Source organism: Platichthys flesus, chromosome 3, assembly GCF_949316205.1.
Source record: "Platichthys flesus chromosome 3, fPlaFle2.1, whole genome shotgun sequence".
NCBI lineage: Eukaryota > Metazoa > Chordata > Actinopteri > Pleuronectiformes > Pleuronectidae > Platichthys > Platichthys flesus.
The window spans coordinates 12,740,972-12,863,179 of record NC_084947.1 but is presented as its reverse complement, the minus strand read 5'-3'; the positions used below and the strand labels follow the sequence as shown (position 1 = coordinate 12,863,179).

The window sequence follows — 122,208 nt, the reverse complement described above, 5'->3', positions numbered from 1 at the left end:
ATGCAGGTCCAGATCATCACAGTGAAGGGGAGTGGTCAACGATGAGGTACAACTCTTCTCCATGGATGTGGTGCTTGTTATGACTCCAAACAGACTCCACAACCAAGACCAGAAGCAGAATGAAATCAACCTGGATCTCTGCTTTCTTCACTTAATCATCTCCGCACACGAACACACACATATAAGGGCACAGTCAAATATAAACAGATGTGATCCTTTCCCGGTCACACGGAAAAACAAGAGAGCGGAACAACAGAGACGAGGAGTAAAAAGAAACTGTAAATGGTCACAGGGGTGTGAAATTTCAAGTTTCTTCCCGGGCAGTGTGCCAGTTTTTCATCTCCTGTTCGGGCACAGTTATTACAGAGTGTGAAGCAGAGACGGTCAGACGCCCCAGTAGATTTCCTGCCCCGCTGCACAATTCACTTCTCCTCAAGTAATGTCAGACAGGATCAGAAACAGCACCGCATCAGCTGCAGGTTTAACTCTTTGCCTGCACGCCACAGATAAATGTCTTCACACCCCCACACCATACAACACCATCTCCTCCTTCATTGGCCAGCCGGGCTCACTGCTTTCCCTCTGACATGTATACCCAGTAATTTACTGACCCCTGGGCTGCACTGTTTATGACTATTGATCAAACAGCAGTCCCAGTGCTAATTTAGTGCCAATGATACATTCTGTCATGAGGGGAAGCAGGAAGGGAGCATTGATTAACGTGCAGCTCTGCTCAGGGCGTTGCTGCAGCACTCTACAACAGGGGTCTAATTAACTTCCAAACCTCTTAAAGCACTGCGTTTATCCGAGCTCTCCTTCAGGACCAGTGACACCAGAAGATGTGGTACTGTAGGCAGCTTCGATGAAATAATTCACATCTAATACATAATTTAAAAAATATGTTTGTCATTACAGCCACAGGAGCAAATCACACAAAGTGTTTGTTGCTCAAATGTTCTTCCTTTTAAAATATGTTGTCACTAAACTAATTAAAGAGCTGCACTTAGAAAGCAGTTTTGCTTCTGATGGAGAGTGAAGGAGTTCAGTTATGCAAACATTTCACAATCTCCTCTGTTACACTGCCACCCAGTGACTCTCTGAAGCTCTACTTCAAATGACAGTGTTTTACACCAGAACAAAAATTAAGGCATTTTATTCAACATCTCACATAACAAAGCAGTTCAAATAAGACAATAACAGTAGGATAATTTTACAGTCATTGATATGACAAATCTGCATTAAATGTGGTGAAGATGGATTTTGTTTAACAAACAAACATGAAACCCACGGAAATACATTTGAGTGTTGAGAGTAAAAAGGTGTAACTAAGCAGTTACTTGTACAAATGCTTCTGTCTCATCCCGACACTTTTAAATACTACTAATATACTTGATGACAATAACAAAATAATGCAGCTTTTAACAACATATAGTATACAGCATTTTACGCAAAGGTTTTGGTTGTCCAATTAAATACAGATTATCGAAAATAACAAACAACAAACTGTTGAGGCAGGTAACAAGACTTTTTAGGTAAACCAATACCTCTCTTGTGTAATCTTTAAAAACAGATTTAATATTTTTCAACCCAAAGGTTAGTTTCTTGTGCATCACAATTTAATGAATAAATATTTCTTTAATAATTACCTTGAATTGTTTCTAGCACTTCTACAAGTGCTTATTTTCAGTGCATTGGAATAAAAGGCACTCCTACATAATTGTTTGTTTGATCAGACAAAAAAAAGGCTGAATGCTCTCATTTTACCCAAAACTGTGATTTACACAAAAGCTGCTTTCAGCCATGTACTGAACTGATATTCCCCCGAAAAGACTCCAGAGAGGCTGTATGTGAGTCAGCTGCTCTGGACGAATATCCCAGGAATCCGTTGAAGATGAGAACTTGGAAAGAAAATGTGATTCAAGAGCTTTTGGTGATATGATATGTCCTGCCAGTCATGTCCTGCTTTCTGCATGTTCTAACCAGACGCCACACTTCGCCTGAACGATCCCGAGATTTTCCTGTTGCAATGGTCATAAGTGAAAGGCAGAGTTTCCATCTGAAAATGTCTGTGCTGTTTCTCCTCTGGTGTTTTTCAAGGTGAGGAATCTCTTCAAAGCTCAACATGACGAAAGCTTCTCAAAGTTAAAGTTTGAGTTAAAATCGGTTACATTTCAACCAAACTGTACTCTTCAACATTTTTTGCTGGAAGAGTCACGAAGTGTGAGTTAAACAGTGATAAACTGTCTCACAATAGAATAAAGAGCACGAGCGGTACCAGACACAGTGAGCGTTGCCCCGATGAAGATTTTCCATCCTCATCAGCTCAATTCAACTTAATGGCAGAACATCAGAGGCACAGCTTATCATTTTTGTGAGTAGCCTGTTCCGAGATTAAGTATAAAAAAAAAAGTCAAAAAAAACTGAAAAATAATATAAAATCATTCCTCAACCTGAGGAGAGTAGAAAAAACCCAACACGTTTTGATTTGAGCAACAATTCTTCAATGCGTGTTTGTTAAGGATGCAGTGTGCATCCTGCTGTGTTGTGCGCTGATTTTGTTTGTTTTTTATAATAGCAGGCCAAAACTCAAAGGCTGAAGCACTAGTGTTTGCAGCTCCCTTCTTTTCGGGCTTCGAAACAAGTGGTGTAACCTGCTCAGGGATAAAATTGCACGCTTCCATTTCACAACATGTCTCTCTGACATTAATTAGATGATCTCACTGCATGCGCATACCTATCAATCCATCAAAGTGAAGGACATAATCCTTAACATTTTAACCTTTAGTTAGAAGTAAAGCATGCCCGCTCAGGAAGTGAACATGTCAACTTCTTCCTAAAACAAATTAAATTAACCTTTAATCGCTGGACAAAATGTCTCACACTATGTACAAGGTGCAAAAGTTAACTGCAAAGAATAAGCGGTTTAGGTATTAAACACTGCAGTTGGCCTAAGGTACAGTAAAGACCCATCCTTTGGTAGAACAAATAGAATAAAATAATCATTTTATGACCAGAACTTAAAGACTGTATCTCAAATACAGTTCAAACACATCACTAAACAGCAGTCTTCATTAGAAGATGAGCTGTACCACAAGCAGTGGTTTTGATACATGGCCTAGGCCTCCTCTCTGGTCATACCCCTGAAGTGAACAAGGTTTCAGACTCCTGCTGGTCTAGAGCCTGTTTTTCTGGTAAAGGATCATCAGCATCCAGGTCTATTGTCGGAGTCACAGCTGTTTTCAGTCTCTGGGGGTTAGAGAAGGTTTTATTTTTAGAAAAGCCACATTTTCAAGCACGTCCGGTCTGTTCACGCAGTAAAACAGAGAGGCAGCTAGTTTAACCACCATGAGATTTTTGCAGGCTATTTAAATTTGGAACAGACATATTCTCACCAAGATCAACCACCAACTTCAGATCAAAATTAAAAGGAGACATATACATTTTTATTTGTATATAAAAGGTCTTAAAAGCTGCTCTCCACCACTGAAAACACTGTTCCTGAAGCGTCTGAAATGTCAATAACCCAAGTTAAAATTATGAACCTGCAAATTAGTATAATATATATATTATCTATTTATAAGACGGGTGAACTAGCTCAACATTGTACCTGCAAAAAAGTAATGCATGCTAATATTAGCAGTCTGAGAAATGTGCCTTGTACTCACCTGAAGAAATGAGCCTTTGGTGCTGCAGATCTCTTGAATGGCACAGACTGGGATCCACACTATAGAGACAAGTGAAATGCACCAGCCCACATATTCAGCCCACAGCGGGTAATTGTACTTCCCATAGTGAACTGGAGTGTACTGGACAATGCTGGAGATCAGAATGCACTAGAAGAAAAAGGAAAAACATTCAAGTCCTATAGACAAACCTCATTTTCAATGTGATTAATCTAATCATTACAGGACAACAATTAGACTGATTAGCTCAGAATGGAAAGAACCTCACCATCACCAACACAGGGCTGAACACCAGCCAACAGGCGCGGAAGTAGATGTTTGGAGTTTTCCCAAGCATCCTTTTGATCATTAAGGAGACACGTCGGACACCTGATGGAAAATGACATGTGCTGATTTTATACTTTAAATAGTCACAAACCACCAATTCAAATTTATTTATGTGGTTTCAAAGACGTTGAGAATTCAGTTTAATTATAAATCAGCCTCACAAGGTCCCTGGGGCTTACAAGTCTAAAGCATGCAGCACATAAACATGATATCAAGGTTAGAACTGTCGACTCTACTGTATATGTCTATATCTACAGTCCATGGTTTGAACCCATGAACTTTACGGGGATCTTACCAAAGATCCAGCAGACAGCTATGACTTCAAAGAAAGCCAAGAACATGAGGGAAACGATAGCGGTGTAGTGGTCCAACAGCTGGAACACATAGATACCCCCCTGTGCAAGAAGGCAGGAGAAAATGAGATACAGAACCACTGCCACAAGTGATGTAACTGTTTCTATGTTTTCCAACAAATGTGTTTGGGAGTTCCTTAGTGTACCTTAGTAATATGAGGAATTCCCAAGATGAAGCAGGAGAAACACACAGCCAGGGTTATCAGCTCTTCTCTTTTCAGATATGGCAGAAGTTTAGGTCCAAACTGTTCTTTTACAAACGCCACACCCACCTCAACTGTGGCAAACTGCAGTGAACACAAAACATATGCATAACAGTAATTGCAATTGTATGTGTAGAACTGGTTTGAAACCATGAAAGCTCTGATCCTCTCTAAAAGGTTTATAACGGGGAATATAAAACCGACCAAATGGACCAATTTTTAAATACGACATCTATTGTCAGAGATCTGGTATATTACACGTGATACATTGTAACATTTAATTCATACTATATTATTAAGTTATTATATTGTATTGTTATATGTTATAATCAGAAAAATCTGAGCCTGAATGTGTACAGTTGCGAGAGATGCCTTCTTTAATTGTTTGACCTACAGTAGTTTAATAAAAGAACAACCGTTTGACTAAGATGTGTACTTTCCTCTTGACAAAGTATAACCAGTTAGAAACAAAATCTTCTTGATCTCAGGTTCATAGATCAGTGCATGTGATTGTTTCCTAAAAAAACAGATTCACATTTGCAGAGCTCCAGTGTTTTGCTTTGTCCTCCCTCTCCACGATTCTGTGAGAGGTAGACATGTTTACCTGGCTGTCGAGGCCCAGACACAGCAGCATGAAGAAGAACAGAGGGGCCCACAGCTGGGAGAGGGGCATAGTTGAGAGGACCTCAGGGTACACGACAAACACAAGACCAGGTCCTGAAAATATGATACAACACACAGGTCGTAAGTTCTACAGAACAGGTAACAAAAACTTGTCTTATTATCCACAGGAGCTTCTACAGTGGCTTTATCCCTAAAAACCACCAGGGAAAATAAGAAGTGAACAGCTGGAGGTGGGAAAGAAAGTGAAAAATAGAGTGATAGCAACCACTTCACGTGGAAAAGCTATCTACTGCAACTTTAACATGTTATATCCACTGATGTGTGGTTATATCGCTTCTTTTTTTTTATCCATAAAATCCTTTTTTAAGAATTGTCTGGCAGATTTTTGTACAGATTTAACTGATGTGATATCAATGATATTACCCCCTGAAGAAGGCCTTATATTGCAACATGTTTGAGTTTGGGTTTAATATGACCATGCCATTATATTTAAAGCATTTAAATTGTTGCCTTGGACTTTTGGGGACTTTTCTATGTCTGCATGCATCCCATCCAAATAGCATTTCAAACAAACCTATTATTTTTATGGTAAGTGTGACTGAACCCGCACACTGTGGGTCAGACCTCCTACTAGACCCAGTGAAACCAGGTTGCTGGACAGCAAAGTGAGAAACATCTAGTTTTTAATCCAGTAACTTGTTGATGCTTACAAATCAGTTTGCATGTCAAAGAGAACAAGGATAATATTGCTAGGGAGGTGAATGTGCTCAGGCCAAACAACCCTTTTCTAGAGCTCTACGGTCATAAACAAGAAAGGTGATGAGCGTCGCAGCCAGTGGAGGGAAATGGAGAACACAAGACTTTAAACCTCATAAATCATTCAGGAAATGCCATCATATGTTTTCTTTGCAGTCACACTCCACCCACGAATCAAATGTTTTCATTATTAAGCACAGGTGAATGGTGTGTATGTTCAAAAGACAGAACAACATGTCAGCAGTGAGTTTTATCTGGGTTGATCCAAGGCTCCTTGAGCAATGACTAAGATGGTAGCAATGCCTAGATGGTTTGAATCCCGGTTAGGCCGGGAGTGAAGTTTGCATGCTCTACCCGTGTCTGTGTGGGTTTTCTCTGAGTGCTCCGTACATGCAGACATGGGTTAGGTGGATTAACTATAGTATGTCAGCAGGGATGGTTGATGTATGTTGATCCTGTGATACACTGGTGACCTGGTCAAGGTGAACCCCGCCTCTCGCCCAATGTCACCTGGGATATAGATGATGAATGGATGTGAATCCCCGTCCCTGTAGGCTGCATACCAAGATTGGTCAAAATGAAAAAAGGTTCCATTTATTTAATTGTTTGCAATCCGCTAAAAAATGGGAGCCCCGCGCTCTGACCTTGATCTTTGATGAATTGCATAGCCCCCATCAATTTGCCAGGTTTAATCCAAATGGATTTAAAAATGACAGCATCTCGCTGTGAGAGAGACAGACAAAGATCTCGTACCTATTACACTGACGCTGCTGCTGTGTGGTTGCAGAACTCAAAATAAGCTAATTCTTGTAATTACCTTTAATGAACTGAACTTTGGCTGAATCATTAACTAACCAACTAATCTTCCAACCACATGCAGGAGAACTGGCAGCAGCAAGAAATCACTGGAAATTCACATTGGCGTTCACTCCCTGGTCAAATGACTCAGCACTAGATGCAGGTTTTAATCTGCTCCGATTGGCAGTGATGGAAACTTGAATGGCTTGTTTGGCCAGATAGCGAGGTGAGATAGATCCTCAGTTTTGGTTGCGTTTGTGACGTCGACATGACAACACAAATGTCTCTACTAGCAATGATAATGGATTCAATCACCTTGTTTAGGCAAATTTTTGTTTGAAAAACTTGCATATACCTGCTCATTTTGATTTAAAAAAGGGTATATGGATAGTCTTGAAACTATGATTTCAGTTCAGTAGGTGATGTTGATTGGCCGACCGTGTCTGTATGCTCATTAAAGATAATTCTGGAGGAGAATTAAAGACCAGTTTAACAAGGGAGAATCAGATCAGACCACAAGCAAGTCATCATTTAGCAGAGGGATTCTAACGGACAGAGGCCATGTTTTCATCACTTCACAGGATTCTGATCTGAGCCAGGGGCCGAACACATGATGTGTCAGTATTTAATAAGGCGTTACTGAACTGACAAAGCTCCTGTTCAGATGCTGTTCAAACATCCAGTTACAGAAGCCAGCACCCTCTCTGGGGGGGGGGGGGGGGGGGGGGGGGGGGGGGTAGTAAAAAATAATGCCTCTCTGCAGAGTAAAGGGTTTTACATGTGTACGAGCATATTCTCGCTTGACAATGAACCCTCCAAGCTGTTTTCAGAGAATTGGGTCCTGACTTTTTCCAGTTTTCCTTTCACACATGGCTCTAAATCTGACATTTGCGATCACACATACAGGATGGATACAGGAGGATCTCCGCACTTATGTGCATGTCTGAAAGCAGCTTAAGTGAGTGAAACATTGCACCCATGACTTCAGAACAGGTTTCGTTGGTCAAAGCATTGTGCTGCCCTTTACAGTTTGTAATGCACGTTTTCAATAAAAAAATGTAATGCTAATATTGTCATCATCGGGTTTATTTTTCTATATTTAGAAAATCTTCTCCAGAGCAGAAAGAACACATTGTGCAACTGTTTTTGCATGTTGAGTAGTACTCCTCATGATGACTTAGCTGTAAAACCTGGTGGATAGTTTCTTTATAAGCCACTAAGTTGTCCTCATATAACCTGCACACTTATTCTGTGCATACCATTGAAGTAATGCATTTCTTGACATCTGTGTTTAGTTATATAATGAAAGCAAGAAAGAAATCCGTCCCAGAGGATAATAACAAAAACCAGGTCTTGTACTTGACACTAGAGTTTGGTATCATATATATATATATATATATATATATATATATATATATATATATAAACAAAATGTCAATCTCTGTTTCTGTAACATCATGGAATGTACAGTATGTATTCCACATCAACCCCATGCTGTGGTGCTTTTGTTTAAGTACTTACAATAAAACAAAGCTATGTTATTGTGGAGCTATAATCATTCCAGGCTTGATGCTTACCACCTGTGGCTATGTTGTCCACTGGGAGGTTGTGTACATGAGCCATGTAGCCAATGGCTGAGAAGATCACAAAGCCAGCCAGGATACTAGTGAATGAGTTGGTAGTGGCCACGATAAGAGCATCCCTGGGAAAGAGGGAAGACAAAATCAGCAATTTCAATCCAGTTCCCAGGAAACCAGGAAAACCACATTTCTAGGATACCAAGCAGCCATTAGATCATCAAGACAGCTATTTATTACATTACAAAGGGCTCACATGTTTTCGTTTAAACCAGGAACTGTCTCTGGCAGGTACTAGATTCAGACAGGGGTTCAGTTCAGTTATCTGCAGGTTGGGAGTAACCATCTTAGACAAAAGTAAAATGTTCAGCTCTTACCTGAGAATGTTGTTGTTGAACTTGTTGTAACTAGCCATCGAAATCATGGACCCAAATGCTATTCCAATGGAGTTAAACACCTGAGCAGCTGCATTAACCCAAACCTATGATAGAGATACAAAATAATAACAACTGTTTAAATACCCCTGCCAAGGAGCTTATGTTTTCACCCCTGTTAGTTTTTTGTTTTTTGTGTTGGCAAGATTACACAAAAAGTATTAAACAGATCACTACGAAAAACTTAAAGGATGCAGTATGGGTCAGGAAAGAACCCATAAAATATTTTGACGTGGAACAAGATCCAGGAAATTAGTTTTCCACTTTCTTTAACATTGGGAAATATAGCGCGATTTTTCTTTATGACGTTTTCTAAACTTTTCTAAACTTTGACGTGGTAAAGGCCCCTGATCTTCATTGAGCAACTTCTGAATTTTTTTTTCTATTTGGTATAGCTGGCACGTTAAGTATAGGATATTCTTTGTTACAGAGAACCACCTAAGATCTCAGATAAAGATTTACGTGTATGTGTGATCTGGTGTGTCAAGTGTGGGTTCACATTAACCTAAGTTGAACTATTCTAAATGCACTAAATATTCAGTGTTCCCGTCCTTATGGTACTAAGGAGTCAGGAGACACCCAGCTGTAGTCAGACCAACCTATTCTGGGACATTTCCAGCCTCTCCACTGGATTTCAAAAATATTCAAAGACAAATTTTCTTGATTATTGAATTGAATTCTGATTAGAAAGATGAGATGACTTTTTTTTTTGTTCATTCCTGAAATGACTGCTTCTCGTTTATCTTTTGCTGTTCTTGCTTTTGCTGCTTTTGAACTTTGAGCAAACAAAAGGTGAAGGCCTCTAATCTCTAAACAAAAACTTCAGAAAAGAAGAGGATCTAAAAAAAAACTTCAGAAATGAAGAGGATCTAAAACTTGATGGCAATGTGTAACCAATGTCCTAAGACTTCCCCACCATTTCTGTTGACCTACTTATGTTTTAACACACTCTCACCTTCACTTCAAAGAGTTTGCTCCAGACAGGTGTGGCAAAGAAGAGGATGCCATTTTTGGCTCCAGGAAGCTGCAGGTTATTGATGAGCAGGGCGAACAGAATGAAGTATGGAAATATAGCAGTGAAATACACAACCTGTGTGACACAAAACAAACAATGAGAAGCAGAACCACGTGAATGTGGGGGTTTGCTGTTGCGATAGTTTGCAACAGCAATGGGGGACCTGTTTTCAGTGACGCCAGTGAAGATGATCTGTGATTTCATTTAAAATGAGTTTACGTAAATACAGATTTTCTGATATGAACCAGATAAAGACAACCAACCCAATGCTTCACGACACATGCCCTGGATTGGAGTGTAAACAAGTCGCAGGATGTGATGTTGACGCGACTCATAATTGGACTATGCTCTGTAAAGTTTGAACAATATGAAAGGAATATCAAATACCAAATCAAATATTTCTGTCCATGTAAACAGTCAGATATGTTTTACAGTGTATCACAACAAAACTCTTCTGTTTCATTTGATCATGTTCTTATTCTGATTTGTTTGAGCGAACATTTCTTATGTGTGTATGTCAACTTCCTAAAACTGTCAACAAAGATATGCCACTTGCAAAAGAGATGACCCAAATATTAGACTACAGAAAAGAAAACATATCTTACAGACTATATATTATTCAATGTAACATTCTTGCCTTTGTCTCTGGCACTAACTGTGATTAATGTGAGAGGACAAACAATAAAGTTAAAGAACGCAAACAGGACAAAAACTATGATCACCACATTGTATAAACATTTGCCGGAGAGCAGCGTAATTCTGACCTTGCCAGTGGATTTGATTCCTTTAAATATGCACAAGTACACAATGACCCAGGCCAAAACAAGACAGCCAAAGAGTTCCCAGCGAATGCCACCAGCCTCTTCAATGCCATCAGTTTTCTGCAGGAGCTTGTGACTGGAAAAGGGAAAAAAGAAGAGTGAGAATGTAAAAATTCAGTGATTCAGTCCATAAAACTATGAAAAACGTTCAAGTCCAATTTGTGACATAAAACACTCATGACCAAGTTTCCAGACTGAAACAAACGATTGGGTGACATTATTGTTTATACCCCAAAACAAAGCTAATGTGGTTCATGTGGTCTCTCAGTTTGAAGTTTGATCAGATATTTGTATGACACAGGCCTAAGGAAATGAGCACATGATCCTGCAACAATTTGTAGTTTGATTCACATGTTGCTAAAACCTGACTTGTGTTTGTGTAAGTATGTGTAACACATGTTTGGTTTTTAACACAGTTAGAGTGATATTAGTACTGTAAATACATAAGCTTCTTACTCAAAGAACTGTTGACTGGCAGACTGCAGGTGGGTGACATTGCCATGGATACCACTGGAACAGTTCCCGACGACATTCCAAGTGTTGTTGCAGGACATCCAGGGAAGCGTGGCTCCGAACGAGTGGAAGAGATAGTAAAGAGCCCAGCTCATGAGCACATTGTAGTACGTAGAGTACACAAAGGAGAGAACAACTGTGGCCAGACCAACACCTGTGGAACGACGTGCAGCGGGGGGGGGGGGGGGGGGGGGGGGGGGGGGAGAGACACAAAGTGAGAGATGACTCTGGACAACTGTAGGGGGAGAAATTGGACACTTCACCTCTTCAAACTACTGTAAAACTGCTCTCATTGTAGTGAGTTGTCAATGATTTGGGCCCAGGATCAAAATTACGGGGTATTATCTCGTCTCCACATATAGATGACAGAAAAGCCACTATCATGGGATGTGGCGGCTAAAATTAAGTTAAGCCAATGGAGCTAATGATTAAAGGGATTCCTGCAGCTATGGATTACAAATTCCACTCTGACACTTGGCTGGTGAATCAAACAGGCTCTTGGCCAGAGTGAGATAGGACGAGATTAAAGCTCAGACAGATTAAATTATTCAGTCTTTTAGCACCTTCTGAGCTCTGTGTCAGGTTTCAGGTTGGAGTGTGTGCGTCTTCATGCTGGCTGCCGTGTGTTTTCAATAACGACATAGGTATCAAGAGCGGGTGCAGCTTCATTGGGAACAGAACTGCTACACTATAAGTATAAAGGACAATATATTTCACATCTATTCTATATAAACTGTCATTTCTAGGACAACAACAGAACTTCTAAGGAATTAATTAAAAAAGATGACACCCCTGTCTCATGTAGCTGGAGCTTACAGCCAGTAAACTATTGAGCTTAGCATAAAGAGTGGAAACAGAGAATTAGTTAGCCCATCTTCAGCCAAAGGTAATAAAATCACATCTTTGCAACTTTTAACAAACAAGATGTAACTTCAGCCGCAAGGGATCGTTTCTTTAAGGAGATGATCGTGGACTTCAGGAAGCTGCAGAGGGGGGGCGAGGGGGGAGGGGGGGTCACGGTCCGATACACATTGATGGAGCTGTAGTGGACAGATTCTCAGAGTTCAAGTTCCTCGGTGTGTTCACAGATGACCTGACCTGGTCCAAACAAGCGAACGCTGTGGTCAAAACTGCACAGAAGTGCCTATACTTCCTGAGGAGACTCAAGAAGTTTGGCATAGCTGAGAAAACTTTAACAAACTTTTACTTGTGCACCAGCATCCTCTCAGGCTGCACTGCTGCCTGGTATGGTGTCTACTCCGCTGCTGATCGCAAGGCCCTGCAGAGGGTGGTGAAGACAGCGGAGCGCATCATCGGCTGCCATGCCTTAGAAAAGCACGGAAGATCATGAAGGACCACAGCCACCCAGGCTGTGGACTTCTCACACTGCTGCCGCCTGGTAGACGTTTCCGGGGCATCCGAGCACGGACAACCAGACTCAAAAACAGCTTCTTCCCCCAGGCCATAAGGCTTCTTAACAGTCAACACTGACCCTCTGAACAGTCACCATGTACATTCTGCTCCCCCACTCATACAAATACACTTACTTCACATATATTTTATTTAAATTAATATTCCCCACGCCTTCACCCTGTAAACTGCTGCTTCATTTGACTATGTTATATGTTTTACATATATTCATATTATTTAATTTAATATTCCCCACTCCTTCACCCTGTAAACTGCTGCTTCATTTGACTGTTATATGTTATATATTACGATGTTATATGTTATATAGTATGTTATTTTTCTATTTTGTAAAGTCGTCCACTGCTTAGATGTTGCCTGCCATGTCACAAGAATTTCACTGCTCCGATGACGCTGTCATTTGTGCATGTGACAATAAACTTTGATTTGATTTGATTTAATAAAAAACAATTACAAAAGACCTAGTTTGATGACATTATGCAGCAGTCGTTTCCACAACCTTTGCCCGTGAAAATCTTCGAGAGGCGCAAATCATGTTGAGAAGTTGAATAAATTCTTTTGGCAGTTAGCAATAGAAATCAGACGCTCGTTTGAATTCATGATTTGACTTGAAGTTTAATAAATAAGAGAGATCAGAGGATCAAGCAGACCCTGCTTCTCTTATTTGTGAGCCTAAGGTCACAGCTCTGCATAAAAAAGCTGCAGTTACTGCACTGACCAACATGCCTCTGTTTTCAGATAATTGAACCGGCCTCTTGGGCAATGCAAAGTTCCTGTATAGTTTAAATCTGTTTTTGTTATTAACGTACCCAAGTCAAATGTCTGTTTCTCTGACATCTGTTGTTATGAACGTGTTTGTGTGACTGGTCTGTAAGAATTTATGCCATTGATCTAATGAACGATAATGGAGGATAGTGGCTATTAGAGGATAATGTTTCATTGTGCCTTCACAGTATCCTGCAACCCCTGCTTTTTGTTTACCAATTTGAGCTCAGCACTCAACACCATTATGTCACTGCAAAGTTTTGACAAACTTTAGGTGCTGGTTATTAGTCTCTTGCTGGATAGGCCCAAGCTTCTCAACACTGGGCCCCCCTCAATTGTGTACCCTACTCTGCATCTGAAAAGATACTTAAATGTTATTTTTAACAATATCCCCTGCCACTTGATTTCGAATATATAAAATCAAATCAAGTGCATCATTGGCAAAAATTCTAAACTCCCTTCAGCCTCTATTCCCCCTGGCAAGGTAATGCCAGGGGGAATAGAGGATGAATGACTGAATAAAGAGACCTTGGGTAAATGAGACGCAACAAAGCAATCCAGCTGTCAGTGTTGAAGCCTCCATGTCAGACTCTTCAGTCGGTAAATGTGTGTTTTATAAAACCTATTTTGAGGAGGGGTACTCACATGCTCTAAAATGCACATGCCCTAACACAATAACATGCATGCACACTAGGATTGGCTACCAAAACAAAGACCAGATAAAATCTGATTACAAAATATACTTAAACATCTCCCCTAAGGCCCCAGGGGAGATGTTTAAGTATATTTTGTAATCAGATTTTATGTCAGACTCTTCATGTCAGACTCTTCAGTCGGTAAATGTGTGTTTTATAAAACCTATTTTGAGGAGGGGTACTCACATGCTCTAAAATGCACATGCCCTGACACAATAACATGCATGCACACTAGGATTGGCTACCAAAACAAAGACCAGATAAAATCTGATTACAAAATATACTTAAACATCTCCCCTAAGGCCCCAGGGGAGATGTTTAAGACATCTTGACTCAGGAATAGCAAATATCTTCTGGCTGTCAAATTAAGATTACTTCATGTCATTTAGCTGACGCTTTTGTCCAAAGCGACTTACATTTTTAGAACACTCAGCATTTATGACGGGGTATTTAGGGGTTCAGTATCTTGCCAAGGACACTTAGGCATGCAGTTGGGAAAGAGTGGGATTCGAACCGGCAACCTTCTTGTTGCAGAACACCCACTCTATCACCTAGGCCACACTCTCCCCCTAATCAACTGAGCAATTTGTGATTTTTAATGGGGGGGAAAAAACTATAAAGAAAAACGACTTGTAGTTATACAGGGATTATGGACTCGACTATTTCTTGGCTGGGATAAGGAACTTTCTTGGAGTCTCCATAACCCATATGTTTCCAGTCTTTGTGTTAAGGTAGCCTAACTGGCTGCTGCTTCCAGCTACAGGTTGATTCTTGTTGTGGTAATCCTGGAATGCCATGCTCCACTAGATCATATGTCACTATTTGGTCAAATGTAATGAAAGGCGGCTGAACCACAGCTCTGTGTCTACACAATGACAGATGGAAAGGATTGCCTCTTTCACTCTACTCATCTAGCTTACATGGTTGACGGCTCCACTGTTACACCAGACAGCCTGCGAGTGGTGTAATGATAGCTCATTTCAAACTGCCCAAGCATATATCAGTCGACTGGAATCAAAAACAAAGCCAATCATGTCAAGATTGTGCCATTGAGTAGGAGCTATCAGGCTGTTCTCAAACTGGACCCTACAACTCCCACTACATCAGTGTGTGACTTGGTTTGTTGCCAAACACACAATTTAAATACAGTGGCAAGCTTGAGGGTTTACTCCCCCCCCCTTACGGCGGAAACAGGAACTGTCATCACATTTTGCAACCATTACTTCCTAATCAAACCAAAGCTTTGCCTTTTAGTAAACATCTTCTTGTCTTTCAAGAGAGGGATTTATTTGACCCTAAATACAATGTAACCTTGATTAACCTCTTTATTTAGGAAGAAATGACTTATCCCGTTTGAGCAGTTTAAGACTACATGTTGGTTTGGGTGGTCAGGACCCTCCACGTGGCAGTGGATAGGGAAAGGGGGGACAGGCTGGTTTAGTCTTGAATTCATTGTTTATTGTCCAGTCATGCCTCACCACTATCATCACAGAATTAATTCACACATGTGAAGTGTAAGAGAATGTAACCAGTTGAAATAATACATCCGTGCATGATTAAGTCTACTGCAGCGAATCAATAATGAGCATATGTGTTGATTTGTGGTAGTTATTTGTGGGCATCTAAATCACTGATCACAGATACATCACAGTAAACTGCACTTGGGTTGCACAGGGAAATTATTCAAGAAGAACATACAGAAAACAACTACCTGCTTTTGGCCCTTGTTTAGCACAGTGCAATAACCAGGAAGAAATGAGCGATAAATCAAGTGAAGGACCCAAACGTTTTGACCGGGTAGATAATCTCTGTCTTTAAGGAGATAAGGAAACTATGGAGAAAAATCTTGAGTTAGAACATGAGAAACAGCATTTTCAATTCACACCCACAAGCACTGATTGTTGATGGCTGGGCTCTTGTTTGATTTGGAAAGTGGTTCTTTTGAAGAGCTCCATAGTGACTGTTGCTCTCTGAGTCCAAGTCCACACATCCCGATCATTTACATGTACAATTTTGCAAATATATGAGTTTTTTTTGTGTTCGTGTGCATGGTAAGCCTTTACACAAACCACCCATTATGCTGAGCAACAATTTAACTAGTATTTGCGATTTGTTGAAACAAACAAACGCGACTGTAAGAGCACACCCACAATCACCAGCAAATCCATTAATTATCATTCAACTGTGCAGCATTTGATTATTGAATTTTGGCATAATGTTGGTTCATAATTGAATTATTTGATTATCTCTTTCTTGTTAATTTAAAATGCTTTCAATGAGCTATTAAAAACAGTTTAAGAAATCAAAAAAGACACTGATTGTAAATTCTGCTTAACAAGATCTCATCCATCAACAAGTGAAAACAATTCATTTATCACATAGAAAAATGCAGATTTTATTACAGATTGAGAGAGCATGCCTGCACCAGGGTTCAATATGAAATCCTCAAAACATTAGTATGGATCTCGAACATGAAACACATGTATATTTATTCTTTTTGTCTTTAAATTAAAATTGTAGGCCCTAGGGGAGCAGGTCTGGGCACCATTCCACTACATCCGAACCAAGAACACAGAGAAGACCTGGTCTGGAAGGGAGTGAGGGCTGGGGTTGTCGAGCTATGTGTAACTGTCGAGGGGGGTTAAACACAACGTATCTGTGCTTTATATTCTGCCCAACCCATCTAACCTCTATGGCTGGGATAAGGTTGAAAGAGGATCTCTGGGGCACTTTCTTAGCAGCTGTCAGAGAGGGACACTATTACTAGCGTAACAACCAAGGGCTGAAGATAATCGCTGAGTTTATCTGCCACACCGTTAACCAAGCTGGGCTTCTCAGACCATCAATGACTACAGTCACATTGAAGTGACCTAAGCAGGCCTTCTTGGAACGGCACATGACAGGGCAGTTAAGGGAGGACCTGGGAAAGCAACACAGGTTCCCCGAAGACATAGAAGAAACCGCCTTTGGAACAATCGATATGTCATTGGCGTCAGCATGCCTATATGAGAGTAAGAATGCAGAACTGGTGGAAGAGTGGTGTGCAAGGGCAGAGTCCATTGAAGTAGTGGGCAGTGGTTGAACATGAAATTCACTGTGCAATGCCAAATACTTCAAATGCGTCACCAGCGCATGCCAAAGAAAAGCCACCAGCAGAGCTAATGCCTCTTGGACAAGGCTGGGAAGGGATCATTCGTGGTCAGGTTGCCTGGATGACAGTGAGTTGAGTTTAAAAACCTCAAACACCCTTAAACCCAGTTACCATGACTCATGGTGTGTTCAAGTGCATTAACAGATCTATGGTTGATCCATAATAAGAGTACATTTGCTGTAATTTTTGTGGAACAGGACCCAGAAACTCTAAGGTGTCAGCACATGTCACGTTACCTAACAAAAACATGTGTCTGTGTTAATGAAGGATGCTCAACCCTACTCACGTGAGAGCCTTTAGCCTGGAGAGTCACTCACCTTTGAACAAGGGGCACATCTTAGCGAGAGCATGCACTGGTCCTAAACGAGTGTACTGCCCAATAGAAAACTCCAAGAAGAGCAGAGGGAAGCCACATAGGAGCAGCATGGTGAAGTAAGGGATCAAGAAGGCCCCTGAATCAGAAGAACAGTAGAAAGCAGATAATAAGTAGCTTGCAAGTATGTTGCCTGGGGAGATGGATATGATGGATAAGTCCTTAAACCAAAAAAAAACAATAACCCTCTTTAATTAGGAAGAATACTCAGATCCAGCCCCCTGTTATTTATAAATGACTTTCTTTTATTTCCATGCCTAATAAATAAAGTCAGTTCCAAGATAACGTTAATCAGTTTAGGCCCTTGCTTAACGACAGCTACCCACAGTAACTGCATTTCTTACATTTCTGCACAGCGATTTTCAACAAACACATAATCTTTGCTTCATGTATATTGTGCAGGGGGTGGGGGCTACTTCCGGGTTTTACAAAAGTTATGAAAGTCTAATATTTAACTGATTTCAGCTGCAGAAACCCGTCCGCAGGCTGAAGAAAACATACTCTACCTCCAGATAAAGTATTTATAACTAAATTCTGTTATATTTGTATATAGCACCAAATCATTACATTACATTACATTTCATTTAGCTGACGCTTTTATCCAAAGCGACTTACAATAAGTGCATTCAAACCCGAGGGTACATACCAAGGACGACAAGAATCAAGAAAATACAATTTCTTCAAATAAAGCAAAACTACAAAGTGCTATAAGTAAGTGCCATTTAAGTGCTAGTAAAGTGTTAGTTTCAAAAAGTTGTTAGTGTTTTTTTTTGTTTTTTTTTTTTTCATTCAAGGTAAAGTCGGAAGAGGTATGTTTTTAGTTTTCGGCGGAAGATGTGTAGACTTTCTGATGTCCGGATGTCAATGGGGAGCTCATTCCACCATTTAGGAGCCATCATAATATATACACTATATGTCAGGGCAGAGAATAGTGTCAAGACAAAACAATGTAGTGTAGAAAAATCTATCAGTTCCCATAAACGAGTAAGAGAGAGAGGTGATAACCATTATAGGCAAATTATAATTATTGTTGTTGTTGTTATTTAATTAGGCAAATATTGTAATTTCTTCAGTATTCTCCGCAGTTGCTTTGCTGTTCCTTTGTGTAAAGACTGTGTCTTTCCATGAGGAGGCATTGACTGTTCCTGATGCTACAACCTCAAAGGACAGTGTAAGGAAATAAATGTAACAAAAACTGAACAAGACCATTTCATTTTAAACATGAACATAGCCCAGAATTGTCCTCTCTCTTTTCTCTTTAGGCTATAACAGCACCACCCTCATCTGACCACATGCAAAGCACCGCAGCAGAGTCACCCCGGTTCAGAGCCATGTGTGGTGGGCAGCCTGAGCCTCACCTCCGCCGCTGCTGTAGCAAAGGTACGGAAACCTCCACACGTTGCCCAGTCCCACCGCGTAGCCCACCGATGCCAGGATGAACTCCAGGCGGCTGCCCCACGTGGGTCTCTGGGGCTCCGCATCCACAGTCTTCTCGGCGATCACTTTGAGATCCAGAGATTTCCGAGCCGCACGGTCTCCCTCATCAGCTGCTGTGTCTGACTTGTGGACCTCCATCGTGGCTGATGATCAGAGCAGAGTGGTGGGTCTAGTTGCTATTCCCAGACGAGGCTGCTTCAGACAAAATGACAAATGCGCGAGATACGGAGCACCGCTACGCAACAGCTCCGCCGGAGCATTAAATAAACGCCGGGTCTTTTATGGATGATCCTCCAATCAGCTCTCTCAACTATGATCATCAATAAAAGCACATTACACCCGCTACTAAGACCGCAGCACACACAGCCCTTACAACACAAGCGCTATTCAAAACCCAACACGATCTGTTTCCAGTTCAGCCACTGACTTGTTGTACTGTGACATAACTGCAGATGTCCTTTTCGATCCCCTCTGGTTGGACCACTCAAACATGCAGAAGGGTGTTAAGGATACGCCTTTCACCAAAATAAAAGCCGACCGGGGATTCACTGTGTACCTTGAGGCGTCAGGGGGGAAGTTTGTTTGCATCAGCAGTCAACACACATTGATGTAGGACATGACGTTGCATCTTTTTGTCTTTGCACAAGACTCTTTTTTTCAGGAGAGGTCATCCCGTTTTATTTTAGTAGGAAATAGTTTTTATTTATCGGGCAAGTGCAAGAACATACAATTAATGTTTGTTTTAATATTTTCTGTTACATATCCCCCCCCCCCCCCCTCCTGCAGTGGCTCCCTGTACAGTGTTGTGGATGTCGTGCACATTTTTTGATCTCACACACTGTGAGATCAGAGCTTGTTCACATGAAGCAGCCGGTCAGTGACTTACCGGCTTCTTGGCTCACACCGGCGTAACAGGGAAAAAAGTGAAAACACAGAGTTTCTGTGGTCTCAGCTGCTCAGAGATCAGTGTGGCAGCTTCTAGATCAGGGCAGAAGCTGCAGCTGGTTTGTACCGAGCTTCAGTTTCTGTGTCCGCCTCCAGTCGGACCTGTTTTCACGTTTTGTTTTCGTATTTTGTCAACTAAAATATGCATCACACCCTATTACGTCTAGGGTCTCCTCTTCATAGGAGTTTGGTGTTTTTCTTTTTTGTAACACTAAAAAATAGCAATAAAGTTTCAACAGTTTTCTTTATTGTCGTTCTATAATTTCATAAATGCAAAAAAACTATAGCCTTTATATGTATATATAGTATGACTATATATAAAACTTTATAAGATGTGTTCAACTATATTTTGCGGCTCCAGACAAATTTTAGTTTGGGGAAAAGGGGTCGAAATGGCTCCTTTGATAGCAAAGGTTGTCAACCCCTGCCCTAGTCTTACAATTTAGCCAAGTTAATCTATCACAATGAAAGTTAAAGGTTTGCAGTAAACCTTGTACTTTAACCTCACCTTAACATGAAGTGAAGTGAGACTAAAAATGATAAAAGCTCTTATGTGGGCAGAGAAAATTAACGCTTTCAATATAAGAGTTTTGTGATTTTATTTTGAAATGCAGCGTGGTTTCTATAGACTCTGTTGTTGTTGGCGATGCTCTGTAGGTTCTATAATGAGTCTCAGCAGAATTGCAACCACAGACTATAAATAAGCATATCCCCTTCTGGGGGAAGTCCTTAAAAACAGGACTAATTTTGCTGGATCCAATCACATCCACGGTAAAAGTCTGAGGTTTCAATGCACATCAATGTTGTGTGTTTTACTCTAGACAGGCAGTTTAGCTGTAAATCTGCTGGTGTCATATTACTATGGCACTGTTTCATTCATAACACTGAGACATCTGCCTGTGGCCACTGATTGGTCAGCTTCTTCGACCAATCATTGGAGTCCCTGCGCACACGTCCCTGTTGCGTCAGAGTCTGTGGGCGTGTATGTAGAAGCTTGGTTCTGTAAGATCAGTGCCACACTCTGATGAGACAGACACAGTGTGCAAAGATATTATAAGGTTTGATTATTGGCTTCATTTAGAATATAGGACAAGATGTTGAATATCAGTTGTACATTTGAAGGTCTTTTGCATAATTTTGCTTATTCATTGTTAATTGATGGTTAAGTTATGCTTTACCTTCATAGATATGATGTATAATTAATATAAAACAACATCTGGGATAAAACCTCCTCCAGGGTGGCACTTGCATTCATCAGGGAGAACCCCTCCATGACAACAAGCCTGCTGTTAACCATGTTATTTATCAACAAAGCCTATCACCAATAGTACTGATAAAGGACAACTTCATGAGGGACAAACAATTCAAAAATAAACCGGTCTGAAACCAAACCAACAGGAGGCTTTCAAAGTAAACCAGTAGTTTCAGGTTATTTTGAAATCTTTTTATTTCCAATTGTTCAAAAGAGAAAAATGAGAAATGTTATGCACTTTGATGAAGTTGTAATTTGAATGTTTCTAGTTACAAAGTTTAATAAATCAGACACTAACGGCACAGAACAGTGTTTTACATCTTTTTTTCAACCAAAGATGCTTTGCGCTGGTTAGGGGTTACTCTTTTTTCAAAGGGGGTACATGACTGAAAAAAAGGTTTAGAACCACTGCCTTAGATCATAGACAAGTCTTGAAACTCTGTTAAACTGATCTTTAGAAAAACAACAGTTGACATTTATAAAGGGTTTATTCTTTAGGATGTCCTTATGTAATTGTTTATATCGTAGAAAAGTCTTTGCAACCTAAAATAGCATTTGATTTATTAGGCAGGTAGTGGCCACCTTCTAGCTTAGAATGTAGTACATTGCATTAATACTATTTGATGTTAGTTGGCACCCGCCAATAAACTCTCTAAAATGGCTATACTAATAATGGATGACAAGAAAAAACTTGAGGACGTCAAACTTCTTCATATGCCAGCTTTATCCAATGCATTCTTGATACTGGACACACTGGGCTCTGGGGCTTTTGGAATAGTGCAACAGTGCTTAAAAATGGACACTAAGAATATTGTGGCTCTGAAGATTGTATCGAAAGTAGATGGCCAAAAGGAACTGGACATTCTTAAAGTACTCCGGGAGATCGGTCAAGACAAGAATAACTTGGTCAGGTTCAATGGGCATCACACACACGGTGAACAAATACTTCTGGAATGTGAAAAGCTGGATAAGACTTTGTTTGATTGGACTGGAATGTCCGGGGGCAAGGGGCGGCCTCTGTCTGAGATTCAAGCGATCACAAAGCAGCTGTTGGTGTCTCTGACTGCCCTGAAGATCCTAAATATGGTACATGCAGACATCAAGCCCAACAATATAATGTTGATGGATCAACAGCGACAGCCCTCAAAGGTGAAGCTGATCGATTTTGGCATGTCTACTCGGGTGTCCGAATTGGAAACTGGACATAATTTCCAGATTAATGGTTTCAAGGCCCCTGGAGCCATGCTGGGACTTCCTCTGAATTAGACCATGGATTGCCAGTTTGCCAGTCTCAATGACATTGTGTTGACTCGCCCAGGTGTTGCTTTAAATGAGGACACGCAGGCCTTTAAGCCTCCTAAAAAAGAAGCTGCATCTCGATGCAAAAAAAAAGAATCGATCCCAGCGAAGCTCTTTGACATCCTTTCATGACCATGAAGCACTTTCCTGTGTGTCTCCAATCCCGACATGCCATCGGCCCCTGGGAGAAGACGAGTTCGCCCATCGACAGGATGCAACTCAAAGGGCAATAAAACTTGTGTAGTAGGGGTAAAAGGAAGATACGACTCATCTGCTATCACAAGTAAGGCTGAGGCATCACCTGAGAGAGCGAGAGGTGGTCGTGGTGAGAAAATCTCTTGCACTGAAAAACGAACCAAAGGTGATGCTGAAATTAGTCCCCGAAGGAAGTATATGAAGAAAGTTCTCAAAAGGACTGTTACCTTGTTGCAAAGTCGATGATGCTGATTAAACTCAGGTCTGACCTTGAGGATGTGACAAATAAAAAATATAATGAAATGATCTATTCCACAGTGAAAATGTTGGACTTTACTTTGAAAAATTGTAAACAGTGAAAATGTTGGATTTTACTTTGAAAAATCTCCAAATATATTCAGTACAAATCGTTGATATTCCCGTATGTAGGTAGACAGGGAGGTCCTGAACAAAGGTATATCAGTCTCTCTCTGAACTTATTAAGCAAAGTGTTTTTACAGTACTTTGAAGAATCCTGAAATGATCTATTCCACAGTGAAAATGTTGGATTTTACTTTGAAAAATCACTTTTATAGCAGGACTCATACATGCTCCAATGGAAACCTAATCCAAAACATAGAGAATACAAACAATAGTAAAAGCAGCTGCAAATCTTCTGAACATGAATCACCTGCCATGGGAGGAGGTGAGAAAGGATCTCAGTGCACAGGCAAGCCAAGAGGCAAGCAGGGGTTGGATAAAACATTGTTTTAATATTACAATGGAATGCAAGGATTTTGGTCGCAAATGGACAAGAGCTTAAAACGTTATAAATCAATTACCCAGTGTCCTGGACATTGTTTGCACTTGTGGAGATGGGTGAAATGCGGTTGAATATTAGGTCAAAAAAACTAATATTAAATTACTCAAAAAACCTGCAAGGACATGAGGAAGAACATTTCCCAACTGCGAGGGACCTTAGACCATGCTGTGAAAGGGGGAAAGCAAGATAGAGTGTTATGTTTGGGCAGCAAGTAAAATGGCAAAACAGATTAGGTTACAGATGGATCAAAGGAGCCAAAGAATGGAAAGAATGGGTTTGCATTTTGTTATCCCATTTAACATAAATATAGATTATAAGGAAAGAACACCAGATCACCTGATAGTATATACAGTCGAAATGTTGGCAATATCTATGGTATTACAGTGGACAGAGCAAAACAAGATTAAAACAGTTATAGTATGTTCAGATTCACTATCGACATTGGTGTCACTACAGTCCATGTCATGCCACAGCAGACCAGATATACTGTATGAAATATAGGACACACTATTCAGACTACATCACACACAAACTACTGTACTAACTCAGGTAAATGTGGATCCCAATGAAATAATTTACTCGCTAAACAATGGTTAAACCTTGAGAGAGTTATGGTAGTAGCTTTCAGTAAAGCGGAAGCTAAAGCAGTAATTAGGTGTAGCATCATGACTGACTGGAGAATACAATGGGATGAGGGAGGAAAAGATCGCCATCTTTATCAAATAAAGCAAATAGTGGGAGAAATGAAAGCTATAGGGAAAAACCCCAGAGAAGAAAGGAGAAGCTGAAGAAATATGGGGTGGAAGTGTGCAACCTAAAAAAAGAAGAAGAAGAAGAAGAAGAAGAGACTGTTTTACTGAGTATGAAACAAGAAAATAATGGAAAACTTCATTGACCAAAAGTAGACATGTGTTAATAACATATGTTTTTTATTAAACCTATACCATACTTTTGCTTTTCCATTAACAGATGAAAACCTTCAGTATGAAGAAAGTCACAGGCTGATAATAAATTGGCTTTTGAGACCAAAAAAATGCTGGTGTTTACACGATGAACTGCTGTTGCTGATAAAGTCGATTGCTAAGTGATACCACAGTTTTGGGAAAATGGAGAAAAACACAATTTCTGCCAGGTGTCCCTCCTGTCCCAACCCACTAAGAAGTATTTGAATTTGATTGTTTTAAAAAAAAAACAACACAAAAATGCCCAAAGTTAAAGTCCATCATGAAACAGCAAAGGCCTATACAATCGTTCATTTTTAGCTCCCTTTATATAATCTCATGTTCCTTTATTTTAAGAAGAAGAAGAAGAAGAAGGGGAAGAGGAAGAGGAAGAAGAAGAGGAAGAAGAAGAAATTAAATTAAAGTAATACTGCGCATTCCTTTTTTTTAGTAAATTAAAAATTAAAAAAAAAATGTTTAATAACAAAAAGCTAATTAATTTGCCTGAAAAAATTAATAAATAATCCTTACAATTTCCTTACAAAAGGCCCTAATTAAGGAGAAGAGTAGATGGAAAAGGAGAAAAAGAAACGGGAGAAATTAAGAAGGAGAAGATGTAAAAATTTACAGCAGATGAAGATGAAGAAGGAAAAATGAGAAGAAGATGAACGAGAGAAAAGGAAAACAAGAAGGAGAAGCAGCAGCAGCGGCAGCAGCAGAGTGGTCGCCTCGACAGTAGATGGCGCTGCTGTTATTCCCTGTCGCTTCGGGCGCAGACTTCGCTCCTCTCCTGTTTCCAGGTGCTGCTCTGATCCCTCCCGCTCTCCGTACAGGAATGTGCGGAGAGCATTACGTCAGTTCAGGCTTTCATAGCACAGAGAGCACCTCCGTCCAGTGCTCCTCCGCTGCGGAGCCTTTTAACTCCTTTCTGTGCTTGCTCTGCTCCTCCGGTCTCCTGTCGGGAGTGTGTGAGTCTCGGTCGAACAACGGAGAGGAATGAAGCCTTGTCGCAGCTCTCCTGCCTCAGTACGAGAAGCTACAGACGATATCTGAAAATCGACGACACTCAGAAAGTAGATGGAGGGGCCAGAAGGTGAGGAGCCACTTTACAAGGGGGTAGGGGGGCATTACGTTGTTTTGCGGAGTGGGATGTTGTATTCTTTGTGTTTTTTAAACGCCGTGACTTTACTACGCAGGCTACAGCATACCTGTCGTTGTTTCCCCGCTTTCCCTCAGTTTTACCACTGGCTCCTGTTTTAACCGTGATTTAACCTTGTGGTTCTTCTCCGGGTTTAATCAGAGACCGTGTGTTCTTGTTGTTCTGTCCGCAGGTACGGATAATGGTTTGTGTGTGGGCTGTGGAGGAAAAATCCAGGACTCATTTCACATGAAAGTGCTCCAGGACATCTGGCACAACGCCTGCTTTCAGTAAGTGTCTGCCCTGATTCACGCCTGCACGTACACTACACCTTCTGTCCGGCTGATCACCGACGTGTTTTCATAGAAAGATGAGGGCAAACCCTTTGCATGGACATGGATACAATTGTGATTTACGAACAGTCGTGTGTACCTACAAATGGCCCTGGTGGAGGATCCCAGAAGCTTCGACCCTGTAGCCTGAACATGGGTTGTGTTTTCTCTTTTTTAAAACAATTCATCATTGTGTTAGAGGCTCCCTGCGCAGTATGCACCAGGTAGGGTGTCATTCCTGCACTGTCACTGCTTCACAGGCCCTCTGCGTGGAGACGGGTATAGTTTCCAGAGAAAAGATTGTTCAGTGAATTGGTCCTGACCCTCGGGACTTTGACCCTCAGCTCTGAGGCTTAATGATTGCCCCGGTGGAGCTGATGTGCGCTCTCTGCTTTTCTCAGGCCCCCACACTGAGATATGTCTGTGTGGGGAGGGCAGTTAACCTGTGGCTGGATTCCAACATGATATAACACTCATGGGTTTCTCTTTGGTCATCAGTACTTTAATGTAATGTTAGATAAGATGGTTTAGCTGATAACACTTTTTGATCAAGCTGTCTGTGAGGGTTGACCTGACTGCAGGACCACATCTGTATTAATAACTAGAATCACACCCATTAGAGCATGTACCTCTACCAGGACACAACAGTCCCCTTATAAATCCAAAGGTAAACTAACTAGACACAGATTTTTTTTATTTGGGTCTGCAACAAATTGCTCACACTATCAGGCCCCTAAATGAGCCTAATTGTTTCCCATCAAGTGACGAAAATGTTGGAATTCATCTGGAAATGGTAAATAAAGTGATCTTAATTCCCTGGATTGTCAACAAAATGTATTGAATTCGGCCCAACCCAACCCATACCACATCCTTCCACTGCATTTCCCTGGTAATTTGTTCAGTAGTTATTGTGTAATCCTTCTAACAACAGACAAATAAATGCAGACAAAAACATAACTTTGTGAAGGGAATAAAAAAGTGTGCCCAATAGTCACCATGCCAATCCCTAGACACTAATATCATAAATTAGATGAGTAAGAACTGAGTGTCTGAAACCGAATCCAGCATACTGGAGCACCGGTTCTTTTCTAAGAGCGCACACACTTTTGAGTTATTTCCCAAAAAAATCTTCTTTTTGACAGGAGTTTGGCTCTTAAGGGTTTCCTGCAGAAAGCCCAAAGAATAGAGAAAAACTAACGCTGACTATGTTGCCTGTTTCTGACAGCTGAAATAGATCTCTCTCTGGGTTTTACGCCAGTAGCAGTGTCCTTACATAACCTTGGATTTCACTCTTTTCCTGCACTGTCTCTTCTGAAACGCATACGGCTCCTCGAATCACCTCAGAGGCAGAGTTTCTGCGGTCACTGCGATACTCAGTCTTGATCCTCTCCCTTCCTCAGTGACTCCCCGAAAATCTTGCAGATATTATATGTTTTCCATGCATATGGGATCCCATTGCTAATACCTGTGCCTGAGTTAGACATTCAGGGAGTTCAAATTCCTTTTTTTATTATAAGCTGTGACGCTCTAAACACAGCTTGCATTTTTTGCAAGGCAATTATTTTGCCTAAAAAGCTGAGTCCCTGAGGTCTTTAAAGAAATACCACAGTGAAAATAAAATGTCCTTGTTATTGCAGTACCCTCAGAAGTGTTGCTATTGTCCATTGTCCACATGCTGCCACTCAGGGGTCCATGTACCTCCACCTTGTGTAGCATTCTTACAAGCTGAGGTCACTCTTGTTCCAGTAGTGTTCCTGGCAGTGTTGATGATTCCTATAGGTAACAGCACGCTCGACTCCGCCATGTTCTGCATTCCTAGACGACGATTCAGACGGGTGAGCAGACTGTGTCAGACACTGACAAACAAAGTTAGAGGTTCCCATGTTGGATTTCACTGGGGGTGTGCACAGCTGCAGATATCCTAATAGAACTTAGCCATAAAAACAGTATTGTATGTCATATTGTTTTCTACAATACTGGATCAGGTGATATTTAGTACCTAGTATCTATTCCCTCAATTCATTTCTCTGCAGGGAATTATTAGATTCCAGATATATTGGAAATATGAGAACATTAATATCCACAGAAACGAAAGGACACCAATATTACAAAATTAGATACATTTGTAGAAGCTTGATTTTGCTCTCTTTTTGACCTAACTTGATGGCATTGTATTTATAGAATGAGACAAGAGAGACGGTCTACAGTGACACCTCTTACGACCTGTGCATTCTAGACCATAATAAGTGAAATATTGTGCTAGAACTATTAACTGATCAACAGAACTGTTATATGAATGAGGAAATAATTGTGGCTCTTGAAAAGAGGTTGTTGTGAAGAACACTGGGAACACAACAGTCAAACACCCTGAGATAAGCTCTCACTGAAAGTAAAATACTCACCCTGCGGTTCTTCAAGGCCACTACAAACTATCTCTACTTCATGGTCCTACAGAAGAATACACTCCTGCTGGAATGTGGATTTAAGGAAATGAGTAATGTTTACTTTGTAGTGTTTGTGCAGGCAGGACCATTGTTTTGTTCATTGAAGAACCACCTGAGTGTAGCGTGCCCGCCCCCCATTCACCAGCGTGCAAAGAATGAAGTCAGGTGTTTTTATAAGCAGCTCTGCATCACTTTATCTGGACATACTATAGGGACATAATGGACAATAATTATAGTTTATTAGCTGGTTTGGTCCAGGAATGCTTTTTGTTCAGCACAAGGCGGACACGGTGGAAGTTGTTTTTCGTGCCACACCTGGAAAGATACTGATAGTCATGTATGACGCATGAGATGAAATGCTGCACTTTTCACTTTTATTTCTCTTCCTACCAGACAATACTGATACTTCCCCATCAGTACATTTGTATGGTGTAGCTAAACTAATGCTGGGTTTTTAACGGTGATCATTTTTGAGAGTTAAACCAACATCATTTATTATTTTTATCAAGATCTCCTAAAATTGGCCTATAAAATAATTGTGACCAGTTTACGTTATTTGTGGAGTAGGAATTGTCACTGTTGAAACAATACATTCCAGTGCTACCAGCTGGATAAACTACGTAATTCCAACACGGCCTCTAAATCACTCAAAACATACTGAGTCTGATCTTATATATGGTGTGGATCGCTTGTGTCTTTAAAATTTTAGACCAATGCAGTTATTTACCCATCCAGCACCAACCTTGTTAAAATAGCCAATACACCTGCACCCCTGAGATTGAGACTGAGATTAAGATACTCAGTACAACAGAGATGTTCTGATATCTGGATTTTGCAAATCGGCGGATACCACTGCATTGAATGAAATGAAATGTCTTGTTAGCTTTCAAGCCAATGTCTGTGTTAAAATAATATCAGTTACTGGGTTCGGTTACTGGGCTATACTGTACAAATGATTAAAATGTCTAGGGTACTTTTATAAATGTTTAAAAGCTTAAGTGTATCCTCAAACAAACATTTTATCAGAGGTTTGGCTTTAAGTGCAGCTGTGGCCACAGCAGCACAGTCAGCTACCATCACTCATGAAATATTTTATCTCTGCATATGTGATGAATCAGGCAGGACTCATTGTTTGTCTTTTCACATATTTGTCATAAGTCCATTGCCAAAGATGCCACTTGATGTTAAAGAGTGAAAAATCACCCTGCCTGTTTCCCCCCACACTCAAAGACTCACTCACAGACATGTGATCTTCTCTCCTTTTTAAGTTATGCCAGAAAACTTTGAAATATCTGGACTCTTTGCCAAAGTCAATAACCCTGGATCAACTATACCTGCAGTGCAGAAAGCAACGTGATGCATGAGGCTCTGCTGAAGGCGGCTGCCAGCAATTCAACGAAAGATTAGAAATGCATTAAAATCCGATTACCTCTCAAAATAATATGTCTAACATGTCATTTCATCATGCACATTGGTTGTGTAAGAGGTAAACGTGATATTCTTGATATCATCACAGACATTGAACTTGATCCTTCAGAGTATTTTCCAAAATGGCAAAAGCATCAGCAGAGCTCTCACAGTCACGTTTGATTAAATTATATCTGTGAATTGAAAATAGCTGTTAACCACGAAGTGTCAGTTGCTGTAGTCCATCCTAAACTCAACCTCTGTGTTAAGATGAAGTTAAAAGACACAGGGACTGTGTTGCATTCCTATTCAATGACAAAACCATGTCCAAACAGTAGTGACACATATTATTCATTATAATTTGTTTGCCTGCACTTCATCGCCTCAATCTGAGGGCTCCCGCAACTTTCCTCAAATTACCTCGAAACCAAGGTGAAAACAAAAAAGGCTTGATACACAGTCTGAGCATTTGCAAACTCTGAATGGCAGCAGCGGCTTTAAAATATAATCTAGGCTGCAGACATTTCAGTAACCTAATCTCTGTCGGAGTGGCTCATCCTTGATTGTATTCTGGCAGTCGAACCTGCTGCCACAATTTTGCATAACCAGTGCAGCTTGTTTGAGGAACACTCGTAGCCTGCAGGTGCTTCCCTGTCTGCTGGCAACTTCAACAATCCTCACTCTGGACATCCTGTCCCAAAGATGCAGCCATAAAAGTTGCCTTAATTTACAAAGTATTCTCTCAGGTGACAGCTTGGATCAGTCTGCAGTCGGAGTGGTATTATTGGAATTCAAAGGGGAATTAGTTTGAAATTATTTCATTTTGTAATTGTTGTATTTGCTGAATTGAGAGTAAGTGTAGGATACCATGTAATTCAGGTTTCTGACTTAACTTAACTTGGGATATTGTTAATGTTTTTTGCACCTTTGACCACAAGGTTGATGGAAAGCCTTATCATTAACAGTAAAATCTGCCCAATAAAGAACCATATGAGGACTTAATTTGCACCTTCTTAAGGTGCCAGAAAGGAACTTATTTTGCTAATTAAATAAGTATTATTAAATCAATTAGTATTTTGGTCTGCTTATTGGTCATTTACTGAGGCTAATAAGTGGAACAACACTTATGCCATCTGCTCTTGTTATACCTCACCGCACACTTAGTATCAAGAGCCGGCAGCAACTCAAACGAACAAGGTATTTACACATTGTCAAGCACACAGAAAAGTACATGTTGTTGTGATTGTGACGTTGCCTCCAGCAAATGTCCCCTCCTACCCCATCCAACCTTAAGTTGAACATGTATCTCATAACATTGATAGTATCTTTGTGATCTCTATCTTTCATAATTCCACATGGTTCCCTGGAACATGATGCATGGAATATGAGGAATGAGTTTCACCTACTTTGTATGATGGTTCTGATGCTTAACTTTTAACAAACTGCAAATACTTCTCTGGATTTTTCATTCTCTTTGTTTGTACTGCTTTCAGCTGTCCCTGATTCTGTTCATAATACTATGGAAACAAGCCTCTTAATTATGTTTTTGCAAAATAATAAATTAATATAACAAATGTGCTCATTTTAAAGTGGGTATTTAACATTTAGTTAAAGTACAACATTCAACAGTTCCTTGTCAAAGCTTCTCTAATGTGATCTAATGAGGCACTTTTCTTTGATTTATTTAATTTAATGACAATAGATATTTGAAGGTAATATTGTTTATCTCTGGCAACTTGATGAAAGATTCATAGATTACAATTGATCAATATACTTTCATAGTTTATATATAAGAGAATCATCTAAACCAGTAGAAGACAGAATGAGCGTCTGACACAGAGGCTTTATTATGATAGCAGTAGAATTATTGCTTCATGAGAATCTTTTAGGCGTCACCCGCACCTTTTGAAGTCATCAAAGGATTTGAAGTATTATGTCAGTTTTTCTTTTTGTTCCCACCGTCTTCTCAAAGATGTGTTTAAGTTTAAAAAACCCTGTGAAAGCCTTCATCTCTTCTTTCTCCCCTGTTCCTGTACTTGACCAGCTCTGTTTTTTTTTTTGTCCTCACAGATGCTCCGTGTGCTGTGACCACCTGACTAACTGGTACTACGAGAAGGATGGAAAACTGTACTGTCGCAAACACTACTGGGAGAAGTTTGGAGAGCTCTGCCATGGCTGCTCTCTGCTCATGACTGGACCTGCCATGGTACGTCTGCTGCTCCCACTTTTCAATGCTGTTACTCATCGGCAAGAAATTATTGAGGCAGGGCTATTCTTTGCATGGTTAAACACCAAATCTTATGAACCTCTTTCTCAGTCATCCAGTTCATTGTTCTTTTGTAGCTTGAAGATTATATATTTGTAACAGAAATTTAAAGCTATAAACTTGGGCTGGGGCTTGTAGAAAAAAGACATCAGCTTTTGCAATTTGGCAAAAAATGATATCGAGAAAAAAAAAATATTTTATTCAATATCTATAATTATCTCACAAACATCCTTATAATCTCTTAAATTTAAAGACTGATTTTAGCCGCTGAGTGAAGGTTGTGGTTTTAAAGTCTTAAATGAGCTGAGATTGAAAAAGAAGTAGAACATTAAAACCATCATGTGTTCTTCCTTCTCACTGTGCTCATACAATGCTTAAGCAATATACCGGTATATTTTGAGCGTTTATTGAAAAATATTTTGCGATAATTATTGATATTTTAATTCCCAGCCCTAAATCCAACACTGGATTAAGACGATTAGATCACTGTTGCTACATGTCATTGCAATGTTTCTCAGTCTGCCTTGTAATGACTCACATAAAAACTGCTAACAGTCCCCCCCCCCTGTACTTAAATAATACCAGAGCGCCACAGAGCGTGTGAGTGCTCTGTGTGTGTACCAAATTCTCTCTGCTGCTCCACATTAATACTAACAGACGTTAAAAAAACAGCAGTTACAGCTGACTGATACTTTACATAGGCTGCAGTTTAACATAGCACATTTAACCTTAGACCTCACTTATGAATTGGTTTCCCTCTTTGAGGCCCCTCACTGTTCCCAGTCTGTACTGACGCTCTCCACAGCTCACTTCCTCCAGCACTGAGGATCTGGTGGGAAGACTCAAACATGTTTTTAGGAGCTCTTCATGTTGAGTTGTCTGTGGTGCGGTGGTTTATTATCCAGTCTATTACTCATATTATGTGTCTGTGCTGATGGGCGCTCAGAGACCTGTTGTAAGAGCATGAGGACATAACACATTCTTCACTCTACAAAATAAAAGCTTAATTGAAAAACAGTCAAACTGCTCACTTTTGCCCATTAGCTCACTGGCTAATGTTACAAACTTTAGCTAGATATTAACCAACTGACTTTACTTTGTCAGCTCAGTCAATTTTATGACTCCTCTCTAGTCCTGCTTGTGGTATGCCATTGTTGAACATCCACTACCTGCCAACTGTGGCCACAGTTCAGCAGAATTTATAGTCTAGCTATAGAATAAATACCAGCTTTTATGTTTTACCTCATTTCCATCACCTCACTTTTGTCCTTGTAAAGTTCCAACGAACTGAACAGTCTATTTAGTACATAGCAAACTTAACTATTCATTTTACAAAGATTGGCTATGCCTTCAGACCCACATGGACTATAAAAAAAAACAAATGAAAATATAAGAATGTGCCTTATCTAGCAAGTAATACAAATGCACAAAAAGTATGGTGTTCTTGCCTGACCCACAATGCTTTCTTCCCCCAAGTTTAGAAGAGTAGTTTTTGTGCAAGTCAAGAAGGCTTTAAATAACCACTAATGGTAAACATCAATTAATCCACTGGCAGCCATCTTTGATTGTAGCCTCTACAAATTGAAACATGATATTCAGGTGGCAGCAGCTCTTGCTGGTCACAACTGGGGTCACTTGTCTAACATGGAGCCAGACTGAAGTTTTTTCTTTTTGCCACCAAGCAACACACATAATGGACTCTTCTATTTAGTATTGGCATCCAGCTCCATCAGCCTGTGAAGCCAAGTGTTTTTGGCAGAGAACTGGCATAGCAGTATCTCAGCCAGAAAGAGAATCATTGTGGTGCATCAGCAGAGGAGGGTCATGCAGAACTGCTGCTTCTTGTTAGGCGCTCAAGTCCACAACAGTATTATGTTTGTCCAGGTTTTTTCAGTACATTGGTTCACTGAAGATGGTTGTTGTATTTTGAGATACTTGTTGTGTCTCAGATTGGACACATCAGTCACTGCACTCACAGATAGTACTCTGAGTACACAGTGTACTCACTGGCATAGTGCGTGATTACCAAGGCTGTCGTGCACTCGCCAGAAATGAGGATCCAACATGTGACCACGATTGTTTCCTTGCAAAAAAATGTCCACTGATTGCTTTGGTAACTTTGCTTAAAAGTTTTCAAATTTCAAGTTTTACTTTTCCGACTTAATGGTCTCTTTCCTCTGCCGTTATTACCACTTTTTTACAACTTTTAGGTGAGAAACAGTACTCGTCCCTTTACAGTCAACTGTGACAATTTTGAGTGACCAGGTCTCCTTACTTGTCAGGGGGAACAAACACATACACTCAAATGTATGAAAGCAACTGCTTTCGATGAACTTGTCTTATAATTGATGTTCTTAGTTTTGCTGTCCTGGTTCAATCTCTGCCTCTTCAAAATGAGTCCTGTTTAACTTTGTTTTTGTAGCTCTGTCTTGCTGTTTGAGCCTGGGGCAGGTTGTGACTGTGGTTGTTGGTGGTTGTTCTGTTCTAGGCATGGAATCAGAATAACAGACAGACTCTCCTGAGGTGTCACAATGATTTGGCTGACGTCACCTTAATCTCACCATAGCAGCGGGGAAGCCTTCCCCAGCTTTGACTCACTGACTCACAGCTGTGGGAAAAAATCCTTCTAAACACTTGTTTGTAACTGGGATTCTGTAAGAATATTGAGCATCATGTATTGATACCCAAAGAGGGAAAGATTTAAGTAATACCCACAACAAAAGTAGTTTTTGTTTTTATGTATTTTTATTCGACCCTTGATTTTTGCACCTATTCTCCAACAATGATGCACAAAAGATGGAGTAGCTGCCCACAGCTGGAAAACATTTAAACGAACACTGGTGATCTGTCCAAAAATCCAAGAGGATTCTCCCTACCCTGTCTAGTGCCCCTGATCAAGGCACCTTTCTCCCCCAACATCTGCTCCCCGGGCGCTGTACATGGCTGCTCACTGCTCTGTGTGTCCTGCACCAGATGGGTTAAATGCAGAGGATACATTTACCTACCATTGCATGAGTGTGTGTGCATGTCTGTGCATGTGTTTGGTATAAATAAACATATCTATCTTAAGAGCTTTTGAGAAAATTAAGAGAAAAAAACAACCACTATATTTGTGAAATAAGCAAAATCTTGCTTTTTCTTTGTCATCCATAATTGGCAGTTGCATTATTAAAGAAACACCTGATTTTGACGTCGTAGACACACTATATTTATTGTATATTTACCTGTTCTGTAAAATGTGTTAAAACTGCTAGAATAGTTTTCTATTAGATAACTGTATAGTACAGAGAGGGAAGTTTCAAAGTCTGAGACTGTTTAAATTGCCTCCACACCCCTCCTAAGTTTACTGGCATAGATTCGCAAAAGTTTTTGGGATGCAATCATGATTATTTTTGATCAGTTTGATTGCTAACAGTTGAGCAAAGAGAGTAATCTTACTGTTTGATATATCTTCTATTGCAAAAATAATTATCAGAGTCTGACTCTTTGAAAAGTGATTACACAGTAAAAGTCTCAAACTACTGCTTATTATAACAATTTCTGGATTCTACTCGCACACATTTAGTTTTTTTATACGTGATCTCTCTTTGTCAGATAATATAGTATCTTAAATATAAAAAACTGAACTATTGGTATGTATTACCAAAGTGGGAAACAGCATCCTGAGGTAATCTACACATCATTCAGGCGAGTAACTAGATTTTCCACCGAACCACGTTCAAAAATACTTATTTTGTGTTTCTTTATTTTCATGATAGAACCTGAACTCAAAGTTTTTCATGTTCAGGTGTTTGTAAGTTATATCACCTGCTTGCTGGAGGCCGGATATATGATCTCATCTTGCGTGAGAAGCAGAGGAAAGAAGCCTGATGACATGCAAGTGTGACAAACTGCAGAAAGGGAAAATCAGGAGATGTAGAGGAGACTTGAAGCACATTGATTGATTGCTGAGAGCGAGAACGTCAGGCAGAGGTGACATCATAGCAGATTCCAGACAGACTGAGAGCTAAGCAGGTGTTGTGGCTGTGTCACCGCTCACAGTGGGAGGAGGGCAGAAAACAAGCACGCACCACAACACACTCGACTCTGAAGAGCAAAGCACAGCGCAGCAGGAGAGCAGCCTCACCACATCACCCCTTTGTGCTTTGCACTGTGAAGATTAGTTTATTTGTATTTCCAGGTGGCCGGAGAACACAAGTATCACCCAGAGTGCTTCGTATGTTTGAGGTGCACGGTGGTGATTGAAGACCGGGACACCTACGCCTTAGTGGAGCGATCAAAACTCTTCTGGTAAGTCACCTGCGCAGCTCTGTACCTCACTCAAAGATCTCACTCATGCAAGACATGTGTATTTTTCAGTTTATTTTTCAAAGATGTAGATGAAGAGTAGCAACAACGATGTCTTCAAGCTAATGTTCCGCCTAAATGTTCATAGCCATCAATAATTGTTCGTCCTTACACAACACTGTTCTTCCTACTGTAACTGAACGGCGAGTACATGCCCTCACATGTAACCATTCCCTCTCTCTCCTGTTGTTTGCAGTGGAAAGTGCTACAAGCAGGTTGTCCTCACACCCATGTTGGAGAAGCGTTCACATGACTCGGTGCTCGACTCCCTGCCCCACACTGTGACACTAATCTCCATGCCCTCCGCAGCCAACGGCAAGAGGGGCTTCTCCGTCTCAGTGCTGAGGGACGTCAACGGTTTGGCGAGCGTTATAGTCAAAGAGTGAGTGTCACATGTTAGAGGGCTGATCTCTGTGCCTGTTTCGTGTGGAGATACATGAGTAATGCTTTGACGTAAGACTGATTATAGGCTTGATACACAGCAGAGCCCTATTGCGTGTTTAACTTCCAATGCTTAAAAAAGGTAGTTATTGATCATGCAAGCTGTCCCTCGTCTGCTGACATCAAATTAGTACATCATTCTACAATGCTAAAACTCACATACCAGTGTTGGTACTTTGTTTTTGCTCCAGGGTCAGAGGGATGCTTATTAGTCCAGAGGTCCGAAATGCCATCCATGTTGGAGACAGGATCCTGGAGATCAATGGCGTTCCGGTCGGGACGTTATTGGAGGAGGAGGTGGGTTCCAACCTCAGTACATCCCTGTGTGATCTGAAGCTCTTCCAATTACGCTAATTGCTGTTCTCATTAAGGTGCAACTCAATTAGTTGAGTGCGATTTGCAAAGCTATGTTCACATACAACATATGTTCCTCACATTCCTCCATCATTTATGCATACCTGAGCTGGGTGGGATGGTATGTGGAGTGACTGCTCTTAAAGACTTTTTCCCACAACCTCACCCTCACAGAGTGACATGCATTCCAACGCAGTCATAGTTCACTGCTGAGATTTTTGTTTTGTTTTAAAATTCCCACCTGTCCGGTTTTCACAACAAAGTATTTCAATCTTTCATCCCATCTCAAAAGAGTTCAGTGAAATTAAATTTGATTGGCTGCATTCAGGTCATGATGTTCAATTAGGACTGCCTGATAACTTGATTCACTGTGATCTCAGACATCACCTTTTTGGCCAGAACTCGTACAAATGTAATATAATTTGACAAAACATAACATTGTTTTCCAAAAGGTCAAAGCTCAATTTCTCTGTTACATCATAATATTTGACAAAAACAATTTTATGGCCATGTCTCATCAGCATTAAAGAAGGAGACATAATGAACATATTTCCCTTTTGGTCAGGTACTGAATTGGTTACTAACTGTGCTGATCTAGGTCATGTGTGTGAAATGCAGTTTTAACATTTGCCGTAACGTCCATATTTTTGAAGCATCGTCTGTGGACATAGCTAAACCTTTGTTGCACCACATATTCTTGGGAAGTAAATCTCCTTGTCTGTATAGGTTGACGATCTTATCCATCGCACCAGTCAAACTCTGCAGCTGCTTATCGAGTATGACCCAGTCAGGCAGCGTATGGATCGCCTCAGACTGGGATCACCCACAAACCAACTGGGAGTCCCCGCCACCACACGCATGCGTCTGTCCTCACCTTCTGATGCAGTCCTGGAGAGAACAGATGTAGTTGATGAAGGCACGCTGAAAAGGAGATCTTTGAGGTATGTTGGGCCTAAATAAGGTGCCAAAAAATAGAGCTTACATAATGAGTCAGTGAAGAAGAAGACACAAGTCTATGTAATTTTTTTTATCGCACTTTTCTCTACTCCAGGAGGAGCAACAGCATATGCAAGTCACCCGGACCAAATTCTCCCAAGGAGATGTCATTTATTGCTCGGGACATCAGTCGCTCTGAGTCCTTGAGATCATACAATAGCTGCTCTCATCGCATCTTCCGCCCATGTGACCTCATCCACGGAGAGATCTTAGGAAGAGGTTTCTTCGGACAGGCCATCAAGGTCAGCCTTCATCTCAAATTGCCTCTTATCCTTGGACTTTCTTTTTGTTCAGTTGGGTTAAAGTCATGACTGGTTTTGTGCCACCAACAGGTGACTCATAAAGCCACAGGAGAGGTGATGGTGATGAAGGAGCTGCTCCGCTGTGATGAGGAGACGCAGAAGACGTTCCTGAAGGAGGTTGGTAATCTGTAGCCGGATCCTCTGGCTCTGGAAGGAGCTGTGATTTATTTCCCTCATAACTGAAAGCACACCACATGTTCCAACAGTGACCTCTTTGTACCTTGTTATTTTTGTGTTATACGTCACAGTCCCGTGAGGAAACATCAGCCTGATTTCTATTGCATTTAATGCTTTTCCTAATGAATTCAATTTCACAGGGGTAATCTACAGGCAATCATAATGTTGAATGACTTTCTTTCTGTCATTCGACTGATCTCCAGGTCAAAGTAATGCGGAGCCTCGATCACCCACACGTATTGAAGTTCATCGGCGTGCTCTACAAGGACAAGAGGCTCAATTTGATAACTGAGTTTATCGAGGGAGGCACCCTGAAGGATTCCATCAGAGACACTGTGAGTTAAACTAGTTTATTCACTTATGTCGCTTCCTCTCCTCTTCCACATTGGAGCACAAAAAACACTTCAGTGGCCACAGAAGTGTAGGAGGGCTGACCTGAAGTAAACTCCACACCGATAGAGGCCTCACGGCTTATTGTGGGCTGGCAGGCGAGTCAACTGGCTACGATGTGGAATGAGATAAGTTGTAGAAAGTGTTCCCAGGTGAAGTTAAAAGAGCTGTGCTCCCCTTCTCCCACTGCCGACTGTTTGTAGGAAACACTTCAGCTCAGCACGAGGCACAAGTGTATTTTGTCTTTTTTACATGTAATGTCCTTTAAAGAATGTCATACAGGGACATTTTAAATTTTGTAAATTTTAACTACTGTTAATACTGACCACTGCTTCCCTGACTTTACCTCGGTAAATATCCTTTTGTTTTTACCAATGTTATGAATAATCTCTGAGCAACATTCAATTCACCTCTCATTAATTCATGATTTTTTTTATTCTTAACTTACAGGACCCATTTACATGGAAGCAGAGGGTGAGCTTTGCAAAGAGCATCGCCTCTGGAATGGTGAGTTGGCTTTTTGCAAAGACATGAAATCTTCAGTTGCTATTTTCAGCCGTTTAAATATGTGTAGTTGTGCTTTAGAGCTAAAGAACCATCACAAGTTGTTCTGAGATCGAAATGAGGAATGGCAGATGACTACTGGGATAGTAAATGATGCAATACTTTGTTCGTAAAAGGCCACTTAAAACGACTCCTAGATTTGAATGGGTGTTATGTTATGGTCATTCTTAAGTGGACATGGATTTATATTAAGTATTCATATGCAAACAGTTTATGGAGGCACTGCTGTAGAGTTTTAAAATGCATGCTAAGGCATTGTAAAACTTTCTGAGATTGCGCTCCAGGACCAAACTAAAGAAGTCATCCATTGCATTCATGGATATGTTGATAACTTTTACTTTATGAAAGTATATATTTTTTGCTTGTGTTTGAGTTTTACCCTCATTGACTTTTCTCTGTGTTTCAGTCCTACCTTCACTCAATGAGCATAATACACAGAGACCTCAACTCTCACAACTGCCTGGTTAAACTGGTAAGTGACACATGGTGTAACAATTAACAGTAAGAATACGAGCTGGGAACGATTTTTAAAAAGTTTTCTATTCCTGTGATTTGTCGAGACACTTGTGTCAATAAATATAATTGTAAAATGTATATGTGAACACAAGCCAAAGTTATGTTATATAAACAGATACTAACAGAGCCTCAAAGTTAATTCTAATAATGATTCCACAAGAAACTGATTCACTCCTATCAGTCATTTATCAATTTTTTTCTCATCAAAATTAAATTTTTATACTAAGGTGGCTCTTTACTTCAGATTGAGCTGAGACAGAACCATAAACACGTTTGTCTATCTTTCAACAGGACAACACAGTGGTCGTTGCCGACTTTGGACTCTCTCGTCTCATCGTCGAGGACAAAGTAAAGCCCCCATCTGAAAAAACGTCCAATAAAAAGAGGATTTTCAGGCGTAGTGACAGAAAGAAGCGGTACACTGTTGTGGGAAACCCGTACTGGATGGCCCCAGAGATGCTGAATGGTGAGCTGCTTACAGAAAACATATAAACCAACTTGAGGATGATTACAGAGGATTAAAAAGTGTATTTAATCATCTTTACTTTTTGTTTGTCTCAGGTAAACGCTACGACGAGAAGGTGGACATTTTCTCCTTTGGAATTGTGCTTTGTGAGGTGAGAACATGCTGCTTTAACGTAGATTATCTGATCTGATAACAGAGCCTGTAACTGTGCAGTGCTTGTTTGGAAGGCAACTCAACACTTAGCAAGTTTTAAGTAGCTACAGATCTAGAGTGAAACTATATATTTTAGAAAAGAACAGGACATCACATAAATTAGACTCCACGGTAGCTGATGTGCTCATGTTTGGGTCGATCCACCCTGCTATTTACAAACTGCATCTGTTAATTGATTGACACTTTCTTCCTCCTCTGTCTTATGATCCAGATCATTGGAAAAGTCTATGCAGACCCCGAGTGCCTCCCCCGGACGCTGGACTTTGGCCTGAATGTTGGCAAGTTTGTGGAGAAGTTCCTCCCTGATGACTGCCCACTAGCCTTCTTCCCACTGGCTGCGGCCTGCTGTGACCTCACACCAGAAAACCGGTGAGCCCCAGCTGCTGCCAAAGCTTCCCCTCATGTCTGTTAGTTAGTGAGGTTGTTAGCAGGAATTAAACAAACAGCAAAAACTAGTAAACATATTTTCATCAAACGTGTTAAAGGATCAGGTCTGCAAATAACTTAATATAATTTTGGTGTAGATTAGGGCTTAAAATCCTCCACTATTGTCCCATTCAAATTGCATTCTTTATTATATTTAAATTGATTTAAAAATGTACCATGTAAACATAGTATCTGCTCCTCTAGAGATTCAGGGTCAGTTCACAGCAAAGTAGACAATGAAAAATGATCTGTTGATGCTCTTTTTGACATCATACAAGCAGCAGTCCAACTTTAACAATAGTAAGAATGTCTACTTATGTGGAATATGTCACATCAGTTGAAGGGCAGGTTTTCTTTTCTGGTGCTTGCTCTCTTTTTCTGTCTGCCTGCCTGTCTGCCTGTCTGTCTGCCTGACAAGTTCACGCCTCTGCTGCCAGATTCCTTCCTCCCTCATGTTTTCGCTCAACCTTGTCAGTCTGGTTTTAACCTCAAATCCCTCTGTGCCCTCCTCTCTGTTTCCTCCTCCCTCAGTCCACCTTTCCAGAAGTTGGAGGACTGGTTCGGTGCAATGTCCTTCAACCAGGAGCTCGGGATCCCCGCGCAAGCCGAACTTGAGGAAGTGCATCAAAGCCTGAGTCAACTCTACTGGCCTAAAGACAGCTCTCCCTCGCCGAGCACAGATCAACAGTCAACCCCGACAGCTGCTTCTCCAGAATCTTCCAGCGTGACAGACAACGGCACCTAGAACCTGTGTCTCCCTCGTTTAACCCCTCTGAAATGCTGCACTAATACTGTGGATGTGAAAAAGAGGAAAACTGAATTGAACCTGGGCCATTTCGGAACTGGATAACCTGAGGTAGCTGGGCCAATTTTCTCCCCGCGTGGGAGTTTAACTGCAGTGTGAGCGGAAAGATGCATTTCAAAAAGAGTGTTAGTTACTGATTCTATTATTTAACCCCTCTCAGTCCCATTCAACACACGCAGGGTTGTGCTTCTTGTTTACTGTGTATAAAGACTAAATACAAGTGACCCTATCTCCGACACAGGACGAGCAGTAAGGTGGTCATTTTGTAAGGTGGAAATTAACAAGGAGTCCTTGTGTTACTGCAGTTTTGTTTTTCTGCTTGGGAACTTGTTGTTTGCCAGATCATTCCTCGCCAATAAAATAACTCCCTTCACCTCCGCAGCAGCAAAGACAACATAAAGCTGTTACGATTTATCTGATCAACATGTCAGGGCAGGGCTCAATGAAAACCGGAGTGACTGTAGGCAGCAGTCAAAACAAACAAAACACTGATCCAGAATAGTTTCATCACACTGAGGTTTGGCACAAGATGACTATGGGCACAACTTAGCACAACTGATTTTTGTTTTTGTTTTGACGAAATGGTTACAAGTTTCTTTCGTATTCTAATGATTTTAATGAACCTTTCTTAGAATGATGTAAGAACAGCATTTAGATTTTGACATGTTTTTATCAAACCCATGATGAAATAGGGCAGAAGCTCCTCTGGAACAGAAGAGCTTTTATTAATGATTGTTAGACGTAACCATGAAATGTGTACTTGTACAGAAAACTGGATTTTTTTTTCCTTAAGCAATGTGTATAATTTGTATATATGCCATTATTTGGATGTCTTTTTCTAACGGTAATTCTAGATTTTTAGACATTTCGTCAACAATGGAACGTTTTTGCCTTTTTGGTCTCATCATGCAAGGTACTTACGACCTGATGTAACCACTATTATTTATATCACTTTAGTGTTTCATAAATAAACCTTAAGAAAGTTGCCAATTGTTATTTTTCTTGGTGTTTTGCATTTCACAAAAACTGAAAAATCATCTTCTGTCAAAACTACCACAGTTAAATCATTTTTGGATCTGTGTCAACATTAAAAAGCAAACTGCAGAGCATCTGTAATTCACAAGCTCACAGGACCAACTGAAATTATATTTTCAATTGATTCATTTATGACCCAGTTCTGATTTTGACAAATTAATAGATAAATACTTATATTTTTGACAAATGATAAATAAAAATATTAAATTGTAAGTCACCTTTAACCTTGAAGGAGATTCTCTCATTGATCGTAGGTTATATATTTTCTTTTAGAACCTTGGTATAGAACAGTTTATCTGCAGAAAGTGGTTAATAATCAAATTAGGTCTTGTGGTCTTAAAAGTCCTTACCTATATGTGACAAAAAAAAGAAAAGTTGGTCCCTATAATGTGTATGTGAGAGTAACTGAAATCCAGAGATCCAAGGTTGATTTATTTCTTTAGTTTTTCATAGTTGTGTTGAGTCTTCAGAGGCCTCCTCAGATCTCTTTGCTCCACTTCTTCATTACGGTTGTGTGTAGGATTTAGCGGCATTTACTGGTGATGTTGCACGTTGCAGCCAAATACCCCTCACCTCACCCTCCCCTGCCAAATATGAGAGAGAGACTGTGCCAGAGTTTAGTTGGTCCAGTGTTTGTAAAAAAACATGGCGGCCTCCTTAGAGGGAACCTGCTACCGATACAAATATAAAGTATTAATATATAAAGGGCCCATTCTAGGATAAAAACAACAATTTATACAATTTAGTCAAAACTCACTATTAAAAACATAACGTTTGTAATCTTACAAACCTTTAACCTGCATTCTCAGGCAATAACTAAAGTGTAGTATTTAGGAGCTGCCAACAGGGGGAGCCGGTGGAAACAAAATTCCCTACTGTGAGCACCAGGAGACTTTCTACAGCCCAAGCAGTCCTGATGTGTTATGTTGTTCTTGCGGGGGTCATGGGTTCCATCGACCTCTTAATGTTTTAAATATACAGATAACATCACTCCACAATGTGTGTTTCATTTTTTATTTCAGTCTCGGCAGTGAGATTCTGCATCCATACAAATACAAGTACTAAATCCAAACGCTGCATTGTGAGCCATGGCATGTATGAAAAAGAAAAATAACATCAGCCAGCTCACAGACAGTGAACATAATGTGGTAGCAGTAACCAAAGATAAACTGTGATGATGGAGTTCCAGCTATAATCACACAACAAAGATCATCAGGAGTTATAAAACAACCGGGGGAGTAACAGTGTATCTTGTGCATCAACAAACATACGATGATTTCTGTTTTCAGGCAGGTTTGCTCTAAAAATGTTTTCTGCAAAGAGTTACTCTACTTTTCAAGAAAAGAGGCTCTCGATTACAAACATGCAGGTGAACATGGACATGCATTCATCTTTTCTCAATGAACATCACCGAACTGTGGACTTTTTCTAATCTACTCCATCCCGTCTCTACCCTGAAGCATCAAGTGCATAACTCAAATGTCGGGATTCTTCAGAACTTCGACACACACTCACTCATACATGCATACACACACGTGCACAGTCCTGCTCTGCAAAGACAGTATTTTAGGCTTCTTCCTTGTCTGATTGCGACTATGCTGCGTTTTTGGCAGTGCTATTTTGTCCTTCGGACTAACTACTGTCTCTCATGCTCCCTGAGAGCACTCTGTGTTTCCTGTCACTTCCTAACCTGTGGAAAAAAAGGGCAAGTCCTCTTTCATGTTTGCTTATGACTGCTGTCATGCTTTATACCAGCATTGGTCTGTCAGTCAAGTACAAAAAGAGAAAAAAAAACAATAACCAGGGCAAAGATAGGCCAATACATTCAGAAGTATCATGCTAAGGCAATTTGAGCTGAAGGCTTTCCCCTGTCCGGCCTGTTTTACCTCATGATCCCTCATCGCTCTCAGACGAGGAGTATTTCTGGATACTTGTCACCAGTGTGTCCCTAAAACAAACCAGTCTTGACACATTTCACCACCACAGCCAGTGGGTCAACACATATGGTAATCCACCTCATATTCCCTATGTAACCACGCCTACCACGGAGAGCACAATCTCCAAATGGAATCAAAACCTTACACACCATTAGTAACACTTATCAACGTCCATTGGACTACATATTATTCTCAATGTTCATACTGTTGTTTAAGGGTGCAGCCCATGGCCCTCTCTTAGTGGCCATCAAATGTACCAAATATGAATATTAAAGACCTTTTCATTAACAACAGATTGACCCTGATGGCTCCTAGTTGTTAAAATAGTGTCCATTGTGTGTCAGCTTCTCTTGAGTAAAACCCAAAGGGAAAAGGACACAGCATTCAGTTTAAAGTCTTTGGAGCAAAGACTGCTCCCTTCCTCCTTTTTTAAGAAGCAGAAGTTACTCAGGGAGGCAGAAAAGGAGAAACTGGGAGATGGGAGTGTTTTGGTCCAAAATTACATATCACAGTCCCGTTTGATGACTACACCCCTCCTCAGGCTCCAGGGGTTCCGTTTTGCTGGCCCATGAGGGGGTCACCACCCTCCATGCCCTCCAAACCCTCCTGGACCGGAGTGATCTCCTGCTCGGCTGTGATCACGATGGTGTTCTCGTCTACCAGCTCACAGGTGGGGTTGGAGAACGCTGCCAGGGGCAGGTTGATCCTCTGCATCTCGCGCTCATACACCCGCTGGTCATGCTGTTTCTTTATGTCGCGACCCCTACACAACAACACACAACAGAGGAAACAGGCTGTGAACAAAACATGTATCATCACATTTTAAGTTCTTGAGTTATCTCTCATTTGGTCTCCACCAAGGAAATGTCCGGCTTGAAAGTGTCTGTGTCTGCTATTTAAAGTTAATGTAGTGTATATCTGAGATTTCCCTCCAGAAACAGCTGAGAAGGGTGAATGAAAGGTGTTAGCTGCCAAAACATTTAGCTGACAGAAGAATTATGAGTTCAATACTAGCAAGGTTGTGCGCCTGTTAATGAAGTAATACTTTATTCTTTCGTTATTTCTGAGCTAAACGTAAAAGCTATCATGAAGAAATCAGTGTGAAACTGTATTTGACAGTAGTCAAATAAAACAGTGATTATAGTGATGCCTTGCATAGCCTTGGAACCGATACTAAGCACAGCTCTGTTTTGGGAGACACCCAAGCCAAATATTCATGATAAGGAGCTCCTGATAGCTGTAGTACATGTAGATAACAGAGTCTGTTATAACAAGAGCCTGGTCTGTGACACAGTCGAGGGACAGATGGTGAAAGGGAACAGGGAGTTATCTGCTCCAAGGCAACAGAGTGATGGGAGGCAGCATGAAGCCTTTTCTACTCATCCGGAGCCAACACAGGAAAACATTCTGTATGTCCTTGACCGAAAAGGTTTAGAGGTCCATTTCAGCTCAAACTGTACTTGGTGTTGTTTTAAACCTTTTTCATGTTTCCCACAAGTTGTCTCTTTCCTCTTATCCTGATGATTTAACGTTTTACATTATTCACTTTGTGACCAGAACCAGAAACTTCCTGGAGCTACAGGACAACAGTTCGCCATTTCCAGTCTTAATGATGAGTTAAAGTGAGATTTTCAGGGTTCTATATGTGTACAAATACATATTATACAGCAGTTGTATACGTAACAGAGTTGTAAATTTGTAATATTTAATGATTACATGTAAAGGCCTCCATAGTCAACCGTGGAATGTTTTAGTTTTCATTACCCCCACGATCCCTTTTGGTGAACCCATCCTTTTGACTGTTGTACGAGAGGTACTTGATATTTGACGATATTCATAGTCCGGCCCTTTTCATCGAATCACAACAATAGACACCACCGGTCACACGTGCTCAGATGGAGGGGACGCCTGCAGGGGATTAGGGTCCCTGCGATGTGTTGCCTACACCTACTGGTTTGTTTACAGAGTTCATAGAGTCAATTATATCCAGGGAGGAATACAGTAGTTTTACGACCAGTCCTGGCCAGTGGTGGGCGTTTGAATTACCAAGATTAAGGTCACGCATTCATCTACAGTTTCACATTACTGAGGGTGATGTCACAGTGCTGAGTGCAGGTATGAACCCTATGACATAACATCCTGCTCCTCCTTATTAATAATCTCCATCTAAAAATAGAGAATAAAGACAGGGGCACGGCTAATCAGATCTGACGGCGTATCACAAAACAGTTTGGGCATTTTGTGACGTGCCAAAAAGGAATCAGAGACTTCCCCTCTTTTACAACACAGGGTCTGTCATTATACGCATTACATGACAGCAGCCATTGTGTGGGGGGGCTTTTCCGTCCAATCCAAGTCTTCCTCCATCTCTTTTCTTTCTAAAACGCTCAAAATAGACTGCAGGCATTTCATTTTCTGCCGCTGTGCTGTTGTGGTTGTTTTGCTGAAGGCATTAAAAAATGGCTGCATTACATCAAACTGGAAAACAGAGAGCATTGTTGTGGGATATGAACGACAGCTGACGCACTAAACTGGAGACTTTCCAGCACATTTCAAAACTACTTACAACACAACATGTGCTGATGGAAACAGAAACACAAGATGTCTGCATGTTCAGGATAATGACAACCTTGGAAACGAGATAGATGCTCCGCACTGGCTCCTCTGACCCAAACTGATAATGACAAAGTAATCTTGGTGGGGTTTAGATACTGACCTCTTATAGAAGTAGCCAACTGTGATGCCTACTCCAAGGATGATTATAATCGCCATCATGAGTATGCCGAGGACGTAGCCTGGAAAACAAAAGAACATAAAAGGTTAAAAACTGAACCTACAAGTGGCTCACCAAAGATATTTTGACTTAAAACTACAGTAACTAACAGCAGGATAGTGTGTACCACAAATAATATCATATATGCTGTCAGAGAAAATATAACTAGAACATACCAATTGTGCCAAGGTCCTTTTTTTTTTTGGGTGTTGTGTGCACTCGCTGGCTGATTCCCATCACTGGCTTCACAGCAGCGACTTCTCCCTGAGAAGCTCCTGACTTGGCCGGCTGAAAGCTCTCTGTGGGGGGAGCGCTTCCTGTCGGGTGGAGGGATTCGGCCTCTGCCGGCTCAGTGGAGACTTGTTCTAAAGACACAATAAAACAACGCTGGTGTTAAATGACTTTTCATCTCTTTCTATCAAATCTGAGCTGCATAGTTGTGTGGTGTATAGGACCAATGTGGGTTACATAGCAAAAGCAATTAGCTTTATGGCTTTTTATATAATTTATTATATGAATAAAATGAAGTGTCTTTATTGGTGTGTGATTACATTTGTTGAATTAGACATAAAGGTTGTTTATTTTAAGTCAATTTGTTGAAAAATTGTTAATCAACAGGTTTGTCTATATGGTAAAACAGACTATAATCAAATCTCACAGATTCCCCTTGCATGCCAACTGGAGCAAATTAAAGAATACAAAGTATGAATACAAACAGTTCAACCGTCAAACATTATTAGACAACATAGGAAGTTATCATTCACCTACTTAATGTGATTTATCTTTACGTGTCCTTTTCTTTTGTGATGTGTTACTGTTGTGTGTGTGTGTGGTGACACTTAATATAATGAGAAAACAGTCAACTTTGTCTCATTTGACTTTGATAGAGATGCATCAGGTGGACCTTGTGGTTTCCAATTACTGTTGGTTCAAGGACATTAGTACTGACACAGAAACCTCCTCAGACGCAGGACGCTGCTCTCGGTAAGTTGTTGGGTCATTTATCAGTTAGTAGAGTATCTGCACTCAAACTGCTTTTATCATATGTGCCCCACACATACAGGCTCTGTACGCTCGCCCCTCTCGGAAGACAGGAGGGCTCGGCTGCACATGTCTCACGGCTGCTCTTTAACTGATTTTTTTCTTTCTTTTTTTCATTTCCTTCCTACAGGTTGTTTACCAACTCGGCTGCAGTTTAACAGCACAGAGTCATATATTCAAAGAGCCAGTTAGCTGCCGTCTCCAGGGGAAGACTATTCGTCTCCGCCAATGAGCTCCGTTTCAGGGCGTGGTCAGCGTCTGTCTAGAAGGTGAACATTCTGACATGTGACTGCAGGGCTTTGTTGTTCTGAGACTTGGGCTGGCTTCAGAAACAAAGCGGAAACCAGGAGCAAAGTGTGCAAGGCTTCTCCGATAAGCTTTAAACTGACCTGCTGCAGCCTAATACTCCCAACTGGGAAAAAGAAAATGTCAGTAATCCAACTCTCTACTGATGAACTGCACATGGTTCATTTGTGGGAAAAAGACAAGAGGAAACTTTGTTTAAAGTTTTTTTAGGCTCATCAAAGATCGAAAAACTTGGCTGCATCCTCTCTCACAATCAAGGGCTCTATCTCCGCTCGAGCAAATAGGACATTTTCATAGCTACAAAAATGTCACCTCATTATTTTTCCAGAGCTGGCCCACTTTTTGAAAAACAATGAGAGCTTAACAGGGAAGGAAAGGAAGCTGCCAGCAGCGTCAAGAGAATAGAGTCTAAAAAAAACTTCCAGAGCATTCTGGGAGTTTTGTTGTTTTGGAACATGCATATTTGTTTTAACCCAGTTTGACTTTTGCAGGTGAAGTTTATCTAAGTGACAAATGATAATGAATACTGTCCCTCGCAGTGTTGACCAACCTTTGCACGTCTCAATTGCACAGGACTGTCTCTGGATTGTCTCGTCTGGGCTCACGATGTAGCACCAGGGCCTCGGAGAGGAGTCCGGGTTTCTGCAGTAATTGTGATCTCCAACACCTACAGGAGGGACGATAAACAAAAAGGAACAACATGTCTGTCTGTCACTGATGCCTCATGGAAACACTGCAGGCCTGTCTCCGTCTGCCTGCCTGCCTGCCTGTCTGTCCCGGCTGTTTGTGGAGTAAACCACTGGATTCATTAATCATTAACACTACTTCATCACACCACAATGAACAGGCGGCCATCAGCACAAAGAGTGGAAACAGCAGCTGCTCTATAAAACCTGTAAACACACAAATCAGTGGTGCGGTATCTGAAATGTGTGCTGTAAAAATCATCCATCTGTGCCAACGTGCTTTATTACAAACTCAAATGTTATTACACTCAAATGTGTAATAACATTTCTCTTCATCAGCCTCAGGCACATTTTAAAATTTAAATCCCCCATTTCCTGTTTTTCACCGTGATGCCAAAACAACAGAGAAAACAATCACAATTTTACCCTTCCTTTTCTAATAAGATAGTCAGTGACCAGTACTTTACAGAAAAAGAGAGCAGAAGTATTTTTTTTACCTGTGAGTGAATCCGGATGGACCTGAACATCATAGTCTCTGTCGGTGCTGGTCCAGTTGAGACAGGTCAGGCCTGAGGAGGAGCTCAGCTGCTCTCCTCTGTACTCCACACCATTGGAACTGATGCATTCTGACAACAACAGCAACAAAATACCATGTGGTCACATAACACATAAACACGAGGTATTGCGCAACAATAAAAAAAAAAAGTCAATAATAGAAATTCTAAAATAATGTTGTGATGCATGTAGTTTGAAGTAAACAGCAGAGCGTGTGTATTTATGAGGAATCAAATGCATACAAATGTAGGATTTTACCTTTTATGTCTCCATTTGAGGCACTGCTCTCCACCAGACACACGCTGAGGAAAACAACGTGCAGAGGCAGGAGCACTCTGCAGAGCTGCCCGGCTGAACCGACGGACACCATGCTGCGTCAAGGAGCTTCCTCTCTGTCCGAACTGAGGAGTGAAATGAAAAGAAAACGCACCGGGGCTGAGAGCAAAATGGCTGAAGAGCCTGTGCTGAATGGCTTCAGGCACACTGCTCCTCTGCTCTGGAGTCACAGCCCTTGTTTTTGTCAGAGCAGCTCAGCTTTCTTCATAAACAGCTTCAGTGGGAGGAGGAGCTGCTGCAGCACAGACCTCAAGGTCCTAAAGCCTCACCAGGTTCTCACTCACACACACGCACACTCGCACGCACGCACGCACACGCAAACACACACACACACGCACACAGGAAAGAACATCAGCTGAAAAACAACCCAGCACCCATCAGAACAGTCAAAACTAAAATGAAAGTTTTATCATTCCCATTTTTGTTTTGATTAATAAAGGCTCTATAATTCATCCCCTAAACTTTTCATTACTTCTCATCCCTGAACATTTCCTAACTTATCCCATGTTTTCAGGTTGTCTGTAAATATCCCTGCTCCCTGTTTTCATTTTCATTTGAAAACACACCTGCGTTATCTGGCTCCAAGTGCTTGGTGCTTTGGTCCAAACCCCTTTTTCCTTCCTGTTTCCCAGGCTTCCATGAGGCCTGCTCTGTGCTGGTGGTGCTGGTGGTGCTGGTGGTCTGATGTGGGCTCTGCAGAGGCTGGTTAAGGTCAGCAGAGAGTTGACAGGGAGTTGTACGCTGAAAGCAGTGAGGTCCTGTGTCATTGTGGGCTGATGGGGAAAGAAGGCAGCCAACCTGTGACTCAGCCTGTTCACTCAGCCACTGTTTAAATAGATGCTCACACAGTTTTCAGGGAATTACCAGAGCAACCATGCAGCATCGGTCTGGTACTCTCCATCACACTCAGCTTATTCAGGGCTACAGGGGGCTGGAGCCTCTCCCAGCATGCACTGGCTGAAATCATAGGTCACTACACCGTTAAAGGGTGAACACATTTGGGACAGAGCAAACCAATTAGTGTGAGAACTAATTTCTACCAGAAAAAACAAATGAACTAAGCAAAGATGGAAAAACATTAGTTTTATTTATATGTGATAGTACAAAATGGCTTGGATTAAAAAAAAATTAGTTTCCTGGCTCAAATAGACTTTCATAACTACCGATTAGCTACTAGCTGATTTAATAGCACATGATTCAGGGAAGATGTCTCTTGTGTGACTCCATGAATCTAAACTTTTTTCATGTATATACTATACCATTATATACATAGCCAAACTCAGCTGAAGTTGAGTGAAGAAGCTGATGAACAGAGTTGATCAGGTTTAGTTTAGCTGACAACATATGTGACATACCTGAAGACAATATCCAGATTTTCACAAAAGTTAAATCCCTGTAAACTTATCTGGGAATTTCCAGCTCTGCAAAGGCTTTGAAAAATAAAACAACCTACAACAGCACTGATCAGCAGTGAATTATATTGTTAAACATTCTTTTGAAAAATGCAAAGTTTAACAAACACAATCCTTCTTTTGAAATTGATTGAATTCCTCATGATTTATGATATGAAAAGTTTCAACCATGTTAGTTATGAAGAGTGGGAAACTACTCTTTTGTGCCCAACACGGTGCACGTCTGTATGAATGTGTGCACAAACACAATTGTGTGAAATTATAGTTTATGCTTCTTCACATTGTGCTCTCTAGGGACTTTGTTATTCTGAAAGCTGTTAAACAGGTTTTTCTTTAGGCCGAAGTCTCTGGAACCATTCATGTCTCACCTGCAACACCCTCTGCCTCACCTCTTTCAAACTGGTCTGCTGCAAAAATTATTTGATTCAAGATTTGTCCAAAAATATTGATGTATGTCACTTTCTTTGCTATAATTTTCAATGAACTTATATTAACATCTTCTTGTGTGTCATGTTGTTGCCAGGCTCCACCTGTCGCTTCACCTGAGGCACATGTTCATCTCACAGAGCCCTGCACACCGAGAGATAGACTGCAGCTTTATTTGTGAATCATTTATTAAGCTTCATTTCATAACTGTTGCATAACCTCGATGTTCATAAGCAGAATGCTTCATGCATACACAGTGGAAACATTATCTGAAATAGATCCACCTAATGTTCACATTGAGGAATGTGAAACAGTAAAAATACAGATACTGTTGGTTTACTGTTGTTTGGAAACAATTCCGAGGATTTCATTATCTGATGAAACCATAAAGTTACATGGTGAGGATACAATAATAAAAACGTCCATGTATGTTTAGTTAATTATCTAATATGATCAACCATAGCATTTGCCGTCTCTGCCATGTTTGTTCAACACCTAGAGCCTCCCATGTCAAACACAGGCAGTGGGCTATCTGCTGATGTCAGACTGCTCTAGTGTGTGGTGTGTTGCGGAGCAACCGCCTGCTCTCTATCAGACCCAGTCAATCATCCTCAGCCCTCATGTGGTTGGAAAGTGGACACTTATCCAGGCAGAAGGCCTCTAATGGAGCATTAACACGTCCACTTTATTCCCCTGCTGGGCACCGAGCAGCCAATATCTCCAGACGCTGTTGCATTACATCACTGCGTCAGACTGAGCCTCGCTTCTTCTGCTGAGACATGGCAAACAACTCACAACAAGAGGACAGGAGGCCTGCTCTGGGAATAAGAATGAGCAGTGTGTGGGGGGGATGGAGATTATAAAGACAGAGCCAGGCTGTTATTCTACATAAAAAGCTTTATTCTCAAAATGAATAAAGTTGCAAAAAATGTAATATTTTTAAACTCATTGAAGAAGAACCACACCTCCTGAGGTTATGAGGTATAACTGTTTTACTTCACATTCCTGGTTCACATGGCACATTACACCTATTGGTTCCCTTTATCTGTGTAGGTGATTTGATGATTGAAACAAGAAGCTTCAGCCCCTGAGCTTCTGCATAACTCAGTTAGCCTCCCAAGTACCAGTGTACTGCAGCATCAGCAACTGCAGCACTCATTCAAGACTGCAGCTGCACATGTAGCTGTCATGAGGTACAGTAATTGTATCCAGGGCCACACCATCCAAAAGTCTTTGCTCATGGAGTGCACAGAAACAGCTCCTCTCCTCTATCACAGTGGCTGCTCTCCAGCCAGAGCAGCTGCTAGAGCAGAGGGAAAGTGGACACCGTTCTGACCGAGCCGACTCAAAACTTGCTGTAAACTCGTACGCAGTGACGAAGGATCACACAGGCGTCGTGCACCATCACATGTTTCCAACAGTCGGAGGAGGAAGGCTGCCCGGGTGAACAGGCCACACAGGGTGCTGTGAAACCAGTGGTCCATGAGGAGAGACAGCCAGGCCGGGGTCAATGTCTCCGCTGCAGAGAGAATAAACAATCACATTGTAACACAAGGAATATTCAACATTTACTTTTACATACTTCATTTATATGTTATGAACCTCTGTCAGATCTGTCTTTCCTGCCCTTTGTGTGCAAGTGTGTCTGTGAAAGGGTGTGTTAGTGCTTTAACCGGTGGGGCCATGTGATTGGTTGGTTTGCAGAGATTGCTGTCACTGGATTGGACCATTGCCCAACAGAGAACTTTTAAACTGCAGCTGACATGAACCTCTCTGTCCTCCTTCCCAGATCCCAGCAAAGGACCCAGCTTTCATTCAGGATTAAAAGTAAACCGTGAATAGAGATAAATGACCGTTGAAATGATTTACGCTTGTTAATGGTTAAAGACCTTAGGTTAGAAAGGTGAGGTTTGTTAATTAACTTTGATAGGAAAAGTTTGGAGAAAATGAATGGCTTATTGATTTGACCATTACTCAACTCTGCAATAAATAAAAACTGCTGCTTTGCATTTTCAACTAACTTGGACCCTGCTGCCTTTCTTGGGATTTGGAGGACTAGGGAGCCTAATAAATGTTATATCCAGGTTTCCCCTGGACCAGGAACATACAGTAACACGTGTTCCCACAGTCCCACTGACATGCTGGCTGGAGCTCTTCGCACACTGCAAGGCCGTCAGACACCTGTTCAACACTCTGCTCTGCCCAGGCACGCAGGCTCTGTGCCAAAGCAGAGGACTCAGAGTGTTTAACAGCCATCTGCAGCAGGTGAGGCAGCACATGTGCTGACATCACGGAGGGTTCAGCAAACACGTTGGCCTGATCCTGCTCATACAAACTGAAACACCTGAGTAAGAGAGGGTGAACAGTTAAAAAGCACCCAGTCAATATCGCTGTGTGTTATAGTGTATTGATGCAGCCAGGCGGCGACATACCCCTTCTCTGAGGCCTCTGTCAACACACGTCTGAGGTCAGACTGTGGCAGGTGACACAGCAGCACCTCCAGTGTGCCAGGAGCATCGGAGCAATCCTCCAGCAGCAGCTCCAGCAGGAGCTGGACGGCCTGGTTCACCTGCATAACGTAGACGCTCCGCTGGCTCTCTCCTCTTCTCACATGGTGCAGCATGGAGGTAAAACAAGCTGCTTTTAATCTCACCTGCTGGTCTTGGTCCTGCAGCAAGTAAAGGCCTGTGTTGATCAACCTAAACCACAAAGAGACAACACTTTGAATTTCTGTTCTACCAGAGTGTAGCACTTGATTATAATAATACATTTTATTTATATAGCGTTTTAATCAATGCTCAAAGACACTTTACATAGATTTTTTTATGGGACTTAAAATAGAAAATACACACTGTAATCACATATTAAACTAGATTGGCACCCGTTATGTTACTAAATTGTAATTCACTAGATCCACATTTTTATTTGGATATGCACCAAAGAATCAATGAAAATGTAGAAAATCGTCCTATCTCACAATGTCAACCACCTCGGTGGAGGTAAATATAAAAAACCCAATCATAATCAAACACCATTTGACCTTATTTTTACCTAATCATGAGATTACTGTGTTTTTTCAGGCTGTGGCTCATCAGTGAAACTCCAGCCACACACAGGGCTTCAGCACACGCCATCCTGAGCACCTCAGGGGCGTCTGGGCACCGGTGGCATTCCAAGATGCCACACCAGCGCTGGAGCATGGATATCTGAAGACTAAGGTGGACATGAGAAGGGAAAAGAAAGTTAGAGCTGCAAGTAGGAGTGTTCAAGTTGTGATAAAGTAAAGTAACAAAAGATGTGTGGTAACCTGGAGCCTGAGGGCTGGAGAAGCAGCAGACTAGCTGCACACAGAGCCTGGGACAGAAACTCTGGACCACCTCGCTGCTGCTCCAGGTCCCCGAGCAACAAATCCACACACTCGGACAGAACTGGCTCCTGCAGACAGGCCGACTGAGGAAGATGTTGAGGTAAAGAAGACTCTGCTCCAGCAGCCATCACTGCCACCAGGGCGGTGAGGTAGGTCCTGCGGTACTCCACATTGGGACTTAACAACGCCTCCCTCAGGTTTGACTGGGGATACAGAGCAATGACAAATGATGCACATGCTTTTACATATCAAAACATACAATCTGACTGGATATCAGTAACAACACGGGTACCACAATGGACTATTTCATTTAGTACTAAGATTTTGATGTTGATTACATATGTTCAATTATCTTATATTTCTTTTATTGTTGTCTTTTCTATTATTAATTACTTTGGTAAATGACTGAAAGGTGCTTTATAAATAAAGTTTAATTGAATGAGCTTTTCATTAGTTTAGTTATAATAATCCAATTGCCATGTTTGAAATGGATACCTGCCCAAGAATATTTTATATCATATGTTTGTATCAAAACAGTATAATGTCTCTTATCATGCAGTACTTAAAGATTACCGTGTACAATGTGGGTATTTTATCTCCAAAAGTACTAACAACAAAAATAAATTGAACTAGATAAGTAAAGACATGTGCTCTAGTCAAACTAAATGATTTAATAAAGGTAAACAAGTAACTAACCAGGCCACAAAATCAGCAGTCCCTATCTTATCAAAGTTGACTCTTATTTATGTAAGAGGGACACAGATCTCCAGTCAGATTTCAGCCTCCCACTGCATCAGATTTGATTATTTTTCTGCTTCCTCACATTGTGCTCTCTAGGGACTTTGTTATTCTGAAAGCTGTTTAAACAGGTTTTCTTTAGACCGAAGTCTCTGGAACCTTTCATGTCTCACCTGCAACACCCTCTGCATCACCTCTTTGAAACTGGTCTGCTGCGAACCCTGCCCATCTGCCACCCACGTAACCAGAGAGAGCTTCAGATCAGGGCTCGCTGCAGGAAAGCTGTCCCAGATTTGGCACGCCCACTTCAGATCCGCAAATAGAAAGTGGATGGCTCGCTGATGGAAGGACGACAGACCAACCTGTGGAGATGATGGAGATAAACATTATCTCAACTGTTGAGAAAGACTGTATTCCTGAACTCCTGTGGTGTATCAGTTACATATTTGATAGAAGCACTGTGGGTTCAAATCCCTTTGCTGACAGTATGGGGAGCATTACAGATAAGTCACAACAGCTACAGCAGCCACATCCATGGCACCAAAGGTGCAGTCACGTCCACAGCCACAGCTTAACCACCATAGCTGTAGCCATGCCAACAAACAGTGGGTTTAGACAGTCAGTGCTCAGCCTTCAGAAAGAACAATGGGCGGTAGATACATTATGTAAAGCATCACATCATCTCTCCTTTCTGTAGCATCAGCAGACTGATCTTCTATCCTGTTATGTTTATACTGCAGCTGCAAATGTTCCTATAGATTAGGACAAAAACATAATATTGTGATAGAATTCAAAGTTGATTGCAAATCCCAATCAGTTGTTCGAGCAGATCAGAGCTGTTTAAAGTGACACCTGTTTAAAATTTGAAGCAAAAGGCAGAGATATCATGTTCAAGAGGCCAAAAACATGTTTTCTGAGTCCACAGTGACCGTAGACCGCACAAATCTAATCTTATGTATATCTATACTATCAATAAAGGCTAAAACTCACTCCCAAAGTCTTTTATACATATATTAATCACAGATCTGTTATCATACAAGTCTGTAAACAAACCTGAAGGCCAGTTTGGGGTTTTTGGAGGTTGTGCATGAGAATGTCACTGATCTTTGACAGGAAGGCCTCACAGCAGAATCTTCTGAGCGAGTCTGCCACTCCGAGGTAGACCGCTCTCACTAGGGGGCAGCGTTGAGCTTCGGTCACCAGCCACAGCGACTCATCCACTTTACTCAGCACCTCGGACAGAGCGGGAGGAGGAGCACTGAGAACAGAGACACAGCAGGACATCAAAGCCTGAGCGTGGGTGATGGATGAATGAATGAATGGGATTTTAAAAGTCTCAGAGAGTGATGAGTGAATGAATGAGCAGCTCCTTAACGTCTCACCTGTCTGCAGGGATCAGAGCTCTCTCGAGAACGGTTTTGATCTGCAGCAGCTGTCCGTGGAGCCGGTTGTGACAGCAGCGCTCCTGAGGCCCGGGCAGTTGAGCCGCAAGTGTGACGAGGATGTTCATGTACTCCGAGGGGGGAGTCATGGCAACCAAAGCCTTAGAAGCCATGACTCTCACACTGTATATTGGGCTGGCAGCCAGCTGGAGCAGAGGAGGTAGGAAGTCTGACAAAGTTCTGAAAAGACAGAGGAGCACAGATTTCTTCAACTAATCATCTTCAGTCACCACATGAAGACAAAACACATGTTAATGTTAATTCTAATGAACTGAGAGCTGGTTTCTTTGCTCAGTTCCTCCTTCACTGGTAAAGTTATTGAGAACACTGGTCTCACATATAATGGGGGGGGAAAAACACACAGAAGGGAAACCATGACTTTAAAGTACAGCAGTTGACCTGATCACACTTTAGTGATAAATAAACAGTTATCACCCTGTTGAATCTTGGACTCCAGGCTGGAGTTGAGCTAGCAGCGTGAGCACAGGGTAGAGCGAGGGTTGGAGGTGTAGCTTGGCTTCATTGGGCTGAGTCTGCAAGTCTTGTGCTGCCCCACTCAGCTCGTCAAGGAGGAAGGGCTGGAGAGCGGGGTAGTGGAGGAAGAAGGAGGCGGGGGACATGCAGTGCTGGGTAGGGCCGCTTTCTTCACTGCTTGGCCTCTGGCCGAGCATTCGCGAGCACAGAGTACCTGGAAACAGGATTTTAAATTACTTAAGTGTTAGGAATGTTAATTGGCACCGGACAATACAGCTCAATAGATTTAAAAAAAGACAGAAGCTATTTAAAAAATCAGCAAATGGTTTAAAGTAACACTATGCAACAGCGCCCTCTGCAGCCACAAATGGCTATTTTGAGGTTCAAATTTGCATAGTGTTTTTCAAAAATGAGTAAAAATAAACTGAACGTGTGAATAAATTACAATTCATTATCTGGTTTTATATCAATCAGATAAAACATGGAATTATAATCAGTTAATTAAGATTTGTAAATAAATGCCATTTGAGTGATTTAAAAACTAAACAAATCAAACCCAAAATATACTAGACAGATTGATCAATGAGCCCTAATCCTCCTGCAATCCTTCAAATTGCAAATGCAAACTCAAAGTAAAGCTCTTTAATATTTGTTCCTTACTGTAAAGTTGCAGCGCAGCATTCCTCATGGCCCAGCACGCAGAGCTGAGCAGCGTGAGTGACAGGATGGCTACAGGTGGAGCAAACTGAAGCACAGCTACTCCCAGACCTGAGCCACGCACCAGTGCCTGCAGCGTGTGAACCGCACACACCTGTAAGAGAAAGAGGAAGATAATGTGACCGTGTCTGGTTATGAAGACCAATTCCCTCAATCTTACTTTTCACTGTGTCTCAAAACCTGTGGCAGGTCCAGAGTTTGGTCCCAGTTTTGCGGCAGAGGCATTTTGGCCGTCTCCAGTAAGATCTGCATGCTGTGGGCTAACAGTGGCCTTGCTTTACTGGCCTCCTCTGCAGATACAACACACAGGATGAGCATAGGCAACCCTGCAGCCCGACGAGTCACTGACGTAGAGCGAGGACACTGCACAACCTGCAATCCCTGTCAAGACAGAACCCAGAAAAAAATCCAGCATCTCCATTTATCAATGAAACGAGTCATACGAGTGTGTATCTGAACTCACTTGTCTCAACATGTGTGCTGGAATATCTCTGAGCTCTGGGTCACTGCTGCTCAACAGAGAGGCACAGAACTTAGTGAAGCCCACACAGCATCCCTCTACTGCCCCCTGGTGACACAAAGTGTGTGTTTAAACAAAAAAAAAGGAACATAACAATTGAGGATATTGAAACTCAACACCTCTAAGTAAGTAGATTCAGAAAACTTACCCAGTGACGGCATTTGAGAAGAATATTCTTGAAAACTTTCGATGCTCTGATTAGATCTTCTTTCTCTAGAAGGTGTTTGCTGGGTTTGAACTCCGTGAGAAGTTTCTCCACCAGAAAACCTAAAAAGATTCCTATTTCCTGATGATAAAAAAATGTCATTAAATTATATTTAGACAAAAAGTCAACACCATTTTACCTGATCTGTTAATTTGACTAGTTTCAAACTTGACATGTGTATTGTTAAGGGTCCATGGAAGTGCACTGTAAAATGTGGTGCAATTTGGACACGCAATACGTTCAATATTGATAAAAGTTGAATACACAGGCGACCAGTGCTCTGTAACAGTGGTGCTGGGACTCATCAACTAAAGCGATGTTGTTGTTCATATCAACAGTGCTTTCACAACAGGTTGAACAGCTCTTTGTGCAGCAGCGGTGACAGTAGAGGTGGCAGCAGCAGTTTCAGGATTCTTTGGACTGAATCCTCCACTTTGTCTTTACTTTCTGTGGCTCAATCACTGCATGTAACCTTTACAGTTGCAGGAAGAAACCGGGCAGGTTTAGCTCGGGCACTGCACTAGTCTTCCAAAATGGTAAGATATCAAATGATGCATCTGGTTCTGTTTTACCTTGAGTGAGACCCAGCAGCAGGTGAGAACGAGGCTGTGCTCTACAGACAGCAGGACACACTCTTCGTCATCCACTTGGCCTCCTTCAGATGTTTGGGCTATTAGCGAGCTGATGGCGTTTCCCATTTCACATAAGGAAGGTGGGGCATCTGAGACAAATGGGATTGACGTTAGCGTCAAATATGATGCACTTCATCCAGAAATGACTGTTGTTTCTCCAGGTTGCTCCATTACCGTTTTCAGTGGTACAAGCCTCCTGGTCTCCGTACAGAACGCCCAGCAGCAGCAGGGTGATGTTCTCCAGCAGAACCAGCAGCTCAGCATACAGACTGCGGTCGAGTGTGTCATGGACGCTGCTGCCTGCCTCAACCAAACACCTCTGTAAGGCACTAACAACACCTGTGGAAAGTAATCCAGGAGAAATGGACATCAAGTTACATCCCATGTATAAACGTCAGTGTTGTATATCTTTTGTCTCACCATGTATGGGCTTGGTTCTGGCAGCAAGAATCATATCAGCCTTAGCTGTCAGATAGTGCTCCTCCAGCTCCTTCACCAGGAACCTCATCATGCAGGAGGAGTCACTTCCACTGCTGACACCAACGTCGCCGTTCAGTCTGCCATCTTCAGGCTGGTGCTGTGATCTGCAGGCAGGCAGAACAACTCATCACTGCTGTCTGAAAGCAGACATCATTACGCAAGTGAGGTGGGGAAGCAGGGCTTACTTCAGAAGAAGGAGCTTCATCGTCAGCGCTCCCATCTGAGACTCATGCACCCGAGGACTGCGCAGGAGCTGTTTGGTTCGAATGAGCAGCACTGTGGCGATATCGTCTGGAAAACGGGGCGGGAAAAATCTCAACAGTAACCCAGCTGAGAGCTCCCGGATCTGGAAGAGACCACAAACCAATCATCTGTGTTCCTTGATTTTTGATTTTAGCAATCTAAACGAAATATCAGGCGAGTTAAAGGTGCTCTACCTCATTGGTAGAATCTTCTAAACAGCTGATAAGCACCAGCTGCTTGGTCCTGCTGAAGAAATCCCACTGTCCTCTTTGTCTGGCATTTTCAATAAGAGACCCAATGTTTGCTGTAATGAGTTTGTGAAGTGGTACATTTAGATATATGACAGAAGGTTGGCATGGAAACCACATGTTAGTGTTTAATATTTCCTCCAGTGACTGGTTTGCTAAACCGACCTGGAGGTTGTCCCTTCTTTTTGTCTGGGCTCCAGGTGTCTGTGCAGGTTTCCAGCACCACGGACAGCAACAGCAGCACAGTCTTCTTCCTCTGATAACTGTGTCCTGGGGCCAGATAACTGTACGGAAGGTGACCCAGCCATTCCACAAACCCTGCATGATGCACAAAAAAGATTTTGATGAACAGAAGTTAGATAAAAAAAAGAACAGGAAAACTAGAACATCACAAAAAAAGCAACAAAGGCAAATCATCTAAGCATAGATGCCAAGCGGCCTAATCTGATATTAAAGTCCTGTTCCCATTGACATATTGAATTAATCATCATAATAAGTATTATCCTACAAAATGGTGGGTAGTCTCTGTGGGTATTTTGATTAAAATATTCATCTTTAATTCAGCATTCAACAGTTTGAGGGAACAACTAAGGAATCAGAAAATACAAACTTGAAACACTCAAGTTTTCAAGAGTTTACAGTAAATCAGTATTTCATTAAGTATGAAAAACATCAGCTATCAATGATCTCACCTATTCCCTGCTCCAGCATATCCTCTGAGTGGTTGGCATCTTCTTTTTTCTTGGTCTTTTGTCCTTTAACACATGCTAGGCAACTGTCTCTGATACGAACCACAAACCTCTTGACTCCAGCCTGAAAATGCTGTCGAAACGGCGAGGAATCCAAGTTCAGGTTCTGAGGAATGAACATCCTCATAAGCGCCATCTCCTCTGTGGTTGGAGTCTCTTTGGTCTTTGGGCTGCAGCACAGGAGGTTCAGAGCAGCGAGACGGACTTTGTCTTCTGTAGATCCTAGAGCCAGCCGGAGGGTTTCCAGGGTTGAGCCTCCCTGCAGAGAGCAGGGAGAACCTCCAGTCGAGGCTCGGTAGGAGCTCATGACGCAGGCCCAGGCGTGGAGGTGGCCGGGGGCATACGGGTCCAGATCAGCCAGCAGATGATCCACAGCAGAGGGGAAGACTTGAAAGGTGCACGGGAGTAAATGCGTCGAGCTGTGGTTCTGCAGAAGCGGCACATCAGAGGTCAGCGCCTCGTGAAGGATGGGCCGCCAACGCCTCGCCCACCGATCTGCCAGATAAAGCTCGGAGCGCGATTCAGAGCCGGCACATAGCTCCCGTCTCTGCTGCTGGATCAGACACTTGTAAAGCTCTGATGCACATGGTGAGAGGTGATTGGCTGACAGGCACTTCAGGAGATGATTTGGTATTGCAGCATATTGATCCAGCACCTGATTAATTAAAGAAATAGGCAAAGTCATGATGATCCTCTCACGACATTATAACTTCATCAACGCTGGAATACCACTCGACCCTCACCGTGTCAGTACCCAGATGTGGCAGCAGGGCACAGAGGCGATGATATTTGGCTTTTGTTTCCCAAGGCAGCTCAATTATTCGCTGAAGTAAAGTAGAATAAAGAATCTTCTTTGTGTCACAGAAGTGTTCACAGTCCTCATTGTAGATGTCCAGCAGCAGACAGAAGGCCTCGCGGACAAATTCAGACACGCCTTCCACCTGCCGACAAAAGTGACATATTTTATACATTTTCGAATTAATTAAGCAGCTATTATGAGGTCCAATATGTGGCATTACCAATATCTGGATCCTTCGATGATCCTTTCAGAGTATGGCTGTTAATGTGGGCGGTACTGAATATGTCTTAATGATAGAAAAGAGCAATCTACACACAAGGAATGCATATTATACTTCTTTTGAGAGTAAAATTTAAACTAGTTTATCTGACATTGCATTGTGATTATTTAGTCATGGTATGTGTTCAGATCCTAGACTGTATATAAAGATGGAGGACACTTCTCCACTTCCTCCTTCTATCCGTCGGAGCCACAGTAACAAAGTCTCGTGGGATAAAAGCGTTCCACTAATCGTGAGTCTCAGCTGTCAACCATGATGTTTCACTCTGTTTTAATATGATCAAATAACTAATTAAAACTAAACTACTAAATTTGAAAACTTGGATAAATACGAACTACCTTAAATGACAGAAACCATCTTTGGATACTTGGGGGCGGCGGCAACAACTTTGGCTTCACTTTTAGCGACCTGTCATGTCGTCCATCTTTATATACAGTCTATGGTTCCAATAAGAACGATGTCAAGCAGCAATTTTCAACACACCGTATAGAATACCCTGCAGTATTCGGTTGTCCACTCAGTTTACAAAGTCAAATAATGTCCTTGTACATACATATACTCTTAAGTTTTTTGGATTGCAATAGTATAATGCTGTTTCTTGACTCACTGGGCTTTCTGCATTGGTCCAGAGGGTGTGAACGAGCTGTTGCTGCAGGCTGCTGTTGTCCGACAGAAGGGAGACACCCGTCATCCTCCAGATCTCAGCCAGACATTCTTTAACCCTCTTCAGCCACAGTGCCAACACTGCAACAACATGTCAGATATGCAGGATGAGATCAGCAGTTAGGCACCTGAATATGAGACCTTGACATTACACACCTTCGAAGGCAAACTGGTGACAATCCAGCTTCTCCTCACACAGAGTGTAGACCAGAGGAAACAAACCATTCAGCAGTAAACACATCTGGGGAAAAAAGGAAGTGATGGGCTTAATGGAAGAAATGCTAAAGTGAAACGTGTTATTGATGTGAGCTTCAGGTAGATTTACTTTGGTGGCATCCAGGTGTGAACTGAGCAAGATGTGAGGTCGACAGCAGGTCAGGAGGCCCCTGCTCAAAGCCAGCCTCGCCACTGCCTCATTTCCTGTCAGGGTGCACTGTATCTGGAGAGTGCCAACAGTCAGCAGCCAGGGCTCTGAGAGGCAACAGGAATTACAGCTGTCAGGAAACTATTCACACTCATGAGTTTTATAGCTCATAGCTTTTTGGAGTATTAGATACAACAGAGAAAGAAATGGGATAAAAAAGACTAAATCTATTTACATTTTGCCATATGGAGATTTGACGAGCCCAAATTATTAGTCCAGCAGTGGTGGTGGTCACCTACCTGAGGCAGAGACCTGCAGCAGACTCCAGGCAGCAGCTCCTCCAGCTCTGCTTTCTGGTGCTGTGTTGATCAGCATGGCCACAGCAGTGCCGGCCAAAAGACAAATGTCCCTGTTACAGCACTGCAAGACACCACACTGGCTGATGAGATGAAAACAAAGGCAATAACTCAACTGATATGTGTCATTCGAGCTTGTCAGTTAATAAGAAACCTGTCCAAGTATAATGTCCACGAGCGCCTGCAGGATCGTCTGCACCGCTGCGCTGCTGTGCGTCTTCTCCCACACTAGAGGGGCCACCTCACTGGACAGCAGCTGGAATATCTGCAGGCACAACTGCAGAGATCACAGGTCTCAGGTAAGTAACAGAAATCACACAGAAATACCTTAATGAACGTGAGGGAGGAAGGAAAATGCTCTGCATGTACCTTCACAGCAGTGTAACACAGTGGCCCATCTCTGAGGGACTCTTGTTGCAATAAAACAGGAAATAACTCAGACACTTTGTTCAGCAAGGACTGATACGACTCTCGCCAAACCTCACGACCAACACTGCTGTCCTCCAGGAACATGCAGGCTGAAAAACAGATTGATAAAAAACGTATAATGAAATGAGTCCCGTACTGTAATAACGCATCATGTTTTACCAGCACTTACCTCTCTGTAATTCTTCAATGGACAATATCTGAAACAAAGACGAGTTCAAAGTTATCTGCAGTGTCTTTTTGCAAATATGATATCATAAAAATGATACTATATGATTATGATTACAGTGATCTACACAGATGTTTGATAAAAGATGGACGAACTTCTAACTGGTGTTATTATACAATTATTTACTCGATAAGCCTCACTTGTGCATTAATATTTATGTTTCCGTCTGTTTGTTTGTTAGCAAGATAACGCAGAACATACTCAACCAGTCTCCACAACTTTTGTGAAGGAGTAGGGTTTGACCCAAAGAAGAACCCATTCAATTTCGCTGTGGATTTTTCAATTTCTTTAACATTGTGACATATTTACAAGTGTCCAATTTGGTGCAGATAAAAACCAAATAAAAATCCAAATGATTTTATAAGGAACTGCTGGGCCTTGGTCGAGGTATGTGCTACACTTCAAACAGTCAAACCAAAAAACTTGAAGTACAATCAAGTACAAATGTATAATATAAAGTATTTCAATATACAGAGCTCATTCTAGGGTAAAGAAAACAACAATTCGAACAATTTAGATGAAACACACTAGTGAAAACATCACTAGGATCATTCTATATTAAATTTCTGCAAATAAATCCCTTTAACCTAAATCTTACACACTTAACTTTTAAGGTTTCTTTTATACAATGAAAAGGTATCAAAATGTATACGTCTCTGTACCTGGTCAGTGTGAACCATGGAGAGCAAACAGTGGCGTGTTTCTCTGAACACCAGTTGGTGGTCCACATTGGCCAGATGTTGCAGCATCTGCAAAGCAGACATGCGGGTTTAGTGCCCTCCCCACCTCATAATGACACTTGCCCAGTGAAGAAGCCAAGAGTGGGACTGACCTGGTCCACTTTGCGACAGGCTGAGGAGATGTTGGCCGTCTGCAGCTGCATGGAGAGGAGCAGTTTGACAAGGAGCAGGAGGTGCCGCTCCTCTAAACCCCCGAGCTGAACCTCCGGGGCTCTGAGCAGCTGAGCAGCCTCCTCCAAACAGCGCTCCTTGCATCTCTTCACATCGCTCCTGTTCATGAAGGCACCGTTATCCATCACCACACACACTGAGCAGAGAGAGAGTCGCTGTAAGTTGTCACACACCCTGATGTCTATTCACCAACCTGGAGGATTGAGACAGTTTGTCCGTGAAGAGCCTGAGTGTGTGACGGACATGTTCGGGAGTTCGATCCCCACTGATCACACACTCCTGCAGACTTTGCATCAGTTCTTCACACGACAACATTGTTGAATACAACTTCAGACGCTGTCAGACACGTTCATGCTGCTGCTGGTCACGTGACCACATGACTCTTACTCGGTGGTCACTGCGGAATCATAGCGACACGCTGACACCTAGAGGCCGGAGTGCGCAGGTTTACCATGGATCATAGAAATAGATCATATATAATAAACCAGACGAGGTCGCTGTTGTTTAGAGAGGCCTTTTTTCTCCCACCCTTTCTCCAGAAGAAGACTGAGATGCGTTGCCAGGACACAGTTTACAAACATGGCGACTCTCTGAAGGGAAGCAAATGGCTAACGTGCTGCGTGTGTCCACCTCCCATCAGCTCTTGTGTGTTATCATGCTCTTCACCTTGGCTCACACTCAAAATGTCGTCGGTAAGTCACTGGTACATGTCCGCACAGTCTTCCGGTTGTATTTTAAAGCCGCTTCCTTAGCTAGAGCAGCATCTTGCTAACCTTTACAAGTTGGGGCAGTAATGGCCGTTTTGAATCAACTGTACAGCTTCGGCTAACAAACGATGTTCAACAGTTTTCCAGCCTTCACATCTCATCGCTTCTGGCCCCGTGGTCTCTGCTCTTCTGCTCGGGAACTCGTCGGACATGTCCCTGAGCGTGAGGACAGTGTCTCCGTCCAACACCACAGGTACCAGCCAGAGGAGACTCCGCCGCTGTGGCAGCTTATTTGACCAGAATAGGATCACATATAATATAACACAGTACTTGAAATTACTCAAATTCACAGTAACTCCACATTTGACTTGGACTACTAACTAGCAGCCTTTATTTAGTCTACGCTTTCTGGACAGATGGATTTAACTTTTTTGAACATAAGGACTTTCCATCCTTTAAAAGTAGATTGGGGTATTTATGGTCCTTAAAATAGTTTTTTTGTTCTCTTTCTTCTCTCCTGTTAATCCTCGCCCAACCCTCAGAATAACCTGAAGACCACTTGTTTACTCGTATTTATTTTTGGATAGATGTGCAAACTTTTATTAGAAGGAAAATGGGAATTACTGATGTATCTAGTTATTACGAATAGAAATAAGTGTTGTTTGGTTACTCGGATAAACCCTGGGGTCACTAATAGAGAGAGGGAATGCAGCCATGTGTCTCCCTTGTGATTATGCAGTCTGTGGTCATGTTGGACAGATTTGGTTTGTTTTCTTTCATAGGAAGCATCGGTCCTCCATCATGTGCGGCTGAGGTAACGCAGTGGGTGCTCACTAGAGAGCAGGTGGGAAAGGTGAGATTCAAACCTTACACCACACACTAATTTAATTAGATTTACCAAGGATGCTTAAATACGGATGAAGTTAGAGGCACTTAAACAGGTTTTAGACCGCATTTACCAGAGCTGATATTATGGTGTGACTCCATCCATCCATCCATCAATGTTCATTACCACATATCCCTTGAGGGCAGCAAAGGGAGCTGGAGCCAATCCCAGATGACATTTGGCAAGAAGCGGGATAACATCCTTTATTCTTAAATTCACATATTTCATTTCAAGTTTCCAATTAATCTTACCCCGATCTTCACTTCTCTGGACTGTGGGAGGGAATTGAAGTACCCAGAGACAGCAGAAGTGTTAACCACTGCACTGCCCACCCTTTTCTTAACGTCTTTTTATGTCTTGCCCCAGATTGCGGTACGAGTTCAGCTGAGGTTGGAAAGAAGTCTGCATTTGTGTGGTGAGAATGAGACGGACCCAGACTGCTGCTCTAATCCACTTTGTGTGCTGGAGACACTTCAGGTTTCTGCTTGTGTGGGCAACACACCTCAGGCATCACTGCTGATCCAGGCCAAGATACATGCACTGCTGGTTCCTGCTAATGCTGGACCAGGTAATTTAAATGAAAGAGTGTCTATTCATTATGGGATGTAAGCACTAAGAGAGGGTTACATTTCTAATAACTATCAATCTGCCGTCCACAGCAGAAAACAAAACAAGCATTCCAAACCAGGTGTACCAACCACTGGGCCCTTGTCCCTGTGATCTCACATTCAGAGCGTGTGATGTGCGCTGCTGCTGTGACAAGGTATCTGATGCTTTAGTCTGTCAACAACACTTCCCTTTGGCAGATTTAATTCTTTCTCCATTGATTACCAATGATTGACATCTTTTTCATTCTTTCAGGACTGCTCCAATGAAGATTTGACACTGTTTGCATCCCACTGTCTCCCTGGTCCCTTTGGTGGACAAGTCTCTCCTCCTCCAGATTACCAGTGCTCTGAGCAGTCCGCTGAAAACTCCCCAGATTGGTTCCCATTTTTGTGTGTCCATTCACCTCCTAAAAACAACCCTTTCCTTGGACTCTTTTACAGAGGAAACGTAGTGTGAGTGATTCATGTGAATCAGAATATATGTTTTTTTGTGTCCTTTATTAATGTTTGTTTCACTTTATTATTTATCATTTGCTGTTTTTCTTGTCTAGTAAATCCAAACCTGGTCCAACCTTCCAAAGGCCTGTGTTGACAGCCCCAGTCCCAGTTAATGTTTATGTTGAAGGAAGTCCCATTTTAACATTAAATGATCAATATTTAACTATTCCCCAGGTTAGTTGTGTGTATGTTGTTTACACCACAATACAGTACAGGGTTTATAGATTATATATATTTTTTCTATGTAGCAACTAACATCTTGACTATTTGTCTTTCACAGAAGTTGTTTGGCCAGTGTGTAAATAATGCACCTGTGGCATTTTTGAAGAATTTCAAAGTCGAGTGTGTTACTCGGCTACGGACCTGTCCAACTGAACCTCCTTTACAGACACTACCAGGGGATTTCCGGATTCAAGTGAAGAATGGCGAAGGGGGTATATGTTTTATCTGCTATACATGTTTTGGTATATCCTGGTATGTCTTTGAATCTGTGTGTTTTTATAATGTTGTTTATTTTGTCCTTCAAGGTGACGTTATAGTGGAGGTAACTGATGAAGTGGCCACCAACCCGAGTCAGAGTATTTCAAGCCCAAATGGTGCAGCGACTTTGGGTATGTGGATAACAACATATCATTACTAGAATCAACAACTTTATTTGTCTATTAATTTAAATGTTAACATTTCTCTCAAGCAGAAAGCCTGTTGTGTGAGAATGTGACCTTAGCACTGGATTATCAATTCTACTGGAAAGAAAATAGCATCACAAATATCACACTCACACGCACTGTTGGGACCTTCCCTTTGAATGGTAGTGGTAAGTGTTCACACACTGCATCTCGCCCATGATTTGACTTATCACCAGATGCAAGTTCAAAGGTATGGTTAATGGACTTTGGACTAACATCTGCATTTGTCCTCTGAACAGTGGTGTTAACTACAAGGTACTCTGCTGTGTTTCTCAATGGGGACTTCCTGAGTGAGCCCAATTCAGGGAACCCAGGTGAGAGCGACATCAACCCCCCCTTTTAAAAAAGTTTAAACAAAAAATGTTGTAGCCCTTAAATGGCACTCACTGATAGCACTTTGTAGTTTGGCTTTGTTGAAGAAAATTGTACTTCTTTGATTCTTGTTGTTCTGGGTTTGTACCCTCATGGTACAATGCACTTGTTTTAAGTTGCTTTGGATAAAAGGGTCAGCTAAATGTAATGTAATGTAATGTAATCCGCGGAGTGGTTGTGATAGTGAACTGTTTAGTAAAAAAAAGTGCACACTTTGACAACTGTAGTGAGTAACACTGACATTTCATTGACAGGTTACCAGGTGGGAAGGCCTGTTATTGGTGGAATCATGGACATTTTCGACAACGATACAGGGTCAATACAGAGGACGTCAATCAACCTTTGGAAATCAGGTATAAAGTGATGTTGATTACTGGCTCACTGCAAGCGTATGACAGTTAATTATCCATTTTACAATAAAAGCAATTAGATTTAAAGACACTGCCGTTTTCTGTTCCAACTGACAGTTGGTGATGGACTCTGTTTCAACAATGAGAAGAAACCAGTTATATTTGGGGAGAATTCTACATCAGGATGTTTGCTGCCAGTCAACCGACAGAATCTGACTCAGTGTGATCTCTTGAGGTCAGTAGCTCATGTTTGATCGATGTTAATGTCTGAAATTGCCCTGAGTTAAAATGTAAGGTTTTTTCCTTTAGAGAGACAGTTGCTTCTCTCCAAGCTGATCTGACTACAGCAACATATGTAGCAAGGACTGGAAACCCAGATCCACTAACTGGGACAGACTGGATCAACATAAGCTGTAAGTAAATGTTGTATACAAATTAACTCAAATCAACCGTTGATACATTTTTATTTTAACTTGTAAAGCACATTCAACACATTATATCTTTTCAGTATAGCTAAATTTGACATGTAGCATCTAAATTCTAGTTGTGATGCTGAACTCAAGCACAACCATAGAAGACACCACAAGTTCCTGCTATGGGATTCAATTCCACCAGCATATCCATGTTTGGAGTCTTATCGAAAGCACGACAGAGGGCAGACCTCAGAGGGAAATCCGCGCTTTGCAAGTCAGGTGTGTTAGGTTGCTCACCGCAATGAAAAATAAATTGTATTCGCAGTCAGTACATAAGGTACCATATGTCCTGAGTCCAATTTCTAATGTCATTGTAAACCAACATGTGTATCTTATTTTGATCATTTGTAGCTACAGCATGTCCACCTGGTCTCTGGATTGTGGAGGCGGTGACATCTCTCCTTGTGTGGACCCTCAGGATACTTGGTTACTCCCCATCACCTCCTCAGTCACCTTTACAGACATCCCTGTCAACACAGAACCACCAAAAACCAGGTGCTTCCTGAAATACTGAGACTCCCCTTAAAAGGAGAAACGTTTAATTATTATTTTTTGTATCGGCTGCCTGACTGATCCTAACTGAGAGTATTTTGACTTTTCCCTCACCTAGGTTTCAGATTAATTTCACAGAGTACGATTGTAACAGGAATGATGTGTGTTGGCCTGAGCTTGCCTTTCCACTCACCAGGTATTACACAGGTAGGAATGTGTCTAATTTTGTATTTTATTGTTTACTTTAGGAGATTATTTAGTAAATGATAATTAAAAACACAAAGTAAGAAAATGGATACTGATTGTACCACCTCTGATGTGTTATACCTTTCTCCTCCCCAGGTGAGCCATATTCTCAGTCACTGGCTAAGGGTCTTATCTTGGTTTTCTTCTTCATCGCCGCCTCAATTCTTGGGACTCCATGGAGACAAATCCGACAGGCATGGAACACTCTCTGAAAGAGAAAAATGTAGAGGAAGAAAAATATTTGGCGGAATAACCAGCTAAACTAGAGTATCTATTTCAAGGTCAATAAAATGTAATTTCACCTTTTTTCCCCATTTGATATTGTTAATCATAATACAGGTTTTATATGTTTGTGGGACTGTAAATAGTTGTATTGCTTGTAATAAAATATTTTTCTATTATTTATTTCAGGCTCAATCACAATTTTTGTTTCCATCATATTTTTGAGGACAACCTTGTCAGACTTGGTTTGAACGGTGGTTAGAACATCTAATCTTCAAAGTGTTTTAGTCCCACCCATCAGTTGGTTTCCTACCTCGGGGATTAACCGTGAGTCATTGTTTATTCAGGTTGTAGCCGCTCCGCAAGGGGTAATCATCCACAAGGACAATATTGATTCACTATTGTGCAGATGACAACAAACAAAACAAAGTTGTTGGTGCTCCTTAAGTGTCTGGACCCATGTACTACCTCAATCATAAGTTAAGACAACATAATCCTTTTAAAGTCCTTCTATGTCGAGATTGTAATTCTACATTTATTTATATAGAAATGATTTCATTTATTTAATTTTATTTTGAAAGTTTCAGTCGTTGATAGACTCAAGGTTAGAGTTAAGTAAAATAAATATAATTTGTCATTTCCGAGGAAATAGCGACTTTATATTTTCACTGCTTTGAACAACATTTGATGATTGTTGTTTTTAAGATATTTTTGCTGCAGGACTTGTGTTTTCGTTAAAAAGCCAAATGTGCTGGTTGCTTTCCTGTGGCGCTCTTACTTAAGCATTAAAGGGACAGTTCACCCACTATGCCGATGGAGGGGTCGGTGAAGTGTTTTAAGTGTTTTGAGTTTCAGGGGTAAACCCAGCGTTGCAGCCAAATCCAAAACAGTTGAAGAAAATGGTGACCGATTCTTTAAATATAAAAAAAACAACAGTGCCTCCATACTGCTCCTGTGGTGTCATCCAAGTGTCTGTACGCCCCGACATTCATATTCAACTCGTATCGAGTATATTTACACCAAGTGGCCACTGTGATCCACAGGCGGATGTGGCCCAGAGGAGGGTAACAGGGGATATTTAGGCTAAAGACATGGAGTAAAGGACGCTTTTTCTAGTGGAATTTGAATGTCGGTTGACACCACAGGCAGTTTATGTAAATTGTTCTGTTGTTTTTATATTTTTTTATATTCTCACAATTTTTTCGACTGTATTTGATTTGGTTGCAACGCTGTTTACCCCTGAAGCTCCAAAAGTTTTTTGTTGACTTAAACAATTCACCCACTCCTCCATAGGGACAGTGGTGTGTAGATGATGAGTCAATTTACATTTTTGGGTGAACGCTACAATTTATCAAGTCACGGGATGGATGGATGGATGGATGGGGGATGTTAAATATCTGCATCTCAAGATGGTATTTCTCTAAGATAATGTTTGGTAAAAAAAATATTTTTCTCCCTGGGAGTTTGATTTCCCTGAAAGTCAGGCCTCTACCTGCAGCTAGTGATGACGAGATGAAGCTTCATGCAGCAGTGACGCTTTCAATCCAATTGGTTCACTCATGGGCCGAGGCTTCTTAGTGCTTAATTTGCTCTACTGCGTCATCAATTGGACAATAAATGTAAAACATGCAGTATGATTATATTGACACCAGGGCTTTGGTGTGTGAAGCTTTGAATTGATTAAATGAATGAATGTTTGTAATGCTAATACATCAATTATGGAGTTATTAATATGGCTTCTGGCTTTATGATACAATGGCTGGATCAAAAGGGAAAGTGGAAACAAATTGGGCAAGGGGGTTGTGATGTGAATGTGCTTGTGATACTAGGGGCAACATGTTACACGGAAAATATGGACATTTTATTAATTTTTATTTAAAAATAACAACTGGGTGTCAGCAGGTTTGTTTTTGCAAACAAACGCTTAGTAAAGTCCCAAGTCAACAAAAGGTGAGGGGGGGGGGGTCCATTGGGTTTCGCTGTCCCTTACATAGATATACTATACTATATATTATATATATCTATATTTATGGTCCCTTATATTTCGAATCTCACGCCAAACCCGCGAACCATTTCCTGACTCTGTCACGTGATACGGCCCGCTCCCGAGGTTTTCAACGTCACCACAAACGTCATCAACACAAGCCTCCATACGCACTTCACAACTCTCTTGGTGGACACACGCGCGGAAGGCTCGACACGAAAGGAAAGTAGGGAAACATCACTACGAGCCGGGCTGCAGTGCGCAGACTCCAGCGGGCTGCGCTCATTGGTGCAGAGCTCGTCCTGTGCTGGGGAAGTTGATCGTATGCAACAGTGTGAGGTGAAGTGACGTGGAGGAGTAGGGCACACCACCGGAGGACAAAGTTCTCAGACCCGGAGCAGAGCGCTGAGCACAGCTGTGGACATGCGACCCCGGCGGCTGTAGCGGCGGCGACCTCACGTTTCCACCTCCGGCCGTGACGAGCGGAGTTTTTCATCCAGGTGACGGCGGCTCTTTTTGGCTGGTTAGCTCCCACATTAGCCTCCAGGAGCAGCCCGTGAACTCTGGCTGTGTGAAGTCAGACACCGTCACCGGACGCTAAACATGAAAAAGACCAAGAAAGACTCGACTGGCTGCCGCTGACGTTGACTCAAACCGCAGTAGTTCGCTTGTTAGCATTAGCCCGCCGGCTGAGCAGGGTCACTCCACAGCCAAGTGTCACGATGAGCTCCCTGCTGCGAGGCGAGGAGATGTGTCTGGCCCAGCTCTTCCTGCAGTCCGGGTCCGCATACGACTGCATCAGTGAGCTGGGGGAGCTGGGACTGGCGGAGTTCAGAGACGTGAGTGCAGACACATCCACTCGTGTCTCTCTGTGAAAGTTACTGCCGAGTGGACAGAGTGCATGCATCTGTCTTCTAAGCGTCTGTTATCATTCACAACACAGCAGATCTGGGGTTTAACCCTCCTGTGAAGTGGCCTTACAGGTGCTTACTGAGGGGTTAATGATATGTTTGTCCCCAGGATCTTTGCTGCTTCCAGGCTGATTGTTAATCATTAAATAGTTGACTTTGTCTTCTACCCTTTTCAGCTCAATCCCAGTGTTAACACGTTCCAGCGAAAACATGTCAACGAGATCAAAAAATGTGAAGAAATGGAGAGGATTCTTGGTAAGATCACGTTGATTTTTAATATGCACTTTACAAATCAGGCCCCCTATACAGTCACCGAATGGTATTTGTGGTCGAGCGTTAGACGGAATCAAAACAAAGATGTTATTAATAAGTGTAGAGGATTATTGGGGAGATCACCTTTTATAGCTAATTTAGATATTAATAACCGGGCCCTCTAAGAAGATCCTACTCTGTCTAGTGAGTTGTAGTCGACCATTGGACAGGACCAAAACAATGTGCTGTGGATCCTTGAAGCCTCATTGAATTGGATTGACAGCCAGTGACCCTGCAGTCATGAGAATTGTCAGATGGTTCTGTATTGACTTGAATGAAATGCCACCCTTAGCTAACTAAACTCTTTTCTAATTAGATTAAGAGGAGAGACAGCCACAGTTCTACACTCAAGCTTGGAATCCAGTGCTGTTCAAAGGCTGGTTGTGGAATTTTTGAAACTTTGTAAAGGTCTCAAAATCAACTGCTTTTTTTTTAACAGGATACCTTCTGAGGGAAATTAAGAAAGCAGACATTTCACTGCCAGACCGAGATGTGAACCCAGCGGCTCCCTTACCGAAGCACATCATGTCTATAATGGTTAGTAACTTGTTCACATATAATTTTTAATTTATTGTGTTGAGTTACTGCCACCGAAACTAAATTAATTGACTGAATTATTTATATTCTCCTCCAGTCTGTATAAATTTGGAAGGTAACACCAAATCTATTTTTAAACAAATAAATAAAATAATTGTTGTAGTCATGCCGCTGATCACTGGTTGTCTGTGTGTGTTCACAGGAGCAGCTACAGAGACTAGAAGTGGAGCTGGGGGAAGTCACGAGGAATAAAGAGAAGCTGCAGAAGAATCTACTGGAGCTGATAGAGTACACACACATGCTGCACGTCACCCGCAGCTTTGTACAGAGAACGTGTGAGGTCAGTGGGTCGACTTGTGCCACAATGTGGCCAAGATTTTTTAATTTCACACTGTTTCAAGTGGAATCTGCTGATATGATTTCCATTTTAACCCTTAATGTCTTGTGTTTACTTTTTAGCGAGAGCCCCTGCAAATGCGGTATGAGGAGTTCCCCTTCCTAGAAAAAGACACAGTGATGGATTACAATAGCATGCAGAGGCTCGGAGCCAAACTGGGGTGAGGAATGAAATCCTGTTGGCCATATCAGCATCATGTTATGTTAGTGTTTCGACATGGAGTGTGGTTTATTTTAGAGTTGACAGTAGACCCTGGCTCTGTCACAATCATCATGTCTTTTTAAAGTGTGAAATCGTTATATCATGTGATGATGAGGAAAAAGGAAATGAGGTGAGAGGCCTCTGATACACATTTAAAGAAAGTTTCAAATGAGACAAGTTGCACTTATAGTTTGTCTTAAATGGTTTTCTGTCTCCCATTACAACCTATATACTCTGCACCCACACCCAAACAGAGATATTCACAAGTTACAATAAGTCAAGTGCAGCTCTGGTTCTCTGCCAACAACATGTTACTCACAGAACCAGTTTCGTGGGAATAGTCTATTATTACTGAAGGGGACAAATACGTTTTTGTTGATTGTGAATGAGCAGCAAGATTGAGTGCTCAAAAGAAAGACAGCTGAGCTCCCAGCTGCATGTTTCTGCAGTCACAACTCAGAGAGTATCACGTCTACAGCCGGGAGCCGGAATTATGTTAAGTTGAGAACTGCAACATTAACGATGAAGATTGTTGAGATGAAAGCAAAGATTTTCATACCTGTTGTAAACATCTGTCCTGGGTGAAGCATTCACAAGTGGACAGCTGGAAGTCCATCGGTTGTCAGCTGGCGTTAGAATTTACGTTTACAGACACATGTGCCTCGAGTGAACACTCACGTGTGTGTATGTATGTTACAGAGTGTCATGGAGGGAGCAGAGCAAATCGAGGTTTGAAAAAGATCTGATTTGAAATGAGATTGTATGCATTTGATAGATTGCAAATCAATGTGTGTCTTTCAGTGTTGATATTGGGGTGTTGGCTGTCGAGGGATCAAAGAATGTGGAAAACCGGGACATGTTAAAATGATTCTGGTTAATTGTGAAACCCTAGCGTGTGTGAGGATGTCAGCCAAGTAGGAGTTGTCTACATGCGACCTAGTACCACTTCCTAGTGTGGTAATGAGTGATCGTATCTCAATGCATCTTTGGTAAAGTAACATCTGTACGAGGAGCTGATCACTTGTGAGCATATTGACTCTGAACAGCAACAGTACCATTGAGTCATGGACCAGACACACACAAACTTCATTCTCATTTGCACCATATATTTTACATAGAAAATAATCATTGGTTGCTATATTAATCTTTAATATATCATATAATGTTAATAAGCTTTAGGATATAAGTTTTTCTTCCCTAATAGGCGCATGTGTATACTTATGCTGATAGTTAATGTTTACATCTTTCTCTTGCAGTTTCATCTCTGGGCTTATTCAGAGGGTAAAGATCGAAGCCTTTGAGCGGATGCTGTGGAGAGTCTGTAAAGGCTACACCATCCTCAGCTACTCTGAGGTCGAGGAATATCTGGAAGATCCTGAAACAGTAGGTTTCTCAAGAAAAACTGTCCAACATTTGTGTTGAGGTTGCATTTTATTATGTCTTCCCTGCATTACACCATGAGATTAAGATATCAGCACATTTACTCAATCCCCTTTTTATTTTTGTTTTCATAAGCTGCTTTCAGACATGCACAGAAATTCAGAGATTCTCTGTCTGAGTCAGAGCCTCTGGACCTCCCATTGTTTTGTGCAACAGGTCATCTCTGATAACAGCCATAGTGAAGTAGCAGCAGTGCAGAGGGCAGAGTAGTGTAGCGCAGTGAAAATTACATAAAGCAAAAGACAGTCCTGAAACAGTGATAAATTCAAAGTGACGACACTGAAAATGAAACTATTGAAGCTGCTGTCTGTTCTCATCCCCCTTGCTGATCACATACACAATGAGTACTGTGATCGTGTTCTTTCATACTGAGTGACAGCACTAATCCAGTTATCCGTTTCCTCTGCTTGACCAGAAGGCAGGCATGCAGGGCTGAAACTGATCACTGGAAGAATGTCAGGACATACTTCACTGGAAAATGTACAACCATGTTAACATGTGTCTCTGAATGGTTGGCAAAGAGGAGGCTTGACTTCAAGTTAGAAGTACCAGTCATGCTTTTCAAAAAACACATAGAGGGCAATGCTGCTATTTTCAAGGTCAATAATTAACCTTCAGTCACAAGTACTTTTTTGTTTAGTTGTTATTGTTTTTGTTTTGGCACTTTTTATACCACACTTTTAATTAAATATAGATTTTGAACAGAAAATGAACTCTGGACTTTCAGTGGCACTTCTTTTTGTTGTTAATAGAGGAAACCGGTCTGATCTTTGTTATACAAAACATCCCCCTTTGTCTTCTTCTTATTTGCAGGGGGAGCCAACCAAAAGGATGGTGTTTCTGATCTCTTACTGGGGAGACCAGATTGGGCAGAAAGTAAAAAAGATCTGTGACTGGTAACTATATATACACGTATTTATGGCAGAAAATAATTTGATTAGATTAGCTTTTTATTTGTAGTGTTGAATAATATTATCTTTTCCTCTCCATAGCTACCACTGTCACCTGTATCCCTATCCCACGAGCAATGAGGAGAGGAATGATGTCGTAGAAGGACTTAAAACCCGCATTCAGGACCTGCACACAGTATGTGAATTATTTCTTTAAGTGTCTAAATATGCCGTGTTTAATTAGTGACATAAAATGAAATTACTCTGTTTGTCATTCACTAAAAATTAACTTTCTGTCTTTGTCTCCTGTTAAAATGCAACCTGGATGATTTAGAACACGAGTTGTCTGGGAGTTCTTTTCCCTGGGGGATGGGTTTTTAGAATAAAGGAAAACAAGACTTTTAACATTTTCCTAAACAAGTTGGCATAAAAGCTTGTGTTCAGTGAGTCACATTACGTACAGCAAGGATCTTTTTTAAGCCAGTCTTCTTGTGGTAAAAGAGCAAAATTAAATGGCTGATTTATTTTCTTAAAGATTAACCCAACCGTTGTTCTTGCGAGCCAGACCTTAGTCATGGGGTCAGGTGAGTTTCTGGTGTTGGGCAGTGCACCGTGAATCTTTTGGAAGTTATAACCCACTGTAACTGAAAAGTGGGATTGCCCCCACTCACTCCCTGGAGCACATGATCCACACGAGGCCTCAGCAGGATGTTCTTTATCTCTTTCATGCGTTCTTGTTTTCATCCTCTCAATTATAATTTTCAGGAAACCCTTTTCTTGAAAATGATCATGTCTTAGTATCTTATTCACACACAAACACTAAAATGCTTCTTGTTTAAAGTGGTAAATATCTGTCTTTGGTAATGTTCCACTGACAATCATAGAAATTCCCAATTTTTTTTTTTTTTTTCTCTTGAAAGTCTTGCATATATTTTTAAAACACTGAGTTATCTCTTCCTGTGTGCAGGTACTTCATAGGACAGAGGACTACCTGAGACAGGTCTCGATCAAGGCTTCAGAATCTGTGTACACCTGGGTCATCCAGGTCAAGAAGATTAAAGCCATCTACTACATTCTGAACCTGTGTAGTTTTGATGTTACAAACAAGTGTCTGATTGCTGAGGTGTGGTGTCCGGTCAACGACATTCCCAACCTGCGGAGGGCCCTGGAAGAAGGATCGGTGAGGAAATTCTATTTTTGACTCACTGCAGGCTTTGCTTTTGTGTTTATTTAACTGGGGCAGTCACTTCATGAAGTGAGATACTGTTATCATAAAAGCAACTATTGTATTTAGGCAGTGCTTTTATTTTGCCCCGGGTTAGTGTACTGAAAGACCACCCTGGGATTTGGGACAACAAAAAGTACACAGATGCACTAATGTGTGCACTGAAGTGTCTTAAAAAAAAAAGAAAAAAGGGAGAGGCGGTGGACTAGTGGCAGAAACTTGGACTATGGGCAGAAAGGTCTCTGGTTTGTCTCTGGTTTGACTCCATGGAGAAAAAACAGAAAGACAAACCTGGATTGATCTGTCCAAAAATCCAAGAGGATTCTCCCTACTCTGTCTAGTGCCCCTGAGCAAGGCATCTTACTCCCCCAACATCTGCTCCCAAGGCGCCTTACATGGTTGCTCACTGCTCTGTGTGTCCTGCACCAGATGGGTCAAAAGCAGAGGTTAAATTTCCCTGCAATTGCATGAGTGTACCTGTTCATGTCTGTGCATGTGTTTGGGATAAATAAATGTATCTTAATCTTAATCTTAATATAGCTAGCACTTGCTGATGTAACAGTCCCCTTTCCCTTTCCCCTACTTTTTGTGGCGATTGTCAGATGTTAAAATGTGTTAATATACTGAGATTGTGGTTTTCTTTTTTTTAACGTTGATATTTCAGAGAAAAAGTGGAGCGACAGTTCCTTCCTTTGTCAATCGCATCCCCACCAGCGACACTCCCCCCACCCTTTTTAGGACCAACAAATTTACCTCTGGCTTCCAGAACATTGTAGATGCCTACGGAGTGGGAACTTACCGGGAGGTTAACCCTGGTGAGTGTTTCCCTCTGTATGTTTAAATATCTATCATCAAATAAGATTAGAAAGTAAAAATGTGCAAGGGTGCTTTATCAGTTTTAAAATTTGACAAGATCTCTCTGCAGTGTATCAGAAGTCTGAGATGCAACAGTAACATGCATATGAATTTGAAAAAGAAAAAGTCCCAAAAAGTGACATCGAATTATTGATATATCAAAAATCCAAATGAATGCTAACTTGCAATTAAATATTTTTGTCATTGTTGTTTTTTGTGTTTTTCTCTTTTGCTTTATTTTAATATCAAGTTATTTTTATATCTTTGCTGCAGTTTAGAAGTATTTCTTTTCTCTCTTGCTCATTTCTAGCTCCGTTCACAATCATCACGTTCCCATTCCTGTTTGCTGTGATGTTCGGGGATCTGGGTCACGGACTCATCATGGCTCTCTTTGCTTTCTGGATGGTGCTGTACGAAAACAACCGCAAACTTAAAAACACCAGGAATGAGGTGAGTGAGTTCTCCAAAGCTGAGAAAATGTTTAACCTAATACTCAGTTAACCAGGCTATAACCAGAGTGTGTTGACAGCAGGTCTGATGTGTAAGTGAGTGATTGGATGTGTGTATGTGCAGATCTGGAACACATTCTTTGAGGGCCGTTATATCATCCTGATGATGGGCCTGTTCTCCATCTACACTGGTCTGATATACAATGACTGCTTCTCCAAGTCCCTGAACATCTTTGGTTCTGGATGGAGTGTGAAGGCCATGTTCACAGCGGAAGTGTGGAAGTAAGTAATTCATTACAAAAAGGACTTTATCATTATAGTAAACCCAGCTCCAGCTTTCTTACAGCCATGACACGTAATGAACAACCTGTTATACATGTCTAAATATTTACAGATGAGATGTTTGTTTGTTTTGTCATTACATTCGTTGAACAAACTTGTGGTGTTATTTGTGTCAAACAGGCCCGAAGATCTCACTGGGAACCGGTTTCTTACTCTGGATCCAAATATTACAGGCGTTTTCAAAGGACCATATCCGCTGGGAATCGACCCGGTGAGTATAGAGTGTTGATGAGGAGTCATCATGCATCACACTGATTCCCAAAGACAATTTATTGGTTAATCCCAATGATTGGATACTCCGTGGAATTTAAGTGCTAGTAGGGACAGGAATCAGCAGGGACCTCCCGATACAATACAATCACGATACTTAGGTGGAGATACGATGGGTATTGCGATTTGATATCGATAAATAAAAGGTAAATTAAATAGAATAAATAAAAGTTTACTTTTTAACTTATATTAAATATTAACTTTGAAATAAACTAAAAGTAGGCTATGCTTCACTTTTGTTTGCATGTAGGCTATGCAAAGCTAGTGCTTGGATATGTTTTAGATTCTTGTGCAAAAACAAGAGCTGGTCAACATGCTCTTGGGTGAGGTTGGTCCCCCCCCCCATATATCGCCCTCCCGTATAAAAACAATAAAAAAGTTTGATTTGGGAGGCAGCGAGGCGATTTAAAATTCACAAGAATCGCGATTCTTAACTGAATAGTTCCTTTATCTATAACCTGACCGTGGGTACTACTTTGGGAGAAAGGGGTGTGTGTGGAATTAGACAGGCACTATTCTCCTGTACAGATATAGTGTAATATACAGTGGCTTTTACAGTAATGTGTGAGGATGCTAAAAAAATCCTCAACATGCACGATATACGTATCACAAAAACTGCTTGAACTACGAAAGATGATGTTACATGTGCTATGCAGTCACGCTCTGTATTTAAATATATTTGGCCAAGAGCCCTGCTGCCCTAGATAATAAATGATTAAATAAACATAGACTGCTTATGATCACGTTTGTCCTGAGCCAAATTGATGGCTACAATCAGTTGATTACTAAAAAAGAATTGCGTTGCCTCTTTATTGTAGTTCCAAAACAGGACAGGGAAAGGTAACGGCTCTCTTTCTCTCTCTTTCTGTCTCTCTTTAACACTATGTTCTGGAGCATTTGTTTATTTATTGCAATGCATATCGTCATCGCAACTCTCAACAACATTACCGCATGTTTTCCAAATATCGTGCAGACTTAATGTGGAGCAGTCATATTCTGTACCAAAAGAGTAAATCAGTTTATCAAACTCGTCACTCATTATTTATTTGCTTGATTAGTTGTAATGTTCTAGGGACACACATTGGGTGACTAAAAATAAAATAGGTTGAGTTCCTGGAATTGAAATGATTTGATCCTCTTGGTAAAAATAACATTATTAGATTACTTCAGGAACAATAATACAACTGTTACATGGTTATTCTTTAGAAGATTAAATAAGGTTATTAGGTCAGGTTTCATTGATTTATTTATTTATACTCAAAGTTCGTTGAGGTTGTCCTCGCTTACAACAATGTCGACTGTTATCTTTTACCACTCAAAACGACTTATTGTTTAATAGATCATGACATTTTTCTGTTGCAAAGATTTGGAACCTGGCGTCCAACCGTCTAACATTTCTGAACTCCTACAAGATGAAGATGTCAGTGATATTGGGCGTCATACACATGAGCTTTGGGGTCATTCTCAGCACTTACAATCACTTGTAAGTACCAGTTTGTTTCTTATATCTTTATTTTTTATCTTAGGATGTTACAGTTTTTAGTAACCTGCCCTCTTCTTGTCAACAAAAACAGGCACTTTAGGAAAAAGTACAACCTGTACTTGGTATTTCTGCCTGAGCTGCTGTTCCTGCTGTGTCTGTTTGGCTACCTGGTGTTCATGATTTTCTACAAGTGGCTGGTATTCTCTGCAAAGGACTCCAGAAATGCCCCGAGCATCCTCATCCACTTCATTAATATGTTCCTCATGCAGGGTGACACAGTGACGCCCCTCTACCCAGGACAGGTGAGAATCCAATGGAAAGCTCCACTCCTGCATCAGTGTAACATATGTCCCTGTACTTGATGAACAGATTTAATGTGAAATACACTTATTCACACAGACTAATGCAGTTGTTTTTGCTGCTTCTTCCTCAGGCTGGCCTGCAGGTATTTCTAGTGGTCATTGCTGTTCTCTCAGTGCCTGTCCTACTCCTGGGCAAACCCATCTACCTTTACTGGGTTCACAACGGAAGCCACCGACTAGGAATGTACAGGGTGAGGGTTTGAAATGCATGTCTATGAATGAGTGAAAAAACCCTGTCTCCAAATATTTGTTCTTTGACTGTAAATATATGCACATCTGATTAGTTTGTGCCTGTGTGTGCTCAGGGGTACGAGCGTGTGCGGCGTAACAGTGAGGAGGAGCTATACCTGATGAGGGCTCATGACATGGAGGAGGGCAGCAGTCACAGTGATCTCTCCACAAGTACAGAGCACAAGAAAGAAGAGGTCAGCACAGCTAAAACCCATTAAAACCATTCAATTAAAAGCAACCAATGTTGTTCTTCTTTCACTGGTTTCTGTCAGTCATGCTGAGTTTTACTTGTGTTGTGCTAGTTTGACTTTGCAGATGAGTTCCTACATCAGGCCATCCACACTATAGAGTATTGCCTGGGATGCGTCTCAAACACGGCCTCCTATCTAAGACTCTGGGCTCTGAGCCTGGCACATGCCCGTGAGTATTGGGGTTTGCATTACAACACACAGGTAGTTTGTCCCTCCTTCAAACCTGACCACCACAGACTGAGCACAAAAGGAATTTTATAACATTAAGTTGAGTCCAATGGACAGCCAACACATGTAGATCATTGACAAGTCTTATATTATATATATCATACACCAAGGCAATTTCCTGTATGTGTAAATATACATGGCAATAAAAAGAATTCTGATTCTGATCATGAATAATAGTAGTTATCATACACCTGTTGTCTCTTTTGCAATTCTCTAAATGGATGGTGTTTTTTTACAGAGCTGTCAGAGGTGCTGTGGGCCATGGTGATGCGAGTAGGACTTCGAACAGACACCCGTATTGGAGTTTTATTCCTGGTGCCTGTGTTCGGCCTGTTTGCCGTTCTCACTGTGTCCATCCTCCTGATAATGGAGAGTCTGTCTGCGTTCCTTCATGCACTCCGGTTGCACTGGTAAGAATAACCCTAACTCTTAAAGATGCCCACATGTGTCATTGACAGTGCCAATAGTTCTTTAAATTACCTGAGTGTTTTGTTTTAGTTATTTGTTTGGACAGCATCTGTTTTTCTTCCTCAGGGTGGAGTTTCAGAATAAGTTCTACGGTGGGACTGGAGTCAAGTTTTGCCCCTTCACCTTCTCTCTGCTGCCCTCCAGCTTTGAGCATGATGGCTTAATGTGAAAGGACTACCTGGTAATACTGTGGATTTGGTACCAGAACCAAAATGAGCAAACACGGTTCTGTGCTCATACAGACATGTTCCAGCGATGTCATTAAGTGATTCAGACTTTTCTTTTCTTCTTTAATTAGTTAGTAAGGGCATCTTGTGCTGAGCCTCACAAACTGTGGATTTCCTGGAAAACGGACCGCCTGGACAGAATGTATTGTTGAGAAAATACAGTTTTCCTATTACAAATTTATATAACAGGGGCACTTTGGTCCTGGATCAGTATGCGTCACTGTTGAAGTGTGAGTGTCAAATGTATAATGCAACTGGTATTTTGAAAACCATCAATTTTCTTTTGAGTTATTATTGTTTTTTCATCAACAGTTGTTCACATCAGTTGTATGGAGAAACAAATCCCTCAAACTTAGAATGATCAACAACATGTGATTTTAGTATGAGATAACTAAGTTAAGATAACAGTAATAGGTAAATGGTTGGCCCCGAGGTTTGGCTTCTCGGACAACACTTGTCAGGATACTCTTTTCGGCCTGTCATGGGATTTACTGATTAACCAAGATAAAAGAATATCTTCTCTTTATTTATTTCTGGGTTCTTCAGTTTCTTTTACAACCTGTTGTTTTTGATAATTAATACAGCATCATTTTGTACCTTAATTCTAGTATTTTCAATCTAGTTTGGGCTGATCTGGTTTTGATACATTAGGCAGAGGGCCTCCTAACAGACACATAGTTCTTCAACTCTTAGGTGCACTGATTGCCTTATCTAAGTACAACCAAATGACTGTATCATTCTTCAGATTCCTCTCGTATTCCTATTTTGTGGTACCAAAACACTGCAAAGTATTTTTGACTTTTTAGTATTGAAAAGTGCTGAGGTGTATATACTTTTGCAGAATTTGTCTTTTTTAATTTATTTTAAAATGTTGCATCAGAATTAAAGATGATTATTAATGTCAAGAGATTTTTACTTTTATGCATTCACAGTGTTGCCTACGCATCCACTTCCTGTATATTTTTAACATTCCATGCGTGAAAAACTAAAATCATTGATTATTTGACCCAGCTCTGCTTGTTAGAAGTCGCCTACCATGAAGGATCTTCTATACATAATCAACACGCTGATTGCGTTATTAGAAGATTGAATGACATACCGATAACAGACTGGTATTTTCTAATTTTGTGAATTTGTAAGTATTATATAGAAGTGGTATGGGGATTTTTCCTAAGCGAGGGAGACTAAATGTTATTGTTTAATTGTTGACTGGCACTTTTTTAATGGCAATAAAATTTGCTTAAGTAAAGTGCTGCCACGTGTTTGAAGGTCATGACCTTTAGTAGCAAGTTCTTAAATGGAAAAAATATGGTGTCTCAATTATTGGGCCAAGAGATGTTTGCCTTATTAACGTTGAGGTTTTTATGGGTGGGTTGAAGGCATTTTGTGATTATTTACTCTAATTCATTCAACATTTTTTCAAGCACTCCATGATCCAGTTGTTTTGAGAAAATCCTATTTTCATCATCTTGTCAATAATAAAATTTGTTTGTTTGTTTGAATTGTGTTGAGACCATAACTGCAGTTACTTGTTCACACAGGACCTTTTAACCACTTCATGCTGCAGCATTTTACATCTTAAATATGACCAAATTAACTCTTTTACATCTTGTGTCTACAAACCCTTTAGAAAATTCCATTTCTGAGGAGATAATTCATATTGTTATTAATTTTGCTTAATTCTTATATCATTTGTTTTAATTTTAGCCTTATTTTGATCATGAAAGTTAATCAGATTAAGTTTTTTCCATTATTCCATTAATGGTGTGACTGTCTTCATGGTCAAAATAGAATTACAGAGACAAGCCAGTGAAAAAAGATTGAGATATTGACACCTTGCACTTGATAATAATACATTTATATTTATTTATAGGCACCTTCCCAGCACTCAAGGTCACCTTATAAGGCATATACATAAATACAGACATTTGTAAATAAGATAGGATAATCCTTTGTCCCACAATTGGAAAATTTGCAATATTACAGCAGCAAGAGTCACTAAAGCTGTGTTCAGTTAAAAAGCCAGGGCAGGCACCTCAGGCAGGCTGATGCCTTCCAGTCTCCGCTCTGGGCACCAAACTCCAGGAGAAGGTTTGATGGTCACCAAGGCAACGTGAAACCTTTAAACTACAACAGCGTCGTAGTGATGGTTTGTAGTTTGTAGTTGTCTTTAGTAAAGTGTGTGGACGACACGTGAGCCGGACAGGTGTCAGGGGGGGTTGGAATATCTATGTGTTCACGTCTGGCTGTTGAGAGAGAGAGAGAAACATGGTCCACGACGACTTACGAGTGGAGTGGATCCGACAGCGAGTGTCCGCCGGCTTCAACTTGGACAAGTGTCCCGAGTGCTTCGACGAGCTGCTGAGCCGAGGGGACGGAGAGGAGGAGCAGAAAATCATCCGCTACTTGAACGTGCTCACCGAGGAAGACTCGCCCTCGTGTCTCCTGTTTTTCAAAAGTATTCGAGAGGAGGAAGTGGAAATTCAAATTCCAGCAGGTAAATTAGCTTCAGTGCTAATAGCCTACACCGGTGCAGGGCCGTGCATAGGCGGTTGGAGGGCCAGGTGCGCAAAGTTATCATGGGGGCGCACGGAACATGATTTTCAAACACTGCCCCAGCATAATTCAATAAAAATTATATCTTTGTAGCCTACTATATAAAGCAATTTATAAATAAAATAATAATAATAATACATTGCAGCAAATTAAATACATTTAGTCGTGCTGCAATAAAAGCCAGTAGCGAGTCAGATTTAACTTTAGCCTCAGTGTTCCCTAAAGTTAGGCCTTCATTGTTGACTTCAAGGCCAAACACTTGATGATGCTACTGTGCACAACTGAAGTTATGTCCCCAACATCTGCTGGTGGCCACTAACACCTGCATCGACTGGTTGTTGGTAACTTAAATTGTGCAGAAGACCTTCAAACGTACGCAAGATATTCACCACCTAGTCCTATGTTGTAAAATATTGATTGCAGAAAGAAGGTTTTTGTACTGTATTTTAAATACTAAAAAATAAGTGAAACATTTGTACCTCAGAGAGGAGGAAAGACACTGACCCTTCAGATGCAGGCAATAACACCGGGATTCAAAGAGGCACAGAGATAACCACAGGCACAGAGAAGAGAGATGAAGAGAGTCCCAGCCATGTGAGATTAACTTTAATACTCTTTAATTAAACTTTCAATTAAATGTAAATGTAATTAATTTTAATTGCAGGTTTGAACTTGTGTCTGTTTGTGAATTTTCAGAGGACTGAGGCTCAAGTGGTTTATCACATTGAGCTTCATGTGGCAGTCAACAATTACTTGGAGAGATTTTTGAAATCCAGTGTCTTCTACTTTATCAGGAACACAAAGGGTGAGAAGGAATCCAACCGAGCATGTTGAATTCTATTCCATTTAAAAACAATCTGAACCAAGAGATTTGTGTTTTAGAGACCATTGTTGAGCCACTGGACATGACTGAAGCCAATATCCTGATGCCCAGGCTGTTTGACATCGGCATGCACAGAGGACACCCCCTTCTTGTACTGCGGAACAAACTTGAAAATGTAAAATTCCTCAACAACCAAACACAACCACTACATTCTAAATCAAACAGAAAAAATCCACATATTTCCCCAAAGTCTCACTGTTTTTTGAATAATTAGTATAGGGTGATAACTGTTTGTCTGTTTCCCATCAGATGTACATACCTTTGCTTTCTGTGAAGCGGATGGAGGTAACTGGTGCAGGTTATCACAGTGAGGATGTTTCTTCTCACAAGGAGGGCAGTGGAGAGGGAGAAGAGGATAATTTAGCGAAGTCAAGTCAGCAAGTCATGATTCGTGACGAGTTGCTCAACAGGACACACAAGTTTTTGGGACTAATCAACACAACCCTCCAACAGCTTCAGATTCTAGGTTTGTCTTATTTAATTTATCAGAAAATCGTTATCAAGAAAACACAACAAAGGTTTAAAGGTTATTCACATCTGCAGATTGTAAGGAAGCCTTAGATATACTACACCTGCTCAGTTTTAAAACTCTTTTCATTCTATTTAATAATAATTACATCTAAAGATCACCATGTTTCTCACAGACGAGGTCACACTGGACATGCCGGAGCTTGACCTACGGCCAGAGGTGGATGTGCTTCTTTCTAATCCAGAGATGGTGGAGAAGTTGGAGCAGTGTGTAATGAACTGGCACACTCAGATTACCATTGTTATTGAGGAGCAGCAAGACAAAAAGCCACAGGTTTGTGACTCCTCTTGTATTCTGATTTTCAACTCAGGCGGGTTTGGTGGAATCGAAGTTGAGAAACCTGAGGTCAAGACCAGAATTTACACGTGTAATTGCTGCTGAAATGTTTAATTTAATACCTGCAGGATTAAATCCCTGTCAGCTCAAAATGAAATTGTTAGGTCAAGGAAAACTTACATGGGGGTGATATCCATATACCAATGTGAAAACAGTTTTTTATGCCTCTATATGAATTTTATTCTGTGTATTTGTCTTTGTCTTTTATCTGGAACCTGAGCCTGAAAAATGTATGTCTGTCCTTTTTCCTCCAGGCACCGGGCCCTATGGCTGAGATAACTTTTTGGCAGGAGCGTGCATCCATCCTGAGTGCTCTGTTCAAGCAGCTCAAACAGCCGATGGTGGCGAAAATCCTGGAGGTGATAACCAAAGCAGATGCAGGCATCGTTCAGACCCTGGAAGGAGCAGTTGCTGAACTTAATAAATACCGTGTTGAGTCAGACGATAATTTACGTTTCCTCAGCACGCTGGAAAGACACTTCATGGTGAGCTGCACATTTTAGAAATGTAGTATTTTAATCTTTTATTTTTGATTGACATTGTAACCAACAATTATTGGCAGTTACATGAAACACACTTTTTTTAAATGAAAATATTGATGACAGAATCATTCTTCTATTCTCTCAGTTAACTTCTTATTTTATTTTACCATTATCTTTAATAGAATCTGGCCTCTGGAGCAAATTTTGCTGTGATCCTGGAGACAATCCCTCATCTGATGGACAGCCTGCAAATTGTGTGGATAATCTCTTCTCACTATAACACAAATGAACGTATGGTTCCTCTGATGGAGCGTATTGCCTGGCAGCTGTGCGAACGTGTGTCTCAAGTTATTGATGTCAACACATTGTTCAGGTATGTACAAAATAGATACGACTGAATTTACATATAATCTTAAATAAATTTGACAAACTATATTTCATAAGATTATAACTCAACATTGTGCTGTGCCCTGGACAGAGATAAGAAGGAAGTGGCCAAATCCAAGGTGCGTGATGCTAAACAGGTTCTGGACCGATGGAAGTCGACCTACTTTGAGGTTCGCGCTGAAATTGAAGAATCTGGAAGAGATCCAAGATGGGAGTTTGACCGCAAGAGACTGTTTGAGAGAACTGATTACATGGCTTCCATCTGCCAGGATCTGAACAATGTTTTGCAGGTGAGTGATCATAAACTTTAAATACTTACCCCTCACTCAGTAACTGAATGGCTGAATGTGTATAAAGAGCCTCAGTTTTGATGGTTCTCCTGGATTTGTTTGGTGCAGGTTTTGGAGGAGTTCTATAACATCTTTGGTCCGGAACTGAAAAGTGTGACTGGTGACTACAAACGCATCGATGAAGTGCTGTGCAGAGTGGATGGTCTAGTTTTGCCCATTGAGGGGGTCAATTTTAATCCTTTCAACATGTGTAAGAAGAGCAGCTGGAAAACCATCATGAAAGACTTCGACACTACATCTCATGTGAGTTTAGCATCTACTATGCAGAAGCCATGAAAATGTTCTGAATCAAAAGTGTAATTAAAAACAGAAGGGTCAATGCACAATGCGACATTTTCCCTTAGTTATCAAGCTGATTTTCTTTTTTCATATATCTGCGCAGGCTATCGAGGGAGAGGCCATCAACTTCATTGATCAGTCTTTTAAGACACTTCGCTCTTCAGCTGCCGGCTTTGACATGCTCCTGAAATTCAAGCACATCCGCTCCAGAGAGGTCATCAGTAAACATTTGATGAGCAAGTTCAATGATATACTGGCTCAGTATTGCAAAGAGGTATTCTGCCATGAAGTTGCAATTGATTAACTTGCATGTGATAATATGTGATAATATAAGATCATTAGAAATGAGGAGCAGTTAGTCCATGCAGGTGTTGTGCAAAGTGACTAAATCCAAGGAAAGATTCAAACCTTAATTACTTGCAACGTTACACTGCATTGCAACAATCGAAATTTAGTTATTAACTATGACATGTATCGTATATACCTGTAACAGATCCAGGTTCAGTTTATTAATGAAAATAAAACCTGGAAGTTACAGTGCAACTAAAAATAAAGTATTGGTGTAGTTTTGAAGAGATTAATCAATGTCTGCCACATGCAGAGTGCCTAAGACTTTTTGTCTTTGTTGTAGGTGGACAACATACATGAAATATTTAAGGCAAACAAGGATAAACCACCACTAAATATGGATGAGCCTCCTGTGGCAGGAGCCATCAGCTGGGTCCGATCTCTTTTGTACCGCATCAAACACACCATCCTTACCTTCCTGGAGCAGCCAGAGACGCTGGAGAGTACACAGAGCAAAGTGGTGAGTTACTTGACTGTTTCAAGGTGTAAAACGCCAAAATGTTTTTGAAACCCTTTCATTGACTATTGCTGCATTCTACTCAGGCCAAGGACAAGTATGTGCAAATGGCAATGCAGTTCAGGGACTATGAGCTGAAGAAGTATGAGCACTGGCTGGCAGAGACGGAACACAGATTGCCATTGCTAATGAAAAAAGCCCTGTTGGTCATGATTACCTCTCCAAACCAAATCCCAGCCGAATTGGTATTCATCTCTCTCTTCACTTTTGACTCATGCTCTGTATTTTGAAAAATACATATACACTAATGCCTCACACTCCTTGTTTCTAATTCTTACTGTTTGCCTTGATTTTTCTAATTCTCAGGCTGTTTCTAAGGAAGGAAGATTACAGAGGGATGTGCAATACCATGTGAACTTTGCTCCAGAGGTCAGGGAAATCATTTCCGAGACAAAACACATGGAGTTAATGGGCTTCTCTTTACCTAATCTAGCTCTAAATGTCACACTACAGTGGCACAAATTATTCAGGTAACTTGAATGGCACTCAATGTAGTAAATACCTTACAGTCCCCTGAAATATGCCAATACAATTGCTAGCATTCATGGATAATAGTCCTTCTTTTTTGAGAAATTCACAAAAAGGTTGAAACAATGTCTCAAAAAGTGTGTGTGTGTCCTCCAGAAGTCAATGGGTTCTTCCTTTGCCCATACCCTTCCACCAAACTTAAGAAATAAGCTCAGTACTTTTTTGTGTAATCCTGGTAAAAAAAAGACAAACTCTCTGTAACTGAGAGCAGAGTTTATTTCCAAACAACAAACACAATCAATTGCCTTTCCCATCCTTGTACCTAGGTATGTTGATGATCTTAAAAAAATTGTCAACTGCTACCACTCTGTGATGGACAGCCTGAGTCAGGCACAGTTCACCATGTTGGCTCAAGAGATCACAGAGGTCAAACAAGTGATGGATTTTGGGTGCAAAAGACTCAAGTGGAGTTCCTTGGGTACGTTGCCTACACACATAGAAATGTTTAATCCCTTTAACGCTTATTTATGAACACTTGTGGTCAGATGAAATGAATACTTCAGATGAACTGTGTTATTTTCTTTTAGGTGTTCCTGAATTCATCAAACAAGCTCTCCAGGCTGTCACTAAGTTTGAGTCTGTTGTCAATCAGATTCAGAACAATGAGAGAGACATTGATTCCAAGCTGCAGTCTATGGCGATGACCAACCTGCTTAAATGTTCAGTCCCGGATAAATCTAACAATTTGCCAGGTAAAAGAATACGGAATATTATCTTTTGATAAAAATCAATCAAACTTTTTTCCATTGACATAATGCATGTGGTTTTTTTCCAAGGCATCAAGGAGTTCTGTGAACATATTGAGCAAGAGCGGGCAAAAACTGTGCATTTGCTTAGTAGGAAGTATGCTGATATTGGACCCCTCATCACTAAAACAGAACACTTGATCATGCAAAGCAGCAGTGGCAAAGCCAAAAGTATGGCAGATTATTACAAGCACTGGGAAAGCAAAGTGTTCGACTCCCTTGTAAAGATGGTGATGAGGTAAATACAAATAGTCAATGTTTTTGAAGTCATCTATTTAGTGAGCAGTTTTTATCAACACCCTTGTGAATTGCTTAAATTATCTCTCATCCTCTGTAACATCCCTCTTGATAACCTTCACATTCAGGAGCATTCAGGCCTTCAACACTTCACTGATGGGACGTACCACCCTGTTCCAAATTGATGCCATCCTGTCTGCCCCAAAGATTGTGTTGCAGCCCCAAAGCAATGAGATCTACAGGCTGATCATGCAAAGCATCAGAGACTGTGTAGAGAGCACGAAGGTTTGATCATCATGATTCTTTAGTGTTTCACGTTTTGATAACATTTTTATTTGTGATCCTTTAATACTGACAGCTAAAGACTTAATTCTGGCCTAATTTTGTCTTTCAGCAATTTGTGCGTTGGATGCATGGGACCTGCATTGAGTGTCCTCCGCAACGTGTGGAACGTGAAGATGAACTGGTGACATTTAACTTCTACAGCGATATTTGTCAGGATCCTCAGATAAATGAAAGTGCCATGACAGTCTCCCAGAATGTCCAGCAGCTGCTCCTCTCTATGGATCAGTACCTGAGCCACTGGAAATGCTATCGGTCTCTTTGGGAAAAGAAGAAAATCATGGTCAATGAGACATTTGCAGCAAGAAAACCCTCCTTTGTCATGTATGATGACAAGCTTCAGTTCCTTTCTCATATCAGTCAGGAGGTTATGTTGGAACCACTATTTAAGACTGACCACGTCATCCATCTAAACCTGGAGCCTCTGGTTCATACTGTGCAGAAGACTGTTGAGTCCAGGATCAGTTCACTTGGGAGCCAGCTCAACAATACTGCCAAAGAGGATCTCTTCAACTTGAGAGATGAACTCTTGGTACTGAATCACCCTTCACAGTTTATGCATGTGTTTTTAATGTAAATAGTCTTTGATTTTGATGTCAGCTATCTTTATTGTTATTTTCTACAACAGCAACTCTCTAGGAAGCTGAAACAAAGTCCTGAAACCTTTGAAGACCTGAAGTCTGTCCTTGCTACAATCTCAGGCATCAGGGACATGTCTCTGGAGGTCGAGCTGAGATTCAGGGATATCAAGGAAAGATACAGAACACTGGCAATGTACAAAGTGGAGGTACTGTATGTTAAATTATTATCCCATGAAAACACAAGTTGTTTCCCTTGCTGAACGTCTCATACGCTAAATTCTGTGCATAGGTTGAAGACGATGAACATGAGCTGGAGGTCGGTATTGACCAGATGTGGAGTGACCTTTTTGAAGAAGCCAGACAAGTGGATCGAAGTTTGACAGATGTCAAGAAATCATTTACTCAGGTAAGACACATTCTACTTGAACAGAAAATTGTAATTAAGAAATATTAATTAATAGATTTACATGTATGGTTTTCTTCCTTTTTTTGTCCACAGACTACAAAGGAGAAGATTGAAGAGTTTACACAGGACTTGTCGATCTTTGCTGAGAGCTTCAATATGCATGGTCCTCAAGCTGTGGGAGTTGATTTGGACAAAGGTACTTAAAGTGTTTGTTTGTGTGATTCCCCAGATTTAACTGAAGTTCAGGGTTTTAACCCTAACTCTCTCCTTTTGTCCTTGCAGGATTGAGCGTTATGGTAGTATATGAGGCAGAGCTTGACAAGGTATTGGGAGGACGCCAGGAGCTAACTAATGCTGAGAAGCTGTTGGACCTACCAATCACTGTATACCCAGAGGTTATCACCATGCAGAAGGATATGAAAGGCTTGAGACAAATATATGATGTTTATAAAGCTCAGAAGGTGGGATATGTTGGCTTTTAGAAATTTAGTTTACATATTGGGTCACAATTCTGGTCAAATGTGTAAAATGTTTACCCTGAAATCTTCTAGGATGCAAAGACACAGTGGTCTCAGACCTTGTGGGTGGATTTAAACATCCAGCTGCTCCAGGATGGCATTGAGGGTTTCATCAAAAACCTGATGCAGCTGCCCAAAGATGTGAGGGCGTTATCTGTGGCCTCTTTCCTTGAAGGACACATGAAGGAGTTCAGAGAGTCACTGCCTCTTCTGCTGGATTTGAAGAATGAGGCCATCAGAGACAGGTCGGTCTTCAGAAAACAAACTGCCATTTGAAAAATTGATGATATATTTTGAACAGGATATAAACCAATGTGTTTTTATGTTTTGGGCCTCAGACACTGGAAGGAACTGATGGAAAGGACCGGCACTAATTTTGAGATGAACCCTGGCACTTTCACTTTGGAGAACATGTTTGCTATGGAGTTGCATAAACATGTAAATGTTATAGGGGACATTGTCACCTCTGCTGTGAAAGAGCTCAGTATTGAGAAGGTAATCATTTGTCTTGGTGAATGACTTCTAACAGGAGTCAGGGATCAGTTGTTATCAGTTCATCAGTAAAATCATTAAGATGTATTCTCAATTGTTGTGTGTGTCCTTCCAGGGAGTGAAGGAGGTGGTGGAGACCTGGGAAAGCATGAAGTTCAGTGTTCTGCCCTATTTCAAAGGGACTGAGGAACGTGGGTCTATTCTGGGTGCAGTGGACGAGATCCTGCTGAGCTTGGAAAACGATGCCATGAACTTACAGAGCATGGCAGGCAGCCGATTTGTTGGACACTTCCTTGGCACCATACAACAATGGGAAAAAGACCTATCCCTCATTTGTGAGACCATAGAGGTCAGGGAGAGCGACCACATCTTTCTTCACTTTTTAGCTAATACATAAAATCCTGACTCAAACAATATTTCTTGCACAGGTATTATTGCTGGTACAACGAAAATGGATGTACCTGGAGAGCATATTCATTGGAGGAGATATCCGCTCGCAGTTACCAGAAGAAGCCAAGAAATTTGACAACATTGACAAAAAGTTTAAAGAAGTGAGTGTTAGAATATAAGCCTGCTGAAAGCAGAGTCGTATGTTACTTAACAACTCAAAATAATATAATTTTCTTCATTTCTTGTCTAGATAATGAGTGACACAGTGAAGAGCCCAAACATTAAACGGTGTTGCCTGGTTCCCAACCGGCTAACAGACCTGCAGGCCCTGAGTGAAGGTCTGGAGAGGTGCCAGAAGAGTCTCAGTGACTACCTGGACTCCAAGCGGAATGTGTTTCCTCGCTTCTTCTTCATCTCTGATGATGAACTACTCAGCATTCTGGGGAGTAGTGACCATGCCTGTGTCCAGGAGCACATTATCAAGGTATTATCTTCAAGACACTAAACCTATTCCTTTTTTCAAAGTAGTTAGTATAATAATGCTTTCCATGTGGGTAAAATGCCTTCCTCAATTTTTCTTTTCTTTGGTCCACAAGATGTATGACAACATTGCATCCCTGAGGTTTGAAGTGGACAGCCACGGTGAGACAGTGGCTGGAGCCCTGGTGTCTGCTGAGGGGGAGGTGATGGAGCTGAGGAAACCTGTCCCAGTGGAGGGCAGAGTGGAGGAATGGATGACAGGCGTACTACTGGAGATGAGGAGGACAAATAGACTGATTACAAAAGAAGCAATCTTCTACTACTGTGAAGACAAGAGCAGGTGTGTTTAAAGGGGACGGTGGCTCAGAAAGTAAAGTGAGTATTCTGCCCTCACTGCGTCCAATTAACAACACGTTGAGGTAGTTCTCCTCTGAACTTTGTTCGCAGTTTCCACTCATGAGAGAGATTGAAAACGGCAAGACAAAAATACAAACCATCACAAGGGTACAAATTATCCCATTCCCCATAGAGAAAATGAACTGTTCATTCCACGTCACAAAATAAGCTAACACGCTAAGCTAGAGCACCAGGCTAACACACGACACACACAAACGAGCAAATGCTAGCGCCATTATGCTCACAACTAAGCATGCTCAAATGTAGGGTTTTTATGCACCACATGATGTTATGAAAGTCATATTTTACTTCGACAACTTACAGGTCTAGCTCAGCATTGGCATACAGGGCTGGGGGCTTCAGCATGGCTGGGATCCATCGCTCAACAAGTGAACTTCCTACTTCTTGCTTATTCTTCAACTTCCTGTGTAACCTTCAACTACCTGTCACATCACAGGTCAACATATTAAAAACGATGACTTTCTTTAAATGAATGATAAGGCTCTGAAACTTGCAGGAGCCAGAACAGTGGAAATTTGATCCCTGCCTCTTCAAGTCTGCATGTCCAGGTGTCATTGGCTAAAACTCTGAAATCCAAAATGTCCCCTGACAATGGCCTGCAGAGAAGAGTTTTTTACTTAGAGAGCATAGAAGTACTGTATTAATGTGTTTTAGTTAAAGTCCATGTACCATTCTATTTAAATTGTTGTGCTGTGATAAGTTCTTTGTGTGCGAATGAGATTCAGTGTATCTGTCATTCCCGTGTTTCTCAGGTTGGATTGGATGCTGCTGTACCAGGGCATGGTGGTGCTGGCTGCCAATCAAGTGTGGTGGACCTGGGAGGTAGAGGACGTCTTTAAAAATGTCAAGAAAGGAGAGAAACGTGCACTGAAGAACTATGCAAAGAAAATGCACCAGCAGATTGACGAGCTAGTAGCACGCATCACACAACCTATGAATAAAAATGACAGACGGAAGTTCAACTCTGTGCTCATCATCAACGTACATGCAAGAGACATTGTGGACAGCTTTGTTCTTAACAGGTAAACCTTTCCCACTTTTTACTTTATTTATTGTATATGACAATATAAATAATGTACTAATAAAAAAAATGTCTTTACAGTATAATGGATGCAAGAGAGTTTGAGTGGGAAAGCCAGCTAAGATTCTACTGGGTGCAGGAACAAGACGACCTGTTTGTGCGTCAGTGCAGCGCTTCTTTCTCCTACGGGTACGAATACATGGGACTGAATGGGCGATTGGTTATAACCCCGCTGACAGACAGGATCTACCTCACCCTCACCCAGGTCTGAGAACTTCTGCATGTTTGTACCAACAAAACAAATAATGTGTAATGAACAAGCAGACATATGTAAATTGTTCTGTCAGCTGGTGTTTGACGCCAGGATGTATGTGCGTGTGTGCGTGCGTGCGTGCGTGCGTGCGTGTGTGCGTGCGTGCCTGCGTGCGTGTGCGTGTGTGTGTGCGTGTGTGTGTGTGCGCGATGTAGGCTCTCTCCATGTACCTGGGTGGAGCTCCTGCTGGACCAGCTGGTACAGGGAAGACAGAGTCCACCAAAGATCTGGCCAAGGCTCTAGGTCTGCTCTGTGTGGTTACAAACTGTGGTGAGGGCATGGACTACATGGTAAGAAGCCACCACTTATCTAATGATATCTAATAAAAACAGTTAACCTGTTCTGTGACAACAAATTGTTTACATTCTAATTTTCCTTTAAGACATAGCTTTATACCAAAAGATTAGCCAATATCTTAAATTATTAAAAAAAACTCTCCTGTCTCATGTAAAAATGCAACCACACTCCCTGATTAAGAGTGGGTATCTATAATGAGCAGACATGTGATCTTATGCACTTCTCAGTGAGGTCTGGAAAAATACTGTCTTAATAAAAACAAATTACACAAAGAAAAACCCACACATACTGTAAATTATTGTTTGTGACTTTTTTTATTTTTTCCCTTCATCTCTGTCTTTCCATTCAGGCTGTGGGTAAAATCTTGTCTGGCCTTGCCCAGTGTGGAGCCTGGGGCTGCTTCGATGAGTTCAATCGTATCGATGCCTCTGTGTTGTCAGTCATCTCCTCCCAAATCCAGACCATCCGCAATGCTCTCATTCTGCACCTTAAAAGATTTCAGGTAAGGCTATTGTAGCTACACAGAGCCAGGAATGCATTATTCCATTTTTCCTACAAGTTTAATCATATAAGAGATTAGAGGGATTTATTTCACCACTTTCTTCTCACATTCTTCCTCTGCACATCAGTTTGAAGGGCAGGAGATCAGCCTGGATGGTCGCATGGGGATTTTCATCACCATGAACCCAGGCTATGCAGGACGCACAGAGCTGCCAGAATCAGTGAAAGCCCTCTTCAGACCTGTGGTGGTCATTGTGCCTGACTTGCAGCTGATCTGTGAGATAATGCTCTTCTCTGAGGGCTTCCTAATGGCCAAGGTGATGGACACACACAAAAATGTGATTTATGTGATGCTCTCATCCTGAGCAATTTACACAGTATAACTCCATGTATAAGCGATGTCTATATAATGTACAAAATATTTCTGTAAATCTTTTTTCATTTACAGTAAACATAGATAAATCTGAAACTCTAAACTGTTTACCTACACTTGTACATTTCAATTCAGGTGCTGGCAAAGAAGATGACAGTTCTGTATAAGTTGGCACGTGAACAGCTTTCCAAGCAGTCTCATTATGATTTTGGTCTTCGAGCTCTGAAGTCTGTCCTAGTGATGGCAGGAGAGCTGAAGAGAGACTCGCCAGAGATCAATGAGGTAGTGACCAAAGTACATTTTTAAATACATCTTCATAGAGTAAAAAGAACTTCTGCTTTGGATTTAAATTCATTGTGAAAAAAGAGAATTATTTGTAATTCTACAGGTGTAGAATGATATTTGATTGATGTTGGGAGAATTCTGGACATTTGTTTAGATTACCGACTGCAATATTTTCTAAGATATTTTATGACGAAGATTCCATGTCCACTCTGCAGGATGTGGTGTTGATGCGTGCTCTCCGGGACATGAACCTTCCAAAGTTTGTGTTTGAGGACGTGCCTCTTTTTCTCGGGCTGATCTCAGACCTGTTCCCTCAGCTGGATTGTCCTCGTGTTTGCTATCCCAGCTTGAACGATGCTGTGGAACACATTCTGCATGAAAGCAAATACGTCATAATATCTAACCAGGTGTCTGATCTAAGTTTTATATTTAATTCTTTCAGACAGACAAGTTAGACTTCTCCATATCAGTAACAAATATTTAGTTCTAGCCTATGAGTTATTAAATGTCGTTATGCCCTGTTCTTTATGTTTTCAGGTGGATAAAGTGGTGCAGATCTATGAGACAATGATGACCAGACACACTACTATGATTGTGGGACCTACAGGGGGAGGGAAATCAGTTGTCATCAGCACATTATGTCAAGCTCAGACCAAGTCAGTGTCAATTTACATCACCTACATTTGTGCCACCTTCCTGATATTTCATGTGGAAAATATCATTTTTTAACCTTTATTATATCTCATCTTTAGACTGGGATTACAAACAAAGATGTATCCACTGAACCCTAAAGCCATCAGTGTCATTGAACTTTACGGTATTCTGGATCCTGACACTCGAGACTGGACAGATGGGATCTTATCCAACATCTTTCGTGACATCAACAAACCCACTGACAAAGAAGAGCGAAGGTAAAAAAACAGCTGATTAAGAACTGACTTATTCATGATCTGATATAGTTTTTTCATGCATAAATTGAGGGAAGAGATAATTCCTGCGACATAACAAACTGACATAAGCTTTGACTCGCAGGTACATCCTGTTTGACGGTGATGTGGATGCTCTGTGGGTCGAGAATATGAACTCAGTGATGGATGACAACAAGCTCCTCACGCTGGCCAATGGAGAACGGATCCGTTTACAGAATCACTGCGCTCTGCTCTTCGAGGTTTGTCTAAAATTCAAGACTGCTGTCAGCACAGTTCCTCTCCCAAATGTCAATGTTTAAATTATAAGAAAACTCTACCATTACAGGTGGGAGATTTGCAATTCGCTTCCCCTGCTACTGTTTCCCGCTGTGGAATGGTTTATGTTGACCCTAAAAACCTGCGATACACACCTTACTGGCAGAGATGGCTGAACAACAGACCTGAAAAGGTTTGGGAACAAATTAGCACTACATAATAGTTTTACTTGTTTGTAATTTGATAAAATCTCACACTGTCCTTTTTTCTTTTCTAGGAACAAGAAGTTCTAAACAAACTGTTTGAGAAATATGTGCATGGCTGCATTGAAATGATTGTGGATGGGATTGTTGATGGGAAACAAGGCGAGAAACTGAAGACTGTCGTCCCACAGACAGATCTAAACATGGTGGGTTAATCTCCTTCTATCTCACTCCAGTACCTGTGTTGTAATTAAAGAATTGAATGAAGATCAGTTTATTCACATCTTCAGACTACTTACATTGACTGTGCCTGTGTTGGTGGTATGTCCAGGTGACTCAGCTGTGTTTGACACTGGATGCACTGCTTGAGAGTGAAGGCAGCAGAGGTGAAGTCCTGGAGTGTTACTTCCTGGAAGCTCTGTACTGCTCACTCGGGGCCACATTGCTGGAGAGTGGCAGGATCAAGTTTGATGAGTTAATCAGGACAATTTCCTGCTTAACTGTCGTATACGACGAGAAAACCCTGGCAGGACCTGGTGAGATCCCAGGTAAGAAGAAAGGATTTTTGTGTAGATGATTATGAAGTTAGCAGTCATCATCAAGATTATGAATTTAAATATACCCTTTTAGAAATCGTTTGATTGTGGGTTACATGTCTTATCTTATACGAGAGAACAGGGTTAAGAGTTGAGTACCTATAATATGAGATTATACAAATATCCTTGCATGTCATAAAAGTCACTGTCGAAATTCAATTTAAATGATTTATTCATGGTTTTAGTTTCAATCAATTAATATCACGGTGAAAGTTTAGCTTTTTGACAGATTTATTCTATGTGTGGGTTCTATTGTGTCCTATTATTAATGAGAAAATGTCTCCATCCATACAGGATACCTGCAGACATTGTATGATTTCCATTTTGATGGCACAGAGGAGAAGTGGGTTCCCTGGAGTTCCCTGGTCACCAAATACATTCACAACCCTGAAATGAAATTTTCTGATATACTAGGTAAAGATAAATTCTGAGGACAAATCAAGCTTCCAGCGCACATGAATATTGATTTAAATTCCTCCACTTTGATTTCCTCCCTCTCCACCTTTGTTTCAGTGCCAACTGTCGACACCACAAGGGCCAGCTGGATCCTGGAACAGATGGTGAAAATAAAAAGGCCAGTGCTTCTGGTTGGCGAGTCTGGCACTTCTAAGACTGCAACCATTCATAACTTCCTCAAGAACCTCAATTCAGACAAAAAGGTACTTTTGCTGTCCAAACTTTTCATCCAATGTCATCATATTTGAGGTTAAACTGTTGTCTTCCTTTCTGTTTCTAGATTACTCTGATCATCAACTTCTCATCCAGAACGACTTCAATGGACGTGCAGAGGAACCTAGAGGCCAGCGTGGAGAAAAGGACCAAAGAGATCTACGGGCCTCCTGTGGGAAAGAGACTGCTGATCTTTATGGATGACATGAATATGCCAAAGGTTCCTGCTTTAAGCATTCAACAAAGTCTTTTATCTCTTCTGCGTTGCAGAATGACAGCACTCATATGATCAACATTACTCTAATATTCTCTATGCTCATCCAGGTGGATAATTATAACACACAGCAGCCAATCGCACTTCTGAAGCTGTTATTGGATCGAGGAGGCATGTATGACCGAGGGAATCAGCTGAACTACAAACTCCTGAAAGACCTCGGCTTTGTTGCTTCCATGGGAAAAGCAGGGGGTGGGAGGAACGAGGTGGATCCTCGCTTCATCTCACTCTTCAGTGTCTTCAGCATCCCCTTCCCTGCAGTGGAGTCACTCAACCTTATATATGCTTCTATTCTAAAAGGCCACACCAGAGTAAGTCTCTCTTTCCCACATGGATCAATACAAAATCTGAATCTCAGTCTAAAAAACATAATCACTCAAATTTAATAAACTTGATTTAATATTTTAGCTGTTTGAGGAGGCCATACAGAAGGTGTGTGACAAAGTCACGTTCTGCACACTCGAACTTTACAACAGCATCATCAAAGATCTGCCTCCCACTCCGTCGAAGTTCCACTACATCTTCAACCTGAGGGACCTGTCACGGGTCTACAATGGACTAACGCTTACCAAACCAGACAGGTCTGATCAAGAACATTCACTCACTTAACACTAAATAGATTAACACTCTGCAGTAAAAGGGCTGTGTTTCAAAATATCTGTGCTTTACAGGTTTTTGACTGTCACTCAGTTTGTGCGAGTCTGGAGGAACGAGTGCCTGAGAATCTTTCATGACAGACTCATTGATGAGACTGACAAAGCCTTGGTAATAATCGCTTATTTATCATAACACTTAGTCTAACACGTGTAATTGTTCCTCCTGGTTTAATTTCTCTTGTATAAAAATAGTGTAGTGTTTCATTTAATGTATCAAATGTGTGTTTTTGCTATCAGGTACAAGGCCACATAAAGAAGCTGGTTGAGGAGCATTTTAAGTCCGATTTTGAAGCCGTCATCAAGGACCCAATTCTTTTTGGAGACTACAAGACAGCCCTCAGTGAGACTGAACCGAGAGTCTATGAGGACATTCATGACTATGATGCTTCGAAAGCCCTGTTTCAGGTATTGCCAACTTGTAATAGCATACTGCAAAAGTACATTGTGACAGTTATTTGTCATTAACTCCCATATTTACCCTGAGAGGAGGCCTATTCACACAAACAGGGTATTATTTTCACTACTTTCTGTGTGTGTACAAAATAACTCAACAACACATGGATGGAGCTGATCAATTAAGAGTCAAGGACAAGGTCATCAAAAATATGGTTGCTAAAACATTTTTTTCAAAATTATCTCCACAAGTAATAGGGTAAGAAACCCAGGCATTTGGGTCTCTGTAAGCGGAAATTAACTCCAGCCCTTTGAGGGCTGACTATTATAATTGATAGACTGATTGATTTACTGAAAAACAACTCTGTTTTTTTCTGCAGGAAATTTTAGAGGAATACAATGAGAACAAGTCAAGAATGAATCTAGTTCTGTTTGATGACGCTCTGGAACATCTTACCCGGGTACACCGCATTATCCGTGTCCCTAGAGGCCATGCATTGCTTGTCGGCGTGGGGGGCTCTGGCAAGCAGTCCCTGACCAAGCTTGCTGCTTTTACTGCTGGATGTGAGGTAAAACAAATCTTTGATGGGTGTTGTAAAGGCTGAATGATTCCCAATGGTGGAGTAACAAAGTTATAGAAAAGCAAAAAATCATATTTATCAACACCTACCCATTAAATGTTTTACACCATGCAATAGAAGAAATGTACACAAGACATTCAATTTTTATATTTGCATTCACTGCCATATCATAGTTCAGAATATTTATCTTAGTACTGTGATAGCTTCAGTGAAGCTTGAGAAAGTGTTGAAACCACAGTCGTCTATTTAAAACAGCCACAAAGAGAAACTCAAGGGGAAGATTTGGGTCTGAAGGGTTAAGCAGCATTAAACTATATCTATAAAGTAATCTGAAGCAGTCCATAATAGAAATTTTCTTTCCCCAGGTATTTGAGATAATATTAAACAGAGGATACAGTGAGTCAAACCTCCGTGAAGACCTGAAAACACTGTACTTGAAGCTCGGCATTGAGAATAAGAAGATAGTGTTCCTCTTTACTGATTCCCATGTTGCTGAGGAGGTCTTCTTGGAACTCATCAACAACATGCTGACTTCAGGTTGGTTTCGCTCTTATGTTCTGGCTCACAGTACATTAGTCTTTCCTAAAAGTTTCAGCTGTAGTACATTCTCTGTCCTAACAGGCATCGTTCCTGCATTGTTTCCTGATGATGAGAAGGATTCAATTGTCAACCAGCTTCGCGACGAGGCTCTTAAGATGGGAGTAGGTCCTTCGAAAGAAAGTTTGTGGCAGTTCTTTGTCAACAAGAGTGCCAACAACCTGCACATTGTTTTAGGCATGTCCCCAGTGGGAGACACCTTGAGGACACGCTGCAGGAACTTCCCAGGTGAAATATTTTGTCAGTAATCTCTTAATTGTAATATAATTTCTGATTTTATTTACGCCAACTTTATTTACCTTTCTATCCCAGGACTGATGAACAACACTGTGATAGACTGGTTCCTGCCATGGCCTCCACAGGCATTACTTGCAGTTGCTCAGTCTTTCCTTGGTGTGTAATAATACTCACATCTTTTAAAAAATGCATTTGTGCGGCTATATTTATTTTCAGTCTTTTAAGACACTTTCTTTTTTTTCTTTCTCCAGGTGAGAGTCCCATGATTCCTCAGGTGCACTCTGCAGACGTGATAGATCATGTATGCATGGTCCATTCTTCTGTGGGGGACTACAGCAAGCTGTTCCTGCAGAAACTCAGGCGGAGTAACTACGTTACTCCAAAGAACTACCTGGACTTCATTAACACCTACTCTAAACTCTTGGAGGAAAACGACCAGTTTATCCTGGGTGAGAGGATGGAATACGTCAAACGATTTGTTCCTTATGTGCATGTTTGTGATCATTGAGACACTTTTATCTTGTTAACTTTTTCTCTCCATTTTTAGCTCAGTGCAAGCACTTAGAGGGAGGTCTGGATAAACTAAAAGAGGCCAGTGAGCAGCTAGCTGAGCTGAATGTGAAGCTAGCAGTCCAGAAGGTGGTCCTTGCTGAGAAGTCAATAGCTTGTGAAACCCTGCTGAATGAGATTGTCACTAACACCACTGTAGGTCAGTGACTGACTACATCTCTTATCTCATGGTTTGAACAGAACAACAGTGCATTGTAAAATGACAAAAGTAGAAACAGCTGGTACAAACCACTTTTCAATAACTTCTCCTTTTAGCTGAGGAGAAAAAGAAGTTGGCAGAAGACAAAGCCGAAGAGATTGAAGAGCAAAACAAAGTGATCGCTGTTGAGAAGAAAGAAGCTGAAAGTTCCCTTGCTGAAGCTCTGCCAGCATTAGCGGCGGCCCGCAACGCTCTTAAGGACCTCGAAAAATCTGATGTCACAGAGATCAGGTAAACTCTCCTCCTTGGTTTCATTCTATAGAGGAAAAAGCTACCAATAATCATAAATGAATAGATGGACAGTGGTCTCTGTAACACATACTAAAACTATGTGAAGAAGATAGATGATAACCCAAAACATGCTGTAGATGGAGGTGATTATTGTTCTAGGATCTTTAATTGCAGACGGAAAAAAATTGCTAAACATATCTGACATAAAATTGTCCACCATCTATTTATATCTCTTTTTGTCTGCCCTTTATCGTATATTCTGAGTAGCCGAGATGTCGATGATGGTGAAGTTTAAGGAAGGATTCCGTGGATCCAGAACTAGCTTGTATAGCAAAGTTTTATTACAAAGAAGTTCACAAATCAGGATGGGCACCATGGTATACCGGAAAATTCACACGCCAATATTGAAGCCTGAATTTGCAGGAGTCAAGCCCACATTATATAGAGAGGTTGCCTACGCCCATGACAACGTCCCACATCCCATGTTTGAGAGGTGCATGACTGCATGTGTCCAAGCATTTAAGTAAATGAAATGGTGTATTCATAAAGACAGGCCTCTTGCTTAAAGACGACAACCCATGTTCTATACTCATCCATTAACAGGTCAGAGATCATTCCCTAGGGGAATGAACTAACGAGAAATACATGAAGAAATTCCTGTGAATCTAAAGACGAGGGCTGAATGCTTAAACATGTGATTCTTGTTTATACCTATGTTAAAGGGATCTAATTAGCTAAATATACCACACCTTCTCACTGATTCCTCTTGCAGATCTTTTGCCAAGCCTCCCAAACAGGTGCAGATGGTTTGTGAGTGCATTTTGGTTCTGCGTGGCCACAAGGAGATCAGTTGGCAGGCAGCTAAGGGGATGATGTCAGAGGCTAACTTCCTGCGTTCACTGATGGAGATGGACTGTGATTCCATAAGTAACGGTCAGCTTAGGACTGTCAAAGGTAAGTCAGTTTCACGATCAATTGAAAATTACTGTAAAAACTGCAAATAATAACAAATACTAGTGACTTTTTGCGCCATCTTTGCCAATTTGTTTAACCAGGCTTCCTGAAAAACCTCCATACGAGCTTTGAGGAGATGCAGGCTATCAGTAGAGCTGGCTCAGGAATGCTCAAGTTTGTTGAGGCCATCATGGGTTTCTCTGAGGTTGCCAAGGAGATAAAACCTAAGAGAGAGAAGGTATTGCAAAGTTTGAAACAGGTATTCCATCATGCTACATAAGGATGAACTCCGTAATCTTTGAACAATGGTTCTTCCATTACTTTTCTAGGTGGCACTTCTAGAGAAGAACTTCTTTCAGAGTAAGAAGGAGCTGGAAAGCATTCAGAGTGAGCTCAGCAATATCCAGAGAGAGTTGCAGGCTCTGGGAGATAAGTATCAAGCTGCTATTGAGGAGAAACAGCTGCTTCAGGAGGAGGCTGAAGTCATGGAGAGGAGGCTGATATCAGCTGACAAACTCATCACCGGCCTGAGCTCTGAGAATGAACGGTGAGACTGTAAAAGATGCAACAAAGGAAGTTACACTTGCCTCTATGAGACTAACTTAGTCTGCTAAGGGTTGCTTATCTGATTCTTTCAAATGTCTCTCTCACTATATATTTGTTTCTTTACCATCTCTCTTTTCAACCCACTCTTCTCTACTATCCCCACTCAGGTGGACGCAAGATTTAGAGGAGTTGAAGCAGAGGCGCGTGCGTCTCCTTGGCGACTGTCTGATCTCTGCTGCTTTCCTGAGCTATGAAGGCGCCTTCAGTTGGGACTTCAGGAATGAGATGGTTTACCAAGTATGGGTTAAGGATGTGGAAGAGAGAGGCATCCCCTTGAGCCAGCCTTTCAAAGTGGAAAGTCTTCTTACTGATGAAGTAGAAATCAGCAGGTGAGAATTAGATCGTTTGCTCATTATAGGTTTTGAAACTTAAATTGTTTTGTTATGTATTTGTCTTTATTTAACTATTCTTGACTCCAACTACGGGTGCTGTGGGTTAAGTGTGTATGTTTCATATAAAACCTGTATGATACTACAGATGGGGATCTGAGGGCTTGCCTCCAGATGAGCTGTCCGTGCAGAACGGGATCCTCACAACCAGAGGGAGCCGATTTCCCCTGTGTATTGATCCTCAACAGCAAGCCCTCTCCTGGATCAAGAAGAAAGAAGAAAACAACCAACTCAAGGTACAAAAGATTCCCAACTCTTATTACTACTAGCAAGTCCAAGAGTGACTTTAGACAAGTTTCCACAGCTGACAGCCCACGAGTCAGCAGTTTGGAAAGAATCCCAGCATGTGGTCCTGACACTGTGATCCTATTTTTCCCAGATCTCATCTTTCAATGATCCAGACTTCCTGAAGCAGCTAGAGATGGCCGTCAAATATGGTTTCCCATTCCTTTTCCAAGATGTGGACGAGTACATTGACCCTGTGATCGACAATGTCCTGGAGAAGAATGTCAAAGGAGCAGAGGGTAGACAGGTCATCATGCTTGGTGACAAGGAAGTGGATTATGATCCCAACTTTAAACTTTATCTCAACACCAAACTGGCAAACCCCAAATATAACCCATCAGTGTTTGGAAAAGCTATGGTCATTAACTATACTGGTAATATCCTTTGGCATAGTAACCATAGTTTTTGTCTGTAAGTTGTAAACAGCAGGTCTAAGTGTCCCTGGATCTGTCTGTGTTTCATGTAGTGACCCTGAAGGGTCTGGAGGACCAGCTGCTGAGTGTAATCATGGGCTTTGAGAAAAAGGAGCTGGAGGAGCAGCGTGAGAGTTTGATCCAGGAAACAAGCAACAATAAGAAGCTGCTGAAGAACCTTGGGGACTCCCTGCTCAGAGAGCTGTCCCTGTGTACAGGCAACATACTGGATAACACTGAGCTGGTTTGCACACTGGAGAAAACAAAGTCAAAAGCCAGTGAGGTCAGTTTGGTCGAGCAAACAATGGAATGAACAACAGCAAATTCACTGATTTCATTCATATTATTTAATTTCTTTATTTGATGTTTTGATTCTCAGGTATTTGAGAAACTCCAGTTGGCTGTGAAGACATCTGTGGACGTTGATAAACTCAGAGACGGCTACCGACCAGCAGCCAAGCGTGGTGCTATCCTGTTCTTTGTGCTGACAGAAATGGCTCTGGTGAACACCATGTACCAGTACTCTCTGGCCTCCTACCTGGAACTGTTTGACTTTTCACTGCGCAAAGCTCTGCCAGACTCTGTCCTGCCCCTGAGACTGAAGAACATCATAAATACTCTGACATACAGTGTTTATAACTATGGCTGCACAGGTAAAGTAATTGGAAATTATACAAAATTACAGAAACAATTGATAAAGCACACGGTTTGTCATTATTTTATAACCTGACCGCACATCCTTAGGTCTGTTTGAGAGACACAAGCTGCTATTTTCCTTCAACATGACCATCAAGATCGAGCAGGCAGAAGGAAGAGCACTTCAGGATGAGCTTGAGTTCTTCATCAAGGGTGAGATATCCAGAGAAGTTGAGCTCAGAGACACAAACATGTTTATGCACCCAATGTTCAAAGACAATGTTTTAACGTTTTTCCACCACCTGTGTAAAGGTAATCTATCCCTGGAAAAGAGTAGCTGCAAAAAGTCCTGTGAGTGGCTCCAAGACCAGGGCTGGGAAGACATCGTGAAACTCGCAGAGCTCTTTCCTGAACAGTTTGGTTCTCTGCCTGATGACGTGGAGAAAAAATCTGCTGACTGGAAGTCAGTAAGTGAACATAGTGACACAGGTCTCACTGCGGGTGTTTGGATTAATTGGTTACTTGTTTAAAACTCATTATTTTTTCCCCACCTCAGTGGTATGACTTGGATGGACCAGAACAGGCTCCGTTCCCCATGAAATATCAGGAGAGCCTGTCAGCTTTTCAGAAGCTGCTGTTGCTGCGCTGCTTCCGTGTGGACAGAGTCTACAGAGCTGTGACCGACTACGTCACTGTCACTATGGGCAAGAAGTGAGTCTGTTTCTCTCTGTCTCTGTCTAAACGCACACACTGTATATATGTGTCTGTATACGTATGTACATTGTATGTTTATACACCACAATTACATCACTGTGGTTGCGGCTGACCAGGAACAATTAATTTATGAAGTTAACAGAACATGTGATATAAGAAAGACTTATCAAGAGTTTCCACATGTTATCTTGTTTTTCTGCTCAGGTATGTCCAGCCGCCTGTGATCAACTTTGATGCAATCTATGAACAGAGTACCCCTTCCTCCCCCATTATCTTCACCTTGAGTCCTGGCTCTGACCCAGCCGGTGACCTGATGAAACTAGCTGACAGGTCAGGCTTTGGAGGCAGCAAGTTCAAGTTCCTTGCGATGGGCCAAGGCCAAGAGAAGGTACTGAATCACTCTTACATATCACTGCTATGAAACTGTGGCAAAATGAAATATGTATATGGAGCAGTCCCAATAAGAAAGTGTAGAAAGCAAAGATTTGAGGGTTGTCATCTTCTGTTCCTCTAACAAAGGTTGCACTGCAGTTGCTGGAGAATGCAGCCTCCCGTGGTCAGTGGTTGATGCTACAGAATTGCCACCTGCTGGTGAAATGGCTGAAGGATCTAGAGAAGTCCCTAGAGAGGATCACCAAGCCCAATCCCAACTTCCGCTTGTGGATCACCACCAACCCCATTCAGGATTTCCCCATTGGCATACTGCAAAAGTCACTAAAGGTCAAACTAAAGTGTCCCTTTACCTTCAGTAGTGTTTTCTTCAGAGTGTTTGTAGACAGTGGAGTTAACTTCTGAGGATCTAGTAGTTGGCCCCAGGATTTTCACATATAGGTGCTGAATTTAAATAGTTTTACTCTATGTAATGGGAAAGACACTGGTTTTCTATACAGCAAGGTGATACTCTCCTTTAACAGGTTTTATTTGAACAAATAGACACGTAAATAAGATTTTAAATAAAAGGAAACATCAATAGGAACACATTAGTGTACAATATGTCAATATAGATATTTCTTGTGTAAAGAGTTTTAAAGCTGTAGATCACATCATTTGTTCAAACTGCTGTTTTCATGGTATACTTAATCAAGAAAATACTATAACTATAGAGACAGATTTCAAAGATGAATCACTGTGTTTACATGTAATTTCATGATGCATGTAGGTGGTGACAGAGCCTCCCAATGGACTCAAGCTCAACTTGAGATCCACGTACTCCAAAATCTCCAATGAGACCTTGACCCAATGCCCACACCCTGCCTTCCGTAGCTTGTTGTATGTGCTGGCCTTCTTTCATGCTGTGGTGCAAGAGAGACGCAAGTACGGCAAGATTGGCTGGAACGTCTCCTACGAATTCAACGATTCTGATTTCTTTGTAAGTGCCACAGATTCATTTACAGTGTGTTGGAGAGAATGGATTTGTTTAGATTCTTTTTTGTTTCTGCTTATTGATATCATTCTAATAACATTGTAACTTTGCTCAACAGGTGTGTGTGGAGATCATGAATACCTACCTGACCAAGTCTCACAACCAGGGAGACAGCAACATTCCCTGGGGAAGTCTTAAATACCTCATTGGGGAGGTTAGTCTAAATTACTTTTGTTTTAATAGATTATATCTGTGTCATCCTGCTAGCTGATTCTGTATAAATTCAGTATTTGTGTGTGTAATCTTTTATAGGTCATGTATGGTGGACGAGCCATAGATAGCTTTGACCGCAGGATCCTGAGCGTGTACATGGATGAGTACCTCGGAGATTTCCTCTTCTACACCTTCCGCCGCTTCCACTTCTTTGAAAACAAGGATGTGGATTACAAGATCCCTCCAAACGGGCCCAAGACAATATATGTTGGTCAGTTGTTATTTTCACTTTATTTCATTCCCTTACTTTAAGGTGAAGTGAATATTGTGCCACCACTCACAGATTTACACTGTTGTGTTACAGATGAGATTGAGACGCTGCCATTGGCAAATACGCCAGAGGTGTTAGGCCTTCATTCTAATGCAGAGATAGGATACTACACACAAGCAGCTAAAGACATGTGGACCCACCTAATATACCTGCAGCCTCAGACAGGTATTGTATGATTCGGCATCTGTCATCTCTCTCGTCTTTTTCCCAACTCCAACATCCAGCTCTGAGTCCCCTTGTCATAACATCAATTATTTTCCAGAAGAAGTTGTTCCATACTGTTAAAGGCTGTTTGCTGTCTCTCTTACTGTCTTTTCTCACTCTTTTATGCCTCAGGTGAGTCTGGTGGAGGCATCAGTCGGGATCAATACATCAGCCAGGTGGCCCAGGACATTCAGAGTAGGCTTCCACAGTTATACGACATGGACGTGATTCGTAAAAAGATTGGCACGGACATTTCCCCGACGTCAGTGGTGCTGCTTCAGGAACTAGAGCGCTTCAACAAACTGGTGTTCAGCATGCAGCGCTCCCTGGCTGAGCTGCAGAGGGTGAGACAAGATGTGTAGAACACAAACAGACAGGTGTTGAGTCATTGTGCTTCCCACAGGTTAGTATTTGATCTAATTCGCTTGTCCCACAGGCTTTGGCTGGCGAGGTGGGTATGAGCAGTGAGTTGGATGAAGTCGCTCAGTCCCTTTTTAATGGACACATTCCTGCCATGTGGAAGAAGTTGGCACCTGATACACTCAAGTCACTTGGCAACTGGATGAGCCACTTCAGGAGGCGTTATGAACAGTACAGCCACTGGGTGAGGATCCGACACTTCCATTACAGATAATCACTTATATGTAACTATCTGTTTTATTGTGGAACTCGAATGGCACTCAGTTGAGCACCTTACTCCAACATGGCCCAACAGTCCCCTTAAGAGAATAATTATTCAAGTCAAATTGTGTCTGTGTTCTTTGTGTCCATCAGGTGGATGAGGGAGAGCCCAAGGTAATGTGGCTGTCAGGACTTCATATCCCAGAGTCTTACCTGACTGCCATGGTCCAAGCTTCATGCAGGACAAATGGATGGCCTCTGGATCTTTCCACCCTGTACACACAAGTGACTCAGTACCGCAGCGAGAAAGAAGTCAGTGACAGACCTGGACAAGGTAAGGAAATTACTTTTATCCTTTTGCAGCGTGATTAGAATTGAGGTTAAGACTGATCCTCTTTTTCCCTGCAGGCTGTTTTGTGTCCGGCCTGTATCTGGAGGGAGCAGATTGGGACATGGAGAGGGGCTGCCTGGTGAGGAGTAAACCAAAGGTTCTGGTTACTGAACTGCCCATTCTCAAAGTCATACCAATAGAGGCACGCCAACTCAGGTTACAGGTGTGGACCACAGGAACTTCTTGCCTCCATTCTAAACTTAAGTATATTTTGATAATTTCTCTCAAATCTGTGATTATTTTTTGTATGTTTCTTTACCACAGGATACGCTACGAACACCAGTGTACAAAACGTCCTTGCGGAGGAATGCGATGGGTGTGGGGTTGGTGTTTGAGGCCGACCTGTTCACCACCATTGACATCTCCCATTGGGTGCTACAGGGTGTCTGTTTATACCTCAATGCAGACTAAAGGCAGGACTCAGCCTCACTGAGCTTCCAACAGTTGATGTGTTTTTTTTATTAATTCATCGGTTATTAGAAAACTAAATATTTCGAGTTATTGCCTTTTTCAAACCTTGCATTATCTCATCACTAGATGGCAGCATACAACAGTACTGAACTCTTCACTGTGGACAGGAGCTCTAGGGCAGGGGTGTCAAACATGCGGCCTGCGGGCCGGACGGCAATATATGTCAATACGCCATCTCACTCTATGCCAGTGATTCTCAAACAGGTGGGGCGCGCGACCGGGAGGGGGAAATATGAGGCGGAACTAATGTTTTGACGTCGGCATCTCTTGAACAGTCGAACAGTTAACAAATTGTTCTTTCGCCATAGCCAGGGGTCAGCCACCTGCAGCGGCTCCCTGTACAATGTTGTGCATGTCGCGCATATTTTTCACATGCATATGTATCATCGTTGTAACAAAGTGATTATAATTTAATTTATTTTGTTTCTATTTTTGAAAAAGTATAGAATGATGGAGGAATGTAGTGATAAATGTCACCAAACGTACTTCAATTAAGTTGAATTTAAGAAAAGTTGAAACAGATTAACAGAAATAAATGTTGCACGTTCCTACGATCATTGTTGTGGAAATCATTGTTAATAATTATTTTGAGAAATTATTAACATTGACTTGATCAGACAGTCTCTTCACATATATTATTAGTATTATTAAAAGGTGATCTTTGCAACTTTGTTATTCAGGAAGTTTGTATCAAACAAGTAGCCCTTCGTACTACTCAGTACCTTCGAAGTAGCTCACAGTTTCAAAAAGGTTGGTGACCCCTGCCATAGACCATTGGTTCCCAAACTTGGGGTACGCAAAGTGTTTCAGGGGCTACGCAGTGGTGTGCACGGAGCCCCGGGGGGGCTGTAATCCCACCTCAGTCGGCGCGCGCCAGCCCCTCACCTTTCACTTACAATGCGTGCGTCAGACACCTAGGTCAGTGTTCCAAGATGGGTCGGACCCCTCTGTTATGTTGGTTTCATGTTGGTAACCGCCACGCTCACCCCCACCCTGAGCGACGCGATGCCGACCAGGGCGGAGGGGCGTGGCCCCGGCGGTGAAAAAAAAAGGGGGGGTACAAAGCTATTATGCTATGATTTTACTGGTCTGGCCCACTTGAGATCAAAGTGGGCAGTATGTGGCCCCATAAATAAAATTAATTTGACACCCCTGCTCTCGGGATTTCTCTCTGTCGGTTTTCTACAGTGGGTCTGGGTTTCTGGCATAAACATCTTCTACTGTTTTGCTAAGAATAAATGTTTTCTAGTCTGTTCAATCACATTTGATTTTTCTCTTTCTTAAAGAAAATCTTTCATAATTTTGTCCATTGTTTGAAAGGCTAGCTGAGGTTGTACATAACATAAGCTGCTAATTACAGTGGAAAATACACAGTGTTGTGCATGAACAAACGCAAAAGAATGCGTTCATTGAACACGTTCACGTTTTTAAAGTATTTTAAATCATCCAGTATCTAAAAGCCAAAAATATGAAAGTAACTTTTAAGTAAGGCGTATGTAGTAAAGTCTCGTATGTAGTAAAGTAGAAAATATTTTCTCTGAAGCAACATAAAATGACACAGACAGACACACAATAATTTGTCCATCTTCTTAGTGTGCTTAGCTCCTCATAAAAAAATCATCAGGCGGTGTGGCCTAGTGTTCGTCCTCCAACAAGAAGGACCCAGGTTCAAACCCCACTCTTTCCCATCTTCAAGTTGGCATTATGCTGAACTCTTAAAATTGGCAGGATTTCTCCTATTTATTCCAGAATATCTATCACTGTGTAAACTTAAATTAATAAAATATGAAAAACAGGCAAAAATTTAATAAAAAAATAAAAAAACTGCGCGCACAATTCCTGCGCATTGGGCTTCTGCGCAGGATGTAATCAGTTCAATTCTCGGCAGGATGTGCGCAGTAGGCTTCTGTGCACAATGTGCTCAGTAGGCTTCTGCTTAGGATGTGCGCGCAGTATTTTTTAATTTTATTTTTTTTAATATATATTGAATTATATATTGAATTTTTTATATTGAATTTTTCATCTTCATCATAATTTCTCCGCGCTGGTTCAGGGGTAAATGATGCTGGTCTTTACAGGTGACTGACCTACGCAAGCCTGTATGCCTCACCCCCCCCACAGGAGATTATGTGCGTGTGTGTGTGTGTGTTTCCGTGACGCTTCCCGGTTCTTCCCGGCACTAGGCTGCCGTTGCTAACAGCCAAAGTATTTAACATGGGCGAGGAAACGAGGCAGACTGCTTTTCACAGCTTTTCTACCTCCGGGGTTAGAGGATGATGGTGTGACGGTAATGTATTGTTTTACATTGCATGTTTCACGTCATGATTACTCAGTCTCCTATGTTGCCTGTACCAGGTGCTGCCCCTGTCACTGGTTATCTTGGCTCGCTGTCTGGCCGGTAAGCAGTCGTCCGAATCTCTCCGTGAATAAGGAGGAGGAGATGTTTCTTTACTTGGAATGAGGCCACTTTATTTCTCGGATATACAGCAGGAGGAACAGGTCCATTGCTCCGTAGGTGGTCCGTCACATAGATATATATATATAGAATGATATATATATCTATGGTCCGTCACTTCTCGTTATAAAAAACACTTTTAGCGTCTTTTCCCACAATACCCAGGTGCACTACGTCACACACTACAAACTTTCCTTAAAGGGGCAGGCCATACCTGCAACACAACAGCTCTCGGTCTCATATACAGATGGCAAGAGAAAGCAGAGAGGGATTTTTACACACTGTATAATAAAGTTTCCGACAGTAAAGGCATAGGGGTAGTGATGGATAAGGTTTTCTTTAACAAGTTAAGTCTTTCATTCTCACTTTCCACCTTAAAACTATGAAATGAACTAGTTCATGAGAGGTGTGAACTTGCACAACACTGAAAATACAACACGAGCAAAGGTTGCCAAAGTTTTCCACTTTGCCAAAGTAGCTTTTTCAAGTCTCCTCTGCAGAATAGGTAGCAGATCTAGTGCAGCACTGAGTAACTGAGGCTGCTGAGGTCAGCATGTTAAGCAAATGTTTATTTAAAAAAAAAAACTATTCAGACAGGCGCTGGAGAACTGGTGTGGCTTAACGTTGACAACATACATCATGCAGACTGAGTCCTGCAGCTGTAAACAGGGAAGTGCAGGTTTGACTAAACTTGTGTAACAAAATATCATAAGGAAAACAGCTCTCAATGTGAAAATATGTTACATTTTCTCAGGTGTCTTTCTTAAAGGTCGCTGCCCTCATTTGAGATCATCATCATGTTTGTTATTACAGTATTGTGCAGGCCCAAAGAGTCCAGTGGTAGAGTACTAGTATGACAATCATAACGAGTGAGGATTGCAGCATGTTTACAACCAAACACAGGAGGAGGTGGCTTATGTTCCCCTGCTGAAAAGAGCGACAGAATGGTGTATTGCATAAGTCACTACCACTTTATATGAGTGAACAAATCACCAAACTACACAGACATGGACAATGGTGCTCTTTTTGTTTTGAACTATAAAAGGGAAGGGACTCATGGAAGTAGGAGACAAATGAGAGATATGAGGGGGGGGGGGGATCCTCTCGATGGCAGCCAGCCCGTCCCCCTCCTCAGAGTTCAAATGGTGAACATGAACCCTCCTGTACATAAGCTGTCCATAGCATGCGCACAGCGAAGACACGCGCAGCGAATTGACGAGAGCGCGCGCTGCACACCTGCAGTGGAAACGATGATTCGAGGGTGGAGCGCGACCAGTGAGTGACGCAGGAGAAATATGGAGCGACGCGTGAGGGGGAGGAACGGACACGCAGAGAGGAGAGAGACTGCTGTCGGTTGTGCGCGGGCGTCCCTGAGACCTGTGAGTTGTGCACTTTGTGTTATTAGTTATTTAAGTTGGTTAAAGTTCTTAATTAGTTAGCATGCGCTGCTAGGTGCTACACGGTCAGCTCGAGCACACGTCATTGTCGGTGTCATGTATATCTGGGTGCCTTTTTTTGTTTTGTTTTATTGTTTTCTTTTTATATAACTAATTGCAGTGGGTTAAGTAGTTTCACTGGGCTAATATAAGTCCTTATAAGACTGTTGGAAAACCATTACAGGTGACTACCTCATGAAGCTCTCTCAAAGAAGGCCAAGAGTGTGCAAAGCTGCCATCTGAGCAAAAGATGGCAACTTTGAAGAATCTAAAATATAAAACATTTTCTGGTTTGTTTAACACTTTTTTGTTTACCACATAATTCCATATGTGTTCCTTCATAGTTTTGATGTCTTCAATATTAATCTGGAATGTAGAAAGAAAGAAAAATAAAGAAAAAACATTGAACAATATGTGTGTCCAAACTTTTCTATATGTGTGTAATATACGTGTGTGTATACGTATTTGTGTAGGTTTAGCCTACAGGTGTACAGTGGGCTCTTTTGCCTTTTTAACCACTTAAATAACTCTTATCATTTCTTATTGTAGAACCACATGCACACCACGCATGTTCTGCCCATCCTTTCACAGTTATACATTTGTACTGTGCTGTTGCTCAGGAGCTTAATGAGAGAGCAGCGGGAAGCATAATCACTAAACAGTATACGTTTCCAACGTTTCAAGTCCTTAGAAGTCCTCAACAATACCTACACTGCTTCAGTTCCACGGTCTGCACCAAACGGCCTAAAAAAAAACAAGTCTGCCCTGAAATAAAAAACTCTGGCACATCTTTTTCCAAAGCGTTGTCCAGTGATGTGATAAAGGGCTGCACGATGTATCGTAAACTTACTGTCATCGCGATATCACAGCATTCAGTGTTTCAGTTTTCCTAATATCGTGCAGACTAAATGTGGAGGAGTCATCTTCTGTAGCAAAAGAGTACATTTGATCAGTTTGTTGAACTCATCACTCATTATTTATTTGCTTGATTAGTCGTAATGTTCAAGGGATACACATTGTGTGATTAAAAATAAACTAGGGTGAGTTCCTGGAATTGAAATGATTGGATCATCTTGATAAAATTAACCTTAGTATATAATAATACCACAGTTACATTGCTATTTATAGGATTAAATAAGACTATTGGGTTAGGTTTCATTGATTGTTTTATTTATACTCAACGTTGGTTTTTTTTACGTCTTTTACCACTCCAAACTACTTATTGTATAGTAGATAATGTCATTTTCCTCTTGCAGAGATCTGGAACCTGGCCTCCAACCATCTTAACATTTTATGAACTCCTACAAGATGAAGATGTCAGTGATATTGGGCCTCATAAACATGAGCTTTGGGGTCATTATCAGCACCTACAATCACTTCTAAGTTACCAGTTTGTTTCTTATTTCTTTATCTTTTCCTTGAGATGTTACAGTTTTTAATAACCTGCCTTCCTTTGGTCATCAAAAACAGGCACTTTAGGAAAAAGTACAACCTGTACTTGGTATTTCTGCCTGAGCTGCTGTTGCTGCTGTGTCTGTTTGGCTACCTGGTGTTCATGATTTTCTACAAGTGGCTGGTATTCTCTGCAAAGAACTCCAGAGAGGCCCTGAGCATCCTCATCCACTTCATTAATATGTTCCTCATGCAGGGTGACACAGTGTCGCCCCTCTACCCAGGACAGGTGAGAATCCAATGAAAAGCTCCACTCCTGCATCAGGGTAATTTATGTCCTTGTTCTTGCTGAACAGATTTAATCAATTATCAAGTTAAATACACTTACTCATTATCAAGTTAAATACACTTACTCACACTGACTAATGCAGTGTTTTTCGCTGCTTGTTCTTCAGTCTGGCCTGCAGGTATTTCTAGTGGTCATTGCTGTTCTCTCAGTGCCGGTCCTACTCCTGGGCAAACCCATCTACCTTTATTGGGTTCACAAGAGGGCAGCATTCACCTTAATCTCTCCACAAGTTGAGAGCACAATACAGAAGAGGTCAGCATGGAAAAAAAATTATAATCATTTAATAAAATTTCACTGGCTTCTGTTAGTCATGCTGAGTTTGACTTTTGTTGTGAAATTTGGCCTTAAAGATGAGTTCCTGCATCAGGCCAACCACACTACGGAGTGTTGCCTGGGATGCGTCTCAAACACAGCCTCCCATCTAAGACTATGGGGTCTGAGCCTGGCACATGCCAGTGAGTATTGTGGTTTGCAATACAACACACAGGTAGTTTGTCCCTCCTTTAAACCTGTCCACCAAAGACTGAGCACAAAGTGAATTTATTATCGTATACATAACACAGGATTTGTCTCAAATCAATAAGCCACCTTCCCTTTATAATGTGATTGTCTGACAGTTCATATCAAAGTTTATTTTTTAAAGGTATATCTCAAATTGGGATCTTGAAAAATTAGAATGAATAAAAGCAACTTTTGATGCAATGAGAGAACATAATGAAATGTCCTTGTGCACAGTATATCACGTATTTAACTTAATGTAATTCATTTTGCATGAAAAATTTCAATTAAGTGAAAAAAATTGAATACATGGAAGTTTTAAGAAGGGAGTGTCAAACTGGCTTTTCATATCTTATACGACGCTGTGTATGCGCTGTTGAACGTCTGTTGATATGACTTACAGTTGTTGAGCCATGATGGAAGTGTTGCAGTATTCTGAAAAGGTTCTATCTTGTCCGATTACATTCATGACTCATACAGGAAAATGTACCTGGCAAGCTTAACTCTTAAGTTTTAAATTGTCATATCATTACAGTCTTTATAGTCTTTCATATTACAAATGTATATAACAGGAGCACTTTGGTCCTGGATCAGTATCACTGTTGAAGTGTGAGTGTCAAATATATAATGCAACTGGGATTTTGAAAACAATCGGTTTTCTTTTGAGTTATTATTTGTTTTTCAACAACAGTTGTTCACATCTGTTGTATGGAAAAACACATCCCTCAAACATAGAATGATCCACAACATGTGATTTTAGTATGAGATAACAGTAATAGGTTAATGGTTGGCACCGAGGTTTGGTTACTCAGAAAACTCTTGTCAGGATACCAACCAAAATGAAAAATCTGTCTTTAGCTACTCTTTATTTATATCTGGGTTCTTCAACTTCTTCTCTTTTGCATCTTGTTAGGTTTTCATTATCAAGGTTATTGACATCTGCAGAATAGTAAGGAAGCCTAGATATACTACACCTGCTCAGTTTAAAAATTATTTTCATCTCATCTCATCATCTCATTTTCGTCCGCATATCCGGGGTCGGGTCGCGGGGGGAGCAGCTCAAGCAGGGGGCCCCAGACTTCCCTTTCCCGGGCCACATTGACCAACTCTGACGGGGGGATCCCGAGGCGTTCCCAGGCCAGTGTTGAGATATAATCTCTCCACCTAGTCCTGGGTCTTCCCCGAGGTCTCCTCCCCACTGGACGTGCCTGAAACACCTCCCAAGGAAGGCGCCCAGTGGGCATCCTTACCAGATGCCCGAACCACCTCAGCTGACTCCTTTCTAAGTAAAGGAGCAGCGGCTCTAATCCGAGTTCCTCACGGATGGCTGAGCTTCTCACCCTATCCCTAAGGGAGACGCCAGCCACCCTTCTGAGAAAACTCATCTCGGCCGCTTGTACCCGCAATCTCGTCCTTTCGGTCATCAGAATTATTTTCATTCCATTTAATAATAAATACATCTAAAGATCACCATGTTTGTAACTGATGAGGTCACACTTGACATCCCGTAACTTGACCTACAGCAGAGGTGGATCTGCTTCTTTCTAATCCAGAGATGATGGAGAAGTTGGAGCAGTATGTATTGAACTGGCACGCTCAGATTACCAGTTCAATTCAGGAGCAGCAAGACCTAAAAAAGCCACAGGTTTGAGACTCCTCTTGTGTTCAGATTTTCAACTCAGGTGAGTTTTGTGGTATCGAAGTTAAGAAACTTGAGCTCAAGACCTGAATTATACATGTAGTTGATGCTGAAATGTTTAATTTAATAATCAGGATTAAATCCCTGTCTGGTCGAAATGAAATTATTAGATCCATATACCAATGTGAAATCTTTTTTTTTATGCCTCAAATTTTATAGAAACAAAAAATTTAAACGGTGAAAATTCTATCTGCTTCAAAATCGAATGGAGGATGTACTGTATTCATTTCCTTTGTTTATTTGCTACATTTTTAAAGTAAATGTATTTTATCATTTAATATGAATAAAATATCTGTTTTTTTATCACACAATTCATTATTTTCCTTTTTCCTTTCTTACTTTATGAACAAACATATATTTATTTTATTATTTCTACATCACTTTTACACACAGGGGTAAAACAGTGACCAGTAAAGTATGCTTACACTACAGAACATCTACCATACATTTCACACAGGTGCTTTTGCAGAACTGATGCATGTAAGTCTTATTTTATAATCCATTACTAGTGAGAAAGAGAAATATGTACAATACAAACTAACTGTTAGCTAGCTACCTTCTTTTCTGGTTAGCTAACCATAGCTAAATTTACAAAATACAACTACAAATATAACAGTATATTTTAAATAGACTGATTGATGTGCATTTGAAAATATTCTTGTGCTTTTGATTTTCTTTATCTAGAGTTTAAGTATGGCTGGTCACAGTCCTTTCAGACTTACGGCTGAAGGGTCATAGAGATGCTACATGAAGAACAGGATGAGGAAGATAAAGAGGAAATTGATTCAGTGTCTGAAATCTCAGATGCTGATGATCTTCACTATGTTCCGTTCAAGCTGGAATAGTGGGTGTGTCTTGGAATCCAGCTCTAGATGACATA

At 41.3% G+C, this 122,208-nt stretch overlaps 7 protein-coding genes across 10 annotated transcripts; 4 read left to right on the top strand and 3 right to left on the bottom strand.

Moving 5' to 3' along the window:
• Window positions 1-1,136: 1,136 nt before the first annotated feature.
• Window positions 1,137-19,512, bottom strand: si:ch211-225b11.1 (uncharacterized protein LOC561694 homolog). The gene is made up of 13 exons (XM_062384766.1): window positions 18,875-19,512; window positions 17,461-17,595; window positions 11,048-11,258; window positions 10,535-10,667; window positions 9,711-9,845; window positions 8,699-8,802; window positions 8,322-8,446; window positions 5,171-5,283; window positions 4,510-4,650; window positions 4,306-4,405; window positions 3,952-4,052; window positions 3,666-3,833; window positions 1,137-3,246 (listed from the first exon to the last, which is right to left on the bottom strand). The coding sequence occupies exons 1-13, from the start codon at window positions 19,089-19,091 to the stop codon at window positions 3,133-3,135; spliced, it is 1,797 nt and encodes a 598-aa protein (XP_062240750.1). The 5' UTR covers window positions 19,092-19,512; the 3' UTR covers window positions 1,137-3,132.
• Window positions 19,513-25,221: 5,709 nt separating this feature from the next.
• Window positions 25,222-42,956, top strand: limk2 (LIM domain kinase 2). The gene is made up of 16 exons (XM_062381984.1): window positions 25,222-25,480; window positions 25,719-25,815; window positions 31,779-31,914; window positions 36,155-36,264; window positions 36,518-36,703; window positions 36,954-37,059; window positions 37,843-38,057; window positions 38,168-38,354; window positions 38,445-38,531; window positions 38,795-38,926; window positions 39,432-39,488; window positions 39,952-40,017; window positions 40,353-40,527; window positions 40,623-40,678; window positions 40,952-41,109; window positions 41,698-42,956. The coding sequence occupies exons 1-16, from the start codon at window positions 25,465-25,467 to the stop codon at window positions 41,909-41,911; spliced, it is 1,998 nt and encodes a 665-aa protein (XP_062237968.1). The 5' UTR covers window positions 25,222-25,464; the 3' UTR covers window positions 41,912-42,956.
• A 1,048-nt stretch (window positions 42,957-44,004) lies between these two features.
• Window positions 44,005-50,830, bottom strand: pik3ip1 (phosphoinositide-3-kinase interacting protein 1). The gene is made up of 6 exons (XM_062381985.1): window positions 50,563-50,830; window positions 50,247-50,375; window positions 49,614-49,730; window positions 47,893-48,081; window positions 47,660-47,738; window positions 44,005-45,706 (listed from the first exon to the last, which is right to left on the bottom strand). The coding sequence occupies exons 1-6, from the start codon at window positions 50,672-50,674 to the stop codon at window positions 45,481-45,483; spliced, it is 852 nt and encodes a 283-aa protein (XP_062237969.1). The 5' UTR covers window positions 50,675-50,830; the 3' UTR covers window positions 44,005-45,480.
• Window positions 50,831-51,708: 878 nt separating this feature from the next.
• si:ch211-225b11.4 (tRNA (32-2'-O)-methyltransferase regulator THADA) lies at window positions 51,709-66,684 on the bottom strand. Its single transcript, XM_062381981.1, has 31 exons — window positions 66,515-66,684; window positions 66,243-66,420; window positions 66,073-66,159; window positions 65,354-65,381; window positions 65,125-65,273; window positions 64,910-65,032; window positions 64,699-64,819; window positions 64,361-64,506; window positions 64,192-64,276; window positions 63,980-64,116; window positions 63,037-63,234; window positions 62,237-62,948; window positions 61,710-61,862; window positions 61,491-61,600; window positions 61,239-61,399; window positions 60,994-61,157; window positions 60,748-60,912; window positions 60,514-60,662; window positions 59,885-60,022; window positions 59,680-59,784; window positions 59,397-59,597; window positions 59,160-59,310; window positions 58,461-58,713; window positions 57,966-58,205; window positions 57,637-57,841; window positions 56,757-56,945; window positions 55,786-56,048; window positions 55,530-55,691; window positions 54,911-55,177; window positions 54,623-54,822; window positions 51,709-54,000 (listed from the first exon to the last, which is right to left on the bottom strand). Exons 1-31 carry the CDS (start codon window positions 66,634-66,636, stop codon window positions 53,750-53,752), a joined length of 5,613 nt encoding a protein of 1,870 aa, XP_062237965.1. The 5' UTR covers window positions 66,637-66,684; the 3' UTR covers window positions 51,709-53,749.
• A 195-nt stretch (window positions 66,685-66,879) lies between these two features.
• tctn2 (tectonic family member 2) lies at window positions 66,880-72,044 on the top strand. Of its 3 annotated transcripts, none has more exons than XM_062381978.1 (18): window positions 66,880-67,013; window positions 67,168-67,281; window positions 67,811-67,881; window positions 68,281-68,482; window positions 68,577-68,677; window positions 68,776-68,975; window positions 69,074-69,194; window positions 69,301-69,454; window positions 69,548-69,631; window positions 69,712-69,834; window positions 69,946-70,020; window positions 70,333-70,431; window positions 70,546-70,663; window positions 70,738-70,841; window positions 70,973-71,120; window positions 71,253-71,396; window positions 71,512-71,600; window positions 71,736-72,044. In XM_062381978.1, exons 1-18 carry the CDS (start codon window positions 66,926-66,928, stop codon window positions 71,849-71,851), a joined length of 2,151 nt encoding a protein of 716 aa, XP_062237962.1. In that variant the 5' UTR covers window positions 66,880-66,925; the 3' UTR covers window positions 71,852-72,044. The 3 variants fall into 3 exon arrangements, with proteins under 3 accessions (XP_062237962.1, XP_062237963.1, XP_062237961.1); XM_062381979.1 differs by having other exon boundaries at window positions 68,574-68,677; window positions 69,715-69,834; XM_062381977.1 differs by having other exon boundaries at window positions 68,574-68,677.
• A 2,102-nt stretch (window positions 72,045-74,146) lies between these two features.
• Window positions 74,147-86,426, top strand: atp6v0a2b (ATPase H+ transporting V0 subunit a2b). 2 transcript variants are annotated; one of them, XM_062381976.1, is made up of 21 exons: window positions 74,147-74,684; window positions 74,933-75,011; window positions 75,508-75,605; window positions 75,808-75,945; window positions 76,065-76,162; window positions 77,460-77,586; window positions 78,457-78,539; window positions 78,636-78,729; window positions 79,501-79,713; window positions 80,423-80,573; window positions 80,924-81,063; window positions 81,187-81,344; window positions 81,525-81,615; window positions 83,039-83,157; window positions 83,249-83,459; window positions 83,591-83,710; window positions 83,825-83,944; window positions 84,053-84,170; window positions 84,468-84,639; window positions 84,764-84,878; window positions 84,996-86,426. In XM_062381976.1, the coding sequence occupies exons 1-20, from the start codon at window positions 74,568-74,570 to the stop codon at window positions 84,864-84,866; spliced, it is 2,550 nt and encodes an 849-aa protein (XP_062237960.1). In that variant the 5' UTR covers window positions 74,147-74,567; the 3' UTR covers window positions 84,867-84,878; window positions 84,996-86,426. The 2 variants fall into 2 exon arrangements, with proteins under 2 accessions (XP_062237960.1, XP_062237959.1); XM_062381975.1 differs by having other exon boundaries at window positions 74,151-74,684; window positions 84,764-86,426.
• A 667-nt stretch (window positions 86,427-87,093) lies between these two features.
• On the top strand, window positions 87,094-113,471 carry LOC133933764 (dynein axonemal heavy chain 10-like). Its single transcript, XM_062380980.1, has 78 exons — window positions 87,094-87,421; window positions 87,965-88,074; window positions 88,177-88,285; window positions 88,363-88,478; window positions 88,613-88,829; window positions 89,008-89,165; window positions 89,483-89,713; window positions 89,893-90,083; window positions 90,189-90,387; window positions 90,496-90,690; window positions 90,830-91,000; window positions 91,358-91,534; window positions 91,618-91,776; window positions 91,910-92,061; window positions 92,386-92,537; window positions 92,647-92,811; window positions 92,896-93,103; window positions 93,231-93,387; window positions 93,497-93,976; window positions 94,073-94,231; window positions 94,315-94,431; window positions 94,525-94,627; window positions 94,714-94,892; window positions 94,983-95,194; window positions 95,288-95,444; window positions 95,557-95,790; window positions 95,870-95,992; window positions 96,082-96,315; window positions 96,428-96,651; window positions 97,481-97,750; window positions 97,831-98,014; window positions 98,218-98,352; window positions 98,709-98,861; window positions 98,989-99,177; window positions 99,369-99,515; window positions 99,734-99,925; window positions 100,056-100,174; window positions 100,271-100,429; window positions 100,551-100,686; window positions 100,773-100,911; window positions 100,990-101,111; window positions 101,237-101,453; window positions 101,796-101,915; window positions 102,015-102,160; window positions 102,238-102,390; window positions 102,495-102,755; window positions 102,853-103,025; window positions 103,116-103,209; window positions 103,338-103,505; window positions 103,874-104,062; window positions 104,440-104,611; window positions 104,696-104,899; window positions 104,984-105,064; window positions 105,160-105,357; window positions 105,456-105,617; window positions 105,734-105,908; window positions 106,681-106,862; window positions 106,964-107,100; window positions 107,192-107,409; window positions 107,576-107,797; window positions 107,946-108,093; window positions 108,237-108,516; window positions 108,609-108,838; window positions 108,935-109,208; window positions 109,300-109,404; window positions 109,504-109,658; window positions 109,748-109,902; window positions 110,110-110,293; window positions 110,425-110,625; window positions 111,065-111,274; window positions 111,387-111,482; window positions 111,581-111,752; window positions 111,846-111,977; window positions 112,149-112,360; window positions 112,453-112,620; window positions 112,791-112,971; window positions 113,046-113,191; window positions 113,293-113,471. Exons 1-78 carry the CDS (start codon window positions 87,193-87,195, stop codon window positions 113,437-113,439), a joined length of 13,731 nt encoding a protein of 4,576 aa, XP_062236964.1. The 5' UTR covers window positions 87,094-87,192; the 3' UTR covers window positions 113,440-113,471.
• The last annotated feature ends 8,737 nt before the right edge of the window (window positions 113,472-122,208 follow it).

Excerpts from the sequence above, each read along its gene's own strand:
- si:ch211-225b11.1 (XM_062384766.1), bottom strand. The coding sequence starts at position 19,091 with ATGGAGGTCCACAAGTCAGACACAGCAGCTGATGAGGGAGACCGTGCG. Across the intron at positions 4,651-5,170 it reads GTCTGGGCCTCGACAGCCAG|TTTGCCACAGTTGAGGTGGG; the intron begins GTAAACATGTCT and ends TGTTCACTGCAG. Across the intron at positions 4,053-4,305 it reads AGCTGTCTGCTGGATCTTTG|GTGTCCGACGTGTCTCCTTA; the intron begins GTAAGATCCCCG and ends ATTTTCCATCAG.
- limk2 (XM_062381984.1), top strand. Across the intron at positions 38,355-38,444 it reads TCTTCGGACAGGCCATCAAG|GTGACTCATAAAGCCACAGG; the intron begins GTCAGCCTTCAT and ends TGCCACCAACAG. Across the intron at positions 38,927-39,431 it reads AGGATTCCATCAGAGACACT|GACCCATTTACATGGAAGCA; the intron begins GTGAGTTAAACT and ends CTTAACTTACAG.
- pik3ip1 (XM_062381985.1), bottom strand. The coding sequence starts at position 50,674 with ATGGTGTCCGTCGGTTCAGCCGGGCAGCTCTGCAGAGTGCTCCTGCCT. Across the intron at positions 48,082-49,613 it reads TGCAATTGAGACGTGCAAAG|AACAAGTCTCCACTGAGCCG; the intron begins GTTGGTCAACAC and ends TTGTGTCTTTAG. Across the intron at positions 45,707-47,659 it reads GTTGGCTACTTCTATAAGAG|GGGTCGCGACATAAAGAAAC; the intron begins GTCAGTATCTAA and ends GTTGTTGTGTAG.
- si:ch211-225b11.4 (XM_062381981.1), bottom strand. The coding sequence starts at position 66,636 with ATGTTGTCGTGTGAAGAACTGATGCAAAGTCTGCAGGAGTGTGTGATC. Across the intron at positions 66,160-66,242 it reads CCTGTCGCAAAGTGGACCAG|ATGCTGCAACATCTGGCCAA; the intron begins GTCAGTCCCACT and ends TCTGCTTTGCAG. Across the intron at positions 64,507-64,698 it reads GCTGCAGGTCTCTGCCTCAG|AGCCCTGGCTGCTGACTGTT; the intron begins GTAGGTGACCAC and ends GTTGCCTCTCAG.
- tctn2 (XM_062381977.1), top strand. The coding sequence starts at position 66,926 with ATGGCTAACGTGCTGCGTGTGTCCACCTCCCATCAGCTCTTGTGTGTT. Across the intron at positions 68,976-69,073 it reads TTTTACAGAGGAAACGTAGT|TAAATCCAAACCTGGTCCAA; the intron begins GTGAGTGATTCA and ends TTTCTTGTCTAG. Across the intron at positions 69,455-69,547 it reads AGTGAAGAATGGCGAAGGGG|GTGACGTTATAGTGGAGGTA; the intron begins GTATATGTTTTA and ends TTGTCCTTCAAG.
- atp6v0a2b (XM_062381976.1), top strand. The coding sequence starts at position 74,568 with ATGAGCTCCCTGCTGCGAGGCGAGGAGATGTGTCTGGCCCAGCTCTTC. Across the intron at positions 75,606-75,807 it reads AGCACATCATGTCTATAATG|GAGCAGCTACAGAGACTAGA; the intron begins GTTAGTAACTTG and ends GTGTGTTCACAG. Across the intron at positions 76,163-77,459 it reads AGGCTCGGAGCCAAACTGGG|TTTCATCTCTGGGCTTATTC; the intron begins GTGAGGAATGAA and ends TTTCTCTTGCAG.
- LOC133933764 (XM_062380980.1), top strand. The coding sequence starts at position 87,193 with ATGGTCCACGACGACTTACGAGTGGAGTGGATCCGACAGCGAGTGTCC. Across the intron at positions 95,993-96,081 it reads TTGACAAAAAGTTTAAAGAA|ATAATGAGTGACACAGTGAA; the intron begins GTGAGTGTTAGA and ends TTTCTTGTCTAG. Across the intron at positions 103,506-103,873 it reads CTTCGAAAGCCCTGTTTCAG|GAAATTTTAGAGGAATACAA; the intron begins GTATTGCCAACT and ends TTTTTTCTGCAG.